Source organism: Gymnodraco acuticeps, unplaced genomic scaffold, assembly GCF_902827175.1.
Source record: "Gymnodraco acuticeps unplaced genomic scaffold, fGymAcu1.1, whole genome shotgun sequence".
Classification (NCBI taxonomy): Eukaryota; Metazoa; Chordata; class Actinopteri; order Perciformes; family Bathydraconidae; genus Gymnodraco; species Gymnodraco acuticeps.
In genome coordinates this window covers 299120-443298 of record NW_022990737.1, presented here as the reverse complement: position 1 = coordinate 443298, position 144179 = coordinate 299120, and the positions used below count along the sequence as shown (strand labels likewise).

At 41.5% G+C, this 144179-nt stretch overlaps 1 protein-coding gene across 4 annotated transcripts; it reads right to left on the bottom strand.

The window, feature by feature from the left end:
• Positions 1–41032: 41032 nt before the first annotated feature.
• On the bottom strand, positions 41033–139328 carry LOC117556539 (protein MTSS 2-like). Of its 4 annotated transcripts, none has more exons than XM_034231883.1 (15): positions 138686–139327; positions 112831–112892; positions 112612–112685; positions 74711–74795; positions 73897–73988; positions 73094–73168; positions 71460–71468; positions 68731–68888; positions 67714–67821; positions 67528–67625; positions 66275–66422; positions 65719–65793; positions 58875–59057; positions 51405–51570; positions 41033–49662 (listed from the first exon to the last, which is right to left on the bottom strand). In XM_034231883.1, the coding sequence occupies exons 1-15, from the start codon at positions 138770–138772 to the stop codon at positions 48803–48805; spliced, it is 2280 nt and encodes a 759-aa protein (XP_034087774.1). In that variant the 5' UTR covers positions 138773–139327; the 3' UTR covers positions 41033–48802. The 4 variants fall into 4 exon arrangements, with proteins under 4 accessions (XP_034087774.1, XP_034087772.1, XP_034087775.1 ...); XM_034231881.1 differs by having other exon boundaries at positions 66275–66560; positions 138686–139326; XM_034231884.1 differs by lacking the exon at positions 71460–71468 and having other exon boundaries at positions 138686–139328.
• Between the last annotated feature and the right edge of the window lie 4851 nt (positions 139329–144179).

Here is a 144179-nt window from a genome sequence, read left to right as displayed (position 1 = left end):
TTGACATGAGAGCAGAGTGAAGAAAATACATGAACCTCACGGGAGTCACTCCTCAGTTTATACCGTGTTTTGTTTCAATTCATGTATCATTTAGTTACAAATATGTGATATATCTGAACAACAAAGCGGTCAAAAATCATTTTATTCATTTTTTGGAAACATTTTCATGATCGCTTTTTTCGTTTTACATTTTCATTTATTGTCATTTCCATTCAATCAGTCATTAAGTGCTATTTAAAATGTGAATTTGCTACATATCTACACAAACAAACAAAGTGTGCAATCCAATGAATGTTAATCTAACTGGGTTTTGATAGATAACATATCTCTTTTTCTTCTCTAAATTATTTTTATTTCTATTGTGCACTCTAATCAATATTAATCAAACTATTGTTCGTTTATATATTTTAAGAATGGCGTTTATCTTTTTTGAGAATTAGTTCTTATTTTATTTTATTTATTTGGGTCTACAACAGATGATACAAATGTTTGTGTCAGTAGGCTACATGTGTAACAGAGGCGGGGGTGTTTGTGAAAATAACGGGAACAGAGCTGCTGTCAGACGATCAGCTGTGCGGCGTCATCACAAGCGGACGTCGCTTCACGTGACGCTCCGGAGGAAAGGACGTCCCATTGCTCTTAAAACTAATTTCCCTGCTTCTCGGGGTTTCCTTGCGTCCCTCCATGCTTCCCTGGTGGGAGGGACTAGACGCAGGGAAACGACGCAAGTGAGGGACGCAAGGAATCCATTTAACCGAAGTGAGAAGGACCCAGAGTTACAGTCTCACAGGAGTTCTCATTCATAACACTCCGTTCGATGTCTCACTATGGGATGCGCCTCATCGCGGAGCAAACAGAAGCATCAATCTCATTACGCCAATCCTGATTGGCTGGTGATCTTGACGTCAACGTCAGGGAATCACCCCCTATAAGTAGCTTGCGCCACGACGCATGCGTCATTCAAACACCTCTTCTCGCTTCAGAGCACATCTCTATAGTAGCCGGACAAGCTTAACGGTCCACAGACTGAACCCAAATATAACCATTTCGGACGACGGGCGCTCGCCGGCTACTCCTTCTGCTTCGCAAGAAGACGGTAATACTAACGCCAGTTAGTATTAAAATCGACCTCGCCGTTTCTTTCCCCGGAAAGTAAGGTAAGGTTTTGATTTTTCTCAAGCTAGCTACGCACCCGTTGCTAGCTAGCTTCCCCTTACTACCGACACCACGGTAGCGAGGACGCTTTTCTTTTTCTCTCTCACGGAGGAGAAAAGGATTAGAAGTATATTGACACACCAGTCAATATTCTTTGAGAACAAAGGACCCACACCGTCCCTTTTTCTCCCGATTAAGGACGGGTTGGTAAAACTTTTTCTCTCAACGACGTACCTGTTACGAGCGGGTCCTCTCCACGCCACGAGGCGAACAAGATGGACGCCTCTCCCCCTCACACCAGAGGAGTCAGGAACTCGGAGGCTCGGTCATGCGGCTGCGGGTTAAAGATAGCAGGCACAGACTCACACCAGGTCTGCTCGTCCTGCCTCGGGCTGGAACACGCCCAGGAGGCTATCGACAACCCCGGCTCGTGCGGGCATTGCGCCTGTTTCACCCGAAAGAGCCTCCACCGACGGCTAGCACACCAAGCTAGCTTGTTGGAACAGGACTCCCTCATGTCCACTGATTCGCCGTTTGGCAATCAAGACACGGGGGCGTCCGCCGCAGAGACTGAGCCCCTCACTGTGTCGGTCTGGGGCTCACTAACAGCGGCAGCTGCGGAACCGGGATCCCACGCCGTGTCAGGCCGGGACCCGGTGGCGGCAAGAGACGCGGGAACGGAGCCCCACCAGGCGGGAGCTCCCGGTGAGACCTCATCATGGTCTCGCCCGCGGAGGATGTCCTGGAATTAGACTACATGGAGGACGAAGAGGACACCTCTGAGTCCCTCCTGTCTGATTCGGATGAGCAAGAAGAAGATATCTTCATGTCATCGGCTCAAACGGCAAAGCCGGGAGCGATTGCTGCTCTCCCGGGCGATAGCACACCAGCTTCGCCCTGTCTGAGCAGGGACCTGCAGGCCGCGTGTCAGCGCGCTGCGTCCAGGCTAGACATCCCGTGGCCCGAAATGGCCAAGGAGACCGCCAGGTCCCGTTACGAGGGGAAACATTCTCCCCAAGCAACGAGGACAAGGAGGCAACTCCTCCCGGTCTTCCCGGAGATGTTGGATGAGGTGTTGGTCTCGTGGAGGGACCGACCCTTTACCAACAAGGCCCCAATCCAGGGTGCCTCCTCCCTAGACTGCGACGGTATGGAGAGGCTCGGCCTGCTCCGCATACCGCCGATGGAACTGCTGGTGGCAGCCCACCTCCTACCGAGGATGGGCCCGTCACCAAGCCGGCTCCGCTCTTGCCTCCATGCAGAGGAGATGCGAGTCGAAAAAGGAGGACGAGGCCCTCCACCTCTGCCTCCCTCGAAGGGCCCAGCCGCTGCGATCGCAGCGGCAGCCCTTCGTCCAAGCTGCCCCGAACCCTGCTCGGTTCAAAATACCGAAAACGCAGAGGTCACAGTCCGCTCCTAGTCCCCAGCCCAGGCAGGGGATGAGGGCGAGCTGGCCTAGAAAATCTCCGGTTCCGGCTGCAGCCCAGGCGCAGCCAACCCAGAATTTCGGCCAGCAGTCGAGGAAGAAGAAGCGAGCGGCGTGACAGCCCCTCCTTCTCCCCTCTGTGACAGAGCTGGAAGTCTACGGTTCCCCAGCTCTAAATGTGTTCCCGCCGCCTCGAGAGATGCCTCAACACCATCCTCAAGTCCGCATAAACACATGTCACACACTTATTGATTTTTTTGTCATAAATCATTTTCCGCTGACGCATCCAGGCTTCGAGCCAAGGGCGCAGCTCGAAAAAATGAAAAGAAAAACAATAAAAACAATAAACAGTCCGTCAACTGTTCCCCTTCTGAGAGCAGCTACGACCTCTCTCAAAGGGCGGACAATTGACGGGTCTGTGAAGGCACCACCGTCACGCGCATGCGCAGTGCCGGCTGGAGCTGTAAAGGCACCACCGTCACGTGCATGCGCAGTGCCGGCTGGGGTCGTGAAGGCACCACCGTCATGCGCATGCGCAGTGCCGGCTGGAGCCGTAAAGGCACCACCGTCACGCGCATGCGCAGTGCCGGCTGGGGTTATGAAGGCACCACCGCCACGCGCATGCGCAGTGCCGGCTGGAGCCGTAAGGGCACCACCGCCACACGCATGCGCTGTGTCGGTGGGGATTGTCGAAATGGGGCACCACAGTGCTCAGACACTGGAGGGCCCCATAACACAACAAATAGAGACTCAGAGGGGAAGAGACGTGACATCTCAGCTGGCTCTAAGGAGCATACAGCGGGAGATGCTCACGACATCTGCTTGGGTTTCTCAAGACAGTTACACGGAGCTACAGACTCCAAGTCACCGTCACCCCCCCTCGCTTCTCGGGCTATCTGTATTCACAAGCCCGGGGAGAGTCAACCCATATTCTGGAGAGAGAGATTCTCTCTCTCCTAGACAGGAGGGTTTTATCTATAATGCCCGCCGAGCAGAGTCAGATTACGCAGACAAATGTCCTCGTAAAGCACCTGCTCAACATGGGTCTCATAATAAAACTAAACCCCGCGCGCCACGGCGTGCGGAGAGTATTGGTTATTATGAAATGCGTAATGGCACTACGCCACTGGCCACACCTGACTTTTTTAGTACGGGGCGCGCCTACGGGTGCTGTCCTTTCACGGAAGGTGGCCACCACGGACGCATGTCTGACAGGCTGATATGGTATTTACGAAGGTCGCCCGGTGAGGGGTCTGGAGCAGAGACCTCCAGCGGGCGCACGTAAATCACCCGGAGCTTTTAGCAGTGTTCCCCACCCTAAAACGCTTTCTGCCTTCTCTCAGAGGACACCATGTCCTCGTGAGGACAGACAACACGACCACAGTATCGTGTATGAACCGCCAAGGGAGGTTGCGTTGTCTCCAGTCACACACACTGGCACACAAACTGATCCCTTGGAGCGGCAGACGTCTCCTCTCTCTGAGAGTGACGCATGCACCAGGAGTGATGTACCTCGGGACAGAACTACTGTCCAGAGGTGCACCACTCTATGCAGACTGGACTCCACATCCAAGGATCGTGAGTCCGCTGTGGGTGCGTTACGGCAGAGCCGCGTTAAATCTGTTCGTATAAAGAGAAAATGCTCAATGACAGCTGTTCTCTTTAATGCACGATTTAAATGCACCGTTAGGCGTGGACGCACTCGTACACGATTGACCTCCGGGTCTTCTGTACGCATTCCCACCCCTGGCTCTGATACCCCCAACTCTGGCCAGAGTGAAGGAGCAACGCCACACACTTATCCTGATGGCTCCGCCCTAGCCCGCAACGTACGGGCTGGCGGAGATATATCAGCTGTTGTGCGGGCAGCCATGGCAGCCCCCTCTACGCAGGGACAGATTGTCTCAGGCGGGGGGGGCGATCCTTCACCCACGCCCAGAGCGCGGGGCACTATGGGCCTGACCCGTGAGTGGTACAATCTGAATACAGTGGGACTCCCTCAGAAGGTGATAAACACTATTCAGAGTGCGAGAGCTTCCTCCACCAGGTCTCTTTATGACTGTAAGTGGAGGGTGTTTGAGGAGTGGTGCCTTCAAGAAGGACACATCTCCTTTCAATGTCCTGTCGGGGTGATTTTATCATTTCTACAGGACTTGATCGATAAACACAGAGCTTTCTCCACGATCAAGGTGTACCTGGCTGCTATTGCTGCATGCCATGTGGGCTTTGAGGGTAAGACGGCTAGCCAACATCCTTTGGTCTGCCGTTTTATGAAGGGAGCTCGCAGGCTCCTCCCTGTCTCCAGGTCACTGGTGCCCTTATGGGACTTGGCAGTGGTTTTAAATGGGCTCAGAATGACCCCATTTGAACCTCTGGAAGGAGCTGACATGAAACATCTGTCACTCAAGACAGTGCTGTTACTGGCCCTGGCATCCGCCAAGCGGGTCAGTGATATTCATGCGCTGTCTGTACATCCTTCATGCACTCAGTTCGCCCCAGGGCAAACGAGAGTGTTGTTGAAGCCCAACCCTGATTACACCAAAGGTGGTTGGTTCGTGTACCCCAATTGACATTGAGGCATTTCCTCCGCCGCTGGTTTCCTCCGGGTAACAGCAGCAGGATCTGTTGTTTCCAGTGCGTGCTTTACGCACATATATGGACAGATCAAAGGAGCTTCGTCTTAATGACCAACTCTTTGTGTCCTGGGCTAACCCTCACAAGGGCAAGCCTGTTACTAAGCAACGGCTCTCCCACTGGATTGTGGAGGCAATTGCTTTGGCCTATACGAGTCAGAGTTTGCAAGCACCTTCGGGTCTGCGGGCTCACTCGACTCGGGGCCTGGCTACATCCTGGGATTTGTTCAAGGGTGTTTCCATCCAAGACATCTGTGCAGCGGCGAGCTGGTCCTCGCCGCTCACTTTTGTCCGCTTTTACAGGCTAGACGTCTACGCTCCAAGCGTGGCCCGAGCAGTGCTGGGCACCTTGTTGAGTCGGGACTCTACCTGTTAAGTTCTGGTTGGTTGGTGATTTTCGAGATAAGCTCGTCTGGCAATACGGGAGCTACAATTTCCCATAGTGAGACATCGAACGGAGTGTTATGAATGAGAACTATAGGTTACTTACGTAACCCCAGTTCTCAGAGTAACATGAAGTGAGATGTCTCACCAGACGGCCCTCCTTGCTATGGTGAAGCGAGAAGAGGTGCTTATTTTGAATGACGCATGCGTCGTGGCGCAAGCTACTTATAGGGGGTGATTCCCTGACGTTGACGTCAAGATCACCAGCCAATCAGGATTGGCGTAATGAGATTGATGCTTCTGTTTGCTCCATGATGAGGCGCATCCCATAGTGAGACATCTCACTTCATGTTACTCTGAGAACTGGGGTTACGTAAGTAACCTATAGATACCGCTGGAAAGCTACTCTTCCAGCGATTCCGCGGATATCTGAATCATGTTTTTACTCCTTATAATCGAAAATATATGATTAATGCAGGTAAACTAAAACTGTCCGTGTTGCTTTGTAGATATTTAAATACATATACTGCTGTTGGAATTTATATATCATTTGGAAGGGGCATATTTTGGGTTAAGTACTGGGAAAGTTTGGTCACACAGACCTGGCAACCCTTTCTCCAGCCCTTAGGGGACTTTCTCGCTCTTTACAATAGGTCGGGTGCTCTGAGCATCCAGTAATGACGCAGATGGGATTATATTGTAGTTACTTGAAAGCCGTGCATGTCTAATGGCCTGGGAGAGAAACAAATGAAAGCTTTACTTTTTATCAATTTTTCTGAGACTTCTTTTTGATCTTCCTGCTGTAATAATTATGTAATACTGGCTTCAGAAATTAATCCTTAATTGTTAATGTTCAACTCATAACATTCATTCAGTCCTATATGTCTAGGTCCAGAATTATGAAGTCAGTGTAGAGTGAAGATACAGAGACCCCATTCACACCTGGTATTACCAGGTAACACATTTCTATGTATCTAATCTGCATAAAATATTTCATATTTAATGAATTGTGAAAATGCACACACATTACATTGCAAGAGCACATCTGAGGTGTGCTGGTTCACACCATATCTTAATCTTACCCATGTAAAAATGCAACATGTATACTGTGAACCCCTAAAGATCAAGGTCACTGGATTTATCAGTCGGAATTTCATGGTTCTTAACATGCAGAAGTATCTTAAACAGAGATTAAAAAAAAGGAAAGTTTTAGCAGACTTACGATTTTGAGAAAAAGGCCTTTAAAGTTTAAATTTGTATCCAAATTAGTAACCCTATCTGTACAAGCTTCAAAAATGTATTCATCGTCTGGATATGGCAATACAAGTTGTAGAGCGGGTCACATTTGGTGCTAAAGAATGTAGATTATATTTGTGTTGATGGAAAATACTGATGTCCCTGGAGAGGTACACCACCTCTCTGGACATGATATGTACCATGTGTTGTTGTGGTCTGTACCTTGTGCCCTACCCACCTAATTTACAGTATTGACAAAGACAAAAATGTTAACAGAGTCAAGATATCGATAATTCTTATTAAGAGTCCCAATTGTTCTTTTTTATGTTTTCCCTTTCCTGTAGTGTGTAATATAGGTTGTTGTGCATGTAAATGGTCTGCAAAAGCTGAAATTCCAATGTTCCCTTCAGAGGGAGTTTCTCTCCCACACACTCCATTGGACTCCTATTTTCTTCTGTAACATTGACATCACTAGCGCTTCTATTGGCTAGCCCTCCAACATATTTTACGATAAGGGCCAGGCCATTTCTGACATATCTCTTTGCGTGAAAAGAGGTGCTGCAGCACAGGCAGTATAAGAAAAAGAAAGTACTCTTTTAACACGTAAGCAAGGCACAACATATAAATATGAACCAGATCTTCAGGTACCACTGTTTACTCCTTCTGTATGAAACACAAGACACCAAGAATTTGCGTATCCACTCCAATAAACTCAGATAAGAGATTCATTTAAATGTTGTTCAAATGCATGAAGCATCAATATGTAAGAGAGAGTTTAGAAAAAAGTTAGCTCTTTGACTGTTAAGTGATTTTCTTTAGAGATTGTAGAGTATTTTATTTTTAATTATGAAACAGATTATTATCTAATCAGTGTTGATGGCTCTCCGCCTCAAACAACGTATATGTTTGGTGTCGTGTGGTTTGCGTAGCAGAATCACAGAGAACTCAGCAGCAGAGAGGGAGGGGTTTTGTTGATATGCTTATGCTGTCGTTCTTTAGCTTGTTGCAAACTGCAGCCACCAACACCAGAACACTTATCGACAGTCACGAGAGAAGAAATAATGATGGAAAGCCAAGATGGAAGAGGAGAGAAATGATTATGTAGGACAGAAAATTGGAAAGCATGAGGAGGGAGAAGGAACAAAAGGGAATGATTTTACGAGGACTGACTAAAACACAATTTGTTTTCAGTAAATAGGAAACTCAATCACATTGTTGGCATAGTTTGATCTGAGGCAAAGCAACTTTATTATTTTTCCATCATTAACCAGGGCCTATGATATTGGATTTCAGAAACCAGTGGCTCTTAACATCTACAATCAAAACATTGATCAGCCATTGGGAACCATGCTCGAACATGGTTAGTATTTTGTACTGATGTATGACCTTTCCTTGCACTCTGTTGAGTTATTGACTGCCTGTCTAAACTTATCAACCAATATTTGTTAATGTAAATAAGTAAAATGAGCAGGGAGCTGCAAACCTAGATTTATAAAAAGTGATTTATAAGTTGGTACCACTGTTCTCAGTTTGACCTCAACCAGACTTATGATGATTGTGTGGAAAATCTGGGGATAGTCCATGGTATCCATTAACCCTCCTGTTGTGTTTGTCCCCCCCCCCTTTGGTGTTCACGGTCAAATTTGACCGGTCCTGTTTTAACTGCTATTACACTGAACAAAAATATAAATGCAACACTTTTGTTTTTGCTCCCATTTTTCATGAGATGAACTCAAAGATCTAAAACATTTTCTATCAGTGACGTGCGGTGAGGTTCATGGCTGGTGAGGCTCTGACTCTTTCAGAATCAGATTTACAAATATTATATTTTGACCTTAATCGAAATATTCGGTTATTTTCAAAAGCTTTTTTAGTCTGATGCTTCGATTCATTTTAAACAGACTGTTCAACAAAAGGATACCCAAAATCTAAATATTGGATTGTTCTTTCTTAGTAAGATCCCATGTTCATTACAATTGTGGTCTTACCTTGACTTGAAGATGAAGTCCATGCTATCCTTCTGGACAACAATCTCCATTACATTTTTGTAAAAGTCCTCCTTATCTTCCTCTAGTTTCAAATGTCTAGCTTGTTGTTTGCGTCTGCGTAGAATAACAGTAGCAACAAGAACCTGTGGGCTCACGTGCGCCCCCTTCAGTGCGGCAGAGGTTATGGCTGCCTCTCCTGGTGCTTTTTTCAGTGCCGTTGTGATGAGACCAGCGAGCCTAAATATCATATACGTGAAATAAGTTATTTAGAGACTATGGATGGCGAGGATAAATGTAATAAAGGGATCTACAAACATTACATTGGTGACATACAGTGAGATGGTGCAGGCATGTGCTTAGGGCCCGCTTTCCAGCCAGTTTCTGTGGGGTGACGCATTCTGAGGTGAGGCAGAGCTCATCTGTGCCTCACCTCCCCACACAGTAACTGGCTTGAGCGCGCTCACAAAATAAGTGCCCGCGCTACATTAGTGCCCGCGCTCCAGCCAGTTACTGTGGGCTTACGTGAGGCAGAGCTCGTCCCTACCTCACTCCTCATCGCTCCCATGTAGTTGTAGCGGAGCTCGGCCAATTTGCTGATTTTGATTATAAAAAGAGATTGGAATCATACAGAAATCACACTTGCAACACAGATCAGTGGAGACATTTTATTATTATTACTATTTAGTTTTTCTTTAGTTGTTTTTCCGTTACATTGGAGTATGACAGGTGAGGCTCTGCCTCCCCTGCCTCCCCTGACTGCACGTCGCTGTTTTCTATATACACAAAATCACGGATGAATCCCGGTTTTCACTGTTCAGGGCAGATGGCAGACAGCGTGTGTGGCGTTGTGTGGGTGAGCGGTTTTCTGATGTCAATGTTGTGAATCGAGTGGCCCATGGTGGTGGTGGGGTTATGGTATGGGCAGGCATATGTTATGGACGACGAACACAGGTGCATTTTATTGATGGCATTGTGAATGCACAGAGATACCGTGACGAGATCCTGAGGCCCATTGTTGTGCCATTCATCCACGACCATCACCTCATGTAGCAGCATGATAATGCACGGCCCCATGTTGCAAGGATCTGTACACAATTCCTGGAGGCTGAAAACATCCCAGTTCTTGCATGGCCAGCATACTCACCGGACATGTCACCCATTGAGCATGTTTGGGATGCTCTGGATCGGCGTATACGACAGCGTGTTCCAGTTCCTGCCAATATCCAGCAACTTGGCACAGCCATTGAAGAGGAGTGGACCAACATTCCACAGGCCACAATCAACAACCTGATCAACTCTATGCGAAGGAGATGTGTTGCACTGCGTGAGGCAAATGGTGGTCACACCAGATACTAACTGTTTTTCGGACCCCCCCAGACCCCCCCAATAAAGCAAAACTGCACGTTTCAGAGTGGCCTTTTATTATGGCCAGCCTAAGGCACACCTGTGCAATAATCATGCTGTCTAATCAGCATCTTGATATGCCACACCTGTGAGGTGGGATGGATTATCTCGGCAAAGGAGAAGTGCTCACTATCACAGATTTTTTCAGATTTATGAACAATATTTGAGATAAATGGTTATTTTGTGTATATAGAAAATGTTTTAGATCTTTGAGTTCATCTCATGAAAAATGGGAGCAAAAACAAAAGTGTTGCATTTATATTTTTGTTCAGTGTACATTAACACAAAAACCATTAATCATCCCCAAATTTCATTTAACACCCTTTCAAACTAAATATTGTATCACACTACTAGTATACATGAACAACTGCAGTAAATATACAAAGAACAGACACTGAACATGTATTGCGTGTACCAGGTGTGATTCACATGGGGGGATGGGCACATACGGGGGAAAACACATCTTGTGTGTGTGTGTGTGTGTGTGTGTGTGTGTGTGTGTGTGTGTGTGTGTGTGTGTGTGTGTGTGTGTGTGTGTGTGTGTGTGTGTGTGTGTGTGTGTGTGTGTGTGTGTGTGTGTGTTTTATCTGATCCGGATGGTTACTAATTCCTTTTCTTTATGAGGTCATTTTTGACCGGGAACACCATGGGTGTTACAAAGTTGATTAAATCATCCAAAATGCAATGAAAGTGGTGATCAGCAATTGTATACTGTATGTTCAAATGTCTACTGTGAAGGATATCATAAAGCCTTAATGCAGTCGAATGTAAAACAACAAAGTTATGATTGATGAAAGTTGTAAATCGGTCAGATTTTACCCGAACACAACAGGAGGGTTAAAGCTCCAGATCAATGTTGGATACTGCAATAACTGCAATTGGCTTTAGCTGTAGCCACCACCCTTCTAGCATGCACAGCTTCATAGAGTGGTGCAGAAATGAGTCCCAAAACCAGGAAAATACCTAGGGTCTTACCAATTATGGTTCCCTCGTCTTGAAGTCAAGGATTTGTGGTTAGAAGTCTGATATAAGGTATGTGGTAAACACAAGCTTATGAAATTTTGCAGCAACAAATACTCCCCCAGAGATCAACTGGTCAAGCTGAGTTAATACCAAATAAAAATACACAGTTTGACACACATAATCACTTATGTGAGACACTAATGTAAAGGGAAATGAACAAGCTTTCCATTGGTATACGGCATCCTATGAACAGGTCACATATAACCGAGATATGATCGACCAAACCAAGTTGGGAAGTTCACAATGCAAGAGCTGTTGGTGTATCTACTCAGTAAAGTGAAACTAAAGTACACAAACATGTGTGACAGAGTGCTGCTGAAGCTGATACCAGTAAAGTCTAATAAGCTAACCCTGAGATGTCCTACCAAGGCCTCCACACATGGGAAGTTTCTCTCAAATATCCAAGTTGTTCAATGGACACTAGACATATGCCGTTATAATTTATTCATGTTTCTTTGTTTCTTGTCATCCTTCATTGTCACTTTTGATAAAAGTACTTTCTTGAATTGTTTTTTGTTTCGTCATTCATTCTGTTGTGGACATGCTGTGAGAGCATACAGCCCATCATTTACTGAAACAGAATTCCCTCCATCAAACTTCTCGTCTTTCTCCCTCCTCTCCTGTCCCCAGTCCTCCTCGAGGCCATTCGGCATTGAGACGAGATAGTTGATGGTTTATATGCTGTGAGTTGAGGTATTCTTTGATTTCTGATTTGGTTTTTTAGGAGCTCAGACAATTTTCAGCGAAGACTGACAGCCATTTGTGGATATGATGAGAGCCACAAAAATGCAGAGCAGACAGACACTTTTCTGTCATCTTCTCAGACACTGAAACTCCAGACATCCTTTTCATCTCCAGCAATCTTGCTTTGTTATTCTCTCCACTGATTCTTCCCTTTCTCTTCCCCCCACGCACTCTCTCTCTTTTCAAAAACATATACATTTAAACATGAGAACTTGTTTAAATGTTTGAGGTCTCACAGTGGGCCACATATCAGTGGGATAATGAAAACATGTCACTCACATTATATATGCTTCCGTTAGGCAATATTATAAGGAATCATTCTGTAAACTTTCATTGTTATGCGGATGATACTCAACTATATTTATCAATCAAGCCTGATGAAATTAATCATCTAAATAAAATTCAAGACTGCCTTAAGGACTTAAAAACGTGGATGACCTTAAACTTTTTGATGTTAAACACGACCAAAACTGAAGTTATTGTACTCGGCCCGAAGAATGTACGAAACAAATTATCTAAAGATATACTAACTATGGATGGCATTAATTTGGCCTCCAGTGAGACTGTAAGGAATCTTGGTGTTATATTTGATCAGGATTTATCCTTTAACGCCCACATAAAATCAATTTCAAGGACCGCCTAGTTCCATCTACGTAACATTGCAAAAATCAGGCATATCTTGCCTCAAAACGATGCAGAGAAACTAGTCCATGTATTTGTTACTTCAAGTCTGGATTATTGTAACTCTTTATTATCAGGGTGTACCAAGAAGTCAGTCAAGTCGCTTCAGCTGATTCAAAATGCTGCAGCTCGTGTACTAACCAGAGTTAGGAAAAGGGACCACATTACTCCTGTTCTGGCTGCCTTACACTGGCTCCCTATAGAACACAGGATAGAATTTAAAATTCTTCTTCTCGCCTACAAAGCCCTTAATGGGCAGGCACCATCTTACCTTAAAGAACTCATTATACCCTACTGTCCTACTAGGGCATTGCGTTCCAAGAATGCACGGTTGTTGGTTGTTCCTAGAGTCTCTCAAAGTACAATGGGAGCCAGAGCCTTTTCTTATCAAGCTCCACATTTGTGGAATCAGCTTCCAGTTTGTGTTCGGGCGGCAGACAGCCTATCCGTTTTTAAGAGTGTGCTTAAGACCTTCCTTTTTGATAAAGCTTATAGTTAGGGCAGATTAGATTCAGCCCCTAGTTTTGCTGATATAGGCTTACTTTGTCGGGGGACATCTTACTTCTTCCTTCTCTCTGTCTATACCTGTGTACTCTCATGTTCCGATTAACCCAGCTTCCCCAAATGTCTTTCTTTTTGGTGTCTATATACGCCGGGATCCGGAGTCATGGATGATCCTGCAGTCCTGTGTCCTCCATCGCGAGCCCTGGATCTTGAGTCGTGGCTGTGGTCCTGGATCATAGGTCCTGGATGGATATCCTCGTGGATTCATCTTACTATTATACACACATGCATTTCCAAACATTTGGACTACCTATGTTGCAAATGTATTATCTTTTCAATTTACACACGGCATCTATTGCACGTCTGTCCGTCCTGGGAGAGGGATCCCTCCTCTGTTGCTCTCCCTGAGGTTTCTCCCATTTTTCCCTTTAAACTGTGGGTTTTCTCCGGAAGTTTTTCCTTGTACGATGTGAGGGTGTAAGGACAGAGGGTGTCGTATTGTCATACTGATATTCTGTACAAACTGTGAAGACCACTGAGACAAATGTAACATTTGTGATATTTGGCTATATAAATAAACATTGATTGATTGATTGATTGACTCTGTAGCATTGTTGCTCTACGATTATAATTGAATCATAACAAAACTATCACTCTGTATGTTCTCTTTCTGTCCTCTGCCTTAGTCCCTTTATCTGCCTGTTATCAACTTGATCCCCATTCTTTATCCACTTCTGAAGTCAAGACTTGTTTTCAATACCCTAAGATAAAGCCTTGTGGTTGTATGCCTCAACCGAGGAAACTTTTTTCGGAGAGCAATTTAATAAAAAGGTATTATGGGTATTTTTTGTGAAATGGACATTATCACTATACAACAATCTATGATACCAGTGAGGAGCATGCTGTCTATACTTTGAATCTATTTTTAACAGAGAAGTAAAGAGGACTGATTATTGGGGGTTTAGGGTTAATGGGGGCGGAGTGTGTGGGAGAGAAACTCTCTTTGGAGGGAACTTTGGGATTTTAGCCTTTGCAGGACATTTACATGCACTCCAACCTATATAACATACTACAGGAAAGGGACAACCGCAAAAAGATTGAAAAGGGCCTCTTTAAGCTTTGACCCACAAACTCCCATCACCTGTTCATGAGTTACTCAGTGATGACTATTGGCCAGAAATGTGATTTTCAAAATAATGGGACTGATAGACAACCCCATAATTATTAAACATATCACCACACTTATCTGGTAGAGTGCATTGGCACTCATTACCACATTGGCCCGGATTGTGAATGCTGTATGTCAACCCCTCTCTTCCCCCAATATATATTATATATTATATTATATATTATATAATATTATAACCTCTATAAATTGACTGTCTTTATGTAACTCTTTTCTTCCACTCTTTAAAACCCCTCAGCACTTTTATATACAAGTCAGCATTCACCCATCCTCACACATACACATGGAGGCAGAGGCCGCCATACAAGGTGCCACCTGATCAGGGAGACTAACATTCATACACATTCAAACACACTATTCGTTATCCGAAGCAATTATTTATCTGGCCCAAGGATGCATCAACATTTTGCCTGCAGGGGCACTAGCCTTCTGATTGGAGAACGACCAACTACTTACTGAGCCACAGCCTCACCGTGTTTTTCTTTAAATAAAAGACGTTCGACCACTGCACTTACCTGAGCAGTTTCATCATAAAAGGTCAAGTGTGATATGCATTACAGTACCGCAAGCTAAAATAACAACGGTTGTATGTTTAATGACGAAGACAGCGAGAAAGACAAATAATGGAACTAAAAAAGAAGCAAGTGAATTACATAGTTTTGAGAGACAGTGCCAAGTGGAATTGGATAATGAGAAACAATCCATAAAAATGTCTTACAGTTTCAAGTAGCCAGTTTCATACCCAGATATATATATATATATCAGATTACAAAATGAATTGGCATTGCAGAAGCATGATATCACAGTCAGATATACAAGATAAAGTATCCCAATGCCAATTACCAAGGGAACCCAACTAGAAACAAGATATAAGCCAAGAACAGATGAAATACCAATAACTGGTGTGTAATGCGTAAAGATAATGAGCTAGTAGGTCATTGAACCATTATCTGCATATCACATGAGCGGCCAGATACGTTTACATGTATGTAATGTAAATTGCCCCATGAGGTGTCAATGATACGGATTTAATGGAAAACAGGGAGACCACAACCCTTTATTTATTACGTTGAACAGAGTAGGTCCATTATCAGGAATTGAGTTTTCACCAAGACTATGGAATAAGACTCTGTTAAGCACTTTGAATCTCTCCAGATAAACTTGATCTCAATACAAGTCTGACTGGATAAGATAAGACTTTGCTATCAGGTTCTATGTATCTCTTCCATCAAATCATCCAACTGTGTAGCGTCTCCATTTCTTGTAAGTCTCTACTATCTGTGATCAAAATCTGTAAAAATGTTGTGTACTGATAAACACACCCTCCCTACATTTAAAAACTAAACTGTGATAGATAAAACTTCTATGTTGTATTTATATTACTGTGATACCCAGCAATTTGTCCCACATTTAAAGAAAGTTATTAAAAGTACAAGTAGGAATTGTTCTTACTTGGGACTTTCCTACAGAATATAGCAAATAAGCCCTTATCCACCTTTACTGTGAATTTCATTTCTGGCATCTAACTTCTGAAGCTTTGATGTAATGATTGAGAAGGATTTTATGCATTCTGAAACCTTGTTTGAGTTAAAAAAATAAAAAACACCTTTCCACTAAGTTACTTGGATCAGGGCGGATTGAGTGCCATTCTTTCAAGAGTTTATGCTGCGTAACGATAACCTGCAGGCTTTGTATTGTTTTGTTTTTCATTTAAACCTTCTTTATAGACATTTCCGTATCATCAAAGATGCATTTGTTTATTATGGTAGAGGCTTTTTTTATCATTAAAGAAACATTCTTTTCGATATGAAGGCCCTCGTGAGATTTGTTTGGCCAAGTAAATATTTCTGTATCAAATCAAATCAAAGTTTATTTATAAAGCACATTTAAAAGCGATTTTTGGTCAGGCCAAAGTGCTGTACATGTAATAAATACTACAATCACATAAAAACACATTACTACAATCACAATAAAAGACAATCAATTACAACAGATATATAAAAAACACAGGGAAAAGTCAGGAGTCGTGCTCCGCTCTGACTAAAATGCCAGGGAGAAGAAGTGTGTTTTAAGAGTAGATTTAAAAACCCCCAGGGTCTGGGCCGACCTCACATGGAGGGGCAGAGTGTTCCAGAGCCTGGGGCCAGCTGCTGCGAAGGCTCGGTGCCCTCTGGTTTTGAGCCTGGTCTTGGGCACTATCAGCTCTATCAACACTGACACAATCTGCACTTTACAACGCTCTGTTTGTACATGTGCCTTGACCTGTTGCTATCTGTCTGCTTTGTGAATATGTATTTTAGTTTTGTTTTTATGTTTTTATATATGCTTTTATCATAATATAAGTATCTCTGTTGAATGTTGTTTTACTGATTGTATTTACCTGTTATTTGAAGTGAATTTTTGTTTTTAGGATGACTTTCAACATATGTCCAGGGACTACAGACGAAAAATAGCCTGTTGGCTAACTCTGGCGCATTTACAGAAATGTCAATCAATATGCACTGTCCCTGTCAAATAAATATATAAATAAATTAAAAAATAAAAATAAGCAGCAGCTGGTCAGCAGACCTTAAAGCTCTGGCTGGGTGTAGCGATGGAGGAGTTCAGCTATATAGGCCGGAGCCAGCCCATTTAGGGCTTTGAAAACAAATAAAAGGATTTAAAAATCAATTCGGAACCGAATTGGAAGCCAGTGTAGTGAGGCCAGAATTGGGGTGATGTGGTCACGCTTTTTGTGGCCAGTGAGTAGACGTGCAGCTGCGTTCTGCACTAGCTACAGGCGTTTAATTGACGCCTGGTCCATACCCACATACAGAGCGTTGCAGTAGTCCAACCTCGAGATAGCAAAGGCGTTAATAACCCTTTCCAGGTCTTTAAAAGATAAAAACGACTTGGTCTTGGCCAATAGTCATATTTAAAAAAAGCAGGTTTTGACTACGCTGCTGACCTGCTTATCAAATGTAAAAGCGCTATTGAAGGTCACTCCAAGGTTCGTGACAGAGGGGAGGATATTATTTTTGAGGCAGATAGATCTGTACATCGTCAGCGTAGCAGTGGAAGGGGATGTTGTGTTTTTTGAGAATTGAACCTAGGGGCAGTATGTACAGTAAAAAGAGGATGGGGCACAGAATCGAGCCTTGGGGAACCCCACAGGTAAGAGGGGCTTTGGCAGAGGAGAAGGCACCTAGCTGCACTGAGAAGCTACGGTCTGTCAGGTAGGACCTGAACCATGCAAGGGCAGAGCCTGTGATGCCAGCAGACTGTTCAAGCCGTGACAACAGGATGCTATGGTCCACAGTGTCGAAGGCAGCTGTCAGGTCTAACAGCACCAGGACAGCTGGTCTACCTGAGTCGGCGGCAAGGAGCAGATCATTAAAAGCTCTTAAAAGGGCTGTTTCAGTACTGTGCATAGGTTTGAAGCCAGACTGAAACTTTTCATGGATGCCATGTATGGTTAAAAAAGACTGCAGCTGGGCCTGGGACTACTCACTCCAGGGCTTTAGATAAAAAAGGTAGCGGTAGAGATGGGCCTAACATTTGTGAGAATGGAAGGGTCGAGATTTTTATTTTTAAGTAGCGGCTTGACCACGGCATGTTTGAAGGCAGCTGGGACACATCCTGAGCTAAGAGAGGTATTTATAAGTAATAAAATACTTGCTCCAACTGATTCGAAATCATCTCTGAGAAGGCGAGAAGGAATGCTGTCTGAGGTGCAGTTTGTCGGCCGCAGGGGCATGAATACATCCGAGAGAGAAGAGAGGGATACAGGCTCAAAGTGGTCAAGGACAGCAGGGCACAGAAAAGGAGCAGAATATGGGGTAGCACTAGTGTGGGCTAGTGCAGATACTTTTTCAATAAGAAATGTAAGAAACTTATCACAGAGAGTAGTCGATGGCACAATTGGAGAAACATCACAGGGATTAATGATCGAGTTGAGGACATTAAAAAGAACCTGAGGTTTATGGCTGTTTTTGGAGATTAACAGAGAAATGTGCTCCGTTTTGGCTGCTTTGACTGCCGTCTGGTAGTCGGAAAGGCAAGCACGAAGGATTTCTAAGGAGACATGGAGTTTATCCTTTTTCCATTTTCTCTCTGCACGCCTGCAAGCGCGTCTGAGAGCACGTCTGAGAGCACGTCTGAGAGCACGTCTGAGAGCACGAGTACAGTCATTGAGCCACGGCTCTGAGAGAACTTTGGTCTAAGCGTAAAAGGAGCAACAGAATCCAGTATTAGGGTACATGTCGAGTCAAACATGGAGATAAGCTCATCAGCACTAAAAACACAGTTCATCTCTAATTTACAGATCGGAGAAGCATTAAAAACATCAGAGAACTGTGAGGCAGTCAAGGGGTTAATTGAAGGCAGACGACGCGCAGGGGCACGTGATTCGACTCCTGTGGAAGGGATCGAAGTTGTAAACGGAACCGGTAAATGGTCTGAGATACCCGTTGCTGCACAGATTTCATCCACAGATACAGACAGTCCAAACGATAATACTAAGTCCAAAGTGTGTCCTTATTCGTGTGTTGGGCCAGCCACGGACTGAACGAGACCAAAATAATCAAGGAGATTTAAAAAGTCCCTAACCAGAGGTTTGGACTCGCATCACACATGGACATTGAAGTCTCCGGAGATCAAAACACGATCATATGATCCCGGACAGAAAGTCAGAAAAGTCATTTATGAAATCCTTATTGCACTTTGGCGGACGATACACGACTGCGCAGAGTATAGGCGAGGCCGGGTTCAGTTCAAAAAGCTGCAACTGAAAGCTAGCATAGCTAGTTACAGGGTGAAGCAATCGGCATTGGAGGCTAGCTCTAAACACTGATGCTATGCCCCCACCATGGCCGGTGGCACGGGGGGAGCTGAAGAATGTACAGTCAGGAGGAAGAAGTTCAGAGAACGGTGTATACTCGCCAGCGTGGACCCAGGTCTCCATCAGAAACATAAAATCCAGTTCACGAGAGGTGAAGAAGTCATTTAGCAGGAACGTTTTGTTTGCTATCGACCTAGCATTTAGCAAAGCCATGCAAAGTTTTCGCTCCGGGCTTGCCGAAGGTGTAGTGTGTCTCAGCTGACGAAGATGTGCGCGTTGAACGCCGCGCGGGCCGGGAGCAGTCAGTCGGGCAGGAGGAGCTGTCAGCGGGCCCAGATGAGGCTGCAGCTCCGGAAAAAAAGGGCGTGTCGGTGGTGATGGGGGCCCTGTGTGACGGGTGAGCCAACATGGTGGCTTCGCTCAGGGCGGCTTTGGTGACATCGAAAGCGGCCTCCCATTCGGCCATCCAGTCTATGGCCTGGCCGGGGGACTTGTCCTTGAGGGCCTCGTACAGCGGGCACATGGTGTGGGCCGCCCGGCGGATGAACCGGTGATAAAACGTCACCATCCCGAAGAACTCTCGGAGCGCCCGAGCTGTAGGCGGTCGTGGAAAGGCGGACACGGCCTCCACCTTCGACGGGAGTGGGGGCGGCTCCATCCTTGCTGATGAGATGCCCGAGGAAATGGATGGAGGACAACCCGAACGGACACTTCGCCGGGTTGAGAATCAGGCCGTGTTGAAAATCAGGCCGTGTTGGTTGAGGGTTGCGAAAAGGACACAGAGATGTGCCTGGTGCTCTTCAGAGGAGGAGCTGGCGACAAGGATGTCGTCTAAATAGACGAAGATGAATGGCATGTCTCTGAGCGCTGAATCCATCAGCCGCTGAAAGGACTGAGCTGCGTTCTTAAGTCCAAACGGCATACGCAGGAACTCAAAAAGCCCGAACGGCCTAATCACCGCAGTTTTGGGGACGTCCGAGGGGTGCACCGGAACCTGGTGGTAGCCCCGCACCAGATCCACCTTGTAGAAGACCAACTTGCCCGCCAGATGTGCAGAGAAGTCCTGGATGTGAGGGACCGGGTAGCGGTCTGGCGTAGTGGCGTCATTAAGGCGGCGGTAGTCACCACATGGTCGCCATCTGAGTCTGCTGTTGACTCGTGCATGAGGAGTCTGCCTGGATCTCTGGATCTGCTACGGTTACGGCTCTGAGTCCGCATGAGTCTGCAGGAAGTTTCACTGATCTGCGTCCACTCCCCTGAGCCAAACGATAACTTCTGGCAGCTATCCTACTACTTGCTAAAGGCTAGGCAGATGGACTGGGGTATGTTGTAATGTGATTTTACATGTTATAAGGAGAATAGCGAGTGACGCAATTTATAGTTTTAATTTGTACGTCACCAGGAGTAGGACTCAAAGGACTCGGGTTAATTGAGAGGGGAGACTCGTCACGACCAGCTCATTACTAGGATCCGGGTTAATGATCCGGATGAATCAGGACTCACCCATCTCTAGTATTAACGCTGTGTTTCACATTAATGGTGAAATGCATTAATCGGAGCTATTATACCAGGCCGGCTACAGCATCTCTGAACCCGCACAGTGCTTTGACAGCACTTTCTGCGGTTTATTCCACTCACGTGCGCTTGCCCACCTGCTGCTTCCTTTACTGGAGTTACAGCGAGGCGGCGAGTGTGGGACAGTGTTCTCTCCTCTGAGGATGAGCAAGAAGCAGCATACGGGCAAGCTGCGACTTCTCCTCATCCACGTGACCGAGGAAATCAATCCAAAGAGCCCTTCCGTAAGACACAGGGGCTCCCAGGAGATCGTCACGTTATTTTTATTTTGGGAAAGTGCCAGCGTGATCCCACTGTGGCCAGGGACATCACACGGCAAGCAGCAGCACCTTCATCCTTTACATGCTCCCCCATGGCAAAATCATTCATCGCCACAACCTTCAATTTCACTGCTACGGCCAGGGGCGGCGCCAGCAACTCCATTGTTTTGTTATGAAAATGTATCTATACATATTTATACACATTCTCGCGAGATCTATCAGGGGTCGTTGTAAGTTAAAGCGCAAACTGTTACTTGGCTAATGTTGTTATAATTCTCAGTATGTGAACACAGATCGAAAATGGAAAGATTTCTCACAAGTCAGCGTAAACGACTGCGATCTCCAACGGAGCCGGACAACCCTGTGTGTGTGTGTTTGCGGTGTGGTGATGAGGTTAAATGCCACAGCATGCCAGTTGAAACAGTGAACGATCGCTAATGTGTACTTGTACGCTTAGGGTGTAATGGTATTATACACAAATATTGTAGGAGCACAGAAACAGTGTTCAAATTCTGCTTTTACAAACTTATTTTGGTTGTGTTTACCTTGCAAAGTAATGTTATAAGTGTCAAAGGAATGTGTTAATTTAAATATTAATGATAATATTGTAGCGTGTCCAAGTTTATAGTTATTTCAGTTATCAGATGTGCACAGTTTAGTACCTTTGTAAAGTTATTTAGGCAATGTTGTTGGTGGGAGTTAGGGAGAGACCGCTGTTGAGAGCTTCATAGTATGTTGAATACTTAAAACGAAAGTTAGTTATAATCAATTATATTCTTGTATAACCCGCAATGAAAATGCTTCATATTTTATGTCATAGCCATAGAATATGTCTGGTCATGTTTTTTGTTTTTTTTACACAAACATGGGAAGGTGTGTCTTATGCCATAGCCAATAGAAGATGTTGGTTGGGAATAGAGGAGGTGTTTTTTTGGGGTTTTGATCCGGTTTTTTGAGCATAAAGAGACTGGTTTTTTGAGAGAGCGCGAGAGAGAGGGGGAAACCCCTGGTACACTCTCTCCCGGTAGGCTCTGGCCCTAAGAGCTGGGTAAATACCTCTCGGTAAGGTTGCCTGGAATGCGTAATTATTACGTACAGGATCTTATAACTAATAATTCTAGTTAGACCTTGCCTGGAATGCGTAATTATTACGTACAGGATCTTATAACTAATAATTCTAGTTAGACCTTGCCTGGAATGCGTAATTATTACGTACAGGATCTTATAACTATGATTCTAGTTAGACCTTGCCTGGAATGCGTAATTATTACGTACAGGATCTTATAACTAATAATTTTAGTTATGGAAAAAGTGTGGAAGCATTCACGTACCCCCTGAAGAAGCTCCTCAGGTTTGCGTGAATTACACAGCAGTTTAGGCCATGTGGGCCTATTTCGGATGAGAAAATATTGTCTCCACAATAAAATCCTCATACCGAAACTGCAATTGCACCTACAACACACATGGTCAACATGTCTTCAATGTGTAGAGGTGGATGGGTTCAAGACAGTTCATCCTGAGCATCTTAAAATAATAGAGGAAGAACCACTAATCATTTTTAGTGCTGACATAGCAGGTCCTTTTCTGACCCGCACTCCCAGTGGGAATAAGTATTTCCTTGTGATCTGTGATAACGGAGGGAGTCATAAACATGTCCATCCTCTGACCAGAGCAACTGGAACACAGTGTCCGCTAAAATGGCGGAACATATAAGTATTTTTTCCTAAAACTGAGAGAATACGAATGGATAATGCCACTCACTTTAAAAATGAGAAAGTTTTGTCACCCTTGCAGGATAAAGGGAATCACACCTATCTGGTCTTTACCATATAAGTATCAGGCATTAGAGCAGCCAAAGAGTGGAGTATAAAAACTGTAAAACAAATTGGGACATTCCAATCAATTTGACAAGGCTGAATATATTCCTATATGTATGGAAAAGCTACCTGGGGCAAAGGTCAGGTTATATCTAACTATCACACCTTTTCCGTTTAAGTTCAGAAATCGTGTATGGGTGACCAGAAAGGGGCAAAGTCCAGAGAAGGGTTAGCTTAAAACTAAATCAGAAGGTTTGGATACAGTGAAGTCAATCTCTGGCAACGTAGTTTCACTCCAGAAGAGAGAAGCTGTTCACCCAAGCCAACTGAGTTTAGAATCCAGATAGGAATATTACTGCGGCCTACCCAATCCACTATTGATGCTATCAGTCTCACATCTGATGACATGTTTTGCACACACACGTGGCAGTTAATGTGCTTTCTTCCACAGGAGAGGATGGTTTTTTGTGGGATCTTCCCGCAATAATTTAGAATTTGTCTTGGTAAATTCTGTACCAAGGGATATTTTATAGAGCAAAAGAGAGAATTTAAATCTGAGTAACAAGCAATAGCTCAAATGCAAAGGATTTAGCAGTAGAACTGTTAGAATCTTTAGTGAATTATGCAAAGAAAGATGGCAAGACGAAACTCTGTCTATTAGCATATGGATCATTAGAGCTTGAATGGAGAATAACTCAGTATCAAAGAGGAAATGGGAAATGACCTTTATATTATTTTTCTCATTGTTTTTTAATGTTACACTATTAGTTTTCTTTTCAGTTATTTGTAATTGTTATATGCCTACACCCTACAAATGTATTCATTTAAATTAGATTTTTTTTTGAGCACATCTTCCTCCCTCTTTTTTGCTGGTTTTCACACAGCATGGAGGTGTAGGGCTGTCAGGTCATTAAACTGATAAGAGTAAATTATGGCCCAGTGCTTTCTGCCGTTAGAGGCCAACTGAGTAAGAGGAGAATCAATCACCTTGCTGTCTATAGAAATTCCAGAGCAATATGGAATACATGACCCCCTTGAGAAAACCCTTGGGGAAGTTTTTAACTGAAACAACTTTTTATGAATCAGAGAAATTATTTAAACTTGATTTTCGCTATATTGTTGAGATTTATACCTCAGCAATCTACCAAGAGGATTTGAACCTGCCTAGCGGGACAACTTTAGTCACAGTGCCTCAAGTGAAGCCAACTCCTGGACCCAGGAAACCTGTGCAGCATGAATCAGCGGCTGAGTCACCTGTACCCCTCCTAGTGGAGGATGATGTTTCTTCCAGCTCTGTGGGACAGGCTGCATCTCTACCCGCTGAGCCACTCAGATCGCAGTGGATTTCCCAAAAGGACGACGACTACCTGATAACTGCATGGTCAGATATCAGACGCCAGGTAGCAGCAGCCCTACCTACTCCTGCCACTGGTCCACTTCACCATCTCCAACCCGGCGACTTCGTGGTGGTCAAGGACTTCCGGAGAAAGAGCTGGAAATCCAACCGTTGGCAAGGTCCCTACCAGGTGCTCCTCGTCACCCAGATAGCGGTCAAGGTCACACAGAGAGCCACGGGGGTCCACGCCAGCCACTGCAAGGTCGTAGTCACAGGCCAGGAGAGACGGTAGAAACAGACGACAACAAGTGACGTGCCAAGTCACCACCAGCACCACACTCACACCACATACACATAATCTCACACTGCACACACAGGATGTCATGAGCGAGTGCCAGCTAAGCTGTTTCATATGCCTCTGGTTTCTCGTTTGTGCTATCATTGTGTGGGGCCTCATTGACCTTGTCACAAAGTCATGAGCGATTATTGACGAGGTCTAAAAAAATCCATAACAACTGTCGACCGAGTTATCTGGCTTTCGTTTGGAGGTGTCATCCAGGGAGGAACCTCAACCCCTACATGGTCAGGGTCAAGGATTTACATCAGATAGCAACATGGATTTAGGAGTCTACACCGGAACAACAGATGGGCCCCGCTCCTGCAAGTGCCAGGCCGAGTGGGAGTGCGCACAAATCTATGATCATCATGACTCTTTTTACTCGGGTGCCTGACCTATGTGATAACGAGAACATTCCAGTGAGGTACTATGTTCATCAAAAGGTCGTCCTGATTACACATACTGAAGAACTTTTCATGATATTGATGCTTGAAGTTTTACGGATGTAATATGTATGTGTTTTTACGATTTTATCTGTTGCTGTTTGATAACTTTGCGTTTTAAAAAGAGGGTGTTGAGATCTCCATATGAAGTGAATACTTAAAACGAAAGTTAATTATAAATCATATATGATCAATCATATTCTTGTATGAACCCATAATGAGAATGCTTCTTGATGGTTTTTGAATATGTATGTACAGTATGCTTACAATTGTAGTTGTTACTGTTTGATAACTTTGCGTTTTAAAAAGAGGGTGTTGAGAGCTTTATAGTATGTTGAATACTTAAAACGAAAGTTAGTTATAATCAAATATAATCAATTATATTCTTGTATAACCCACAATGAAAATGCTTCATATTTTAGGTTTTTCTATATTTACAGCATAAACAAAACACAAGTGGTTTGTTAAGTTGAGTGTAAGACCTATAATGATTTATGACTTACTCTCTGATAAGAGAGTAGGCAGTTTTTTCCCTCTCCTCTGACAGCAGTTCACAGGGAGGGGGGCTCCTGACTTAAGGATAAACACATTGAGGCCTCAAAAAGCAGGTTATGTCATAGCCATAGAATATGTCTGGTCATGTTTTTGGTTTTTTTACACAAACATGGGAAGGTGTGTCTTATGCCATAGCCAATAGAAGATGTTGGTTGGGAATAGAGGAGGTGTTTTTTTGGGGTTTCGATCCGGTTTTTTGAGCATAAAGAGACTGGTTTTTTGAGAGAGCGCAAGAGAGAGGGGGAAACCCCTGGTACACTCTCTCCCGGTAAGCTCTGGCCCTAAGAGCTGGGTAAATAGCTCTCTGTAAGGTTGCCTGGAATGCGTAATTATTACGTACAGGATCTTATAACTAATAATTCTAGTTAGACCTTGCCTGGAATGCGTAATTATTACGTACAGGATCTTATAACTAATAATTCTAGTTAGACCTTGCCTGGAATGCGTAATTATTACGTACAGGATCTTATAACTAATAATTCTAGTTAGACATTGTCTGGAATGCGTAATTATTACGTACAGGATCTTATAACTAATAATTTTAGTTAGACCTTGCCTGGAAGACGTAATTATTACGTACAGGATCTTAGAACTAATAATTTTAGTTAGACCTGCCTGGAAAACATGAAAATGTATCAGGATTTTAGAACTAATTAGAAAACCTACACTATCACGAGGAAATTCCTTTTGAATTTCGTCGAAAGCCTTTAAATGGAAGAAATATGAATTAAGGTTTTAGATAAAAATATAACCCCAGCATGATATGTTTCGTATGATTATAATGTGTTAAAGAGAGAAGGTAAAAACCCTGTATTAGTTTGGACCTATTTTTCTTCAAATAAACTGATCTCACCTTTTGGACTGGGACAACTAAAAGAAAATCTGTGCTCTCCTCTCCTGCTTCAAAGGTAAGATTGCACCTTGCCACACTCACGTTTAGGTAGGACCACACCTCATTCACTGATACAAAAATCCTTAAGGATCCCTTAAACAGATTAAAAAGAGTTGTCTGAATAGAAACAGCAGTTAATTGAACCTGGTTCTTCGGGGAGTTAATAGAGGTGACATCTTGCTGACGTTGGTGGATCTGAGCCAAGCAGTAAACTTACATAGACTCAATAACTTCGGTCAGGTCAATTAGTAGGTCAGAATAATTTACCGGAATAAATTATCAGGACCTCACCGACTCTAAACACCGCCCCTTCCAGGTGTGTGTGTGTGCGTTTCCGGTGTGTGTGTGGAGGGAGTACGAGACGGTAGGAGTTGTGTTCGAGTGTGGGGAAAAGTCATAATGAGTGTTATACTATTGATTGGTTCTGTAAGGCGTGGCTGTGGCCGTCAATACCAGAAAATAAAGAGAACGTTTTCGACATTGAAGGCTCGTGATCTGTGATCTTGAATAGCGGTGAACGCTACAATATGAACAGGCTCGTGCTTGGCCCATTGGTATTGTTTGTTTATTTATTTTGAAAATGAACTAGCAACGCCGTGCTGTCATATAGCAACTGCTAAGCTACTGCAGCAAAAAAATCCTGGCGCCGCCCATAGCTACGGCGTGCTACACCGATGACAGCCAACTTTATATCAACAAAAACCATCACCCCCACAACACACTCCATTCTCACTATCTCTCAGAAATAAAAGCATGGATGCAAACAAACTATCTCCAACTGAACAGTGGCAAATCAGACATCATCATCATCAGCCCCCCATCCCGTATCAAAGACATCCAAGATGTCAACTTCACCTTTGACAGCAACTCTATCCCCCCTCACATCCACAACCTCGGAGACACCTTCGACAGCCAGCTCAAATTCAATCACACACATCAATCACATCAGCAGGACCGCCTTTTTCCACCTGAAAAACGTTGCCCGCCTCTGCCCATCACTCTCCTCCTCTGCTGCTGAAACCCTGATTCATGCATTCATCACTTCACAACTCGACTACTGCAATAGCATCCTCTACGGCAGGGGTTCTCAAAGTTTTGATGAGTGAGGGCCAATTTAGGTACCCAATATTGGATTGAGGGCCGCCCAAGAAAAAACGGAAAACAAAATAATTCCAAAACAAATCCTTTCTTTATTGTACTAACCAATTACCGCAACTCGCGAGATGCCTAGTTGCCATGCAACCAGTAGTCTAGCAAACTTTCCACAAGCTGTCATTCATAATTTAGGAATGACAACCCAGGGGGCTCAGTTTTACCCTTATTAACCCTCTGGAGTCTAAGGGTATTTTCTCGATTTTTAGATGTTATCTTAAATCACCTTTTGAATGTATTTCTTCTAACATGGCACCCCATGTGTTACATATCAAAATGTTCAGGACAATCTCTAGTCTTGCTATATATGCATATTGCTCACCTTAGAGCACTGTTTGATGAGATAAGTAGCTCAAAAGCTTAAAATGTGAAATCTGATTTTTGGAAAATCTTCAAAACTCTTGTGAAAACACAAATTTACTCATGTGATCAAACTGTTTTGGTATTTTAGATTTGGTTACCAAAGTCCTAGGATCACAAAAGCAGTGAAATATTTGAATTACACTGTATATAAATGTGTTATTCATGTCTAAAATGAAAAACATTAAATTCAAATTTTGAGTAAAATAGGTGTTTATCACTCTACTTTCACCACAGCAGGGACTGAGATACATCAGGACTGAATAATGACTTAATATTACATACCAAGGTTCATATGATGTGTACAAATACAAATTGAGCATTCAACCTTTTTTTTTCAACCAACAATTTATTATAAATATGTTTTTTTCAACCAAATATTTATATAAATATAAGAAACTGGAAAATCTCACTATTTACAATATTGAACATCAGAACTTTCAACCAACTATCCATTATAAATGTCAAGACAGTGTCAAGGTCTTTGTCTGTCTTCCAAGACAGTGGGTCTGGCTGCTGTGAAGATGGGGGTGATGGTGCATGGGCTGCTGTGTAGGTGGGGTGTACAAGTGCTATACGAGACCTCCATGAGACCTCCTTGCTGGCTGGGTTGAAGGTGATGGCTGTGGTGGAGCCTTTGTGCTGAGGTGTATCTTGACCTGGTGGCAGCCGCAGATGGAGGTGGAGGCAGCTGTAGTGATGCTGGTCTGCTGGTCCTTGGTGGTGATGGCTCTGGTGAAGGCCCTTGAGCCACAGTAGATCTTGACCTGGGGGCCGGCACAGATGGATGTTGTGGCTGCTGGATAAACGCCGCCTGTGTAGGACAATAATTACAACTAATTTCATTGAAATAAAGTTCAAGTAAAATGTTGCTCAAGCACAAATAACAATGCACACATAAAAATAAAGTTTGGGAGGTTGCAGAAGGAGTCTCTCTCGATCTCTCTCACACACACACACACACACACACACACACACACACACACACACACACACACACACACACACACACACACACACACACAGGTATTTCCAGTTACTTTACATTCAGTATAAAATCACAGAAACACATATACATAGGCTACATCTGATTACAAAGTCTCATCTGTACAGGACGGTAAAATAATAACAGGCACACATATAAATAAATCTATGACAAAGTCTCATCTGTACAGAACAGTATGATAAAATAATCGATGGCAAAAACATGTCACTGTAAATGTCTCCGTTGTGGGACGAATACATTATTAATTTAATCATCTACACATGTAATCTCACTTTTACACACCAAAATAACGTTAACACAGAGTAAACGTTTGCTAATTGAGAGTCTATTTTGTCCAATAAAAAGTTCATGACTATCGATAAAAAATATATATCAATAAACCTATTGTTCATTTTCGCGGTATTTCCCACACATTGCCAGTACACTATTACTGTAATATTTACACTTACCCATGTCCAAATGGATCCTTGTTGTTGTCTTTGTATTCTTCTTCTTCAGAAGAGTCGAAGAATTCAGGTTCTGAGGCTCTATCTTCACTGCTGCTAGCGAAAAAAATCTCTAGCGAAGCCGGCAACTGTAAAGTTTTTTTTAGCCATTTTATCTGTCTCTCTCTCTCCTCAAAGACGTAAACTGATGGGAGACACGTGGTTTATGTTTTGTTTACTTGGTGGGTAGGCCCTTAGTGATTTCTCGATGTCCATTGGTCATTTCAGACCATGATGGCTGCCGGCCGAGATTTCCTTGACGGACACACAAATCCACCAATTCCACACAGTGTAAAGTCAAGCTGCTTTGAGCGGCCATATTGGCTGATGTGCCCTGGTTACAGTCTCACAGGAGATACCGCTGGAAAGCTACTCATTCTAATTCTTACTAGATACAACCATGGAGGATTCAAATAACGCATGCATTTCAGCGTGTCACATTAACTATCGCGGGCCGCCAGAAACATTTCCGAGGGCCGCCATTGGCCCGCGTGCCGCACTTTGAGAACCCCTGCTCTACGGCATACCATCCAACTTCCTCAATAAACTACAAGATATCCAGAACTCTGCTGCCCGCCTCCTCACCCACACCCGCTCCCGAGACCACATCACTCCCGTCCTCCAGAACCTCCACTGGCTCCCCGTTCGTCAAAGAATCGACTTCAAAGTCCTCCTGATTACTCACAAAGCCCTCAACAATCAGGCCCCCCCCTACCTCACAGACCTGCTGCACCACCACACCCCTTCCCGCTGCCTCCGCTCATCAGAAGCCAACCTCCTATCCATCCCCACCCGCATCAAGCACCGAACCTGGGGGGACAGAGCCTTCTCTGTCGCTGCCCCCTCCCTCTGGAACTCACTCCCACAACCCATCAGAGACTGCACTGACCTCACCACCTTCAAAAAACGTACAAAAACTCACCTCTTCAATCTGGCTTTTAATGTGTGATGTTTTATTGCTCATAGTTTCACATTCTACATTTCAACCTAGCCTTGTTTTACATAGAACTAAGATAAGATAAAACTTTATTGTCTCCCTTAGGAGACATTTGTCTTGGGCATCGAGATAATACACATAAAACATTCAGGTCAATCAGTCATAGATACAGAACAGAGATCACATATCACATGGCTAAGAAACAAACAAGAAACATACAGGTTCAGCCCTATTGCACATACATAATCAAATTGCACTTTCCCTATTGCATTCATACATAATCAAATATTGTCGCTCTATACATGTTCTTAGACTTTCCAATATTTTATTTTTCCCTATAAACATACATAACTTTATGTCAGTTTGAGGTACAGCTTTCAGTAAAATGCTTATGCTCAACAGCCAGGAAAAAAGGTGCTGCTTTAAAATTGTAAAATCTTCAGTGTGACGATGTGTGATGTGGAATTGGGCTTTTTTTTGGGCTTCCAATATCTCAGTGCATGAAATTATACACAACAGATGCTACTTTGTTCACCAGAACAAAGAAAGCTGGAAAGGTTCAGAGTATGAAGTAATGACAGTAATCATGTTAAACGATGTCAGCAGGTTTACAGGCTTCACATGGTGTGTGTACATGTTAAAAGCCAGAAACCTCCATAGCATTATCCATGAGTAATTGTCTCCCTTTTTATCCTCATTATCACTGTGTGTTGTGGCAGATAAAGGGGATCTTTTAAACATTCTTTGATCTTCAAAGAGATACAATGGACATCACACACACACCTACTGCACAGCATCTCTTGAAATATGAGGCGTTTATTAAATGTGTACATATTTCACACACTGTGCCCTTATGGGAATTGCTAATTGCAGGATAGAAAGAATAAATAAATAAATAATTAAGATATATTTTAAAGCAGTGGTTCTCAACTGGTCAGGCCTCGGGACCCACTTGTTCCTTTCTCAATAAATCGCGACCCGAAATTTTGAACCACTCAAATCTATTCAACAAAAAATCGTGCTGTAATATATACGCTTTTCAGCATACAATATTAAGTGAAGTACAGGGCATATATCCCTTGTATCCCTTCACAGGACTAAAGTATGCTTTTAAAAAGGTTTAATGAGATGATGGAATCATATAATCATATAAACTACGTATTCTGGAACACTCTGAGAAAAAAATAAATACATGTATTACAACCCGACATATTAATAATATTGTATGCCATTGTTTGTTTTTCACTTTGTTCTGACAGCTGAACTTGCTGCTCCACACAGAGAGAAGAGTTTGTGTGAATTACTTTAAATTGTGGGTAAGGGTAGATAGCTCCCATTGTTCTGTGACCTGTCAGTCATCAAACCGGGGGTCATATTTCATTATGTGTTCATTTTTATCTGAAGTTCTACCCATGGATGTATAAAGAATAGATCTACCGCAAAGTTATTATCCGTGGGGACTTCCGGCAACAATCTTGATTATGATTAGCCAGAAGACTCGAAAAAACATCAAAACCGTTTATGGTCTCCGGTACTTCCAGTCCAACGCCTACTACTGCATGCACAGCGTTAGAAAATCGGGCCTTCAAAATAAAAGTTTGTTTTTTTCAATTTATTTTTTTCTTCACTCACACATCTCAACACATCAACATCAACATCAACATCAACACATCAACTCGGTCGCGACCCACCAGTTGAGAACCACTGTTTTAAAGAATATGTAGCGTATCGTTCTGCCTTAATTTAAAAGTACCAACTGTCACTTACTGAGTGTTTGATGGGAGTTTGCTACAACTATCTGAAGTAGGACTCATATTGCTCAAATTCATTAAACATTATGAAAATACTCAACTGCAGTAAAAGTCCTTTAAACTTAACCTCTGTCAGAGGATATAATAGTATGAGCAACATTTTCTTAACGGAAGAAGTACTCATTGTTGTGTAAAATGTCCAGTGTTTTTCTATAATATGACATTTTTGCATTCATATACTGTACCTGTGTATGCATGTGTACATGTATGCTGCATTTGACTGAAGTTGCATAAAATGGAAAAACTCCATTTACAAGTATCTCATATTAAAGTATACAAGAACATCATATTTGTACCTGAATGCTCATCCAACAGTTTTTTATTTACAGCTGTTGAGTAAATGTATTTAGTTACATTTCACCACTGACTACATACAGGCTTGTGGAGTCACGGATTACATGAAACGAGATTATGTTATCAGGATACAATATTTTTGTTAACTTTATTCCTTTACCGTTGCATAATAAAGTGTGAATCTATACACCTACTGCCTGAGTATACTTTATGGTTTTCACTTTCTTTGGTTAATTTGTTCTCTTTTTTATTCAGTAGGTGAACCTTTACGTTCATAAAATAGTGTGTGTGAACTTAACTGTGTGTATTAAACTAAAACGGAGTATTTTCCGGTTGTCTTACATAATACACTTAAGTTAAACACATCTCAATGATATGTATTTTCTCTTGTATTTATTTCCATTGCATTTGATATGTAGGTAATCCAAAGTAACACAAACTGATCATGTTACAATGTTTTCATAATTTGATTTTCAGATTGGGTTACTGATTACATTTTGTGTACAGGTAACTCGTAATTGAAACGGAATACATTTTTTAAATACCAACCCTGACCATGTGTAGCTCAATGCTCATCCAAAATGTTTTTATATCCATAAGAAGTAACACCACGGCATCTCTGCAGACCAAGGGAACTTACATTGTAAAAGCAACTATAAAAGTATTCCTCAAAAAAAGGGTCAACACCAGTGTTTTAAAATCAGTTACAATAATCCAGACTTGAAGTAACAAATGCATGGACTAGTTTCTCTGCATCGTTTTGAGGCAAGATATGCCTGATTTTTGCAATGTTACGTAGATGGAAGTAGGCGGTCCTTGAAATTGATTTTATGTGGGCGTTAAAGGATAAATCCTGATCAAATATAACACCTAGATTCCTTACAGTCTCACTGGAGGCCAAATTAATGCCATCCATAGTTAGTATATCTTTAGATAATTTGTTTCGTAGATTCTTCGGGCCGAGTACAATAACTTCAGTTTTGGTCGTGTTTAACATCAAAAAGTTTAAGCTCATCCACGTTTTTAAGTCCTTAAGGCAGTCTTGAATTCTATTTAGATGATTAATTTCATCAGGCTTGATTGATAAATATAGTTGAGTATCATCCGCATAACAATGAAAGTTTACAGAATGATTCCTTATAATATTGCCTAACGGAAGCATATATAATGTGAACAAAATAGGTACGAGCACTGAGCCCTGTGGCACTCCATGGCTAACTTTGGTTTGCGTGGAAGATTCATCATTGACACGTACAAACTGAGAGCGTTCAGATAGATAGGACCTAAACCAGCCTAAAGCAGTTCCCTGTATGCCAACTAAGTGCTCTAGTCTTTGCAATAGGATATCATGGTCGATAGTATCAAATGCAGCACTGAGATCGAGCAAAACAAGAATAGAGACACGTCCCTTGTCAGAGGCTATTAGAATGTCATTTGTGACTTTAACCAGACCTGTCTCTGTGCTATGATGTGTTCTAAAGCCAGACTGAAAATCTTCAAATAAATCATTGTTTTTTAAGTAATCACACAACTGTTTTGCGACTGCTTTCTCAAGAATTTTTGAGAGGAACGGAAGATTAGAAATAGGTCTATAATTGGCTAAAACCTCTGGATCGAGGTTGTGCTTTTTAAGAAGCGGTTTTATTACTGCTACTTTGAATGATTGTGGAACATAGCCTGATAATAAAGACATATTCATAATATTTAATAAAGAAGTGCTAATTAATGGAAAACTTCCTTCAACAGCTTAGTTGGAATTGGGTCTAACATACACGTTGATGGTTTAGAAGAGAGAATCATTGAATTTAATTGTTCAAGGTTTATGGCTGAAAAGCATTCTAGTTTACTATCTAGTGTAATATTAGAACTTACGTTTCCGGGAGCTGTTGATAACACTATACTGGTCAAAGGCAAGAGGTCATTAATTTTGTTTCTAAGAGTAACAATTTTATCGTTAAAAAAGCACATAAAATCATTACTACTGAGTGCTATGGGAATAGAAGGCTCAATCGAGCTATGGCTCTCTGTCAGCCTGGCTACAGTGCTGAAAAGAAATCTTGCATTATTCTTATTCTCATCTATTAATGAAGAGTAGTAGGCTGCTCTTGCTTTACGCAGTGCTTTCTTATATTCATTGAGAGTAATATGCCAAATTAAACGAGATTCTTCAAGTTTAGTGGAACGCCATATCCTTTCAAGTTGTCTCGACTTTTGCTTTATTTTGCGGGTTTCGGCATTATGCCATGGAGCTAATCTATGTTGTTTTATTTTCTTCTTTTTCAAAGGAGCAACAGAGTCTAATTTCATTCGCAGCGCATCTGTAGCATTATCAACAACATGATCAATTTGGGGTGGTGTACATTTTGTATAAGTTTCCTCCCTTACATGCAGACATGCTATCGAGTTAAGTATTGGTGGAATCTCTTCCTTAAATTTGGCTATAGCACTAACAGATAGGTTTCTGATGCAGGAGCTTTTAACTAATGCTTTGTAGTCTCGTAACAGTACTTCAAAAGTTACTAAGAAATGGTCGGATAAAGCAGGATTATGCGGTTCGACTAATAGTTGCTCAATTTCAATAACATAAGTCAGAACAAGGTCGAGAGTGTGATTATAGCAGTGGGTTGGTTTATTTACACTCTGACAGAAACCAACAGAATCTAATATAGAGTTAAATGCAACAGTAAGGCTATTTTTATCATCGTCAACATGAATATTAAAGTCACCTACGATAATTACTTTATCTGTTTTAAGTACCAAAGTTGATAAAAGGTCAGAGAATTCTGATAATAATTCTGAATACGGACCTGGTGCACGGTACACTGTAACAAATAAGATTGTTTTCCAGGTCGGAATGCGTAAGACTAAAAACGAGATTTTCAAAGGAGGTATAATTTAATTTTGGTTTAGTATTGATAAGTAGGGGGGTTCAACCAACAAAAGCAAACTGTTTGCCCGTGCAAAAAGTTTAGCACTGACTTTGTATGTAATTGGGCCGTCCCAATTACATACAAAGTCAGTGCTAAGAAAACATTGATGAAAACCACACTGGTCTGCTGGATTCACGAAAATGTCACTCAGCATTTAACTCTCACCATCGATTAGCCCAACTCACATTTGTGCAGGATTTACAATTTTTAAAGACATCTGTGCTTATATGAGTATTGAAAATGTCACCTGGGAAAAAAGGTCTGATATCACAGGTTCTACTGTCCTAACTGGAGGACATTTTTTACACCTTAAGTCACACGTTTCTTCCTTTGCTGTAAACTGAAAAACAAAACAAAACACATACAAAAACGACTCACAGATATCTGTCTATAAGGTCTGGTGATGACATATTTTTGTAATCCGAACCAGGAGTTAGCATCGCAAGGGCTGCCTTTGAAAGAAAGCACTGGGATTTTTCTATTGGATTTCAGAATATTGCAGAAAACAAGATATTTGCCAAAAAACACATTTATGATAAATGCACGTTTTGTTCAGTAAAATAATCTCCACATATTAATTGCACTTTGGGATTTTTGTAAGCGTAAATGCAATATTTAGCAGTAAAAAGCTAACGTCAGGCCATAAACAAACTACATCATGGTCGAATTACTTCACGTCAACAACGCTAAGCTAAAGGCTCTAATGTTGAGTAGTCTCATTTAATCACTTGTTATCAACCACTATTTTTATGATCATGGAATAGAGAGTGGTAAATGCTAACTCAATTCTGGATTTAAGGAGTGATTCACATACCACTCAGACCATTGTAAGAGAACAGTCATCTTAACCAATCATAGAAAAACAACACTAACCAAATAAAACGTGTCAGTTGTTAGTCTTTCCACTGTTCCAGGGATCACCAACTCTGGTTAGAGAGTTTGAAAGAGACACTAAATTAGTTGCAGAAATGAAAATATACATTAATAAGAAAAAAAAATTCTGCGCTCTCCCTTTTGCTCTCTCTTTTCCTCAGGTGTTTTTGATCTGCTCCTGGCTCCGCCTCTGCTCAGGTGTTCCTGATCTCCAAAACCACTCATATAAAAAGAAAAGCTGAAGAAGAAGGCAGTAATGCAAAATTAAGAATGTAAGCTGGCGTTAAAAACAAAAACAAGAAGAAGAAGGAGCTCTCTCAAGTATCTTATTTGTCATTTCCTAGCTCCTCGGTCCTCTGTCTCACCGGAAGTTGTTTTTTGTGCGCCATCTTAAGGAGCGCTCCATGGCGCTTATTTGTGCCGGAGGAGCGAGGATCAAGGAACGATAACTGAGGAACGACCAGCCCATCCTTCGGTGAATTCCTCAGCCACTCGCCCCGCCCCCTTACTGTGTATCGCTTACTGATTGGATGCTGCAGCGCATACCTAATCTGATGCTTCTTAAAATGAGAACACATAACACATGTCCTTGCTTCCTCTCTCTTCTCGTGGTTTCCTTGCATCTTAGTCCCTCCCACCAGGGATGCATTGAGGGATGTGAAATGTGTTATGTGTTCTCATTTTAAGAAGCATCAGATTAGGCATGCGCTGCAGCGTCCAATCAGCAAGTGTGGTGGTGTTTTAATCCTTGTCTTCATGTTAATAGCCACCTCTATCGGGGTTGTGGTTTTTAACGCGCCTCTCTTTGTTTCCAAGCATTTTAAGCGGAGATCGTGGTTGAATTAGATGAGCTTTATTGATTGGTCCAGACGGCATATAAACAGGAGGACACATTTCTTCGCTTCATACTTAATAAAAGTTTCAGACTCCAAAAGAACAAAAAGAACACGGTCAAAAGACTTTTACAATTCCCCGTCTCATCACCCCCAGCTGTGTCCTATCAACCTACCATATATAGGCATATAGCCATGCACGTGATACTGACGCACATATAACAAATAATAAGTGAGCCTTAAATGAATACATTTGAAACCATAATGTGACTCACAAAAATACCCGATAATTTAGAGTTTAATCTAATTTATATTATTACTTTATGTAATAATAATAATAATAATAATAGATTTAATTTGTTAGCGCTTTTACAGGTGCTCAAAGACGCTTTACATATATAGTGAAGATAAAATAAAATAAAATAAAGGAACAACAAATAAATATATAGTTAAAGTTAAAGTCAAATAATACAAAAACAATCACACATTAAAAGCCAGATTGAAGAGGTGAGTTTTTGTACGTTTTTTGAAGGTGGTGAGGTCAGTGCAGTCTCTTATGTACTGCTTTGTCTGTGTGTTGCTTCTTTATAATAAGTGTCCTAGCCTCAGTCTTTTCAGTATGTCACTCAGTGTGCCAAACTAGAACTGCTACTACTGAGACACACAATTTAAACCTTTAATTAGAGCACCAACATGAGAAGGACAGCGAGGCAGAGACACAATCCCACTCTATTCTTGAGAATTTGCACGCACGCACGCACGCACGCACGCACGCACGCACGCACGCACGCACGCACGCACGCACGCACACACGCACGCACGCACGCACGCACACACACACACCACACACATACCATGCATACATCCCTTCAGGGGACATTACATTGACTTACATGCATTTCCTGGAGTCTTATCCTAACCTTAACCATAACCAACACATGCCTGACCCTAACCCTTACCCTTACCCTTACCCTTACCCTAACCCTAATCCTAATCCTAACCAAGTCTTCACCCTAAAATTAATGATTCCCCTTATGGGGACCTCCAAGTTGTCCCCATAAGGGAGGCCAGTCCCCACACGTGACTGTGTAAACAGATGTAGGTCCCCACAAGTATAGTAATGCTAGACCACACACACACACACACAAACAAAGACAGTAGGCTACATCAGGCTTATAGTCTCAAGCTGCTGTGACTTTGAATTAATTAATTGTGGCCCACTTATTTTTAATTAAAGTTTCTTAGTGTGGTTCCGTGCTGGTAACATGGGACAAGGTGTTAAGTAGAAGACGTCTGTCCTCGCTCTGTGGTTTATAAAGACAGGCTGACAAGATGTGGTTCAGTTAACCAATAGATTACTGACATTCAGCAGATGAAGCCTTGCATTGTTAACTGTAGATACATCTCCAGGAGCAGATACAAATAAAGATAATGAAATATCTGATAATGAATCTGAATATCAGAATCAGTTTTTCTGGATTTAGCACTATTTACGGCTTGAAAATAGGAATCCTATTGGCTTTTTAACTCCTCTTTTTTGTATTTTAATGGTCTTTACTTTAAACATGTACTGATCTAATGCTACATCTCACTGTAAGCACATGTATAATGCTTGTCAGACTGTATCCTGACATATCTGCATTGAAACGGCCTATACACAGTAATTAGTGTATCATCACTGCTCCATCTGCCTCAGACTGACCTCCCATGTGCAAGGTAGGAAAGATCTTGAGCACCCCCTACCAGCACAGAACACATCTCATTTCTCTTCACCCTCTCCTCAATTCCACCTTTGTGAGTGCTCTACAACTCTGTCATGGGCAATGACCTGGAAAAAAGGCAAACAAATGGAAGTGGAGACCGCACACTCAGCCTTTACTTACTGAGAGTGTAATGTATAAGGTGTGAGCAGACTGAGATACTTTCTCTTTTCTCCAGACCCTGATGAATCTCCATTTAGTAGGTTCCTTCAAGGGTCTAATTGAAAAGGGTTTTCCAGAATTTTGCGATTATGTAACTTTTGTCCTCTCAGTTTGGCTGCTTATAAGCATATAGTATCATAACTTCAACCTGTTTCTTATTGAAAGCCGACTTAATTCTGATATATTACCACAAGTTTGACTTGTTTGTTGGAATTTATGGTCAACTATAACACATTTTAAAGCTAATATTAGGCACACATTTTGTATGGTTTTACAAAATTGACACAGGATGCTATACATTTGAGTAAAACATCCCTAATTCAAAGTACTGATCATTATTTTTTCTAGCAAAACTGGACGAAACCATACATGTTTTAGTTTTTATCTTCTATCACCCCTTATTCCAATGTCAAATTATTTAGAAACTCTTCAAATTTGACCTGAAGACAACAAAGAGGTCATGTGTCTTTTTTTACACTATTTAAGTTATCAAGAAACAAACTATTGCAATAGTATAGTTGTAGTAAAGCACTTTTATCAGCAGTGCTGCTAACCTTTTCATCCTGTAAACAATTCACAGAATTGAATAATGAATTTAAGTTGTGACCAGTCCAACTAGAGTCATGTTCACTTATTGCATCGTTAGTATTGACTGACCTGGAGATGAATAAAAAACACAAAACAGTTTTAGCTAGTCAGAAAAGCTTTGGAGAGCAGAAATATTTCCCCCCCATCTTCTATCGTGTTCATCATCTTGTGGCCCCTGAGTCCCAGATTTAAGTCTGCTCTGAATTTTTGACTTGCAAACTAAAAGTTAATAAGACAACCAATTGTAGTTGCCATGTTTTAATGTTTTGTTAATTTACCAAAGATGTTGGAATAAAAAATGCCGTATAGAGTCAATGTTCCTCAAAGTTTGTAGGCTACCCTGTGAGCAGCTCACATTTTTTTGTGGGAAATATATATATAAATATATAAAGGACAGTGGTGTGCTATCAACACGTGGAAACAAACTTTTACAGTAAATAATGCTGATTTTCAAATGTTTTGATTCCTTAAGGAATCTACACATTAAAAAAAACAACGTTTGACGTTATGAAATAGAACTAAGAAATCACTACAGTTACAAAACGTTTTTTTTATATATATAAAATGTCCTTTATCAAACACTATACAATGTAAATCAATAAAACAATGTTGATGTAAGTATTAATGTAATGGACAACAGATCTAATTGTGCAGACAGGTGTGATCTTCTGTCACGATCTGTCAGTGATTCCTGTTTTATTGTGAAATGTGGTCACCCCCTGTGTTTTACTGTCCTCTCCAGGTGTGTGTTGTCCTTGTGATTAGCTCTGCATGTATTTAAGTTCTGGTTTTCAGTCACCGTTTGTCAGATCCTTGTTTGTCGAACAATGGAGCCTTCTGTTCCGCTTGTATGCCTTGCTCTGTTCAGTTTTGCCGGATTAGGCCCATCTGGTATTAACGGTATTCTCTTCAAGTGATTTTGTTTCCTGCTCCTGGGTCCACCCTGCTCTACGTGACCGCTCCAGTGCTCACAGTTGTGTATATTTCATTCTAAAAATGTTAGAATTGCCTCAACTGGTGTCTGTTCCCTTGAAGATCAAGATATCATCCATTAAATGTATTCTTGCTCAATCAGTTAGTAATTACATAAAGCCATGTATGCCTTTTGTAAATACAGATTATTCAGATCAATTACTGGGAGTTATGTTGAGCCCTATCTTCATTTAGCTTTATATTAAGAACACTGTGTAAACAAGCTTTTCATATCAATAATATCTAGTCTAAGTTAATATTGTTGCTTATGAAAATACAGCTTCCTGGTTTATGTGCTCACATTTTGTCATAAAGAGTCTTTATTGTGAAAGAATCAGGCTGTTATAATGACTTTGGTACATTAATTACAGTTAGCTAACCCCTAGTTTTCTTAAGAAGACCCATCATTCATTTAAAAATCTTGACTTTTGTTTCATTCTTGATTAAAAAGAATCGCTTCACACAGCAATGCACAGTTTAAGTACAACTTTTATTAATACTGGAATCATCACAGTGCGTTTTGTTACATTAGCAGTGACTAAAGTTAACAAAAAAAGGTCAATTTTACAGTGGAAGACAGAAAAAGAAAACCTTATCATCAGCGACAGAGGCGAAACGACCTTGGAAATCAATTCACAATAAATTAAAGAAGAAGAGGGGACAGAAAGAAGAGAGAAAGACAAAGACCACGGTGCCTGCAGGTCTACGAGGGGGGGTGAAGAGAGGAGCAAAAGATTGGTTTGTACAGAAACATAAAGCAGATGTTGACTGGGCCAAATTGGTATCCTTGGAACAAAATAGCCTCATAGAAAGTGATATCAATGTCTTAATGGTGAGTTGTGGAGAGATTTCATTTGGAGGCTATAGAGGAAGAAGGGACAGAGAGAGAGAGAGCAAGCGAGAGACACTACTGAGAACTGACAGAGACATTCAGTTCAGTCACTGTGGCACCGGGGGCCACTGTGGCCCCTCTGTTCTGCATGGCTATATGACAGGAAGTTACAACGTGTTTCATCATGATCCCTCAGAAGACCATAATGGAGCTTCCAAGAATCTACCTTAGTCACGTTTGCTTCAGACAACTGTGTGTGTGCTTGTTGGTGTGTGTGTGTGTGTGTTGGGTTTCTTCAGTTATAGACAGCAAAGACGATTGGCAGATTGTGCGTGGGAGGTGGGAGGGAACAGTAGGGGTCTTAACCAAGTGTCCTAGTGCAACACACATTCATGCACACTCACATACATATTCAGTATAACCTGGGCAGATGGCTTTGGGAGCGTGTTGTAATGCAGCATTTGAGCCTAAGGACCTTTTAAATACCCCATATGTTGGTACCTTCTAAAGACTTTTAAATGTCTTTGGTAAGGTATAATTTAAATTAAGACTGATATTAGTATTTAAATACCTACTTAGAGTAAGAACATTTTATATATTTTGTCTTTTGCCTAACCCTAACCCTAGCTCAGTTCCATACACTAGGGATTTGCCTATGTGCAATACTTCTCATTATAAATGCAGCTCAATCTGTGCTTTTAATGGTCACCACAAGGTCATTCTTATTATTATTGTATATGTATGTATAAATGTAAATGTATGTAGGAATAACTTGCATAATGATTTCCAGGACAATCATTGATCAAGTAAGGGGTGGGAATTAATAAGCATTTGCTTCCTCCTACTCCCTTTCAGACACATATGATTTATTATTATTATTAATATGAAGACTTTTTTTTGTTGAATATACAAATATTACCATGAATGTGGATAAATACTGTATTATAACAATACGGTATTCTGTTTTTCACATTTGTTATTTTTTAATCTGTTCGAAATAAAGACTGAAAGAAAGAGAAAGAATTAGCCATAAGGAGCCTTAAAATATGTTTTTTTGTTTTTAAGAATGTTTGACAGACAGTATGTTTCCTGTGTTTTCTTGAAGGAAATCAAAGTTGCATTTCACACCGCAAAATAAGTCTGTTCTCAGCTAAATGTCCACATAGATTTGCATGTGCTGCAAGCAAATGTCCACAATGGAAATCTGCCAATTTCCTAGTAAGTAACCAGGGTAACTAAATTGTGGATGGACAACAAGTTGAAAAACCAATGCTTTTTAAAAACCCTCTTATTTTTTAACATTTACTTTGAGTGATTTGGTGATGTTTGGTTTTGAATTAAGACTTTAGAATCCTCCCTTTCATGTGCTACTGTTCCGTGACATTTTAACATTATGCTGTAATTGTCACTTGTGTCCATTTTGGCAGTTTTTCAAAAAGCAAAGTTGCCTTTTGATTTTCAGCCCTATTTAACACAAATACTGATATACTTGTGCTGCAAACACCATAAGATTTATTTTGGCGATGTGGGTAAACATTCCTACTGCATGTTATTATACTGCTCCCCCTTGCGTCTTGTAGGTTTTAGAGACAGAAGCTCACCAAGAAACCATCAAAGTAATATAAGCTAACTGTGATATGGTCCTTAAAAGGCTAAATTAATTAAAATGTAATCTAGTGCTATGATTGAGTGTCAGCTGAGTTCCTTGAAGCTAGTCCTGTACAGCGGGGTAGTTTACCCTAGCTAATGCTTCTGGCTCTTAACACAACACACGCAGAAACCACCAGTTAGCCACCTACATCCACATTTGAACTGTAGCACACATACTTACCAACCTACAAACACACAGACATGGAGAAAGAGGAAGGACCAGAGTGAATGGGATATAACAGAGAGAGAAACTGAGCCCATGTTGGCTGTGGTGTGAGTAAAGACTTCATCAGAATGATGTTTCATTAGCTTTGATGGGCTGCGAGGGACAAAGAGTACAGCCGCTGGGACTCAACAAATGTCGTTTTCTAACCTATCAGTCAGACGGCGTCCCTGGGATTACTGTGCCAGTGGATGGAGGTAAGACAAGAGGAAGATAAGAGAGAGGAAAAGAGAAAGAGGGATACATGGGTGGGAAAACGGTCTCCGTACATAACGTGAGTGTTCAAACTAATTTGATAGTAATTAGTAGATTCTGTACACCGCCAGGCTTTCAGACAATGGTGCTGCTGAGTTTTTAACGCTACTGTGTTCCTACAATGGCAATATACTAATCATGAAGAGTAATAAACACCAAAAATGACAACTTGTATACAAATTACAAACCATGTTTTAACTTGAGTTCTTAAAGAAAACTTCTCACATGTCACCATGTAAAAGGAAAATCAAAAAACGAATTTAAGTAAATGGGGGCAGCTTTTAACAAAAGCAAAAATATATCACTATAAAAACTCTTGCAGTATTATCCAAGCCTTTTAGTTTAAGAACGTAAAGGCAGGCATTTTTCTCAAAACTCAATAGTAGCATTGGGTGATTCATTGATATACAAATTGTCATTTTGTTTTAGAAGTATTCCTTTGGAGTAACTGGTTTTCAACTGGGTATTTTTTGGCACTTGGCCAAAAAATGAGTTGAATATAAAAAATATTTTCGTGTGGATTTAACAAACAAAACATAGCATGTTAATTAGTTCACTTTAGATCCTGGTTGATGTATTATTATTAATCATTGGGCTAGCCAGGCTAACTGTGCTTACTTATTGATCGTAGGCTAAGCTAACCATGCCGTTGTAGGTAGCTCAAACTATTCCTTTATCAGTTTGACAGTTGTAGTCGTAGGTACTTGCATAATAACTCAACAGCACTACAGTCTGTACAGAAACACAGTATTTTCTGAAGTCATTTTATTCAAGTGTGCACATGGCATGTAACTATCATGTTTCATGTGTGTACTTATCTAGATGTTGTCAAGATAAGAACTTACAATGCTGCAATATCACTGAATGTCGAGATGGGATATTTTCAACTGATTTAAAAATTATGAAATGTAAATAAATGTATTTTTACAGTGCTAGTTCCTTTTGAACATGATGTATAGCAGTTAGGCCTGTGTAACTTGTGTATACACAGGCCTAGTTTGTGTATATCCTATGATGTGTTTGTTCGTGTTGTACGAACGCATGCCTGCACGCATGTACATCTGCCGATATGTTTTTATGTATGTCTGTTTCATTGTAGCCAGTAGACCTATTTCTACACACAAACACATAATCGTAAAAATGGGCATAATGATATATGTGTAGCAGAGTATTAGTTTCAGCTTGATCAGACAGTTAGTTCAGTACACAGTTAATTCAGCATGTTAAAAAAAGACATTATTGTTTTAGTTTAGATAACTTTTTGTGCTGTTAATTTGGCATTTTAAAGGAAAATAGCAGTGTTGTACACTCATCTCACACTCATCAAAGGCCAGTGTGTTCAATATGATCTGACTTTTTCTCATCCGACTTAATGTGAAATCCTGCTCTTATCCTGAGTTGTAATCCATCATTTGGAATTAAGCAGCATGTCTGGTTTGCAGGGAATTATAAACGCTTTAATGAAGCAATAACTAATATAGATAACTGGCAGTGAATTCAATGTGCACTAGAATTAATAAACATACAGCACATACGCATTCAGACTCTTAGAATTGGCTCTAACAGTGTCCTTGGAAATATAATGAAGGGTAACTCTATATCATCCCATTCAGAGATGGCAATGTGATATAGCTTTAAGATGGTGAACCAAAACAAAACGGAGCTATTTTCCTTTAACATACCCACACTTGAATGTACGCACATGCACACTACCTCTGTATTGCTTTCCTACTGTTTAAACTTCATTCAGTTGTACAAGAACAAAGTCATGACATTGCAATCGTTCAAGCAAGTCAAACACAAACAGTTAAATGTCCCCCCTACACATTGCAGTACATTCAGCATCCATACCTATATTCATGTACACTTTGACTTCCATTGGTGGTCTTACAGATGAACAATTCTCTTTTTCTTGAGGAAGGTCCTCTCCCCTTCTACCCTCTCACCCAGCTGATACAACACACAGCATCCACATGTGACAACACACACACACATTGTGTTTACAAATTTCACTCACTCTTTAAATTGAATCATCATTATATTATTTTTAAGGGCCACAACTATATTTAAAACAGTACAGAAATAAGTTTAAAATAGGGCATTTACTGTAAGAGTGCTGATCCCTTCTGTTAGAAGAGCGTACAGATGTAAAGAGTTCGACCAAACAAGGACACACTCACACTCGGCCCACCCATCCTACATCCACATATGACACAGCTTAATAGTTTGTGTTACATGTGGAGGGATTTCTTATTCTTTTACATAAAATAAAATTAAGATAAAATATTCAAACAATACTGCGGAATGAAAAAATAATAATACTGAAACTGAAAATTCAATGTACATTTGTGTTTAAAAACCATTAATGCCAAATATGCGCGCCTGATTCTCCTTTACAAGTACAACACATTGTATGAACAGGCAGTGAAATGCTCATTGCTCTCGTCCTCTCTCCGCCAGTTTTTAAAGTCTAATTTAACACTCCTGCTTATTTGTCAGCAGAGAGCGTATCAAACAGGCTTCACCTTTTTCTTCACCACATTGTCCATAAATAATCCTTTCATGCAGTCGTGTCCTGAGCTGAACTGGGTTATTAGCACTAAGCTAAGCTAAACTGGGATTGAAACACTTGTGCTGTGTCTCAATTTGTGGTCTTCCATATTTTGAACGTATGGCAGAAGTGCACTATGAATGCCTGGTTGTTGTACTTATAACAGTCAGAAAGTGACGTGTGGAACACTGGATAATTCTTACCCTCAATAATAGAATAGAATTGGAGGGATAAAACCCTCTTGGTCACACACGCAGAGCACACACAGTGAAATGTGTTCTCTGCATTTAACCCATCCAAGTACCAGGAGTCTGGTAGCTATTTTGGCTATCTAGTCAAAGGGCAGTTACCACCAGATTTGCCAATATGGTGGCTAGATATATTTCCTGTTGCAATATACGATTAAAATAAAAATAAATAAAAAGGGATGTTCAAATGTGAGTCAATTTAGGTTACTTCAGCACAACAGCTGTTAGCTTTGAAGCAACACTGTTGAAATTCAAGCACTACACAATTACATGGCACTAATGGAAGTATCAAAATTGAGACACAGGTTCAGTTAAAGGACATGATTAGTGGAACTGTATGTACTGTTTGTGACTGAAAACATGCTAATCTAAATGTTAACGTTTAGCTTAGCATTACATACACAAACAGTGTTGGGCAAGTTTTATTTTTGTTCAACTACACATTACCACCGATCATCAAAAGCACTGAGTTTTAAATTCTGTTTACCTAAAGATAAATCCTATCTTCAACTAAAGGCCTGGCCAAAGCCAGAGCTGCTAGCTTTCAGCTAACCACTGCCCAACACTGTGCAACTAACTGTGCGTGCTCTCCCTCAAAGTCATTTTTTGTCTCCTATGGTAGCATTATTGCAAATATAATAACGATATATTACCTTTGTTGTATGGTGTCCTTATAAATAAAACTTGAGGAGCCAATCTTGGGCAAAAGGCTGCTGCTCAGCTTTTTCATAATGCAAAGATATACAGTATTTACAGGTAAGAATACATTTGCGGATAAGCCAATGTACTGATATCTATTTGCACATGAACTTGAGTGAATGCTATTTTGTAATTGACCTTACTTTGGACATGAGAAATTAGAAATGTCCATAATCAATGTTATGGGCTGACTGTTTTTGTCATTCGGGTCGAGTGACCTTCTAAAGCCTATATCCCAAAGTACTCTCAACTATCTGTGCTGTGTATATTTTGCAATATATGTTGAGTGCAACCACTTAATTCACCATCCACAGAAGCACAATGGCTTGTAGAACCCTGAAGAGCTCTGACGTTCAATCAACATTTTAGATAAATATTTGTGCCCAACTTTCTCATCCCTGCCCTTCTTCCACCAATTACTTCAATTCCACCGGTCTTTATCACTTCCTCTTTGTCCCTCCCTGTCTTCTATAACACATTAAATAATATCCCTCCCTATTATTGGCAACCATCTCTTTCACTTTCTCTCTCCCTTGCATAAGGTATGACTACAGCAACATCTAGCAGCTATTGTACATACTCTCAAAGTGCTTTACAGTTTGAGCGTTTTTCAACATTTTTGAAATCCATTTCCTCCACCAGAAAGAAAAAGCGACAGAGAGAGAGACACACCAAAGTGGTGAGGCATGAATTCACAGTCAACATGTAATTTAGCATTCCTGATGATTGCCTGAATGTGATAAAGGAGAACCCACAGTCCTCCATTTATCCTCTTCTTAGAAACAAGAAAATAAAACACATTTATTGCTCCATTTCTGATTTAACATTTTCTCTCTGGTTCTAGAAAATATATATGAATATCTATACGCCTGGATTACTTCTCGTACAGTAGTAACAAGGTAAATGACATCACGATATAAACAAGAAAATACAGATACAACACACAGGAGAAAAGCCCTGCCCTCATTGGGTAACCAGCTGTCCTGCAGCAGAGCTCTACCCACCCCCCTCGCGCACACACAAACAATCAATCACGTGCACACACACTCGCCTTTGCCCACATGCATACACATGAATGCACCACACACACAAGAGAGGGGAAGGGGGAACTAGCACGGTTCAATGCCAACAGTATTTTTTAAACACTCTTTTACATTAGGATGAACCAGAGGGGACCTCTGGCCTGTTAGCTCCCCGTGCTAATACCAAAGCTAAAGTTCAGTGGGCTCATAAGTACAGTATGTCGCTGCTGAGATAGCCTGGGTTCTAATCCAGCTGGTCACATGGCACTCTCACCCCCCACAGGGACCTCCATCAGTCATTAGTCTTTCATCTAGGAGTAGACAGTCGGGTTAGTTGGAGAAGAGGATGGGGAAAGGTGTAATTGACAAACAGAACCCAGTCTTTCTCTCTTTCTTTGCCCTTTTTTCACGTATCTGTTTTTCGTCCCTGGGTGAAGGTGTAAAGAAGACAAACATGCGTCCGACATACACTAGTTATAGTGGCCTGCTAGGAGCCTGTCAATATTCATTATTTCACTTTTATTTGTCACCATGAGTTAACATCATTAATGTTATTATTATTATCATTATATTATATATCATTTACTCTAATGGTGTCATTAAACTTTTTTTGTGTATGTTTTTATTCATCATCTGTTATATTATAGCTTTCCCTACATAGTTAAGTGTTTGTGTATGTACTAGGCTGTTGGGTTGCACCACACCAACACCTGACTCCCTATTGGCTGACAAGTATCATCTTATTCCTGCTTCTCCTCGAATCACAAGATACGTGGTGCTGAGCGGTCATTGGATACGGTCTTGCGGAGACGGACCCCTCTCCTGATGGTGGTCAACATGTCGCCGGACCCTTCTGCCATCTCTATCTCATTATCGGTGGGGCCAGTTGGCTGCAGGGCCGGGTCATCAGGGAGGGCGGGGAAAGGAAACTGCCCTTCTCCAAGGGCGTGTGCACTGGCAACTAACTCGCCGATCTTTTCCACTAGGCTGTGCCGATTGGCCGCGATCATCTGATCCTCCTCTAACCCGGCCCCTGAGCCTGTTCCCATGGCAAGGCCTCCATGCTGCTGGCTGTAGATCTCTAATGCCGCCCCTGATCCCCAGGCGGTATTAGGCAGGCTGAGGCGCTTCGGTGATGCCTTCACATAATCAAGCGCTCCCTGTGCATCCTCAACTCCAGTAAAGAAGACACACTCTTCACTACCCACACGTACAGGCACCCCACCTGAGTGGGCTCCACCTGCGTACCCACCACTTGCCCCAGGTGAATGTGAGTCTCCTGGAACAGTAGGTGTCTTGACAGGCACAATGGGTGGTCGGATTGGAATAGGCCCCGCGCTGGACAGTGTACGCCTCACGCCCGGTTTCGTAGACGGGGTTCGGCGGATGGTGGCAGTGCCTGGAGTACCTGAACCACCTCCCCCGGATATAAGATGACCCCCAGGACCTAGAACCCCACTGGGTAGTCCGGCTGTGCTCGCTGGTCTCTTGGTCTGGATCATGCGCCGGTAGTTCTGAGCGATGTTAGTGTGGCGAGGAATTGTGGAGGACTTGTCAAACTCTGTCTGGCCATCTGCACCTTCAGCATCACCATTCACTGAGTAGCAGTCATAATCAGAACCTAATGTGGGGGGGTAAGGGAGAAGGGAGACAAGTGATTGAAGATCACAAAGTGATTGAGGATCACAAAGAAAAGACAAGAAAGACAATTTATTGTGGTTACATTATTGGATAAGCACAGAAATTATTATTAAAGCAACATTATAATGGTATGCTATTTTGATAAAAGATGCCTGAAACTGACAGCCAGTCTTGAAATGCACAAATATTTAATAATATTCAATTTAGTCCTGACATAAATTGTCATCTCCCAGCTACTGTCAAGGAAAGAACTGTCATACTGTGCCAGCTGCTTGAATAATTAAATGGATGATTCACTCTGTTTGATTTTGGTAGCTAAAGACGGTAGCAGTGACCCAGCGGGCTTATGCCTACACTAACGGTAACGTGAACCAAGACATTTAAGATAGACCTAGTAAATTAAAGTTAAAAACTGTATCCTGCTGATTTTTATGCAGCACAAAATATGTTGGCAACAATTTCCATAAAGAGGTTGGGAACATGATGCCTCAACAAATGATTTCCTCTACATTGATTTAACACTAGAAGCATTTAACACCGGATGGATATGCTAGCAATGCAATTGCCATGTTTCTGCAAGGAATGCGAGAAGTTCTCATGACCCTTGTGAAATGTGTTTACCAACCTATTATACGTGATCTGAGAAGGCAGTTTTGTAAATCACAGAGCATGGCTAGCAAAATAATCTGATATTGGATTGATGAACTCTAGGAAGGTTGGGCCATGACTTGAGACTTTAGCAAAACATATTGCTGTTTGAAAGAAATTGGTAATGCCCTCTTTCACAGGTAAGAGCAAACATGGACAGGAATCTGAGGAGCGGGTTCCATGTAACAGACCAATTGCAGGTGCAAGAATGAATCTAGTGGTTTGATTTCCTTGCATTTCTGAGAAAGCTGGTCAGTGAGTGTGGGCTGGGATGGCGCAGGACATTTTATGTTTAAAATCAAATAAGAATAAATGACCACATTAGGACTTGCAAAGAGCCAAGGTTCTTGGACACAACTGTGCAATTGAAAGTAGTATTCAGTCCCTCTTGGTGGCAATATCTAACTTCTTTCTTTTACCATAAAAAAGGGTATGTGTACTCACTAAGAAATTGTTGCTACATGTACTTGAACCTTTTTTGCAGCTAGATGTTAGTGATTTCCCTACAATTGTACCATGAATAGGATGCACTTTGCCAATCCTAGTTGTGCTGCTTTTCCTTCACCAACTTCAAAATATGCCTGGTAGAATATCTTTCATAACTCAAAGCTGTCAAAGTTGCTGTACTTATGAGAGTAAAGCATGGTAGCACTTTCCTAAAAGTGTAATCTCGTGGACAAAAAGAGGTTTTGAAAGACCGACAGATGACGTGGTTTGTTTTCACAGCCGACAGTTCATGTTGTATAGTTGTTCTGTATTGTGCTGATTGAACTGACCACTGCATTATGTAATTTGCAGGTTGGTGTATTGTTCTTTTTTGTGAATAAAGTTATATTTCATCAGGCTCCGACTGCCTCCAGCTATTTATCCTGAACCTGTTAAGAGGTTTTGGTTCTGATTTTTCCATTTTTTTCTAACACATTTTGAGACATCCATACTGTGTATCCATCTCCAATTGTTGGCCATTTGCACTACGACTCGGCTTTTACAGCAATAGTTGCAGGCAATATCAGGATCAATCATGGGTAAACTTGCACTGTCAGGCAAAAGGTGTATACTAGATTAGAGTTTCACCTTGGGAGGGGATTGTGTCCTCAGAGCAGGATGGGGTTGTAGTCTCTGTGCTGTAGCCACTGGAGTACTGCAGAGAGTCCCTGTTGCTCTTTTGCTGCTCCATACTCAGTCCTCTGGTCAGAACCATGGCCAGGTCACTGGCTGCTGGAGAAACCTCATCTCCATGCTGAGGACAGAAAGAGGAAACATTAGAATGGTGTTTAAACACAAACTTTGTCCCGATCACATGTCAGATAAGCAAGTCAGTTTGGCTTAAGCCAGTGGTCACCAACCAGTCGATCGCAATCTGCTTGGATTGCGATCGACCGGCAATTAATGTGATATAGTTCACAGTTCCAGATAATACTCAAACACAAAAAATAAAATGACAAATGTAATTCATGTCGGCAAAACCTCTTCTAATGCTTAGTTATACCTTTTTCCCAAACCTACATTTATAATGAAATTGAAAGTTTGAACAAATGTTGGCATATTGTTAAAACTTCAATATGTTTTGTATTTAAGACAATAATATATTTAGTCATCCTCATTAATTGATGAAGTTTAGTATAACGCTTGTCAGCTAGACTAGAGGTAACAAACATTATGTCCCCAAATTATATAACGGAAAAACTACTCTCCCGACTTTGGTGAAAGTTGAAAAACAGTATAATTCCCTAAAACAACTGTATCTCTCTACTAAATCACACAAATGTATTCAATGTGATCCTCTTTTATTCACTCCCATCCATCCAACATCCCCTACAGCTCTTTGAAACGGAAGCCCAATGTGCTCTGATTGGTTAGCTGGCCGGCTCTGTTGTGATTGTTCAACCGCTTAGGAATGTGTAGGAAATGTTCCGACTCTTAGCATTATCAAAGCAATGATATTGCAATGTAAATTATAATCTCCCCCTAAAAAAGACCCATTATTTATAGTGAAAACCACCCTTGAATGATGGAATAGTAGCCCAAAACCTTTAGGGATCCAAACCACAATATATCATAAGTACCCTGTGTCAAGATTGATGCTAATTTAGTGAAACTTGAATTTCTTTAGAAAAGGCAGGACTCACCTTTGGGTACATTTGGTTATCATCAGCGCCATTTATTTCATTGAAATATCACTATAGGTATTCATTCCATCCAATTACAACTGTATTTTGACCTTTTTGGAAAGTTCAGCCTGACCTCTATGCCCTTTTTGGCCACATGCGTAATGCTGCGCAGGCTGCCAGTCAGACCTATGCATTACACATTACATTGCATTTAGCAGGCACTTTTATCCAAAGTGACTTAAAATAAGTGCATTCGACCAACAAGATACAAACTTGAAGAAAACAGAATCATATAAGTACATCAGGTTTCATAGAGCTAAAACATTTCAAGTGCTACTCAACTGGCTTTAGATAAGCCAGTCCTTTATTAGTATATAAGTGCTTTGTTAGCAATTCTTTGTTAGTAATTCTATCGCTCGAAGTGGAGTCGAAAGAGATGAGTTTTCAGTCTGCGCCGGAAGGTGTGTAAGCTATCTGCTGTCCTGATTTCAATGGGGAGCTCATTCCACCATTTTGGAGCCAGGATAGCAAACCGACGTGTTTTTGCTGATGGGAACTTGGGTCCCCCTCGCAGCGATGGTGCAGCGAGCCGTTTGGCTGATGCAGAGCGGAGTGCACGTGCTGGGGTGTACGGTTTAACCATGTCCTGGATTTAGGAAGGGCCAGATCCATTCGCAGCATGGTACGCAAGTACCATAGTCTTGAAGTGGATTCTAGCAGATACTGGAAGCCAGTGAAGGGAGCGGAGGAGCGGAGTGGTGTGGGAACATTTAGGAAGGTTGAAGACCAGACGAGCCGCTGCATTCTGGATGAGCTGCAGAGGTCGGATGGCACATGCAGGTAGACCAGCCAGGAGGGAGTTGCAGTAGTCTAGGCGTGAGACACATACGATAAGATAAGATGAACCTTTATTAATCCCAGAGGGAAAATTCAGTTGTACAAAGCAGCAACAGGGTAAGCGTGAAAAAAACAGTACAGCAAAGATTCACACAGATCAATAAAATCTAAAATAAATAATAAATCAAATCAAATCAAGGAAAAAATAATAATAATAAAATACTATGAAAATAGGAGATGAATAAAAATAAGAGTAAAATAACTGTCAGCATATATACATATTTGGTCATCATCTAAGTTATAAAGTGCGGAATAAATTAAAGTGACAAGTGAAAAGTTAACATGGGTTGTGGAAACAGTGTATATTTATGTCCAGTGATTTCATTGTATTTCTTTTTCATATTCAACCCCTTATTGTGCAGCCTGATGGCTACAGGCACAAAGGTCTGTCCGAGGCGCTTGGTGCGTTGTTGTGGAGGGATGAGTCTGTGGCTGAATGTGCTCCTCATCTTCACTAGCTCTGCGTGGAGTGGGTGGGAGGGGTTCTCTAGGATGCTGTTGAGCTTCCGCCTCCCCTCTGCCACCTCCTCCAGATTGTCCAGTTGTACTCCCACTACAGAGCTAGCCTTCCTCACGAGCTTGTTCAGCCTGCCAGTGTCCCTAGTGTTTGTGTTTCCACCCCAGCACACCACGGCAAAGAAGAGCACACTGGCCACCACAGACTGGTAGAACATCTTCAGCAGCCTCGTGCACACGTTGAATGACCTGAGCCTCCTCAGGAAGAACAGCTTACTCTGTCCCTTCCTGAAGAGAGCATCAGTGTTGTCTGACCAGTCCAGTTTATTGTTTAATTGCACTCCCAGGAACTTGTAGCTGTTCACCACCTCCATATCCTCCCCCCTGATGGTGATGGGGGTCAGAGGCGTCTTGCTGCTCCGCCTGAAGTCCACCACCAGCTCCTTAGTCTTGCTGATGTTGAGCTGGAGGTGATTATTGTCACACCAGCCTACGAAGTTCTTAACCAGGGCCCTGTACTCCTCCTCATCGTCATCTGTGATGCAGCTGAAAATAGAGGAGTCGTCAGAGAACTTCTGTAGGTGGCATGAGCCGGAGTTGAAGCGGAAGTCAGAGGTGTAGAGAGTGAACAGGAAAGGTGACAGCACAGTTCCTTGGGGGGCTCCGGTGTTGCTCAGCAGCACATCAGACACGCTGCCCTGCAGTCTGACATACTGAGGTCTGCTGGTGAGGTAGTCTGTGATCCAGGCCACTATGCTGTGATCCACCTGCATCACTGACAGCTTCTCAGCTAGCAGGTGTGGCTGGATCGTGTTGAAGGCGCTGGAGAAGTCGAAGAACAGAATTCTCAGTGAGCATGTACGGCTTCTCCAGCTGTGCATTGCATTACGTATGGCCGTATCTCTGGAACCCATTGGTCAAATTGGGTGATTGACACCTCTTTGTAACCATTAGAGCCAATAGAATCGAGGGGCGGTTCATAAATCCATGTAAAAATTACCATTGGTCAGTTAGAATGATGCACACACATGCCCTAAAGTTGACGCTCCGGACTGCTAACCATGCTAAGCCGTTTTTTGCCATAAATGTAATGATGGATTATCACTAGGGCTGTCAGTCGATTAAAATATTTAATCGCGATTAATCGCAAATTAATCGCACATTTTTGATCTGTTTTAAATGTACCTTAGAGGAATATTTTTCAAGTTTATAATACTCTTATCAACATATAAGTGGACAAATATGCTTTATGCTAATGTTTATTATCATTTGAACAATGACAAATATTCTCATGAATATTAAACACAACAACTTCTGAACATTACAAATATTTGCCTCAATTCAACCTGGAACCTAATACAATAAAAATGGTGTGTGTGTGTGTGTGTGTGTGTGTGTGTGTGTGTGTGTGTGTGTGTGTGTGTGTGTGTGTGTGTGTGTGTGTGTGTGTGTGTGTGTGTGTGTGTGTGTGTGTGTGTGTGTGTGTGTGTGTGTGTGTGTGTGTGTGTGTGATGGATCGTTGGAGCTATGTGCAATTCAAGGCATATGCTCGAACGGGAGCTGCCTGGACGCTGCAATCAATTTGCACTATCCGTGCTGAGTGTGCTGACTTTTCGTACAATGTCCCACTGTCTGGCTGCCTGCATAAAGTCAAGTGCTCGGCACAGTTGTGGCGAAATGTCGCTCCTCTGTTTTCATTTAAGCAGCTCCTTATATCCGTTAGCGCAGCTAGCTAGCACCAGATGCTAACAACAACAATGCACGTAAGGTCTCTCTCTCGCTCGCTCGAGCCACAAATACACACACCCTCCCGGTCCTCCCAATAGCCAGTCGGTGCCTGCCGGTGAGCGTGGAAGTGTGGTCTGCCACAAGCGGGCGGCTGGAGCGGGGCTGTCAGCATCAGCTTGTAGATGGTATTTTAAACCCGATGTGCTCTGAAACTATGGGCCGGCCGAGGAAAAAAAATACACAAGCGTTAATCGCGTTAAAATAATTAGTGGCGTTAATTTGTTTTTGCGTTAACGCGTTATTAACGCGTTAACTTGACAGCCCTAATCATCAGTAATCATTTCAAAGTGACACAGAGACATTGGATTAACCTTCAACAGTGTTTTTATGCCCTTGAACACAACTTTTGATCACAAAACAGTAAAGGTAAGGCAAGGCAAGGCAAGTTTATTTATATAGCACCTTTCAACACAAGGCAATTCAAAGTGCTTTACAAACATGAAAGAAATTAAGAGCATTACGAAACATATTATAAAATGATATCTAGAAACACTCATTTAAAAGCAATGATATAAAATGACATTTAAAACCACTCTTTTAAAAAGCAAAGATAATAAAAATAACAGTTTAAGATATGAATATATCAATTAAAAGCAGCGGAAAAGTCTTCAGCCCGGATTTAAAAGTAGTAAGAGTTTAATCCTAGATATGTTCTTTAGGTGATAGTAGGCTGATTTAGTAACAGTTTTAATGTGACTGTTGAAACTCAGGTCAGAGTCCATGACTACACCTAGATTTCTGGCTTTATCTGTTGTTTTGAACATTGCACACTGAAGCTCAGCGCTAACTTTTATACGTTCTGCCTTGGCTCCAAAAAACATTACCTCAGTTTTATCTTTGTTTAATTGGAGAAAGTTCTGACACATCCAGTCATTGATTTGTTCAATGCACTTACTCAGTGTTTGAATTGGAGCATAGTCTCCTGGTGAAATTGTTACGTACATTTGTGTGTCATCCGCATAGCTATGGTAACTTATTTTGTAGTTTTTCATTATCTGAGCCAGTGGTAGCATGTAGATGTTAAAGAGAAGAGGCCCCAAGATGGAGCCTTGAGGAACCCCACATGTCATATTTGTCAACTCAGATTTGTATTTACCTATAGAAACAACGTTTCTTCTGTCATTTAAGTAGGATTCAAACCAATTTAGAACTGTTGCCGAAAGTCCCACCCAGTTTTCCAGTCGGTCTAGTAATATGTTGTGGTCAACAGTGTCAAACGCAGCACTGAGATCTAATAATACTAACACTGAAGTTCTGCCACTGTCTGTGTTTAAGTGGATGTCATTGAATACCTTTACAAGAGCAGTCTCAGTGCTGTGGTTTGGTCGAAAGCCTGACTGGAAAACATCGAAACAGTTATTTAAATGCAAGAAATTACTCAACTGTTGAAAAACTACTTTTTCAATGATTTTACCTAGAAATGGGAGGTTTGATATTGGCCTGTAATTGTTAATTACTGAAGCATCTAGATTATTCTTTTTTAAGAGCGGTTTAATGACTGCCGTTTTTTGGGGCCTGTGGAAAAACACCTGAGTGAAGAGACTTGTTTACTATATGAAGTAGATCTGAGGCCATGCAAGGCAAAACATCTTTGAAAAATCCTGTTGGAATAATATCAAGGCAGCAGGAGGAGGATTTCAGAAGTTGAATAATGTCCTCTAGGTTTTTATCATTAATCTGATGGAATTGTGTCATGATGTCTGAATTGATTTTAAATGGACACAGAGACAAAACATTTGCTATACCTGATGCAGAGGCACTGACTGCTTGTCTAATTTTCTGAATTTTGTCAGTGAAAAAGGAGGCAAATTCATTGCACGCCCTGGTGGATAGAAATTCAGAGGCTACTGACACTGGGGGGTTTGTTAGTCTGTCAACGGTAGCAAACAAGGCACGTGTGTTGTTTTTGTTTTTGGCAATGATGTCAGAGAAGAAAGAGTGTCATGCAATTTTAAATTCCAAATGATACATTTATAGATTTCAAAATTAACCTGGAGATTTGTTTTTCGCCACCTGCGTTCAGCTTTTCGACACTCTTTTTTCAGTTTTCACAGTCATAGCCTTTCTCCATGGAGATATTTTATTGCCAGTCACTTCCTTTATCTTAGTTGGAGCAATGGCATCTATGACATTTTTTATTTTTGAATTAAAATGATGGATCAATTTATTTGTGAAGTTACCTAAAGTGAAAGAGGAGACAGCGTCTGGCAGACAATGTCACTTGCACACTTTTGGCTGTCTGTGGAGACCGAGTTCCCCCACCTCGCCAAAAAGGCTGTAAAAGTGCTCATTCCCTTCACCTCTGCCTACCTGTGTGAGTGCGGGTTTTCCGCATTGTCTTTGATCAAAAGCAAGTACCGGTCAAGCAGGGGCGGATCTACCGGGGTTGCATGGGGTGGAAACTGCCACCCTAAAAATAGCCTTGCCACCCCAGTTGGCAGCTTTGTTTTGAAATAAAAGTGGTGGCTCATCGGACATTTATGAGAGAAAATCCCTAATGTCCGAGTGCAAGTGAATGCAGCACAAGACGCAAGCCTTGTAACCCCTCCCCCGGCGCAATCGAGGAAATGTGATTGGCGGCGATTTTATTTGAACGGGACGGCGCATTCAGACCCAAGTAGACGGAAGGAATGAGGTATTTGCGGTCTACAATGACAGAGAAGAGACTGTCAAGTTTGGCTGTACTCAGCATTGAATCAAAAAGCACTAAAGCTTTAGATCTTAATCAGTTTGTGAGGCGTTTTGCTGAACAAGATGGTAATCGCTGCATTCAGCTGTTATAGGCATGCCAACTTGATGCTCTGCTCACGGATGACTCGATGAGCATAAACAACTGTTAAGATGATGACCTTATGTGTGTAAATATATTTTTTTCTTTGTGGGGGTCTGCCCCCAAAAAACAGTTTTAAGTCCTGAGAAAGTCAAATAAGACCATGTGTAAAACTTCACTGCCCAGCCAAAAAAAGTAACCACTTTGATTTAACTAGGCCAGTAGGTAAGGGCATTCCACTGGATAATAATACCCCTGCATAACAACAACGACAATAATAATAATAATAATAATAATAATAATAGCAATAATAATTGGGAGTTTCTTCCTGTTAAGTGGGTATGCATCAATAATAGGTCGTTAAATGTTAAGAAGCCCTGAGACGCTGTTTCTTGCAAGATGTTGCGTCTACCGGGGGCCAACAGGTCTTGGCTTTGCTACACTATACTCTTGACAATATTGCATATAAATATAGTGTATGAATACATTTAATACACTTATATCCTTGCTTTTCTGCGTTACCTTGGCAGCCATGCTGGCCGGTGTCATCCTGTGTCTCTGCGCGTCCTCGGGCTGTGTAGGTGTGGCGTATCCCTGGGAGACCGGCGACATCTCGTTCTCCCTCAGTCTATCAAGTGGTTCCTTTCTTCTCTGAACTACCGCTGCCGCCCCTGCATGCTCGTACTGACCTGCTTTGGACCAATCCTGAAGAGGTGAGTCAAATTAAGAAACAGGAAGTAGCAGGTAGGGTTAGCACGAGAGACTTGTCCACTATCCAGCAGTTTGAAGCCCTTCATCTGAGTGCAGAGAGAGGGGGCCTTTACGGGTGGATTGTGTGGGAGTACTTGGAAGAGTGTGTGTGCGTGGGTGCATGTGGGCTGGGGGCTTTTTGAGTATTTCCGTGTTTTTATCTTGATGAGTTGGAATGGCCAGCTTTCAACACCCTGTTTAGTTTTGGAAAATCTCCAGACCCCAGATTGCAAAACCATTGACAGGGGAGGCCAAAAAAAAAGTACACACAATAAGTTGGGATGAACACAGGAAGCAAAGCAATGTGGTTACGAATGAGTTAAAAAGGTAATGAAAGTGAAAATAAAAGGCATTAACTGAAACGTATGAAACAGAAACAGAAAAAATAGAGCAACTGAAAAAATGGAAGCGAATGGAGAACAAACCTTCCACATCGGAACCTTTGATGTGGGAGAGGAGGAGCTGGATCCGGGGGGGCAGTTATAGGGTGGGGACGAGGCAGGAAGAATGACAGAGAGTGGCCTGGGGGAGCCAGAGTGAGAGAGAGCAGGGCGGAAGGTAGCGAAGGACGTGCCAAACTGCGGGATGAGAGACATAGTCACATCATCAGAGAGAAACAGAGACAGAGTTGGCCAGCTGTGGTGGACGATCGCTGAGCCAATCACAGGAGAATAAAAGCATCATACACTCATCTACTCTACAGTAGCCTCACACACCAAGTAAGAAACATCAGATCAGGGACGCCTCTATCTTTTTTTCAACCCAGTTTAGATTCGACCAAGCCCACTTCCGACTTAGCTCTTTCTCATGTTTAGTTTATAGTCCATGTGTAGAATTAGGTTTTTAAGTTTAGTCATGTGTCATTGTTCAATATTTAAATTAGATTCACTTATGTCTAGTCTTGTTTTTCTCTGTGTCATTGCGCTTCCTGTTTTATTTTGTACTTACCTTTCCTTCTCGTTTTTTGACTTTCTGCCATTGTGTGATTTCCCACCATTGAGATTGTCAACCCCACACATGATTGTTGCCACCTGAGTCCCATTACCTTTTGTATATAAAGTCCTCGTCTCCCTTTGTCCTGTGCCAGTTTTTCTTCTTTCAATGTGTAGTCAAGAGAGCCAGCGTTTGAAGCCAAGAACCTTTGTTGTTATTTCACATAGTCAAGTTTATTTAGTCCTATGTTTTGGCAGTTTGCTTTTGCTACGTTTTGCCTCTAAAATAGTTGTTTTTTGTTGTACTACACTTTAGATTTGTTCCCTTTGTCTTGAATCATGCATTTGAGTATTTGTGTCACATTCCTAACATGTCCCTATCTGAACAACTTATATCACTTTGACCCCAGATTGGGAAAAATGCAACTGGCATTGCAGTCACTCCAAGCGCAAGCCATGCTGCAAAACGCTTACAAATATGCTGTTTGAAGTAACTGTAGCTGCCAAATTCATATTTTGGTGGATGGAAACGTAAATGGTGACGCTGCTTCCATGTTTTTGCCATACAGAAGTGGCCGTGTTCAAATATAAACTGGGTTGGAAATCAAGACGCAGTTATTATATTTAGAATAGAAAATACAATTAGTGTCAAAAGTGCGTCAAAACGACTAGAGAAAGTGATTTCTAAAAAGCCTACATTTTCGCATCTACTGTATACATTTGTTAGAATGACAATGGGATGTGTTAGAGTGAACAGAAGTGTATTTGATTGTTTTTGCAACATCTGCAAGGTGGTTGTGCAAGGTTACCAGTGTATGTGGTGAGTGCAATCAATCTAGATTCTAGACAATGCATGTCACTCAAATTGGAGATGTATCACACACTGACTGCCATCAGATGGTAGTAAAAGGTGTTAATCAACTGAAAGGGAACACAGACATATATGCAGGCTGTTGTTGATGCAGATGCTGCTTAAAATCCGACATGAAAATGTACTTTGCCTCGCGAGCATCATTAGAATTGTATTTATGTTGCGAACAGATGTGCATGCTGGTCAAATAATGTATAATGAAAGGGACAAGCTCTCAAGCATAAATAAAATAAATCTGTTATATTCAAGATGTTTATGTGGGTGTGATTGCACTAACTAAAGTGGTGAATACAAGACAAAATACAATCCATGCATACTTTGCTGTTGATCTGAACCAAATCAGTTAGCAAGGGATAATGCTAGATGCTGCAAATCATTAACCAGAATTGTAGTAAAGTCATGAAGGTGTCCATTAACCAGAAATAAGTTGGCATTTTACCACTTCCAATTCCCTTGTCTTGAATCTACGGTTGCTAACAAGCAGCTGAATGAGACTATTAAATATCATCACGCCGACATCAGCCACCATTAGCTGCCATTAGCCGCCATTAGCTTAGCATTGTTTATGGTCTAACGTTAGCTTTTTACTTCTAGCGAATGAATTTCCGCTTCAAAAATAATAAAAGTTGTGTTTTTATGTGGAGATTGTCCTGCTGAACAAAACTTCTTGGTCGAACAAATGTTTGTTTGTCACTGATCACATATTCTGCCATTTTGTCTGGGACTTTTTTTGGAATGCTAACTTCTTGCTGCATCACTGCATCTCTACTGCCAACCCAGTCTCACGGCATTTCGTGTTCACCAACACGATTTTTAATCTATTGATTCGTGTTCACCAACACGATTTGCCCCTTTTTTTCGTGTTGCACAGCACGATTTTAAAAGCAATGTATTTCTACTGCCTGCAGCACGTATTTTTCTCCGGTCGGGTCGAGGAAGACCGGAAACTGTGTGGTTCATAAAAACATGTTCTTACTCAATATCAAGCCACAGTTATTGCTTTTATTTGAAATCGTATAATTTCGGACTTTTGTTGGCGTCTGTGAGAAAAATAAATGGGGCTCAGAGCCTCAGGATACGGAAATCTGTATTTTTAAATATTTGTTTCCTTCTAATTCGATATTCTTTTCAAAATAACACACTGTTATTTACTCACCAATAACACACAATTATCCTTGCTTTTATTTATTGGTTTAATTCCATAATCTCGGGCTTTTTTGGCGTCCGTCAGGAACTGAATTTCAAAATAAAAATAACCGGAAACAGACGTAGGCCTATAAGGGACATTTCGAGCATCATTGCGATTGTCAACATTTCTGAGTTTAGGATGGCCGAAGACACTACACTACCCATAATCCCCAGCTATCGTTTAGGACTACAGTCCCCGCAAGGTTACGCAGAGCGTCAAACAGCTGTGTGAAATGGAACGAAACCACGCCAGACTATCCAAAACTGGAATCGAACGCCCCCCCCAGAACTACACATGCTGGCTATTGTGTTTCGCAAAATGTTCTATGGGACGTCTCTACTGAACGTTTTCGTTTTTACCACAATTAGAAGTTGCCAGTATTAAACACATTGGTGTTATCAAATGTAAAACATATAATTAATAAATGGGTGAAAATCGCTTGTGTCCATAATGCGCAGCATTAATACCCACATGACAGCTCATTGTTACTTTGTAATTCTACTACAATTCAGAGGTTAACCTGGTATTTTTACTCCACTGCATTTATTTGAGTTACTTTGCAGATTCTGATTAATGATGTGAAATATAAACAACCCTTAAATCAGACTTTAGTTACACCTGAGTAAAATTCAGGTGAGGTGATTTTCAAGTGCCAACAATCAGGAGAGATATTTGATAGTTGGTGCTTGAGAAGACTAAACATGTATCTGCAATTGACATGAATGGAAACGAGTAATAAAGTATATTCATTACTCGTTATTCTCTACTAATAGTTCATTAAAGACTATTAAAGGCTATTTTGCACATCCCTTTCAAGATTTTCAAAGGTTTATTGACATATCATATACACAATGAATGAAACACTTGGGTCACAGGTTCCTCAACAGTGCATTACAAGACATCTATCAATGTGTGTGTACCTCCACCATTAAACTGTCATATTCTGCAAATTTCTTATTCTATCTACATACATAAGAGTATAATTCATATGTATAATATCAGTTAAAATAAGTGCTTCAACATAGTTAACATTGCAGGAAAGCAATATATTAGACGTTAAGTACTTTGTCAGGCTTAATATTTATCTGTAGATAGATACCCCCAAAGTTTTTTTCTTATTTAAAAGAAGACCTTAATCTGTTATTTAATGTTTAAATAAAGGTTAATTCGTTTTTCTGTTTTGCACCTCCTCCTATTAATATCTTTGTACATTCTGCACTAAACTGTTTTATTGTAGAGATCACTTATAGTATCTTCTTGATTTTTTATATTCTATATTTATACTTTCCCCCTATGAAAGTATGTACTCTTAATATTTTTTTAATCAAATAAAACACAATAATTCAATAACGTGCTTTAACCACTAGGCGGTGCACACAAGGTACACACAGCCATAATAACTTTGTATTATTAGTGTAGGACACTTTTGTTTTCGTACAACATCTGAAGATGTGTAGTTTTATGCATGCTTTCACATAATTTTACAGCATATTGCTATACTATTTCAGACTCAGTATTTACATTCTTACATTCAAAGAAAATCAGTAATATCTTTAAAAACTACAGTCCTTTTATATCAGCTGTGCACCGTTATGGTGTAAATATAACCTATCTGTGAATTAGATCAAATGTAAAAGTCAGCCGAATTAGTGTTGATACTGCAAGGAGACGCATTGTGTGAAGATAAATTGAAGATGTTGTTTAATTGTAGAATATATTTATGATCCACGTCAAGTATTCAGTTTCGGCGGCATTTTCTCAGTTTTTCCAAAGGTTTTCTCATCAGGGCTCTATATAAATAAAGAACTACGGCAGATCTGTAATATACAATGCAGCCGAACCGTGTATTACAATGCCGTTATGTGATGACTTTCAAAGAGAAAAGCAAGAGCGCTCGGAATTAAGTATTATTTTATTCTTTTAAAATGTTTTCCGGATTTCATATCATATAAACACCAAATCCCAGCATGCATTGCGGCTAAAACATCCAATAAGCGAGCTTAAAACCATAGCTGAGGATCTTGGGTAATCGCTCGAAATGCCTACGTCTGTTTCCGGTTATTTTTATTTTGAAATTCAGTTCCTGACGGACGCCAAAAAAGCCCGAGATTATGGAATTAAACCAATAAATAAAAGCAAGGATAATTGTGTGTTATTGGTGAGTAAATAACAGTGTGTTATTTTGAAAAGAATAACAAATTAGAAGGAAAAAAAGATTTAAAAAATACAGATTTCAGTATCCTGAGGCTCTGAGCCCCATTTATTTTCCTCACAGACGGCAACAAAAGTCCGAAATTATACGATTTCAAATAAAAGCAATAATTGTGGCTTGATATTGAGTAAGAACATGTTTTTATGAACCAAACAGCTTCCGGTCTTCCTCGACCCGACCGGAGAAAAAGACGTGCTGCAGGCAGTAGAAATACATTGCTTTTAAAATCGTGCTGTGCAACACGAAAAAAAGGGGCAAATCGTGTTGGTGAACACGAATCAATAGATTAAAAATCGTGTTGGTGAACACGAAATGCCGTGAGACTGGGTTGCTACTGCACTAAATCAGCCAGTAACATAATAATACATTTTATTTTGAGGCGCCTATCAAAGCACACAAGGACACCTTATAATTCATAAAATATCCTTGAAAGGAAACATCTTCTTCCAATGCAGCAAGCCAGCAACATATGTGCTAATAGTAATCATTTGTGCTTAGGAAGATATGAAAATATATTCCTAAAAAAATCCAGTTCAACCTAATTTCTGCAAGAAAGCCTTTATTCAACAAAAACCTCACATGTGAGATTGAATTTTACTCGTCCTCTCGTAGGTATATGGTGTTTGATTCAGTGTTGTTTGATATTGTACCACCAAAATGCCTTCTCTGCTGGAGAGTCCATTTAGCCACTGCAGGTTTGCCTGATCATCCAGATGTCAAAGTCTCCCACTGTTTTAAAAAATCCATTAAACTCTTAAATAAAACTCCCGCTACCGTGGTGAATGCAACTCATAATTTCAAACAGCATGTGTTGTATAATTCTGTTCTGAAATGGCTTTATGCCACCACCACAATTATCAGTTGTTAACGGTCCTATTATACTAGATTTTTTTATTTTGTTTTTATGTTCATCACTGCCACCGTAAAAAAAAGTTGTTGAAGAAAGTTACAACTTCAAGCTGTTAGACTTATGATACCACTAAGAGACATATTTGCAAACTTTTTTGCTGAACAGATGGCAGTGTCCTCTGACATGCATCCATCACAGCTTTGACACGCTGTGGATGGAGGGTGTAACAGATTAAATAGTCTAATCACAACTAATTCATCTAACTGTGATGCCAAAAAATGTAGGAATAAAACCGTGTATTGGAGGCAGTTCACAGATAGATGAACACACCAATAACTCTTTTAATGTTCAAACAATGTAATTAAACATAAGGGGTAAAATAATTTAAGGGATGTTTTAGTTTTTGTTATGAAAAACACAAATGTAAAGCTCTGATTACAAGGATACATTGATGACAAAATTACCGGTTTTATTCTATTTCTGCCATACTTAAATCACTTTCATTTGGATTGAGTGTTACGCTGATGACTGCCTATTATACAGTTTGAATGGGAGTACTCACAGTGGTGGGGGAGCTGCATTCACTGACTGATTGGCACGTTTCTGAGGCCTCTGACGATGCTGAGCTGGACGACTTCTACAGCAAAACAACAAAAAAGCAGAAAACATATTAATGATTTGCCAAGACTCAATGAGTCAGTGTGAGCATTGCATCTGTGAAACCTGAATATATATGTTTTTCCCAAATGCCAGTTAGGTGAGATAATTCTGCTAGATTTCCAAAATAAGACCATTATAGAAAGTTAAAACCTGATGTTTTATGCTATTCCAATTCATGACTGAACCCCAACATTTTAAGAGGAACTCCCCCAGTAGGGAACTTTGGGATTTTAGCCTTAGCAGACCATTTACATGCACAACAACCTATACAGTATAACACACTACAGGGAAGGGAAAACCCCAAAAAGCAAAACAGAGCCTCTTTAATCATTTGTTTCTAATGTCTGCAACCTGATACCCTGCTTTGTCTTTGTATGATTGTGTGGAAGTATATTGAACACAAGGCATTTTAAGATAGCACACGTTTTGGAGTATATTATGTGTGTATTTTGGCTTACCTGGCTAGTGATGTCCGAGGGCATGGGTGAGGGGGGCTTGGAGTAGATGTTTGCATCCTGGGACACGAATCCCGAGTCGTGGGAGGAGACGCTGCTGAGGCGGTGTGCTGCTATGCCCCCCGGTGGTGGGGGTTGATGCGGCAGGTTGCTGCGGTAGCGATAGGAGGAGGAGGAGGAGGATGAGGTGGGTGAGTGGGGCTGGGAGCCTCCACCGCCTCCACCAAAACCACCACCACCGCCTCCCCCTGATGAACGGGAGGCACTACTGTGGGCGCTGTTGACGCTGCTGCAGTGGGAGTTGGGAGGGTAAGGTGCAGAGGAGGGTGGATTGAGGGAAGGGTGAGGAGTGTGAGGGGAGGATGTGAGGAAGGTGATGGGTGCCATTGTGCAGTAAGGACAGTATTTAGTGGAGAGCATGATTAAAGTGATGGTTTAGGAAGGGTTTGGTTATTGGGAAAGATGATAAATTGGTGATAGGAGGATTTTGTGGAGGTGGTTGATAGGTGAAGTTGAGGAGTAGTCGTTGATTTAGAATGTTAGCGATGAGATGGCAAATTCAAGTCAGTCAAAAGCAGAGACCCCAGAAAAGAAAGGAAACCAGGGATCCAAGAGAAAGAGGGCAGATCACACGAGTGCGCACAGACAAATGACACAAATAGAAAAAAGGGAGACAAGTACAGTCAGAAAGTGATGGTTATAGTGAGGGAAAAGGGGGGAGAGAAAGGGCGAGAGGGGTGGGAGAGAGAGTGTGTAAGCTCATGAGGATCCAGGGAAAACACACACACACTAAACACTGCAGGCAAAAGGCTGTGAACTTGCATGCTTCTGAGCTTTGCCTGCGACTACATGCATAAACTGACAGAGAGACGTATACAGTGATGTTTTTCAGACAAAGAACTACAGAAACACATTGCTTAGTTTACAGTATTCTTCTTGTATTATTTATTTTGAATTGTGAATTTGCACACATTTTAACCCCTATGAAAAGCAGATATGCGCGTATGCTGATGATCTCTGCTATTTGTGGCAAATTCAATATCATTTGTCCACTTTTTAGAAGATTGTTTCTGTGTCTGAAGGTGGTTTGTGGTTTATGTAGAATTCCATTAAGAGTGATGATAACTGGACACACAGTAATGATGTACTGACACATAAACAATAGCACAGTAAAACACAAACAGGGAGGCTCCTCTTTCTTTACAAAAAAGTATTGTCGAGCAACCATAATATGTTGGTAGTGTTTGTGTGAGTACCTGCACATGCTGCTCTTGCGGGAGCAGGAGCTGCTGGGGGATGAGGGGGGGGTCTGATAGGACCAGCTGTAATCCGACCCCTTAAGGTCCTTTATCACCTGTGAGAGAGAGAGAGGTTGTAATCTCATTAGTTTCTTTCCTTTCAGCACGCACGTGTGTTTGTTTGTGTGTCTGTGTGTGTGGTACCTGTTCACTAGCTGGCGGCAGTTTGTGAGGATCAGTTGTCAGCACAGTGAGGTCATCAATGATGGCCTGGAGGTGTGTGATCTCTCCCAGCATGGCAATCTCTCCATTCTATAAAACATGATTGAAACATGCACTGCGCTTGTAAAGTAAAAACACACTCATGAGTTCAAGGAAGAATACAAAGGAGAATTCAAAAGGAATTCGGTAGAAACCACAGTGCAACTTTGATGCATCATCATTTCATTGACTGTGATGTTTTTGGCCACAATCCTTGTGAAAAGTGTGGAAATGTGTAACTGTCACATCCACTGTTACCATGGGAGACTAACACACACCTGTGTGAGATAAATTGCAGTATGTTGCCTCCCAGTGGAATATGAGTGAAGTGTAACTTTTAGTAGCCTAATTCTGGATCACACAAGCCTCATTTACTTTGAGCAAGGCACTCAACCCCAATCTCTCTCTGCTGCTCAGCAACTATTAAGGTCCTTACACACCGAGACGATTTTCGGCGTCGATAGATGTCTGGCCGTCGATGAGCGTCCGGTCGCCCTACTCAGATTGGTGTGTACTGCACCGTCATGTATTTTCGGCTGTGCCGACACCTTCCGCCGATTCGACATGTTGAATCGCTAGGCTGTCGGCCAAAGAAATCACTCTGATTGGCTGTTCAGGTTAGCGAATCAGTGCATGAGAAGCGAAACGGAAGTGAGGGACCCAAACAAACTATTAAGAAGGCAAATCTGAGATTTCATTTACCTCCAGCTCTCGACTCAGGTTCGGGAAAGCCCCATGAAAATGGAACGCACACGCTATTTGTTGTTTGTTTATATCACGCATTGCTACTCACGCATGCGCAGTTCGTACGTGCAACTTGGCCGTCGGCTGAAGTCTTTGCGGTGTGTTCCAGTGCGAAACATGGCAAGGCGCAGGAGACGTGAGACGTTCCGTCGGGACGTGTTCTTTGGTGTCAGTTTGGTGTGTAAGGAGCTTTAGACTATACCCCCCCCCACTCACCACAACAGGCTGCAGGAAGCCGATGAATGTGCAGAAGCGCCCCCTCTCCTCCACCAGGGCGCGGCGCACTGCCTGTTTCTCCATCTCCTCCATCAGCAGACACATGTCAGTCACATCCTGCATGGCACTGTCCAGCTGGGGCTGCAGGTCCACTCGCCCTGCAGGGGGGGAAACACATATGATATAGAAGAGCTTGAAACCAGCAGCTCAGTGGGAAGATGAGGGTAGACGACGGGAGAAGAGAGGTTTTCAGATGTGGGTGATGTGGTAGGAAAGAAGATGACGTTGCAAACAATACAAGTGGAAGGTGTGTGTAGGAAATGTCACCATAGCATACCGAACACAGGGAAACAAGGTAAGCAGCAACATCTTGTTTGATATTGTAATCCAATGCTTATAAAAGTTACATGGAATCCATACCGCTGTCTATCAGCTTTGTTTTGGTTTCCACCAACTGCTAAATAACACATGTAGCTGGCCGCTAACTTTGTGGGTCCCCTGTTTGGTGCTGGCATAATAACATATGGTGGGTTATGAGAGCCCTTTCACTTCAATAATTAGAGCTTTGGATAACCTTGGTAAAACATGATTTATAGGCCTACAAGTCTACAACGGCCTGTGTTTTTTGTTGTAACTAAGACTAGAGTCTAAATGTATCCATAACACGCTATGTGCACACATAATGTGCGAGAGTGTGCACATCTCCCGTAATAACAACACAGAGCCAAAACACATACTATGTGTTTCTTCCTAAAAATGTCACTTGCTGTGATTGCACAGAAATGCATCGATGACAGAAAAGGACACATAAGTGGATAAGTATGGTGTAAAACATCTCAATCCTACCTACTGTTAACACAAACTAGTGCAATCCATTGAAAGTCAGCCATGAAATATATATTTGTAGTGTCACAACATGCAGTGAAAGAGAGGACAAGAGACGAGTGGCAGCATGAGAGCAAAATGAAAGCCTGCGGTGTGACTACAAAGATAATAGCAGAAGTCATGCAGAAGTCAGAGAAGAAGATTGCATAACTCAAACAACTGTAGAAGCTGAACTCTGTCTGTCACCAGAATAAAAAAAACCCTTTCAAACTCATGTGTTGCAACTAGTTTGCTAAAAAAGACATGGTAGCTGCTTTCACATATGTTTTCAAGAAGATAACATTTAACTTTTAATTTGAATGTGCATTACATGGAGCTCAGGGGCCATAAAGAGTGCTTTGTTGTTATAATATTCCTTATTTGTGTATTGTTCTACTCATAGGCTACGGTAACTGCACAATGGAATGCACTTACCAAACATGGGTTGGTCTGCAAATCCCTGTCTGTAGTCATTAAATCATAGCTGTGTGCTCCGTAGCTGTCCACAGTTTCGCAGCATACTTTATGTCCTTTCAGATATTTCTGCCGTACTCATGCAATTTATACTTCTGAAAAATATCTAACTGATCCGGCCTGAAAGGATATATTCATGATCAGTTGTTTCAGGCTGTTAACATATGGTGGTTCTCTAAAAGGTAATGCATTTCATGAAATGATTGGTCTGCTGCAATAATACCTTTGTATCCTCATCACAGAATAATGATGGACTTCTTTATGTCCCAAAATGCCCATAGAGAAAAAAGTGCATTTGTGTATTCTGAGTATAGAATGTGTTGCAGGAAGATATTATTTCATTGATCTTGCTATGTGTTACATCCAAAATACAAAACATTGTAAAAGGCTGATTTATTTTAGTCAATGTTTTTTTTAATTCAACTTGTAACAAAACTGCTTCTTTAACATATGCGTGATAATTGGTTCCTTTTCATTTCTGTTTCCCTTTCTGTGCATTTGTTTCTGTAACGTTGTGTTCTTTTCATTTGTGCTGCTGCACGTCTCAGCCAGGTGTCCCTTGATTTCTTTCTTATAACCTTGATGAAACATTCCTGGTTTAATGAAGGTTAAATCATAAAGGAATTAAAATAAAGACCCAACTTTGAAGAGAAACATATTGGTGAAAGTGAATGTGTTTCAGGAGTTTTAATTAAATTAACCAGGTTGTTTTATGGGTTCCTTTTAATCAAGTTTAATTTTCGCAACCCTTTTCTTCAACTTGTAAATACATGGAGGTGGACATCTGTTTCAAAGTTATCATAACAAATAAGACACATAGAAAGAAAATAAGCACCTTAGTAATATGAGTAAAGAGTAATATGTTGCAGGGTTGGATGGGAGAGCGGGTTTGGATTGGTCTTGTTTCCGGATTTTGAGGCCGAGTGATAAAATAAAGATTCAAGGCTTTTGTTATTTTGGTTTATATTTAAATGTGTCCAATTTTTATTGTATTTTATTTTGTTACGTATTCTTCTTTCAGTGTCTTTGTATGCACCACATATACCAAAGCAAATTCCTCATATGTGTAAACCTACTTGGTAATAAAACTGATTCTGTGTTATTAAATCATGCTTATTCATGTAACCATAGACTCATTTATGTTGACTCAGTTAATCCAGCACTGGTCCATTGCTCTCTTTGTCACCTGAAGTCAACTTCTATGGCTTTTCCATGTTGTAAACAATTCCCTAATATACAAAGAACCTTTTTGATTACCCCTTGTATCTCTAAAGTAGTGATAACCACAAACTGTTACACGACACACATGCTTGTAAGGTAATCTGCAGGAACAGTCTGAATGTGGGTTAAACAGGAGATGATGCAGCAGATCTGTAGCGAGCGATACTTACCCTGGATCTCTATTACAGGGGGACAAACACCACAGGGAGGGAGAGACAGCAAGACGGTAGCAGTGGGGGCGGGAGGCAAAAAGGAAGCAAAATAAGGAAAGAGAAAGAGGGGGGAGAGAGAGCAGACAGAGCAGAACTCATTGTTAGGGTTAGTATAAAAGGAAGCCATCACAAGACAGCCACAGAGCCACAGGTTAGAGCAAAATAACACAACCCAAAACATCCAGAAATAATACATGAACCAAGCATCAGCAAACATACAGACATAACTGAGCTATTATCCTGTCAGTTTCAGCAAATGTTGCATTTAAGGTTTCTATTTCTGTCATGTATGTGTTACTTTCGCCTTTAATTAAAGGTGGGGTAGGTAAGTTTGAGAAACCGGCTCGAGATACACTTGTTGTTATATTCCATGGAATGCTCTTAACATCCTGATAGCAATGAATATCTTAAGTGCTTTGACAAAAAATCCATACAAAAATTCGTCTGTGGAAGCCGTGGCGCTGTAAAAAGCACGACCAATCATCTGAGCCGGCCCGGCTAAAGTAACTGGATGGCCTACCTGCCTGTCAGCCTTCCATCTGTGCACACACTTATCTCGTGCCCTCATTGGTCATGTGCGCGTTCGTGTGTGTTGGAGGAGGGTCTCTGTAAGGAAGTGGCAGATTTTTTCCGGCTATTTTCAAATTCTAGCGCACTCCAGCTGGTTTCTCCAAAATTACCTACCCCACCTTTAATTAATAAAAAATATAGAAAATAATATAGAAATACATTATTATTACTACTACTAATAATAATAATAATAATAATAATAATACTAATAATAATTCCACCAAGATACATATGTATCACATTTCAATCATTACATTTAAAAAGTCCTAGAGATGAACCGAAAGACTAATGTATTAAACAGAAAGACATTATGAAATGTACATTACAGACATAATGCATTTGTGTATTGATCTGCCTGGCAACTAAATGAAAGCTGGTCCATGCAAACACACTTATCATTGGTTGTTTCATCATTAAGTGAAATGTTTCAGGACAAATAAGAGAATAACTACAATACCACTGATCACCACTAGATGTCAATGTAAACCTACAGCTTTTGTTATGTGCTGCAGAAAGGCTACGGTTCTTGACCTCGGTGAATGACTCATTCTCTGTGTGTGTACTGTGTGTGTGTGTGTGTGTGTGTGTGTGTGTGTGTGTGTGTGTGTGTGTGTGTGTGTGTGTGTGTGTGTGTGTGTGTGTGTGTGTGTGTGTGTGTGTGTGTGTGTGTGTGTGTGTGTGTGTGTGTTGGCACTGAATGCAACTTTGTCTGTTTTTATGTTAATGTATCATGCATCCATATCAGATACAAACCATAAATCATCATTTTGGATTTTTGGCCAAGGGAAAATTGTTGTTGGTGTGGATTTACCATTCATTAGCAACAGTGACACCATCAAAGAGATAACAGGTGTATAAATGAACTCAGTGTCTACAAACAAAGTATAGGAGCAACACATAAACACCATTGACAGAAGATAATTGATGTGGTCTTTGTAAGCTTGCAATAAAACAGATTGAGCTCTACAATGTGACTTCCTGTTGAATGTGAGAGGAGCCGGAGCTCTCCTGCTGACCGTTACCTTTACGGGCCTTCTTCTGCAGCTTCATGGTGTCAGATGACTTCTTCTTGATCTCGTGGCGTGATCTCTTGTACTCTGGAGACGGGACGAACAGAGATGCTTTAGTAGCAGGAATGTAAAGCCCTCTGTGTGAACTCATATTATCTTGCTTACAGAAGCCAAGAGCTAACTGATAAAGACTTTGCATTGGTTAGAGCAAAACATACTGATCCTTAGAGATTACAGTCAAATCATAGCCTTGGACTTTGTAAAACTTGAATGGACCAAACGATTAAACATTATAATAAACAACCTTGGCTAATAATGCTCAAAACCAGGTATTTATTTATCAGTTATTTAGGATTTTTTCTTTTACAACAAAGGTATTAGTAAAGTGCGACTTAACCCTAACCCTTCCACTCCATGTGACTTTAGAGTTTTGACCAAGACTCATGTATCTTGACCAGGACTCTTGTAAAATACATGTTTAATCTTAATGAGACTCTTAGTTGAATAAAGTGATTGTTCTGGATAATTGATGAATAAGGAATCTACTGTCTGAATACAGTATACTTCACTTCCAACCAACCTTCAAACATTTCAACTAGAAGGGCAATCTCTGCTCTTGAATCAGGTTATAAGTATTTTTGTATTTCTGCTGATAAACGGTCAAATAACCCTAACCCTAAAAATACTAGTACGCCACAGAGCAGCACCTTACAAGACATTACACACTTTTATACAATAAAGCAACTTCAGTTGGGTGGATGCTATTTGTGCAATGATGTCATGAATTAGCATCATAACCTGTGAGCAGTGTGTACCTTTGGCGTGATCTTTATCCAGCTGGGTGGCTGTCTTCTTCCAATCCTCAATCTTATCCTGGAGAGGATTGATCAGACTCTCCATCAAAGCACTGTGAAAGACATTGAAGAGATTGAGAGACAGTTCAAACACAACATTAATAACTGCTGCTTTGTTTCAATCAAAACAGTCCAAGGACAAGTACTTGTATTGGGTGGTGTCTTGACAAGAGTCTGACTTCAGTTATACTTTCTATGTGGTGAGTTACGAAAGTTTGCTATGGTCTGCATCACGTATATCTCAATGCTATATGCTTTACTATCAACTAGTATAAGGACAAGCTTTGGTGTAAACAGTAGCAACATCGTATTCTGACGACCAAGCACCAAGTTTCTGGAATGAGATCCATACACATATTTCTGTCAACGTGCAAAATGTACACAATGGTGGCACATTAGTGCATTGGAAAATAGAGACCCCAGTCATTACCATGGTTATAGATCAACATCGTCATTATCATCAGCATCAATATAATAGTTTGTGCTGTGGAAAAGTCATAACAGAGGATGGAGAATGGAGGAAGAATCAAATGATGGTTTGTAATTAGTACAGACAGAGCAATGATCCTAATGGAAGTCATACATCTGACAAAGAACCTCCCCAAGCTTTGGCCCAATCATAACACAACAATAAAAGGTCAGCATTAGATGAGTTATCTTAGACTTCTGAAAAACCTTGATGGACTACAGTGTAAGGTCTTCAAAGAAAGGAAAGGAAGCAAAGTTAGGAGGTAAACAAGGAGATAAAAAGTGAGAAGGAAAGTATGTATCTTACTTGGTGAACTGGCGAAGTTTGGCCTCAATGCTGCGATGCCTCATGCACATCCTGGTTAGAGCTGAACCAATGTCTCTGGTCGCCCCTAGAAACACAAAAAAGCCATGTTCATATGATGATGCACATACACACAAAAGACGCTACCTACGAGTTTCATTGCACATTTACAACCTAATTTTGTTCCACAGAAAAAACACAAAGCCACATTCAATATTTACATTGCAGCTATTTGTGTGCTTTGTAAAGTAAATGCTGGTGAAAAACAATGTATTCTTCAAACAGATGAGCACCTTTTACATTCAGCCAGTATTTACACTAGACCCTGATCTGCTTCGTAGATACTACACACACTGCCTGCCTCATCCAAATAAAGTGGTGTCTCGTGAGTGTGTTTGTGCGAGAGCCCAAGCGCCCAGGGACCCAGATGTGTGAGCAGCTAACCTGCAACTGTAAACACAAGTCTATTTTAAGAGGGAGCAGGTCCGTGTGGAAAAAGATGACCCTGAAGTTTAAGTCAGTTTAAATGATGGCAGAGACTGTTAACTTCCAAACAAGGTGCTCCAAACTGACACTGCTGCTGTGCAGGTGGAGAACCCACAAGAGAAATGGGATGAGAGCTTCACTCTGATGATGTGCACATAAAGGCTTTCCACCAGAGGTAAGGCTTATACAGTATATCATCACTGCTGAAATGTACACACTGGAACATTCAGATTAAACAGCAGCCAAATGGGATTTCCTCGAGAGACACTGTTTATCAGGAGAGCTTAGACAGGCTTACATATTCCAATGCAGGGATTGCAGAGTGAAGAAAGTTGTTATTCCAAAATGTTATGCACCAGATTAGTATTTTCTTCCAAAACTGAAAAGAAATATGTGTTTGAAAAAAAGGAGTTGATCCATTCAACAAATCCCGTATAAATATAACAGCTACAGCACTCATAGTGACCACAACAAATGAAACTGTCAACGTTCTTTATATACTCTTACAGAATAAATGAGAAGAACTGTGTGACATCATCAGACCAAATACTGTGGATTATGTCCAAGTACTTCCTAAATATGAACATAAGTTCTTAGCTATAGCCAAATTTGTATTTACTACAAAATATGACATGGCTTGGTTGAATACTCAATGCTGATTGGTCAATAGAGTCCACTTCAATGATCAAGACGTTTAGAATGACAGTTAAAATGCTGTCATTCTAAACGACCTGAAAATGGATATCTTTTGCCTGATCTCTTACAGTAGATTTTGAAAAATAAATACTGATCATTCATATGAAATGTTATTTCCCTACAAGTCAGTGCATACCCATACACTGACAAATGTAAAACCACACACACACACACACACACACACACACACACACACACACACACACACACACACACACACACACACACACACACACACACACACACACACACACACACACACACACTCTCTGTGTGTTGTTCACATCCACAGAGAAGTGCTCCATTCATAATTAACAAATTCCTCCCTCACACCTCCTGTTCTACCCGGCAACCATTCATTAAAGCAGAGCCACCCTCCCCCAAACACACACACACACACACACACACACACACACACACACACACACACACACACACACACACACACACACACACACTTTTATGCCGTGCATGCCGATCAGTTGCAGTATTGTGTACTGTGTGTTGACGGTGGAATCTAATCCTAAATCAATAAGCACATTTTGAAGTTGATGTAGAGAAAGAATGAAGCAACGTAATACAGCTGATAAGAACATTGTGTGATATTTTGTATCCTAGGAAAAGGAACATTAAATGAATTAAATGAGAGGAAGAGATGACAACATGAAGACGAGAGGGGTCGCCTCACACATTTTAATGAGCTCACTGCTGGCGAGAGGAACATGGGACTGCAGTTACAGCCAAGTGTGTGTGTGTGATGTGCGTCTGTGTGTGTTTGATCTTGTCGTTTATGATGGTTCTCTTCCTGTTTGTCTGTTATTACCATGCCTCTCAGACTCCACGGGAGATCAACAGCTTAGATGAGGGGCGGCACAGAACACACGCTCCTCACATCTGGAATACAGCTACTGTGCTTGTTTTATGTGTGTACGTCAGTGTTCATTTGCATCAAATTGATTGCAACGCAAAAGGACAGGAACATCCCCCAAAAAGGAAAAGTAGAACAGAGTGAGCACCGGATAGGAGACTACCACAGAGCTGAGAGGCTTGTGAAATTCCTCTGTGCTTTAACACTATTTACTGTGTTATTATCACATAAAAAAGGGTTGTATTCAAAAGTGTGTGCAGTTTATTGTACTCTCGAAGAAAAAAAAACTGCCCATTTATAAATTGTTACAGCACTTAACATCAAGAATAATAGGCAACAGTTGTGAAACTTTGTTATATTCAAAGCTCTGTTTTGATTCATTTTTGTAGAAATCGTTGATCTACTTTCAGCTGATAGGATTTAAAAGTAACGACTTATTCTCATTTAACAGGGGAGAATCTGGAGAATTATTGCATTGTTCTTGCACACCGGGAGGCGTGTGGTGCAGTGGGTTGAGCGTTGGTGTTGGGACCAGGGGGTCACAGGTTCAAACCCCACTGCAGTCAGCATGTCGCTGTGTCCCTGGGCGAGACTCTTCACCCCAAATTGCTCCTGTATCCACAGTATTGAGTATGTAAGTCGCTTTGGATAAAAGCGTCTAACAAGTAACATGTAATGTTCCTGCAACTTCTATCGTTTTATCATGACTCTCATCTGTGTAGTTTCCAGAGGCAGAAGGCAAGTGTTTTCAGGCTTTAAACCGTCGTTGTACTCCAAACAGACAGACACAGTTGTACATTTGTTTCCAGCAGGAGATTGATGTGAATATCAGTTCACAGTTACTTTATACAGTGTACAAGTATTCTGAGCTCAACCCCCATACACCATTTCTGTCTGTCTCTCTGACCACCCTTTAAAGAGAAGGAGGGATTCTCTCTTTCCTGCTGTTGATGTGCTTCCTGTCTGCAGAGCTCCCAGTGTTTATGTATGTGTTTGTAAGAGGGACCCACCCGATCTGAACAATACACTAGTGCTGTAGTTTCACAGATGTAGTATAAGGTATAATGTTGTATCGCATATACATGGTACTCATCCATTGCAAAACATCAATTGTACTAACAAGTAAGCTACTTTTGTCATATAAGTAAGTTTAGCGTTGACTCTGTTCAACCAAGTGGTGTGCTATTTAGAATATCAATAGAGAAAGGGAAATGTTGCATTCTGGGGCGGCGCTGCCATCTTTGAAGAAAAGCGTCCATAGCAACGGCAGGATCCACACATATCTATCAGCTCTCACCAGTCATATGTGAACTGTTTGACATCGGAAATAAATAAAGTATGTAACAAATAAATATCCTTGTCGACATGAGCATAACATGGGTAATTGTTCATGAAATTCTTGTTCAAAGAATCGTAACTTTTCTGCGCCTCTCTGTTATATGGAGTTGGTGCCTATACACCTGTCAGCAATTGAAAAATGGTACATCTTTGAAGCTCATGTCTAAATTGCTGAAGAGTGGGTATTAAGGGCCTTTGAATCTATTGCTCAATGACAACAAAACAAATATCTGGACAAAGGTAGCACAAGAATGCTAACAAAGCAATGGCTTATTATGCATAATTAATTGACTTGTGTATTTATATACTACCTTATTCCATGTTTGAATTGTCATTCCTTTATTAATGGTCTGTTTAACTGTACAGTAGTTCAGCGATTCATTTTGACATTAAGCAGTCATAAAATGGCTGCCACCCAACGCATGCAGCGTCTCTTGCTAATGTTGGCTACCTGGTCATTTGGTAAACTTTCCATGCTGGAAACGAATGAAACGTAAACCCATGGTCCTTTATGTACCAATGCAACAGTGCCTAATGACCTTGTTTGAAAGTTTAAATTAAAATGGTTACTGCTACTTCTTCTGCCGCAATTGTTAGTCAACGAGTCATCAAAGATGGCCGACTTGCTGTTTGTGACGTCACATTTCCATTTTGTATAATACTGGTGCAGATAAGGAAGCAGGCTACCTGTAATAATCAATCAATCAATGTTTATTTATATAGCCCAATATCACAAATGTTACATTTGTCTCAGTGGACAAATTGTGTAATAACACACATGATGTTTATAAAATGACTGGATTGAATGTTGTGGAAGTCTGCCCAGAGAATGGCAAAGTCATAATTCTCCCACGTCACCTAGCAACCATCTTCAGTGACAGGTTTGTAACGGTTTCCATGACAGCGCACATCTTGGCCTGTTGCTAAGGAGGGAATCCAAATGTTTGTTGCTAATGTCAAATTGTCTGCAGCTACGGAAATGAATGTCTGAACTTCACTCTAAGAGAGAGAATGAAGTACTCAAACACACACACACACACACACACACACACACACACACACACACACACACACACACACACACACACACACACACACACACACACACATCATTTTGATTATGAATTCATTCATACTAATCATGTATAAGTGCAATGTTATATTATAGTTCATATAGGGCATTCAGCTGTTGATCAAAACATAGAATATAGAAATGCAAGAAAATGTCTAACAGCTGTTCTTTAAATCTCAACAATTATAAGACATTTTAGAATGTCACATTCACAATAATCATCTAAAACCATTTCCCTTCAGCACAGGTGCAGGGCTGCCCAGGGACCACCATATTCCAGAGTGATTTCAAATACCCTCTAATTGAAAATTGCAAACACATATACTGCATATGCTTTGGTATACTGTTGCTTTCCCAGGGAATCTCAATGAGCCTCTTTCAAACAGTCTGCTCTCTAATGATAACATGCTCCCTCTCTCTCTTTGCCTGGGGCATCTGTGGCCTTCCCACCAGTGCATCTCCATGGCAACTATTATCTATGATCTTGCAGAGGGATTCGTCAGCTTCTCTATCCTCATTGGCTGTGAAATGCAAGCAAACTTGCAACTACAAAAGTGAACTGCAGTGATGACCACACTCCCAAATATATACAGCATGGGCATGCATGCTTATGTGTGAGTGTGGTTATGAGTTTAGTCTTCATTCACATGTTTGGAGAAAAGATCAAAAGTTTTATTTAGGTTAGATATTCTGAGACTATTTACGATTAGATGGACCTTTCAGATTATTAAATGACCAGATTTTTCACATAAAAAAAAATACATTTCCCTAATTGTTTTTTGTTTTTAATCGCTAGTTTTAAGTGGGACCCGATGAACAAAAGTGTCTTCCAATTTCCTTTTTTTTGTGATTTTCTACCTATTTAGGGTTAAAAAACATCTTGCAATTTAGACTTTTTTTATTTTATTTTAAAATGTTACAGTATGTCCACTGTAGAGGACGTCGGGACCATATTAGTTTGAAAAGACAGCCAAAATGAACAGATAGACTACAGTATGTAACGTATTATAGTTATAGAGTGATATTAATACAATAATACATTTCTATGTAATGTCTTGTCTTTTATCTGGACCCTGAGTCTGTAATAAAGTTTTCATTCATTCACCTTTATTTAAAACATGAATAAGTAATTGATCTGAACATTGCTGTTTATTTGGTCATTAAAAAACTAGTTTTTTGGTGAATCTTTCCAGATCTTCAAAGACTTTGTAGTCAATGTACTGGAAAAGTACCTCATTGGACTCCAGTCAGCACGGGCTGTAGGGTCATCTGGACTAGTTTTATGGATGTGATCTCCATTTGACCATGCTCATAGAAACTAAGCTTGCATTCCTGAGGCAACTCTCATTTTTCATGGCTCCACTTAAAATAAAAATAACAATAAGACATCTCTCTGTCTGTATCTGTGCACTCATGGAGCCTCCTGCATCTTTCCCCCCCCTTCTTCTTGACCCTCTTCTATCCCAGGTGTGAAATCCTCATCTCTCTCATCATCGGAGAGCTCAACATCTGTATCTCCCTGAACTTTCTGGTACAGAAAATGTCTGCTTCAGTTCCGTCTCCTGCAACAATATTGAGTCATAAAGTCCATGAAGATGGTCCTGACGTCCACTAGAATGGACATTTATAAAAGGGCTGTTATTTGAAAACTTGAATTATTTAATTGCTTTCAGAACAAATTATATAGTTCCTCACATGTTAATAAACAAGAACATATATGATTTCCATGGTACAAATATAATAATTCTATAAAGTTTTGTTTTTGGTATGCCAGCCATTTTGGATGAAAAGAAAGAGGAACTTCCCAGCATGCAATTGTAACCAATGACATATCACTGGAAAGCCCCGGATGTCCTCTGTACAGCACATCAGGGATTGATGGAGTAGCTCAAAAGAGTCAAAGGAGATGCATGTTAACAAAATGTCCACCACAGTGGACATTTTCAATGGGCTGGGTCCCGGGAGGATATGTTGAGATGTTTGTTTCGTAAATTACATTTAGTGTGATTCACTGTGTGTTTTCAGTTCATGAATGTTAATTGTAAACATGTAGTCCCCTTACAGGGTCTTGTTTAGTGTTCTGGGATAATTAGCTCTACCTCATTTGAAAAAACCCATGATGGCCAAAGACCAAAAACTCAAGGCTATAGTCCACAAACCAATGGGTGATGTCAGTGTGAGTACGTCCACTCCTTATACAGTTTATAATTAACATCAATCATCCAATAAAAAGTTGTCGCAGTGTCGTACGATATTACAGAACCAGACTACAAACCTCAGAATTGCTCATATACACAACTTTGATTGCTTCAAACCATAAACATTAGACACATTGTAACCATGACAATCACATCTGTTTTCTGGGATGTGGGAGCAATTCTGTTGAAGGGAATGCTAACATGCCTCTCAGGCGTGATCCAAGTGTGAAGAAGGCCAATGACTGCAAAGACATAGCGAAAGCTTTGAAGCAACCTTTCATCATATAAGAAAACAAGTCAGTTAGTTGAAATGAAGGATGAATCTATATAATTAAATCATACCAGAGAGACATTTTATGTTTCCTGGGAGGCTCGAATCATTACTAATGAAAAAAGGGGCTCAGTCAATATGCACCTGGCTTAGGGATCAAAATACAGCCAGTTTAGGTGTGGGACATTGATGAATTGCGGATCCAAATATTGTGGAAATACACAAAATATGCTTCACTTTTAAAGAGGGTAATTCTTCAAATGTTCAGGTACATATTTGTATTTAGTGTCTCTTGTGACATGTCTCCTTGCTTTAATGTTCAAAAAGCTCTTTCTTGTTCTCATACTGCCTGTGCTGCAGCACCTCTTTTCACCCTCTGTCTGAAACCAGAGTCCAGTCTGCTCTGATTGGTTAGCTGGCCGGATCTGTTGTGATTGGTCAACCTCTTAGAGATGTCCCGCCTCTTAGCCTATCACCTACAATGTGTTGGAGTGCTAGTCAATAGAAGCGTGAGTGTGACATAGTGATGTCACTATGTTATGCAAGTAAAAAGGAGTCTAATTGATTAATACATCTAAATTAAACGTCTTTGTAGCACACATGTTATTTCTATATCACCACCATTTGAGGCGGCAGTGGCTCAGTCTGTTGGGACTTGGTCTTGGAACCGAAGAGTCGCTGGTTCAAGTCCCGATCTGACCACAAAACATAATATGGAGTGAGCTGGTAGCTGGAGTTCACCTCCAAAGCCACTGCCGAGGTGCCCTTGAGAAAGGCACATAACCTCAAAACTGCTCCCTTGGCGCCGGGTACCTGGCAGCCTCTCTGCTCTGCCACCTCTCCTACATGCATGTGGTTGTGTGTGTGCATGTAGATCCTTTGTGTTTCTGCGTATATCCTCCCCTATGTGTGGAAACACAACAGAGTGGGGAAAGGCATTTCCCTGTAAGGGATGAATAAAGTATATCTTCTTCTTCTTCTTCATCCAAGGAGTTTTTCATTCCAATATCTTAATGATTGAATATTTCTTAGATATCTCATGTAACACAACGTGCTAAAAGTGCAGGAAATACTTCACTGGCTCTCATTGACCAATAACACGACCATCGAAGACGGATAACAAGGAATCAAAGGAGAAAGACAGTATGAGAAAAGATACCAAATAAGATATAAGGAAGAAGAGGAAAATGGAGTCTTGGATGACGGTGCTTTTGTGTCTCTTGTGGCATAACAAGGATTGGGGATTAATGCTTAAGCAGGTGAGGTTGCTGTTGCCAAGGTTACAGACGTCTGCAGGAAAACGCCCCTCTGTTCCCCTGACACCAGCATCTCGGAGGTGACACAGCAACAATAAGAAGACGGCAGAGTTAGAGACAAAAGATAGACGCACAGGGCGAGACAAAGGAGGAGGAGACGAGGAGACAGATTAAAGAGAGGATGACAGGAAGATGCAGCAGAGAGACTGCAGCGGTAGATAAAGCAGAATAATTCATGAGGCCTAGATTCTCCTCTCACTTTGATACCGAGTCAGGGATCGTGCCTTCCCAGACAACGAAGCAGACCGTCACCAAAACAAGCCACCAGTCTCTGATACAACGGCATCTACACACACTGAAGTGTGTTCCAGGGTGAATGGTGTGCAGCCAACCTCAAACACCGCATGCTGGAGGAATGTATTACAGCATGAAACATTATACTTAAAGAACAAGCTGCAAGAGGCCGTGGTTTGGAAGGATTTTGATTAAGAAGAAGGCTCATAAGTTTATCATCGATAATGGAAATGAACAGACTCAAATATTATTATGAGTGAAGATATTTGGTAATGACGTGATTAAAAGAAGGTACTATAGCAGCTAGAACATCTTATAATGTCCAGTATACAGGGAATCTGAACCCTGTTGCAATGTATCACAGATCCCAAGGATAAAGCTGTTGACTTGTGTGTTGTTACAGCCTGTACATCAATTTTAAATGAGCTGACGGTGAGTGTGTTTACCTGTCTGCCTTCTGCTTAGATCAGAGGCAAGGGGAGGAAAGGTTTCTCCATAAGTAAAGACCTCAGTGTTTCCCATACATTGATTTATTTGTGGCGGGCCACCACAATTAAATATCGTCCGCCACAAATGGATCTGATAAAAAAAAAATATATTTTTTTTATTTTGGTGGTCTAATGGATAGTGAGGTGGGCTGTTGATCGGAAGGTTGCGAGTTCAAATCCCGCCTGGAACACCACTACTAGTGTGCCCTTGAGTAAGGCACTTAGCCCTCAGTTACTCCAGGGAGAATGTCCCTGTAACTGGTCATTGTAAGTCGCTCTGGAATAAGGCGTCTGCTAAATGCCTGAATTGTAAATGTTATTGTTGGGAGAATAAACCCCACAGATCCTCAACTCCGGAGTGTCTCACTCATTAACAACGCAACACAGAGCAACAAGAACGTTGTCTACAGTAGCCATGAACTCGCATGTATTTTCTTATTTGAGGGGGGGTGGATGAGTGGGCCACCCGAATAGGTTAAGCGGCCTTTGGCTTTTCTTGCCGGGGGTCAGTGCGGTGCCCCCACAAATAGAATCAAATTCTGTGGGAAACACTGCACCTTGTGCTCAAACGAATGTAAAAGATGAATGTGAGGTGTTCTCCCTGCTGAGCGCTATCTGCAACTAGAACAAGGGAACCGATCTTGATAACAGGATTAATAAATGGTCAAACAATGTCTGAGTAACACTATCAGAATTATAACCACTTTCCTCGACTACATCATCCTTCATTACCAAATGGTTTGCCTTCATTAGGATAATGTCTGTGTCTCTGGTTGTGTAGCATTATTACTTGTATATTCACTGCTACCTGATAAATGGACTATCTTCTCTTTGAAATAGTTGTTTTCCCATTTGTATGAAAAAAGACATTTATCCTGGTTATAACGTAACTGTAAATAGTTTTGTCCAAACTCTAACCGAAAACCAGCTTAAATATTGCAAGCTAAAAGAGGACAGGAACAAGAGTGAGCCTGTAGGGAAATATGCAGAATGAAAGTTTTGAATTACATAAATAACTGTGAATAAAAAGAAAACAATGCAGTATGAAAGTAACTAAGAACGAAAGTAACGCAGCTTAAACGTTTGAGTAAAATTAAATCAGAGGTTTTCTTCAAGCCTAGGCAAATATGCCTATATACAGAAACACATACTATACATCAGTTTAAACTGTTTCCTACTGCAATATTTTCCAATTTTCTTTATGTAATATTCAATTTGTAACTGTTCTACTGGTCAAGATCTGTCAGTGTTTCCTGTTTTGTTTTGAAAAGTGCTCAAGCCCTGTGTTACGTCTGTTTTCCCTCCTGTTTGATTACATGATTCTGTTCACCTGGTGCACTTGTGTTTTTCCTGCCCAGCTGTGTGTTGTCCTTGTGATTAGTCCTGCATCTATTTCAATTCTGCTTTTCTGTTGGTCTTTGTCAGATCCTTGTTTTTTGTTAATCAGAGCGTTCTGTTCCATGTTGCTCTCCTTGCCCTGCTCTGTTTTACCTACAAATAGTGTTTTTTGGTTTTTTAAATGATCGTGTCCTGCACTCGGGTTCACGCTGCTCTGCTCTCCTGTGTGACACTAAGTCATACTGTTTTTGTAGAACATTTTATAAAATGTAAATGTGAATTTAATATTATATTAACATACTGTGTTTGCCATCAACATTGGACATTTTCAGATTCCTTTTTTTAACATACCATGTGCATCATCGATTCAAAGCCAGATGAAACCAGAGGCGTTCAACAATTGTACAACATACTTATTGGTATTGATAGAACACACATGTGAGATGTTGATTAAGTTGATTTTAGCTTATCCTTGTTAAATTATCTTTTTAAATTACATGTATCTAAAAGGAGTTACATGTGTACCGGTGTTCCCCTACTCCTACTGCCTTTCAATAGACAGTAGAAATCGACATTCACACACACACACACACACGCACACGCACACGCACACGCACACACACACACAACATTCCAACTTTGACCTTCGAGGTCAAGGCTGGGTCACTTCCTGTCAGAACACATCTCTCCAACGCAACTGCTATTGCCATGGTGACAGGAGGATACATTTGCCAATGTAACTGACATACGCTCTCAAGGCTAAGATTGATAACCCATAGTAGCATGTAGAAAATCTGAGACAAAAGTAGCATTTACTGGTCATATTTTTGCATTTAAATGTTTTGCCCTTAAGCCAGGATGTTTAATGTTTAACATAAACTGCAACCCATCATCCTGGAGATTGTGACCTAGAAGAGCGTCCGCTGTGATGAAGCTGTACAGCCACAGCCAGTCAGTTTCCACCCGTGTCGCCTCAAACAGTGCACAACAAGTGGTGCAGCCATGAAACATAATCTCTACCTTTTTCCTATCTATTTTTATTCAAATATTAAGTACACTCTTGGTTCAATGTAACTTATGAAGAAGAAAAGACTATGTGAGTTGGACATACACATTTCTCTCTTGGTAATGTCATCTGATGTCTGGACTGAGAGTGAACACAAAACCACAACTAGAAATCCATGTGTTCTACTTTACAGATAATCCACTTCTTTTTTGTGGAGAAATCCAATCAATTGCTTGCTGTCTCTTTGATTACAAATAATTATCGAATAGCAAAAGAACCTGCCAAGGTTTCTAAATACTTTCTGGCCTTATAAGAGCTGAGCCTAATTGCCTGCAGTCTATATTATTATTATTCATCCCTGATTCTCTGCTATTAATGTCTCAGAGATCTATTAGCCTTAACAGGAACTAGCACATCATGAGTTTAGGTTCTTCTTACGTTGTACTTTCATTCATTTTGTTTTTGAGATGAAAGTTAAAAATGTATTTTCTATGTATGTTTGATGTTTGCTTACTATTTTAAACATGTCTATTAAATGTATGTCATCCTGGTAGCTGAAGCTAAATATCTGTTATGTTAAAAAAAAAATCCCACGACAGTAGGTGCTCTTATTTGGCCCTAATTAGTTTCTTGATTAATTAAACAGGAAACGTACTATATCAACATATTGATTATGCAATAGGGTAGAATAGAACATATACACATACTGTCTGAGAATAGGATCTACATCACAACTCCTATTGGAAGAAGAAAATAGAGAAGTAAGGTGAGCAACAGTGTTAAGATAAAAGAAACCTTGACCGATAGTTTTCCATCTTTGTGCTTCTCTTTACTTTCTTCCCTGTATCTTTGTAATGCTCACAGACTGCTGTTGCAGGAGAGAAGTGTGCTTCCTGTCAGAAGGGAATAACCCAACCATTTCACAGTTCAAAGCACTGACTTGAAAGTGAACAGAAGGCATCAAACAGCAGGGGGTGTTTTAGGGGGGGTTCAGGAGTTCTCAATCTGCACAGTAATTCTCTTCTTGCTTATACAGAGCTCAACTTATTTCCTCTTCCTGTGTGATGCTCTCAACTTTCTGTTTCAACATCACACATATCACTGGTCACCAACTAATTAAAGACATCTGCAGTATGTTGTTCTCTTACCTGTCATTAAATCTAACAAGATGGTGGATGCAATATACAGTATATTGTTCTTTCTGTTTACCTTAGGCCTGGCCCTTTTCAAATTCCAGTTTAAAGCTTATTTATCTATCTATCCATATATCTATCTGTAAATCAAGCTGGCTAACATTAGCTATCTAGTAACCTAGCTTAGCTTAGCTACCCATCTAACAGCAGGGTTGCCAACTTTGGGTACCTGGCTGGAGTGAGATTTTGATATCATGGGTTTAATTACACATATGCGCACTACATGACTGCTATCGTGTCAGCAGCGAGACCTTAGCATATATATAGGATATATATACAATATATACAAATACACAATATTGGACACAGACTATAAAGGACACACAGTTTCATTCACTAATGAAAGTCAAACACATGTTTGTTTCCACTGTTTTATTGTGTGCCTGTCGCGATAAGCAATTCATTGACTTATCGTACGATAAATAAAATGAACTCGATAAATTGCCATTTACATGAGGATGTGACTAGCAGTTTGAAAGGATGTACTTGAATTATTATTATTATATATTATCATTATGTCAGTGGTCTAAATGGTCATACAACGGTGCCGACAATATTATCGTTTATCGCAATAATTTCCGGGAAAATGTATCCAACAAAATTAATTATCGTGAGAGGCCTATACATGGAACACAAACTAATCTATAGACTTACTCCAAACTGCCAAATATATTAATTAACGCACTCTCACTCTCATATAGTCTTTGACTCTATTTTGGCCTAGTAGAGCAATAAGCAGCAGACTCTTACTTTTTTATCATTTCAACTGGATCTTAGATCATCTGCGCATGCGCAATACGGGTCGGGATTGACCAACCGGCTCCCACTGCTCTGCTGTCTGTTAACGTTGTTAAGAGTGGTGGGGGCGGGGAGGGAGCGGATCCACAGCTTGAGCAGCTGTCAACTCAACATTGGAAATAACCAACCAAAAACGATCACCGGTTCATCTTGTTTTTGGCGTGAGAATAGTTTGGGCAGCGTGAGAGCGTGAGATTGAGAGTGAAAGCGTGTGTCACATGCCAGATGCGTGAGAGTTGGCAACCCTGATCTAATAAGCTAGCTATTGAATGTTTGCTATCCAGCTAGCCATCGCCAAATGGGCGGGTCTTAGATTGTAATTATTATTTAACAGTCTATGGTTAGACTTGCAGTCAGGGGCGGCGGGTACTGTAGGCTAGGGAAGGCTAAGCCTTCCCAAATATTTTTGTCGCATCCTGGTAAAATAAAAATATAATGTTTGTGTCTTTGACATTAGCGCTGCTATGCAGCCACCTGTGCCCTGTACCACGAAGCCAGTTCAACAGACCCTGGATATGTTTGAGTTATCTTAACTACCCCAAACAAACGAGATCTCGCTAAGCGGTCCTACGGCGCTGGTTATCAACTCGCTAAATCAAGCCAGGGTTTCTCTCTCCAGCTGAGAGCGCGTTCACGTGAAAGGGGCGGGGTTAGCTACATTTGACCAATCACAAACAGGGACAAGTGTACTGACCATGGATGTATGTACTGACAGCGCAGCGTCATACTTCATTAATGAAAAACTAATATTAGACAAATATGAACTTTAAACATCCATGACTTATACATATAATCCAGGATACAAGCCACATAGTTGCACCTGCAAGGTGAATACAGAACAACTGGTTAAAAAATAAATAAACTACCAAGTGTTTGAAAGCGTCACTGTCACTTATATCACTGCCCCGTCTTAAGACACGAGTGGATCTGACTTTAATTACATCTGAGTTGAGTGTTTAGTCAGCCTAATGTGTTGCTTAAAATAATACTTCTGCATACAGTATGTGACACTGTAAGTGTTGCACGGCCAGATACGGCTCGAGAAGCTACGGAGCCCCCTAGGGGACATGGAGAAGAAAAAAAAAATGTTTTGCGAGATATCGCAATACTTTTCATTTAGCTCAATGTACTTCCTGGTCTGTTCGGCTGCTACGGCAACACAGAATCCACAACAATGGAGCGGTTCATCGATTTTACTTTGAGCTTGGCCTTAAATATAAAGATATAACATCAGTGCTTGGCAATAGGCACGGGTTTTACATAAGTGAAAGACACCTCCAGAGAACACTCAGAGCGAGGGGACATGCACGTCCCTCTGAGCTGAGTTATTGACAGATTCGAATTTCGCAGATCAATAACTCATGAACATAACGTTGTTAAAATACAAACATGACTTTACAATCATAGCAAGGAAGACAACGAGCTACAGAGTCGTTTTTATCAGAACAGTTCGATACGCGCCGTCATCCGAGCTAAACATCAAGAATTGGTCACAATCTGCAGCTGGAGGAGGGAGAGGAGTGCTTAGGGACCGTCTACAAACTGCAACGGGGTTTTGCGAGATCTCGCAAAACTTTTTTATTAATTTTTTGTTAAAATAATTTTTTTTTTCTTCTCCATGTCCCCTAGGGGACTCCGTAAGAAGCTGACTCAGATAAGGAAATATATGATATTATATGATCGATGATGTGATTGATGATGTGATATGAATGATAAGTGCGACACGTCGGCGTCTTCTCTGCATACGGCAGTTTAAACTATTTCCTTTATCCTGTAATATGACTTGATAGATTTAAACTCTGCATACTGAGCTCTGATTGGTCAGCAGGCGGAGCTTTCACTGAGTTGATCTCTTTTCTATAGACGCCGGAGGCGGGCAAACAAAGTAGGCTTGTTTGAGACGCGTTGCGGCTCGCCTCGAAAGTAGACGAGAGTAGCCGATCGCAGCCGGGGGAGGTCTCAAAAAGCTCGCCTGAAGTCGGACAGCTCGGAGTCGGCTTCGTCTTCTTCTTCTTCTTCTCTCGGTTTTTTGGCGGATTGCAAACAACTAGAAGGTGCATACCGCCACCTCCGGAGTCGGCTTGACTCGGTTTGCATTTATAAAGAATGCACACGTGTTTAATCGTTAATGTCAGATATGTACTAAGTAAATACATTTGTTCCTGCTCAAGATTAGATTCAACTTTATTGTTATTGCACATATTACAGGTACTGAGACAACAAAATGCAGTTTAGCTTCTAACCAGGTGCAACAAGCAGTAAAGTGAAAAGTAATGTACACAATCTACAGAATAACATATAGAATGAATTGAATGATGAATAAACAGTGAGGGGTATGAATACACTAGATATCAGCCTGTGAGCAGTATGAACAGTGTGTATGAATATGCTAAGATATATAAAGTATGAAAACGGTAAGCAGTGCAAGTATAGTATAAAATATATGGATATTAATTTCATGATGATAAATATTGTGGAAAAATGATGAAAAATGGGAATGGATGTGGCGACGTAAAACTGACACAAAACAACAACAAACTTTTGCCGAGCCAATTGGAGAGTTTCATCAGCAGCACGTGGTAAAAACCACCAATGAGCGCTCAGCTCGAGATACCAGCGAGTCGTTTCCCATCAAGCATTTCGCTTCCGCAGCCTGTGGAGAGGAACTGCGCCGCCGCGCCTCGCTCTCAAGTCTGCGGGCGTCTTTGTCCCGCGAGATTTCAACGTCTCATGTAGGCGAGCCTCCAGAGCAAGTCGGACAAAATGACTAACCATCATGCAACGCACGAGCAAGACGTTGATCGAAATTGCGCAGGTCTGCGCAGGTCTCGCTTGTCTCAAACAAGCCTAGTGATTTAGCCTTCCCAAACCTGAGCCTCACGCGCCGCCTATGCTTGCAGTGCAGACCTGTGTCTTCCGTTATGGCAGTGAGAGTGAGTCATACAGCCAGCAGCTCCTCACAGCTACAAACATTGCTGTACATTCTCAAATATACGTTTTTTGGATAATGTAATCACATATTGGTAATCAAAATACTTACTTTCTTGCCTGCAAAACTGTTTATTTGGCAAGTAAAGGTTGATAAAACTGGCAATGACATGCAAAAATAATGCTTTAACGGGAAGTTCTTACACACAATAAGGCAATTTGGAAGTGCCCTATTGAAGGCAAAGTATAAGGTGAATACCCTTCGTAATTTTTCATCACTTTTTAAAATAAAGGTCCAACATCAAACCCAAAGATAATGAAAGTGTGACGTAACCAGCAATAGCTGCAAGAAAAAATAAATATTACAGAGAACCATTAGCATCAAACCACCATAGACTAAGCCGACTGCCTGTAACTTCCTTACTCGCACACATGAACACACAAGTAGCCAGCACATTGGACGCATTAAGACGCAGGATACTGAACAGTGAGTGTGCTGGTGTAATGGTTTAGAGTGGAGTCAGCTGGGCCTGGGAAAGCATGCACATTCTCTGGCTTTGATTATAGAGGCTTTAAATCTCTCTTACACACTAACACACACGAATATACAAACTGGAATTCAGATACACACTCTATCCCCAGAGACCGAGGCAAACTGAACTGTAGGCCTCAAGACAGCTAGGACATAATTTTACTCAAAACTTGGGGGGTTGTTGGCAAGGGACAGTTTCTGCTGCTAAAAATAGCTACTCAGAAAGTGAAACCAGAAAGGCCGGATCGCCCTGACATTACACTGAAATTGTGGGAAAAAATACAAAGCAAGGAAGCAAGTAGAGTTCAGAGGGACTTAAAAGGATTTGTTCTGGATCTGTCTCCCTGTCTCTGTTTGCCATCAACAATGTGTAAGCGAAAGGCAAGTTGATGGAAAAAAAGAGTGCTATATAAACAATTCTGGCCTGATCTTAGCTAGCTGAGAGGTTTCACAATTGTGTCTCTCAGAATGATATCCAGCCTGTCTTCAATGGAGGTGCTATGCAGCCAGAACGGTTTCTCACAAATTCAGCGGAATGGAGGGCTTTACGAAAGATATTGTGACGTGACAAAACACAAAACATTTTCACCAGATGATGACCTTTCAGTGCCATCTTTTCCGTCGCTAAAATGTGTCTATACAGCTGACGTGTTCCTTTTGCAACCAACTCTTACTTTTCTGTTATTTTTTCAGAGCCTTGTTAATTTCCGGCAGGCTTTGGTTCTATTATTAATTGATCAAGAAGGATCCTGAGTACTAGTTTGCTGTTTTTGTGCAGAGCCTCAATGTTACTCATTAGCAACACATTCTTAGTATCCAACAACCCTTAAATATGAGCTAGTGGGGTTCTAGAAATACTTTTTTTGTAGACTAGTCATGGAAAGTTAGAGCTAAGCAAGTTTACCCTTTGTATCAAGCAGCAAAAAGTTATAGCATGACATGTTTGAGTTCATTACATGTCGTGCTATGTGACTGCACACATTGCAATGTCGATGGAACCTTTTTAAGCCATATCATAACATTATCATACAGTACATTATCATCTCAGATACATTTTACCCTGATTCAGCCTTTTAACCAGGGCAACTTCTCTAAAAAATACATCCAGACCTGAACAATTCATCTGTTGATCATAATTTGCAACCCAGTCTCACGGCATTTCGTGTAATAGTCACGAAATACATTTAATCTATTGATTCGTGTTCACCAACACGATTTCCCCATTTTTTTCGTGTCACACAACGATTTTAAAAGCAATGTATTTCTATTGGTAGTGTGTTTCGTGCCTGCAACACATATTTTTGTCCGGTCGGGTCTTAATGTATAACTGTAAAGTGAAATCTAGTAAGGCTTGTTTATTCTGCCCTAAAATTACAAAAATGTTTTGCCAGTAGATAAATGCGATAAATAATTACACAATCAAAGTCTCCCAAAATGGTTTTGGAACAGGATATATTACTGTATTTGCATTGTGATGTACTTCCAATATGCAGCACACATCTGAACAAGTGGCAACCTCCAGGTCTGAAAAGTTCAGCCAATCCAAAATTGCCTAAAACTTGCAGTCAGATTCTATAGAAATCTATGAAAGAATACCCTACATCTGACTTGGTTTGTTATCTCAGTTAACATGTTCCTAATGAGTTTATGGTCTCAATTACTAGCTTTGAAGTCTTCTATAATGAAGCATGATTATTATTAGTTAATAATGGTTTTATTTACAGGAAAATAGAAGATAAGGCAGGGTTTGCATTAAGGCACAAGTAACTTGTTATTCATAAAGTATGTCCATTTTTATCTTATAGAGCTTTGAACCTTTCAGTGTGTTTTCAGTTCATGAAAGTTAAGGCTTGAGTGCTAAAATGATCTTGTTCAGTGTTGTGTCTAGCTTCACCCCTCTCTTCCAAAATTGAAGCTTCAAAACCACAGTCTGATAACCAATTGGTCCTCATTTTATGTCTATTATCTTCAGGAAAAAACATTGTAGGAATACTTCAACATTTTTAGAAATACAGGCTAGAGAGTTATAAGACAAGACTGATACCAATGTCAAGGTGTATCCATATGGACCTAGATCCAGCAGCATGTCTCTACCAAGAATGATGAAATAAGCTGATATGTCTGTTTCTGGTGCTGCAGACGTGACCTTTTAAATGTAAGATTTTGACCTGCAATCATATGTTCTTGTCAGACATTGTATTGAACAAAACAAGAAATACAATGCTTGGTCAGGGGTCAGGAAATCCTCCCTGGAGGTGTTGAGAGGAATCAGTGTTTTGCTCAAGGACACCAGCAAGGTTGATATATTCACCAATATGAGGGCTTTGATCAGACTGTTCTGACATTTTTTAGTTTACAGGATTGTTTAGACAGCGATGAAGCTTCAGTCAAGTCAGCTGGTATTTCTTAACACGCATTCTAGGACAAAAGCAATTAAGAAAGAAAGTCTCCCACACACACGTTGCACGAAACCCTGAGGGTGACTACGCGTCATGGCTTCCTTACACATTGCTTTGCATGTAGAGCACATACAGAGTCTTGGAAACATGACTTACATACACAAGCATGCAATGCGTGAAAAGGTGTTTGGAATTCACACTCCATGTCACTCATTACACACCGAGAGCACACATGATACTGAAACACGGCTCCACATATGCCGATGTGCATGTGCATTACGGACAAACATTCTCACAGGGACCTAATAGCACTCGCACGTTAACACTAGAACCGCCAGGGGTCGCTGTATACCTAAAACCGCCAACGGGTAAAATATACCTGCTATTAGAATGCATTGATTTTCATGGTACAATGTTATTTTATTTATCATACTAGAACACAGGGTTAACAGTGAGTTTTGATCGCAGTGATGAAACGTATACCAATAGAATATGTGGACTCTCAGCTTTCATATGATATCTAGTGTGCAGATAGCATGAAGTATAAAATATCGTTAAAAGTGTCTCTCTATCTCTCTCTATCTATCTGTCTATAACTATCTATAAGGAACCACAGTTAACAACAGATGTTGCTATAGCAACACGTCATGTTTATGTCTATGCGCAAGATCAATAGCGCAAGAATCACTGCATTTTCTATAGGGTAAATATTACCCGCTGGCGCTGATGGCTATAAATGGTAATTTTTGGGGCAATTTTTTCAATCTGACTTCCTATTGACCATTTTTAACAACAGAGGGTGCTACATAACACACTTTCAGGAAAGTCACAGACTGGGAGACTTGAATATTTTATTGAAAAAAAGTGACATACAATCAAGAAACAGCTGCAGGTAAAACGTACCCGTTGGCGGTTCTAGTGTTAATATGCACAATGCATTCCACAGATGGCATTGACTGTAACATGCAGCGCGCCATCTGCATGGACGCGTCATATGAGCTGCTTAGGGGCAAGAGAGGGTGCGTCAGGATAGTAGAAGATTATACACACATACCGTTTATAAATGGATATTAACCCCTGTTGTAATTATAATGCCTGTTTAACCTCAGACTTATACATCCCTGAGTGTCTGACAAACCAATACACATATGATTTGAATTATAGGAACCTTTAATACCAGAGCAACCATTATACATTGAAATATTTTCTGCATGCTAGTTTTTCTAATCTTGGCAGTGTATTTGTTGTGGCTTCTAGCAATTATGGTTGTAATAAAGCCTAGTCCCTCTGGAAATAAATCAGAATTGAATATGCATATGGTGTAGCGGCATAACCAGTAAGAGCTGTTTTGTCCGACCAGAATTAGACATGGCTGTGCTGAGTCACACACTGCAGTGGACTAAATATAGCATTGTGGGAAATGTAGTTTGGGCTGAATGCATGTTCCTCCTCCTCTGATAAAACAACAGAGAGGATGGGATTAGAGGAAAATTAGCAGAATGATGGGTCACAACTCCGGCACTAAAACAGTCAGGGAAACATTGAATACATTACATGTTAGACGCTTTTATCCAAAGCGACTTACATACTCAATACATGCTGACTGCAGTGGGATTTGAACCTGTGCTCCCCTGATCCAAACACCTACGCACTATCCACTGCGCCATACACCTCCACTGAATACTCTTTTTTTATGTGTGTATGCCTCTCACATGGTCAGAAGGTGACAGTGTGTCCCTGAGAACACTTTAGTTTTGAGCAGACTGGCTGGCAGAAGGTCAAGTAACTGTGGGAAACACTCTGCACTGTCTCTGTCTAACAGCTCTTCCATGCAGCTTCCAGCAACTTTCAAGAGAACTGTTAACACAAAAGCACAAAACTAAATAAAGTATTCCCACCACCAGTGAATAAACTGGCCTTTTGTGCATGATGTTGACTGAATAGAAATACACTCCACTGTGATTTTTCTATCCTAGCATTCAACTGAATCACACAAGATGACCTTGAGTTGAGATTTTTTTTCTGTCACATAATTAAAAATATAGACTTTGTGTGAAATATATTATATTGGTAATTGCTCCTATTTGACAAAAAGTGTGTGAGGAGGAATGTCGTACCCCCTTGTCCAAGATGCCCGAAAACATTACATACTGACATCTGTGTGTGCTACTGTTGCCATAGCAATGCACCCAGTGGCAGAACTGCAGCAGATAGACAGAGATGAGGCATAGAGGACAAAAGGAAAGAATAAAAAGAATGCGCACGCCTACCTGTAGACACGTGCGCGACATGAAGAACAAATAGAAGCACATTTCGTAAAACAAACATTATGTATGATGAATGTGTAATATTGCCAACATGCCAGAATATGATTCTTCTCTGTAGCTTCAGGGCATTGAAGAGGAACACAGCCGCAGTGTAGCGTTATCAGGACAACTAGATGTATGAGGAAACTAATTCATAACGCATAAACCATTGTTCCTGCTTGTCAAATGTGAGAATTTGATGCTTTTTTTGATAATATCTTTTTCAATCATTTAGAAAAACATCCGCACCCCAGAATGTGTGAAAGGTGCGAAGGCAGAAAGTAAAACATTTATTAACACGTTGTTGTCTTTCCAACCTTTATCAGGTATCAAGTATACACCTGATGTAGGTCTGTCAGACGGACACATTGTGAAAATAAATATATATATATATACTGTATATATATATATATATATATATATTATATATATATAATGATTAGGGCCGTGATAACTTTCCAGAGCAAAGGATGGAGAGTCGTTTTAGATAAAATAATGTCATATATGGATGGTCCTCAGAAGTATAGCAGTACAAAGCTGAGTGTGTGTGTACAGCTGAGCCAGCAGCAGCCACACAAGTTAGCACGCCTGGCTGATGGCTGTTAATGCTGCAGATTAACACCTCACACTCCCTAACTCTAAGCACACACACACACACACACACACACACACACACACACACACACACACACACACACACACACACACACACACACACACACACACACACACACACACACACACACACACACACACACACACACACACACACACACACACACACACCACACACACACACACACACACACACACACACACACACACACACACACACACACACACACACACACACACACACACACACACACACACACACACACACACACACACACACACACACCAATGCAGTGATGACATCTTTTGGAAGGCCGACCCAGAAGTTAGCATAGAAAGGGCTCCCTCACAAAAGCTATGGCACTTGCCCATTGGACTTTGGAATATTGCAGAAAACATTAGGCCATATATTTCATCACGGTCACATGACTTCACGTCAGCACAGCTAAGCTAAAGGCCGCTAATGTTCGGTGTGAGGACATTTAGTAGTCTCATTTAGACACTTGTTAGGACTTATTCTTGCAATACTCTATTAACAATATATGTTACCATTGGCCCTTGTTGACCTTAGCTCAGGTCAAAAGGAAAGTATGCAACAACATTTGTATTCTGAGTTGTTTTCACCACTTTATTTTATGCAGCCATTCTCGCACATTCAGGACAAGGGAACCGGAAGTGGTAAAATGCTGACTAATTTCTGGGTTTAAGGACTCATTCTGGACCACTCTGCAAGCACTTGCTTTAATACTTTAATACTACTCAGTAAGAGTTAAAACATATTTGATGATAAAACCTAAGATTTTTCTTTTTTTATAGGACCAGCGCTACAGTATTAAGAAAGGGCATCACTGGCTATCCAACAAACACACACTCTTTTACACGCACCCTACTCCTCGCTCCAGCCTCTTGTCTCATTAAACAGGACATGGCCTTGGAACACCAAGACTCACTGAGCTCAGCTTCCCATGCTTACTGAGTGAGTGCACTGCATATGTGTGCGTGTGCGTGTGCGTGCATGTGTGTGTGTGTGTGTGTGTGTGTGTCTGTGTGTAACAGAGCGTGTCCTGTGTTGTTGACCTCTGGGACAATACTGCACTGTGACATCAGGAAATGTCCTTAGAGAGCTGCCAGAGACAGAGAGAGGCATGAAGGGAAGGAGGCGAGCAGAGAGGAGGAGTAGGAACGATGGGAGGAAGGATTTGATGGGAGAAACGTGTTGGGAAGTACGATGGAGCAGAGGGGAACAAAGGAGGAGGGAAGAGAGGACTAGAGTTTGGAGTGAGCGCTGAGGGAAGAGGAAGCATCGAAGAGATGGATGAGTGAGAGAAAAACATGGAGGTGGGAGAGAAAGAGTGAGAGAGAGGGATGAGGGAGCTGTAGGGAGGGAAATAAATGCGACGTGAGGTTAATTAATGAAAATAATGTTGTTATTTTGTAGCCCTTCACAACACCAGGCCTCTCAGACATGGCCTACTTGCAGATGGAAAAGAGAGGCTGGGAAAAAAAGGAAGAAATCACAAAAATATTTGCAGACTACTTTGATTGTCAACTAATCTTTTTTTAAAGCAAAAATGCTTCTCATATTTGTGGATTCATTTGTTGGTGTATATGGTGGTAAACTGAATATCACTGGTTTTGGACTGTTGGTCAAATGACCAACAATGGGAACATTTAATGGCATTTTCTATTATTTTTTTGTATAGCTCACTTGGTAGAGCTGGCGGCTCATTCCGGGTTCAAATCCGGGCTTGGACCATTTGCCACGTCACATCTCCTCTGTCTCCCCGTTTCAACTCTGTCTCTTCAATAAAGGCACTGGTTGCCCATAAAACATATCAAAAAAACAACTGATGAATGGATTCACAAAGCCCCAGGATATGCACATGTTTTTTAGACAATCAATCGCTGTTGGCTGACTCTATAACTGCCTTAATGGACATCTAAAATAGAGATACTTGGAGACAACCAGACAATGAAATTACAGAGTTGAATGATATAGGTCATAATGTATTCAGTGGGGTTAAACTAAGGTCGTTAGCTGACCAAAGTGGGCTAACCCAGTGATGTATAATACCAAACCTCAGTGCATTCATTTGGGTTGCATTAGATCAGATGCACGTCCAGTTGACCGTGAATGGCATGCTATCTGTGAAATGCAATTAAGCCATCTTGCTCAGATTTCTCCTCTCCACTTGGCAACAACACGGCTATTTTTTTTCCGCCACCACTTACCCTCTCTTTCTCACACACTCAGGCCCAATTTCAAACCACGCCCTACACCTCCGTGACGGAGTGACACTCGCAGCTCAACGAGGCTCCCTCCTGTCAGATGGAGGGAGTAAATACAGCAGCAAGCTTTGGGACGGCCTCTCCTCTCTCCGGCAGAAACAGGAAATGCCGTAACTGTATGTAACAACGGTTTCAAATCAGCATCTGTTTGACAACATTTTTTAATTAATAACTCAAATAAAACTCCTAACATCTTTAATTGTGTTACCTTTTTGTAAAGCTCTTTTAGTTTAAACCTGATTTTGATAAGCTTCTTAGTTTTTGCAACAGCCTGTAAATATACACAACTTTATAATAAAATGCACACATTTACCTTTTCATTTACTAAACACAGGTACGATCCTAAGTTAAAACATATGAGGTTATTTTGAGGTTCTTAACATCGCAATTTATCAGTGGATGTTTGCTGGAACTACTTGTAAACAGCTTGTTTCATGACGGACACACCCAGCATTGAGTCCGGTCAGGTAGGGCAGCAGGTGAAGTCAGGACCGATGCAGACTGGCTGTTTGAGGGCTTGATAGCCCACTCCCCCTCCACACTTGTTGGTTTGGAACAGCACTTAATGTGGTGGACCCTCTGCGCGAACGGAGGGTGTAGGGTGTAGGGGTGGTTGGTGGGGGTGGTTTGGAATTGGGCCACACACTCTAGCTCTCTTTCTCCCTGTTGCCTGGCAACCACACTCGTAAATGTGATCCCACGTGTCTGTGATTGGCTGAGGGGACGGCGGATCCATGTCAGAGCCAGAAAAGGGGGAGACACGCATGCATCACACGCAGGAAATCTTAACTAACGAATATCACACAACTGAAATAAGTATGCATGCTCTTCTGAGGCAATAACCACTTCCCATTGCATGTTGTCTCTACATGATGAACCATGCATGTTTGTATATGCCTGTGGTCAGAATTGCTTGAGCAGTGCATACATGTTTACACACATGCCAGTGAGCCAATATGTATGCATGTCAGAATTGCATGTGTGGGGGTGAGTGGGAGTGTCCCTGTGTGTGAGAAGTGGTATTAACTAGCAGGGGGTCCTTGGAGAGGGGTGCCATGCTGCGAGCTGAATAGGGGTAACCCAGTTGCATGTGTGCGTGTGTTTGTCTCCACTTTGTGTGTGTCTACACTTTGTGTAGCGGGGGAGTGCATCTGACGAAGAGATAGGTTGTTGTGCTCCCTATCTCTGTTTCTTATCCTATATCTAATAGAACTGCTCGGGTCTTAATAGATTGAGTGGGGAAGTTCATGAGATCTTTCTAGAGGGTTATCAAGAATAACTTTTATCCAATGACCTTTTCCCTCTCTGTCTGTGTCTGTGTATTCTCTTGTTCCGATTAACCCAGCCAAATCTTTTTTCTTGTTTTGTATCTATATCTACGCCGGGATCCGGAGTCGAGGCTGATCCTCTTGCTGTAGTCCTGTGTCTTGGATCCTCTATCCTGAGTTCTGGATTAAGTCGTGGACTTCGGGTCGTGGCTGAACCTGTCTCTGCGGTCCTGCCTTGGGTCTCGTCATGCTGCTTCCCTGATGGCTTCCACAGGATTGTAGCTGACATCCTCGTGGATTCATCTTCTTATTACAGACACATGCATTTCCTAACATTCGGTCTATATGCTGTAAAATGTATTATCTCTTCGATTTACACACGGCATCTATTGCACGTCTGTCCGTCCTGGGAGAGGGATCCCTCCTCTGTTGCTCTCCCTGAGGTTTCTCCCATTTTTTCCCCTTAAACTGTGGGTTTTTCTCTGGAAGTTTTTCCTTGTAAGATGTGAGGGTCTAAGGATAGAGGGTGTCGTTTTTCTCATACTGATATTCTGAACAATCTGTGCTGTTGTATTTGCTGTAAAGTGTCTCTACTGTAGGCTATTTTTATTATATGTACAGCACTTTGGCTCGACCAAAAATCGTTTATAAATGTGCTATATAAATAAAACTTGATTTGATTTGTGTGTGTATCTTTTTTAACTTAAGTGGCCTCACATCTAAGGCACATGGAGACGATATCAGTTGAATCCGCTAACGTTCTCTATCATATAGACGGTTCGTCCACACAAGGCCGAAACGGAAACGCGGATTCGGAGCCCGAATCCGATACACTTTGATAACGGCTCCCAAAGTGGGTAGGTCTGAGGACGAAACGCTTGCGGCTCCGTGTGTACGCCCTATATGATCATTTCCTGAAAATGATGACGCCATAGCCCCACCTCTCCTGCTCACCCCCGCGTCATTGCTGATGCTTTTCGCCAACAACAACAACAATGGTGGATCACAGGGTTGCGTTCGTGCTCCAGACGCTATTGACCATGATACAGATTTTAGTGCAAAATCTACAGCTCCTCTACCACAACCATCAGCAACAATAATAATATGATATAATAATAATAATAGTCATCGGTCTTATTTGCTGATTTTGGTGTATTTTGTGGCGGAAGTACAGCGCCACTTACAGGCCTGGCATATGTACTACGGCGTCTCCAGCGTTTGAGCGTTTTCGTGTGGACGGAAGACTTTTTTGAAAACGACTAAGGTTCGTTTTTGTTTTCGTGTGGACGGGGCCTAAGTATTGCCTCTCTTCCTCCCACCGAAGGAGTCATCAGTGTAGTCAGCATGGAAGGTCCTGCCAGGTTGCCAGCTAGTTAATGAGGGAGTGTTGAATACTTGTTTATTGTACTGAATGAACACACACACACATGGACACAATCCGCAGATTAACTTAAAAGTAAGGACAATCTAAAAGCCTTTTTTTTTTAAATATTGTATTAAGTTATTATTCTTTTTTTTATTACCCCCTCTACAACAATATGTCCTCTTCTTTGTCTCTTAAATACCAAATAGATTAACAATTATATGTCCACATACTGAATCTGCAGTAACACCTGCACACCATGTACGAGTGAGTTACGAGTGAGTGGATGAACTAGCTAAAAGTAATAGCTACACCGTTGAAATAGATAGCTAAACGTAATGGATAGGGTTAAAATTGTCAGCTAAAAGTAATGGATACATGTTTGAAATAGTTAGCTCAGAGTAATTTATACATGATTGAAATAGTTAGCTAAAAATAATGAATACATGGTTGACAGAGTTATCTTAAAGTTATTTATATGTTAAAATAGTCAGCTAAAAGTAATGGATACATGTTTAACATAGCAAAAGTAAATAGTAGGTTATGGTTGAAATAGATATGAACATAATCAATATGGTAGAAATAGTTAGCTAAAAGTGATGGACACATGGTTGAAATAGTTAGCTAACAGCAGTGTATGGGTAAAATAGTAAGCTAAAAGTAATGTAGTGTGCTACGGGGCGGGGCGTCAGGCAGGTACCAAATAAAAATAAAATTAAAAAAATAAAATTATTTGTGAACCTCTGAACGAGCGAGACAGAGAGAGCGCGAGAGAGCACACCTTTATCTATTTAATATAGTTGTAAAAAATAAAGTAAGAAATCATTCCAATTTGTACTATACAGTAGGACATAGGGGTGTAACGGTATCCGTATTCGTCCCGTACCGTCACGGTTCGGACGTCACGGTTCGGCACACACAGTCACACGACGAATACGCATTTTTTTTTACGAGTGGGAAAAAAGCGTCATTCAGGGCAGTATCCACTACACTATTTATAGTCCAGGGGGCGGTATTGCGCCTAAAAGCTGTTTGCCAGCCGCCCTTAAACAACAAATGAAGAACAAGAAGAAACACAACAACAAAACGAACAAAATACAAGAAGAAGAAAAGTTAGTATGGCGATTTCAGATAACACACAGGAGCTAGAACCCACCTGCTTCTTTTAAATCAGCTGTGTGGGAACATTTCGGGTTCCCTGTGGACTACAATAACGATGAAGTGTGCGAGTGGTGGATCGGACGAGGACGGTGTGTCGCCGTTGTTCTACAGTGACAGCAGCAGTTCAACAGCTGATCCCCGCCGTGAGACCAAAATAAATAACGGAAGCTTTTGGCATATGTTTTTCAACGACTTTGCACTCTTGAAACACTTTCTTATTATTTATGATGTCATATTTTCAAGACATTATTTTTAGCTTTACAGCTTGATGAAACCTTTTTGTTTGACATCAGCCATTATAGATAATATGGCCATCTGAGTGTACTGTGTAAGGTTTGTTTTTAACTGTTTAATACAGTTAATTATTCAAAAAAGAGTTATTTTTAAAAAAAAACTGAAACTTGCACTACTGTTCAAACATAAATAACAACAAACCTGGAATTATGCATTTGGGACTTTTTTTTTGCTTTTTCTTGTTGTACCGAACCGTACCGAACCGTGACCCCCAAACCGAGGTACGAACCGAACCGTGACTTCTGTGAACCGTTACACCCCTAGTAGGACAGTAAAAAAGTTTAAAAGGGGAGTGATTAGTAAAATATGCATAAATCAAAAGAAAGAATGCTAACTAGGTAACATAAGATAAGAATAAAGAGGTTTAAATGATTTGTTGTTGGTTGTGATCATATTCTAAAGATGTTTGGATTATTGAAAATTCTATAACACATAGGTGTGAGCAAGCTCTCTGATTGGTCAATAGGCGTGTTTGATTCCACGATCAAAGAACGGTCAAATAGAACGTGCCTTTTCACAACAAGTCAGTATCCCTCCGCGTCTGAGAAAAACGGTATACCCTTGGCCTGAAAAGCAAACTGCTTGCAGGCGTACGGACCTCGGCGCAAGCGCCTCGGTCCTGCCGCAGTACTGTCGTACCAATAATGACGTTAAAGAACGGCCTCTCGTGTATGATTGCTTAAGTATACAGCTCCCTTTCATCTGAGTGTTGAGAGCTGTATCCATAAATTCAGTTTGTGCTCAAAGTGCACCAGATTGATGCATTTAACTTCAACATTTAAAAACAAATCTTCCCGGGGGTGCATGCCCCCGGACCCCCCTAGGAGGTGAGGTCCACCCCCAAATAAAGCAGGTTAAAATAATTAAAATGCATACATTTTATTTTGATCGTTTGTTATGTGGATGTGTAGTATTTGTGTTACTGTACAGTATGTTCAATAAAGGTGATTTAGCAAAATACACCTGTAGAGCCTCAAGAGCCTTTCTTGTGCTGGCAGACACATACTGTAGAAACATATTTGCGGGGCGCACTTCACACTAAAAAATTCCACACGCTCCGCGCTCACATTTGGCTTGGCCTGCGTGCCTTAGCACCGCTGCTATGACTCCATCCTAGGGGAAACATGGATACATGTTAAGAAGAGTTAACAAAAGTAGGCCTAATTTGTAAATGATATTGTTGAAATAGATAGCTACACATAATGGATATAATATAAATAGTTAGCTGAAATGCATTGTTGACATAGTTGCCTAACACTAATTGATACATGGTTGAAATAGTAAACCAAAGTAATTGGTAGCTTATAAGATTGAAATCGATACCTAGACATAATGGATGTGGGTGAAAGTTAGCTAAAAGTTAGCTAAAGGTAATGGATACATGGTTGAAGTAGCTAGCACACAGACATTTGTAGGTGATGGTTTTAATAGATAGCTAGAGATAATGGATATAGCTCAAATGAATAGATACATGTTTAAAATATTTGATGCTACATGTATTAATGCAAACTTGAACCAAAACCACCTAAACATTGAAAGTCAAACTGTACAAAAAAATGTATTCACTATCTCCAAATGTAGTATAGTGTATAGTGAAGTGATGGCAAAAGCCTGCTGTTGAAGACTTCCTCTCTATCCCCACAACACTCCTCTGTCCGCTTTCTGTCGTCGCTACACAGTGCCCTCTCAAGCATGGACCCCTCTGTCTTTTCATACAGCCATCACTCCATTCCTCGGAGGTCTGGAACAATCCTCAACTGTTGCTCGCATCATTTCAATACCATTTAAACACATTAACTCCCATTCCTCACACAGTGCCACTGTGCCTAAAATCTGAGGTTCTTTATTTACAAGAAATCAATGTGCTCTTCTTCTTTTTGTCAGGTTTGAAATGTGCTTTGTGTAGCAGTTTGCCAATAAACTATCTCAATTTAAAATTCCTAGCTTGGTAAAATGACTCTAAACGCATTACACTGAGGTCAGCATCAGTGGCAGCCTCTATGTCACAACAGTAGTAATATTGTTGGTGGTTACGTTTCAAAAAATCAAAACCACATTTCCAATAAACTTCATTGCTTCCTGCCCCGCAGAACCTTTCATTTCACTTTACAGAAGAAAATAAACATGTTGGAAATTAGTTTAAGACATTGTTCTCTCCTTTTCACCATCTGTAGTTTAGGTAAGCCTTAGCCCTGGTTCTCACTACTGCTTGTTTAATAGAAAAACAATCAAGCTTGGTCCTGTACAGTTCAAGATCATTTATCCTCATCGAGTTCATAAGGTTTAATAGAAAAAGTATTATGGCAGAGTCTCTGTTTGACATCAGAAGGCAGATAACTATAAAGTTGTGTAATACTGTTGCATGTAATCCTTGAAATAGTATTACTTTACATTTAGCTGATGCTTTAATCCAAAGCATGGTACAAAACACCTCCACAACAGGAGCAAATTGGGGTCTTAACCAAGAGGCGCTTTCACACCGCAATACTTTTCCCACAAAGGTTCATCAGAACTTAGTTCATGAGAACTCTTTAATTCTCATGAACTAAGTACAGATCGCGTTCACACCGGAATAAGTCCCTGGGGGAGGATTAGGCAAATGAAGCCGCTGACGTCACTTCTTCTTCTTCTGCTTTGGACTTACTGGCAGGCCGCAAACCACTTCACGGTGTATACTGCCACCGGAAGTCCCCGGAGTTGGGGACTGGCTTCAGTAGAAGCTGCTGGGACTCCCAGCAGCTTCTACTGAAGCCTTCCGAGTAAATCGCCAGAACGCCGACACCTCCTCATCTCCACCGCTCCCATGTTTTCTTTTGTGTTGCCATAAGTTAGTCTCTCTGCGTTTCTGCGCTGGGCTAATGCTAATGCTAATAATGCTAATGCAAGGATAATAAAATGGCGGCTTCACAAAACTTTTTTGGAGTTTTACGGGGCGTGGTTTGCAATCCGCCCAGCCAATCAGAAATAGGAACCTTTTTCTCCCACGAAAAGGGGGTGAAAAGGTTCTCATGAATTAAATTGAGTTCTGGCTCTTTTTGGTGTGAATGCGATATTTCGGAACTAAAGTGTGAAATGTACTGCGGTGTGAACGAGCCTAAGGACACTTTGACATATTGACTGCAGGGGCTAGGTGTCCAACCACTAATCCTTTGATTGATCATTTTACCCCTGGGACATAGCACCTTTTTTTTAAAAAGGTGATGTTTTTCATGGATGAGACCTAACCGCTCCGGACAGGCCCTGACTATACACTTGTTCCAGTACCTTTACCACTACCAAAGTCTCCATAGTGGCATAGGTGGTACTGTAGAGAAATAAATACCATCACTCTTCTAGGCTATTCACATGGTGGATTTGGTAGGTTAGCTGTCTGATAATTCCATCAAGCTGTAATGAATGGAGTCGAAAACAGTCACTCATCCAGCGAAATTATGAATTCTACTTCACTCTGGCTCTCTGCTTAGTAACCCTAACCCTAACCCAACCCTAACCCCAAAACCTCAGTGAGTTGTCTATGTGGCTATGCCGCTCTGACCATTCTGCTGCTTTGATTTGAATGGGAATGTCCTTTGTACTCCTTTTCTATTTGTATGCCTCTATGTCAAAGATGCACGGGTGCTGTCACTGAAAGTACATGATGACGTTGCCAAAAATTCAATGGCTTACACATCATTAAATTGTCATGTGGTCCACGCCGTGAAAGATATGCTGGACATCATTGCAATGTGCATCTTTACATAACTAGAGAGACACAGGGTGGGGACAGACTGGGGCAGATATGATCAGCAAAAGAATGCACAACATTAGTGGTTGGTGTGGCACAAATGAACAATTTTATAAATATTTGACCAATTAGTGGTTTCCTTCCTCCGTATCTTTGCAAGGAAAAATCTTTAAGGGGAATATCTTAGGGCATTTTTAAACACAGTATGCAGTATTCTGTGGTTTCTGTTGCATTGAACTCATCACATTTACCTATTGAACAAAGCTCGAGTTGGTTGGTAAACTGAGAACAGCCACACAATAAAGATGTTTGACTGCTGTCTTCTAAAATGGTTAAAAAAAATACATAAACCAAAGCAGCAATTTCTGAATTTCCAATATGAAAAGGACTTGTTTGGATTCATATTAAACAAGACTATCTAAACAGAGAGAAAAGACAAGCAGAATCTGTGCACAAACTCAATCAAAAAGGCCAGTTATGCCAATAAATCATGTCTGCTAAGAACTACTGATGTATACTGTATATCTTTAACATAACATTTCTCAAATGGTTTCAAGCATATACAAAAGTGATTGTGTTTTAAATGGCCAAAATGAATCGTAGGATGTTAAAATTAACAAATGATGTCTGTGCGTGAGTGTGTGGATAGTGGATCATGCTTTGTGTGGGAAACATGGGAAGCTTAACACACACACATTTATCAACCCATGTCAGGGGAGCAGTTGTGATGTGTATTTGTTTATATGCTTCCAGTTTACTGTGTTATGCTTTCAAACACACTCACACAAACACACACACACAAACACACTGTGTTGGCCCTGGGGAAGGTGAATATTTGGGCTATAAGAGTAAAGAAGAGAACACTTCTGAAAGTGCACTCAAATTCACCAGGGAATTCAGCAACACTTGCACATTATATCCTACTGGATTTCACTACACCTCTCTCTCACACACACACACACTAAAACACATTTTCTCTCACCCTTCATGTTGTCTTTTTAAAACTTTATCAGCTCGAGAGGACGACTGAATAAATTCAGCTGGCGCTTTTATCCCAAGAAGCTTACAATAACTGCAATAGACCATGAAGATACAAACTCGAAAATGTGCAACATTTGCTTCAAATGAGCCAAACCATTGTAAGCGCTGGTGCATATTCCCATTGGCCATCTTATACAGTGTGTGATGCAGTATACAGCTTTGTTCCATGTATATGCTACCACTTAAACACAAACAATTAACATTAACACGTTCAAAAGTTGTTGATTAGTTTACTTCAAATCTAAAATGCAACTCCATGACGGTGTCACAGTATGGTGGGGGATCACCGAAAGGAGTATAATCGTACTCTGGGACCATCTTTGTTTGTAGAAAATGTCATGGCAATATATCCAATATTTCAGCCTGGATCAAAGTGGAGGACCAACCAACATTTTTCTCTCCCAAAGACTACTGAACAGTTGACTTATTTATTCTAAAACAATCCAAAATATGGCATGTACCACTTCTCAAATACATATTATCCCCATATACTTTATGTGATTCATATCAATGCTAAAGGGGCCCTATTATGCTCTTTGGGGTTTTCCATTTCCTGTGTGTTATATAGGTATGTGTGCATGTAAAGGGTCTGTAAAGGCTTACATCTCTGTGTTCCTCCAGAGATGGCTGAAACACCTTCAGTGGACTCCTTTTTTTTACTTATGTAACTCAATGACATCACTATGTAACACTCCTGCTTCTATTGGCTAGCTCTTCAATACATAGTGACACGTGATAGGCTAAGGGATCTCTAAGCGGTTGGCTAATCCCAACAGAGCCGGCCAGCTAACCAATCAGATCAGACTGGGCTCTGGTTTCAGACAGAGGGTGAAAAGAGGTGCTGCAGCACAGGCAGTATGAGAAAAATAAAGAGCTTTTTGAACATTAAAGCAAGGAGACATGTCCCAGTGGAGACACTAATTACAAATATGAACATGAAAATGAGCAAAACTGTCGTCTTTAATATTATAATGCAGTTCCTTTATTCTATAAAATTCAAGATACAATTATTGACAGAAAATATTCCTTATATATAATCAAGTACCATTTTTGATCAAGGCAGCTGATATAAACAACTCACATAAAACTCACGCTGAAAGGAAACACAGCCGACAGACTCATTAATAGTCGGTACAAGAGCAGAGCACAGGATCATCAGTACCATTTTGGGCACATTGAACACACACACACACACACACACACACACACACACACACACACACACACACACACACACACACACACACACACACACACACACACACACACACACACACACACACACACACACACACACACACACACACACACACACACACACACACACACACACACACACACACACACACACACACACACACACACACCACACACACACACACACACACACACAACACAGTATAGTGGAACATTGATGCAACGAATGTCAGGAAGACAGACAGCATCATTATTGTTTCCGTCTTCTGCCTCCATCCAACAAATCTATTAGAGAACATCCCACACTGAGAAAGAGCAGTGTTTGTAAGGCAATCTGACAAATGGACTCCAGCAGGAATGACTCATCAGTACAGAAAGTACAAAGAGCCTCTGATGCACAGACGGCATCTTTGTGCCAACTTCACTTATGTTATATTTTTGCCTCTCTGTGTGCGTGTGGCATGTGTAATGAGCTGATGGAGCTTGGTGATTTCCTGTCTGGCCTGTAAAAGCAGCATGAGCCTCTTCCTGTATCCTCTCTGTAGAATCCCACCTGGGGCTGCACACACACACACACACACACACACACACACACACACACACACACACACACACACACACACACACACACACACACACACACACACACACACACACACACACACACACACACACACACACACACACACACACACACACACACACACACACACACACACACACACACACACACACACACACACACACACCAGCATCACACACACTGTCTGGTAAGTGCATCTAATAAGTCACAACAGGAGGAGGAATCCCCTGTGTTACAGTTGTCTTCCTGGTTCCCCTCTCTTCCTCTGTGGTACTATAGTATTCAGTTGTCCTTCAGTGGGCGGCATTTGTTTTTCTGACCCGCTTAGCTCTCAGCCCACACTCTGATAAAACTAGCGTCCAGCTTTTAGCCTACGCAGGGAATCTCAAGAGTGTCAAGCCAAAAACCTAATATACAATCCATTGACCGCAGTTCTATAAAGTTCATTGAGTGTTTGGAGTGTAGCACAGGGGAGAAACAGTGTTGAGCTTTCTATTGAATATAACACACTGTCATGGTAGCTTTATTTTGTTTATTCAGAAATGGAGAAACTTGCTTAAAAACCCAACATATTCTCCCTGATACAGAATACAGACGATTAGTCATAAACCATACACTTCTAAATATGATGATCTAGGAGTATGGAACATGTCACAGAAATATGTTTTTGCTTGTACGATGCAAAGTGTCATTCCAAATATGTGCTCAAAGGAAACTTTATTTTAAAATTGATTTTCAATGTAGGTTCGTTTTTGGATGAATTTAAACGACAAAATGACTTGGTTAAGTTCTTAGGCTAAGAAAACGTTTTTGGTTTGGGTTAAAAGAGGTGTTTTGTTACGTGAAATAAGTGCGCTTGCTACGTAGCCGGTGTTAGTTGGGTACGGGAGTTATGTAACAAAGATAAAGTAAGTCAGCGTTGAGTTTTGGCTTCACAAAAGGTTCTAACAGGATGTTCCTTTGTGCTTGTTTGACCCTAAACTATGTTTCTCACTCTACCGTCAGTTGCTCTGACCGTTCTTATAATGAGTTTGATCATTGTAATCAGTAGAAAGTCTGATGTATCTCATACACATGCTAATGGTCAAGCTGGGAGTAAGAACTGATTACAAAAAAAAGTTGAACAATTGTATGCTGCATTTGTGTAATTTAAAATCTCTTTTATCACGCACGAGGCCCGACTGGCTATAGCTATACCTAGACATGACTGATGAAATTACAGTGAGAACAAGAAGCTAGGAACAATTATAACGCTAACCGAGACTGAAGAAATGTTAGCATTTAGCAACGGTACAGTGTAATAACGCTGTTGTTGACTTTCAGCACTTAATTAGGAGCATAAAACATTGTTTTTTGAGGCATTCCCTTTGAATACACTAACACACCCTGATTTGTTTGCTGCACACATAGTAACATTTAGATATATGACAGCAAGGCATAAACTGTCAACAAACAGAAGATTTTACCCAAAAATATCCTATGCCATGTATAACACACTGCAATAGAACACTGGTTGTTCCATTGCCATGGGAAGACTTAAAAAAAGTCCGCTACACAAATAGCTATTATTGACCTCTCCGAGATACTCTCACCATTTATCATCACAGTAAACAATGCAGTGCAATGCTTTGAGGTTTGGTACAAAGTGTACCTTGAGGCTCTTGGAAACACTTTCATCAGTTACTGGTTGATAATATCTCAACAACATAATGATATTCCTAATAGTGCTGCCATGTGGAGGGCGCTTCAGAAGAGCAAAACACAACACAGTATTGGTAAAGGCACATACTGATGAACACAAATCCTAGTTTTTTGGGCTCACACACAAACACACACACACACACACACACACACAAGCACGCACACAGAAAGTTCATCTCAATGTCCCTCCTCGACTCCTCTCTTCCCCTCCTCCGGGACTTGACCCGGAAATCGATCAAGACACGCCATGTTGAAGGACGTCCCAATCTCTTAAATGCACACAGAGGAGTCGAGGAGGGGTGAGGGAGGAGGCTTCCAGAGGAGATGAGAGCGAGGATACGTGGAAGTGTTTTCACTACTCGCAAAGCCCCGCCCCCACCTTCACAGCCTCTGCTCACTGCAGCTGATCGTACCGTTAAAGGAGGATCAGAGTCATTCAATGTTTAAAGTGCTTCTTTAAGAGTAAAATATATTAAATCTCTTAAACGAATGAGGAGATCATACTCTATAAAAACATTAAAGTGTGTGAAATATACTTACAAATTCAATAATAATGTTTTGATTATAAAATAATAACTTACAGTTCTGACTTGTGGTTTGTGATGCATGTGTGGTAGACCCACAGAACGTCAGACATTTAGGATATATACAAATACGGGTAGAATAACTAATACATATGTTAGTGATTTGTGTCTCTTCTGTAGGACAAACTAAATAACAACATCCAATACAAAAGTTGATCTGAAACAAGCTCAAATACCATAAGGAAATGAATCCATCAATTATGATTATTGTTGTGATTATAATTATAACTTAAATGAAATGTTATAGCTGGAAAAACAAATACAGGACCGAAACTAATACATAGAAAACTATAATAAAAGAGATGAATGGAAGAGATGGACGAAATCATTTCAATGAGAAACTAAATCCCAGGTTTGAAGGGATTGATGTGGAGAGTCCAGTGACAGGTGATACACTGCGCGCACCAGAAGTAAAGGGCGTTGTTATGGGGACGCTGGAGTGAACGAGGACATCCCAATTAATACCTGAGGACTCCTCTGTCCTCGCGTCTCTTCCTCGTGTCTCTCGCTCGCGTCTTACGGAGGCGGAGCTAAGACGCAAGGAAGGGACGCGCGTGAGGGAAAGGAGGAGGTGAAATATGCAATTGAGATGAGCCTACACACTGCTGGTGTCCTACCTCTGGTGTTGGTAGCCATGTCTGCCACCTTCTGAAAGGCATCCAGGAAGGCTACAGCAGCCAGAACCGTGGTTCTATAGTAACAGAAGACACTGATTACTTTAGATAAATGTAAAGGAAACTTGGAATCAGTACAGAACACAATACATACTCCATGTACGATGACAGTGTTGCATATCAAAACAAAGATGTATTTGTTATGTTTTCAAATAAACCTACCGGAGCTGGGAATGCAGCTTGGTGGCCTTGGCGCTGAAGTCCTCCCACACAGGATAGGAGCACTGCAACACACAGACAATAATACACATTACAATCCACAGATATAACATATTGATACAAAAACATACCATACTACTCAGTAGGTGAAAGGAAGGAGAGATATTAAGAAATGCCAATAAATGGGGAGAACATTTTAGGAAAGAACCAAGATGACACTGATTTGGAATTCATTAAGACATTTACTAACAAAGTAGACTGACTAACTCAAGAACTGTACCAAGGGACAATTGATGTACTTTATTATTAATTCTTATTATATATTTCCACTTTCACTGTGAAGGGGGAAATATTCTCCATGCTTACATAAATGACCACAATTTGGGGCCAGTCATACCTCAAAATGTTTACATTTTAAAATCTTCGGTAAAAGCTTAGAAACCTATCGAAGCGTCAGCTGCAGATACAAACTGAGGATGGACTTGAAGGGGCAGACCCCCATGAAGGAGAAGTCAATGTCAGGCAGTGGAACATTTTTGTAGAAAAAACATACCAGACAAACAATGCTATACATCTCTAAGGGATGTTGAATTAAAAGTGTCCCTTTTAAATATTCTCTGATTACACTCTCTTAAATGTGAGGATTTGGTGGTGTTGGGTTTCATTGTTGTGGGTAGTAAGAATGAACAGGCATTTCATATTGTCACCCTGGGCTCTAGAAAATGTGATCGTCATTGTTTCTCTGACATAATATGTAAAGCCCAATTAATTAATTTGAGAAAAAAATCTAAATAAATGTTATTATTCATCAGGAAAAGTACAAAGGAATCGGAATCCCCTACATTTGCTGGATCCTTTCCCCCAACCCTAATATTAAACTATTGTATATATAGTATATATATAGAGGAAAAACAATCCCCAAAAAAAACAAAGTCAGACATTTCTCCAGGTCTCACTCTTTGTTCCCCTCCTCTCCTGTACCTCTGTAGGTTAATAACACACCTCTTTACCCTTGTCAGCTTCTGTCATCAATTGAATTCCCCATTATCTTTCCACAAAGCACACACCCCAAACACGCTCTCTGCTCCTTACCCTGCATCTCCCCCATATGTCACACGCTCTCAACCTCTTTCTTCATACCCAAAAACTGCTTCCACCCCTCTTCTCCTTATGCAGCAGTCTAATCCATCACACACACACACACACACACACACACACACACACACACACACACACACACACACACACACACACACACACACACACACACACACACACACACACACACACACACACACACACACACACACACACACACACACACACACACACACACACACACACACACACACACACACACACACACACACACACACACACACACACACACACACACACACACACACACACACACACACACACACACCACACACACACACACACACACACACAGATCAGTTGGTGCCACTGGCATGAGGCAGCATCAAAGGCTCTGAGTAGGATTGCTAACACAATTCAAAGCTAATGGTTGCTGCCCCCACCCTCCCCCTTTAGACTGCATGCCTGCATCTATCAAACACACCCGGCCTCAGCATATATTACATTACACTTGATCAGGTTACCTATAACCCTGTTAAATAGCTGCAAATGTTGTGCATGGGGGTGGGCAGTTGAATTTATAGCAGGATGAAGTGTGCTTACAGGAACAGTAAGATACGGGAACATCTGTCCATATGAAAAAAGGAAACTTAAGGAAGTGCAGGGAATAGTGACAAATGAAAGCGAAGGAAGACAGTGATGGGGGGGTGGGGCATGTCAGACTGCCACAGACAGTAAAGTCTGTACACGCTTTGATCTGCCCTGTTTGATGTGGCTTAATTTAGTCTGAAATCAGTCCTATTTCCCCCTGGTACGGAAATCTACCCTGTCCACACACACACACACCAACACACAGCCACCAACACACACCACACCACAACACACACACACACACACACACACACACACACACACACACACACACACACACACACACACACACACACACACACACACACACACACACACACACACACACACACACACACACACACACCACACACACACACACACACACACACACACACACACACACACACACACACACACACACACACACACACACGCACACACAGGAGCAGCCTTTCATCTCATTAGTGTACCAGCCATTACATTGAGTTTTTGTGTGCATGTGTGTGTGTGTGTGTGAGTGTGTGTGTGTGTGAGTGTGTGTGTGAGAGAGAGATTGATTCCCCTTCCTTTACACGCAGGTCTTCCCCCACACACCTTGTGTTAGTATGCAGCAGTGAGGTGCCGTCACCTAGTTAACCTCGTCAGTTGGTAAACTCACTCATGTTACATCTATACTAGAGCAGCACAACCAATCAAAATTCAATCAAAATCACAATATGGGCTAGTGCAACATTTTCCCAGTAAGCGCAATATGTGTGAAAATATCTGATTATCTGCAGAGAAATCCCAGCATACAAACAGTATTCTAAAGACTTAAAGGTGGGGTAGGTAATTTTGGAGAAACCAGCTCGAGTGAGCTAGAATTTGAAAATACACAACCGGAAAAAATCTTCCACTTCCTCACAGAGTCCCTCCTCCAACACACACGAACGCGCACATGACCAATGAGGGCACGAGATAAGATTGTGCCCAGATGGAAGGCTGACAGGCAGGTAGGCCATCCAGTTACTTTAGCCGGGCCGGCTCATATGATTGGTCGTGCTTTTTACAGCACTACGGCTTCCACAGATGACATTTTTTTATGGATTTTTTGTCAAAGCACTTCAGATATTCATTGCTATCGGGATGTTAAGAGCATTCCATGGAATATAACAAAAAGTGTATCTCGAGCCGGTTTCTCAAACTTACCTACCCCACCTTTAATGAATGAATGAATAATGTTATATAATAATATCGTGAATCAATTGCAATATCAGTCAAAGAATAATTGCAATAAACTTTGCAATCTTTCACCAAAGCGCTTGTGACGTCACTGCAGAAACGTTCAGATATAAATGATCATAACAAAGATTTAAGAGCTCAATTATTTTCTTTTTTTATGATATGTATTTGGCCAGAGTGCCTTTATTGATAGAAGCAGAGTTGAAGGGGGGGGGGGGGGAGACATTGTCTAGTCGACATTGCTCCCGTGAGCCAGTTTCTTTCGTACAGGGATCAGCCCGCTTGTTCTACGGCTGTCAGACTGAGCAGTGCAGCTCATTCAACAAAGTGTGAGTTATGGTGACAGAACAATGCACCAAATTCCCCAACCCCCTGCAAGACACTATGCTGCGTGGACACAGGGCCTAAGTCTTGCAGTATTAAAGCAACCACAACACTAATATTGTACATTTGAGACTTCTATTTTCCTTTGATGACAGGTTAAAGGCCTATTTGGTGACATTGGGTAATACTATTACAAAGACAGGGCCTGTCCGTCCAAGGTGAAATATCTACTTTCTGAATCCTTCTGAAATCAGTGTGCCTTTAAGGTTATACAAGGTCCTCAGCCTCCTTGCTTTAAACTCCATAAATGTGTCTATGGCTGTGTTTGTCTCGACCAGAGAGCTGAACGACGGCCACCATAACCACTGCGCTCGCACGATTGTAGAACTGGGAATACACGGTGGCTGGGGGGCAAACACAGCAGTGTGGGAGAGACACAGTACGGGAGACAGAGAGTGTGAGAAAAAGCTTTGGGATTGTGCACTATTACATCACCACTTCCTGTGTCAAGAAAAAAGGTCAGCAGGCCATGCATGATTACCTCTCACGCACACAGACGCATACTGTATACACACAAAACCAGATTCCTCTCTGCGAGGGCGTTACTAATAAAAACCTTTTTAGCCTCCCTTGTTTTCATGCATATCAGAATCTGAGCACTGTGGACGATTAAAAAAAGGATTGTCCAGATTTTGCCGCAGCTAAACCGGCACATAAAAGACTAATAACACAAAAGGTGAAATGCACCTTTACCTGTGCTGCTGCTGTACTGTAAGCATGTGCATTATTGCACTGTGTGGCTTTAAGCAAGGCACTTGACCCCCAGGACCCTATATAGTAGCTGCCAACGGCTCCTTGTACAAATATAATGAATTGCAATGTGCTTTGTACTTGTGTGGTGATAACAAAAGTCCTGAACACCAACATAGTTGGAGCAGATACCTGAAAAACAAAGCGTCATGCAGATTTATTGTAAAGCCAACAGGAAGTCGGACATTTTAATTTAGTGTGCAATTTTGGGACAATTTATTTGCATTGACAGGTACTTGAACTGACTCCTCCTTCAAATATAATCTGATCAAATTCATGTTTGAATGTTTATTTAAATGGGAGTAGGCAAACTATGATTTCCCCTCCACTTGATCCCAGTCTTAAATCCCACAGTGTACAGGGACCCTTCCGTCTTTCCAATAATAATCCCTTATCCCCAAACCTGAGCCATATATTGACAACTTTTTCCCCTTTTCTTCCAGTAATCCTCCGTTTCATCTGGTCCTGACTCTGGACTCTGGGGTGCTGTCAACAGTCCTCTGGCCTAGTTCTCAGAGCACCACCAGTCCACCCAGTCTGCCCAGCACTCCATTGAGAGTTCCCACTCCAGCACTCACTACAGTGGATGAGAAGCTTACTGTCTCCTCTCGCTCTTTTGTTCCCTTTGTTTCCCCCACAGCAAGACAGAAAAACAGAGGAAATCCAGCGAGAGCGAGGACGGGTGGAGGCAGGCAGAGAGGGATGTAAGGATTAGCCCGATTTTTCTTTTTGTATAATGGAGCCAATTCACACGTTTAAAGAGAAATGCAAGAACCAAACAAAAGGGGCTAATTTCACAGTTCTTCATATGCATAATCGACCAACTGGGAGTTTTTCAAAAAGAGGATCACACTCATATTTATCGAGGTTGGGATGGATGTATGAGCCACAAAGAAATAAGCAGTGGCCTAAGATATTCTAAAAAATTATATTTGAAAACATAAAAAATATATATATTAAAAAAAAAAAAATGTGTTACATTTTTCATTAGTTTTACCAAAATAACTTGATTTAATTGTATTTAAAATAACATTTCCAAAGACATAAATCCTTCGAATCTGCCTGTTCAGTTTCTGTTGGAATGTGAAGGGTTAAATGAAAGAAGCTCCGTGAAGATAGGAGCTGATAGGTGGTCCAGCTATAAATCCACAGAGGGCCAGCTAGGGTAACTCAATGAGAGAGTAATGTCAACTGACAGTACAATTGACCAATCATACCTTCCCTCTAAATGGGTGGGCTTTATTTTCGCGGACTTTATGACAAGTTCCGCCCGCTGTGAAGTTTATGCATGTGTGTTATAACAACGGGTCAAGCTAGGCGGACGTACCTAATTAGCATAAGTTCATACATGATGGCTCATGTCAGTGATAGTGATGATATGGTTGCGAAATTATTAACCGAGTCATTTTCAAGATTGAGGGGGTCAGAGGGCCTAGGTATGAAAGTCACGGCTCGCCACTGGAAATAAGCTTCATATGATCTATCTCCACGTCCCCAGAGAGAGGGTTTCTGTCTTTGTCTGCACCATTACAGTGAATCAGATTCACTTACATGCAGAGCCAGTAGGCGAGGGGGGGTGCCATCCCTCTTGTTAGCATATGACCAAAATGCATGGCCCTTGTTAACCTTCCATCCCCCCTCTCAATGCTCTAGCAAAGAGAGTGCAGGTAGAGGGTGTTTAGTTGAATATGTTAGTCTTTGCCTGACTTATTGATCCTTTATCTGTATTTTCTCTATAGTCATTGCCACCACGTTACTGCCTGGCAAAATGATGGCCCCGCTCCCTTTCCGGTAAATAATCAGCCCCAAGCAGACAACATAGTTTTATCATAAAGACTGCATTGCTCCTTGTTTTTGGATTCAGGCATGCATGTTTGTTTTATGCTTGTATAAAATAAATGGGGGGAGAAACGACTATATGAGTTAAATAGAATTTGAATCTATGGCCCTGACAAAATGACAAACCTGTCGATCCTGGGTACATCTTTAAGATTTGAACTCAAGTTGCTATGTTACCTTTATAGTTGTGTTACCTATTATCATGTTGAGTATTGGTAAACTGATAACCTGGCTTTGTGTGTTTCCCGCCTCTGTGATTGTCGACCACGCCCTGATAGTCTTTACCTGTGCCCCCTTAGCTTGTGGGCATATAGTCTGCGTCTCTGTGCCAGTTTGTTTGTCATATCAAACCAGCCATCTCCCCAGACCTAAGTATCCATTGATTGAGTTTTTGAGTGTTTTTGTGTCCCCCAAGTGAGCATTTACTTTGAATATTTTATTAATCTCTTGACTAAAAGCCGTACATTGTTACCTTGTCCCTGCTGTTGTGCGTTCTTGGTCCTGAGCCTTGTGTGATTCGCAACACTGGACACTCAGGGTTAACTGACGGTGTACAGAACATCTGACACTGCAGATGGAAGGCTGAGGGTCTTTTCTCCCCTATTTCCCTAACTGTAACAATGCCTTAACCATAGAGGTGGTCAATTTAGGAACTATCAGGGGGCAACTTGTAACTCATTTAATATCATCTGAAAAATCTTAATTTATATACCTACAAATGTGATTAGATTTGTATCTCACAAAAGAACTGTGATGCATTATGCAATATAATAGGAGTCATGATGTCCTCTACCATGCTGAGTAAAAAGCCTCTCCAACCACATGGCTGGTTTCAAAGGGAGAGGATCAGCATTCAGATGAGGAGACAGAGGCTGCCTCGCTGCATAATTGATGAAGTGCGGCAGCTAATTCCAATCTAAACATAGTGATGAGGGGAAAGGGAAACCATCTGTGTGTTGTTGTGTCTCTGAGCAGCGATCTGCCCAATGGGATGGCTGCATAATGTGTTGGGCAAAAGTGTTCTCATGAATATCATGTGATATGGCAGACAGAGGTGGCCATGGATGTAGATGCTTGATCAGTGGCTGCATGTCATGCTGCTGTATCTTAGCAGGAGTGAACTATGAGATATGAGGAAGAAAAGATAGTGGCATTTGCTCCAGACGCAGATACTGGGGAATAGAAAAGGGTGAAACGTAGACGCCGAGGTATCTTCACTTTGTCACAAGTATGTGTCAAGCTCCACAAAGACCGTTAACTACACTTCCCATAATGCTGCCTGCCTGGTAAATTGATGATAGGAGTACTACGTCACTGCGTGAACAAATTAAGGCCAGCCTTGTTTCTGGTGAAAACAAAGAAGAACGATTTTGTTATCCTGCCTAAAAGCTGCTGTGTCATGTTTGAAAGTCAAACAACAAAACAAGATCAACTTTTACAATTTTCTTTACTTCACATATAAAAAATCTGCAGGCCGTCCACAGAGAGATTGAAAGCGTAAATGATGGGACCCGGGGCCTATACTACGAAGCTGGTTCAACCTAACCTGGATATGTTTGAGTTAGCCGGTTGGCCTAATCCAAAACATACGCGCTGTCGCTAAACTGTACTACGACATTGGTTATCAAGTGGATCGCTCAAGCCAGCCGTTTCCTATCTAGTTAGGTGTGCGTTCACATGAAAGGGGTGGTATCTGGAGCATTCGACCAATCACAAACATGGAGAAGCGTACTGACAGCGCAGCGTCATACTTCCTGAATGAAAAGTGAACTTTAATATTAGTCAAAAAGGAAGAAGTTAAACTTTAAACATCCATGACTTTATCCAGGATAAAAGCCACAGAGCTGCACCTGCAAGGTGAATACAGCTGGCAAAAGAAAAAGTGTTTGAATGCGTACATTAACAGGTTTATGATATCACTGCCCCGTCTAAAACACGATTTGACTTTAATTACATTTGTCTCGAGTGTTTCGTCAACTTAATGTGTTGCTTAAAATAATACTTCTGCATGCAGTATGTGACACTGTGAGTGTTGCACGGCCAGATACGGCTCAGCTGACTCAGATAAGGAAATATATGATACATTATGAAGTGATATGCCGCGGACTGTACTGTTACTTTGCTCCGGTTACTTATGTTGTGGCAGATATTTAATTAAGCTTTCTTAACGCTAATGTTATAATAGTCAGATTGCTCTGAAGATGGAGGTGATATTCTATTAATGTTCACGTTCACACAGTCGGTGATTTTTGCCGGCCGTCTTCCCTGCGACGGCAGCTTTTCTGCATTTCCTTTCTCCTGTAATATGACTTGATCGCTTTAAACTCCGCACACTGAGCTCTGATTGGTCAGCAGGCAGTGCTTTCACTGAGTTGAGCTCTTAGCCTGCAACCTAACCTGGTCCCGACCAGCTTAGCCGCTAAGCATAAGTTACCATGGAGATCTAGCCTGCTAAAAAGAGAACCAGCTTCGTAGGACCGGAAAGCCGGAGTTTTCCCTGAATTTAGCCGGCTAAGCGAAAATCCTGCTTCGTAGTATACCCCCCCGGTCAGTAGATACATATCGGCAGTGGTAAACACTCCATCACAGCTAAATCATGATACTATTCAGGTTAACTCCAATCGTAACACTGGTAATGTTAAAAGTCAAAGTAGTTTATATAGATGCTGCATTGAAATATAAAACACTGACAAGCCAAGGAAATCCCTGTTTAAGTGTCAGCCACTCATCCACTATTGGACTGAATGGCCATTGCTCCCCTATTGCTATCAATTTCATCACATCAATGCCAATATTCAATCTCAAATGACATTGTGTTAATTGTTTTCCTAACGGACCATCGCATTAGGGATCGTTGTAGATACAAATATGAACAGTGTTCTTTATTTGTTATGATCCGACTTGTGAAATCCTCAGAATCTGTATTCACCACCAGTCAAATGATGTTGCTCTCATGCATTCTTTATGCCCAAAGTTTTATAACAAAGACCTGCTGTTAAAATGTGAAGCTGGTCCAATGACATCATCAGTTATTTTCTCAGACTTTTGAAAGCTACTCCAGAGCCACACCATTTAACAAGTAAACTGATTTTGATGTGGAATTCCCCTCTCAGCTCTACATATTGTACCTTTAGGCCAAAGATACATACATATTCTGGCATGAATCATGTCACGCAGAGAGAGATTTACACACAGGACAGACAGCACACTGATAAAAGACAAGACGGAAGCAGAGCCATCTGCGTTATCTGTCATGGGACGGTATGTTGACAAGCAGCCATCCATCAGCCAGGCTCGTATAGGTATAAAGATGTCACTTACAGTAGGTGTCTTTCTCCTCTCTTTGTTGGGATCAATGTCATTATTATCTGCACTGCTCCAATCCTGTGAAAGGGCTTTTGAAGCTGCTAAGGGAGGGTCCGTCAGATCACTTACTGTAAGTGACTGTACCTGCTGCTGTGATCCCCAGCACTCAGAGAGGTACGTCTGCGTTGGAGAGGAACTTGACTTTGATGGCTAAGTGTGAGACGGTGTCCTAAAATCTCTTTAAGTAGGTATGTTGAAGATATTTGAGAAAGTACATCATTATCCAATCCTAATTTAATATAGTTTGTAGCAATTTGCTTCAGAAGGGTTAGTGTTGACCTCCAGAATGAGTCTTTGCTGTTGAATGGAATGCTGCAGATCCATACCCAAAAAATATTAGATTAAAAGAAAAGCGATATCACAGGTGCACTTGTGACTATTTGTATTTGACCAATAAATCAAATAACTTTGAACAATGTGTTGTAAGGGTTGCTCGTAGTAGGGCTGTGCGATTATGGCAAAAATCATAATCACGATTATTTGGGTCAATAATTGATATCACGATTATTTTGACGATTATTCATTGACCATTTATTGAACTTTAAAACAAATAATATTTTACCAATAAACAAGATCAACAAATATGTTGGAGCGCACTTCCAAAACCATACTAAACATATATTAATATGATAAATAAAAATAAATTAGACCAAAATAAATTAAATCAAATATGTTGCAGTGCACTGTCACAACCTACTGAAAACTCCTTAACATATAGCCAACATTTTGGTAAAACATATTCAACATATTCCACTCAGTTAAACGTTGAAGGCTGGCCAACCGTCATGGTCCAGAAGTAACAGGAAATAAATGTTGAACTACAATTTAAGACCAAATAAAAATGTTTTGGCCACCATGGCAAATGCTGGTAGGGCTGCTCATGTCATCTCTTAAAGATATTTTGCAAGAAACACCAGCCTGTTTACATGGTCTGGTTTCAGAGATGAACGCAGGCAGGTGACAATATTGTACTGCCACCTGTACTGAAGACCCTCTCTGAAGAGGAACTTGTGGCAGTGCTGCCACATATGACACAGGACAAAAATAAAAGACTCTGAACCCTTTATTTGCCATTATATACAGATAGTGTTGCTACAAAAGTATAAATGAGGCTTACTAATAAGACAACTCAGATCTGAAGCTACACAGGAATCTGCTGCCAAAGTGCAATAAAAAAGACAACATTAATAGAATCAAACCCTTTTTTTGTTGCATTTTATTAGAGTATAAAAAGAAATGCCTTTAAAATAGGATGCAAGCTAAACTAGTTTCTTAACCTGAATTGATAATAGACTATAATCAATTTAAACAGAACAGATCTTAATGTTTGCATTCTTATACCATTTTGTGCAATAATTATAATGAATAAGTTCAAACAAACTAAAACTTACAGGTGATTAATAACGGTATAACTTGAGTATTTATTATATCAAAAACCTGTTGAAATGCTCCTGTTATTTTTACTGTCCCCCAAAAGCGCGTCGCAGCCTCCAGGAAAGCTTCTTTCACAACTTCGCCGTCTTCGAAAGACTTCATGTGTTTCGCAAGAACGTGACTGACACGATAAGATGCTCTGGTAGCAGCCTTGCTCTTGTTGTTGGGCCTGGTGAAAATGGACTGCTGTGCATTTAGCTGTGCTCTCAGGCCCCTCCCCTTTTGGAGCGTAGGGCAGAATTAGGAGGGAATTCCGTCTCGTAGCGTTTGTGCACTGTTTTGAAATGCCGCTCCTAAATTACCCTTCTTCGATAAAGCCACGCTCGCATTGCAGATGAGACAGATGGACTTTGAATTGGAATAGATACAAAAATAATCATCATCCCACTCGGAGTGAAAATGATATATTTTGGGCTTTTTTGCTTCTGCCATAATTGCGGTCTTGTGAGTGTGCGGACTGTCACTCCTGTTGACACGGACAACGTCAGCTAACTAGTGCCCACTGCCCACCAGCCACGCCCCGAGACATGGGGTCACTCCGGCCAATCACAAAGCTTTGATGCGTTCAAGTGCATTATTCTGGCACAGGAAGATTATGTTACAGGACATTAACGATAAAACAGAATATTGTTGTTCTATTTTTAGACACATCTCGCGATCGACTGGGAATCTCCCCGCGATCGCGATCGACTGGTTGGGCACCCCTGGGCTAGACCATAGGTCCGTTGTGGTGGCAAAGTAGTAAGCGGAAGCCACATCTCTCTCAACTTCCCCACGGCATTTGTCATATAGTGCAGGCAGCGCAGACCTGCTAAAATAATACCGAGACGGCATCGCGTAACGCTTGTCCAAGTTGCTTAAAGCCCTGGTTGCTAACAGTGCTAACTGGGCACATATCTTTAGCGATGTGAAATGTAATGGCACCTGTAATATCTCTGTGTCTCTGCGTAGGCCGTTGCTTTGTACAATGCGTCCTGAATCGATGAATGTGATGATGTGGTGGATGAAGTCGAGCGGGCATCTGCTTTTTGGTCTGCTTTTTGTTGTATTATTGCCCAGTCGTATTGCACTTTGTGGTTGTATTTCAGATGATTAAAGAGATTGGTAGTGTTAGCGTGTGGTGCCAACATAACCTGGTAACAAATCCTGCACTGTACTTTGTTTTGCTCCACGTCGGACTCCTGAAAGCCAAAGTACTTCCAAATAGTGGAAATAGTTTTACCCTTCTTTTTAACGAGTTGCTGCTCTTGTTCTGACATATTTGCTTGCGCTGAACAACACTCACAACACATGTCATTCCCACATGGCCGAGTGGGCTTTTAGGGAGGGGCGAAAGCGCACCCAGCAAAAGTATTTTGTCAATTAGCCTATGCTGTTTTCATAATATTCGCAAACCAAAATCGTAATCGCGATTAAAATACGATTAATTGCACAGCTATAGCTCGTAGTGACAATAACTGTCAACTCTGCGGTTACCCTCAGCCTTATGCAGCATTTTAGCACATTTTCTTTTGGTTTGCCACCTAAAACGTATCTGCTTTGGTTCTGTTTCTGCATTAATGAAACTACAGCAAACGCCTTTTTGACGGAAATACTGTATGTTCTGACTACATACCAAGCACTAAACGGCAAACAGAATAAGCAGGCAAGGCTAGCCGGTAAGCATGGCTAGCAGGTAAACATTTGATAACATATTTGTGTATATTATACTTTACCACCTCAAATGTGATACTAAACTAGCTGAGCCAATACTGAAAGGTGACGTTAAGACACTGCAGACAACTGATATGTCAGAGAATCAAAACTGGTGTGTGACGGTCCGGACAACCTGCACAAACCTGGCATTTGGAAGCCGTCAAAACTACGCCTTACACTCCTTAACAATTGAGCAGATCCAGACTGACTTCGTTTAAGTTGCCAATGAAAGAATTCAGCAAGCCTCCTGCTGACACAACATGTTGAAGCCATGTAACTGAATGGTAAGAAATGATGTAAGTGGAGTAGAGCTGGAAACGCAGCTTCAGAGGCCAACATTCATGCCACTACCTTAATATCAGCAATATGCTAATTGGCCAATACATCTGCAGGCTTGTCAGTGAGGATATTGGATACTGTAAATGTACTGTTACAGAATGTCCAAATGTAACATATATTTTGACACATGAGAGGAAGTGAGGCAGACTGCACAGCACAGTGTGTTGTGGGATGAAGAGGCTGTCGGTGCAGATAGAGATGAAGGGCGGACTTTCTGCAGTTACCTTTTTCTTCTCTAACTGTGTTTTCGGCAATGCAGCTTCTGGCTACAGAGTTAAATTAAGAATATCTCCAAAAAATAAGATGTGATATAGAGCATGAGGACATCTCTCTGTTTATTCTGTAGTTTCTGTTTGACAAGAGAATATTGATTTGCCACATTCATTGTTATTCTCTATCTGTGGCCTGTTCATAATGATCAGTGTGTTTTACAGTGAACAGCTAAGTGTGATGAGAAGGCTTTGACAGCGCTGACAAAGGGTTCAGTGAGAGAGGCTGTCTTGGCTGTCTCCCAGCACCCTCACGCCTCCCACCCTCAGCCCTCCTCATTCATCTGCAGCGGCCCTAACGAGCCCCGGGGCCCTAACAACCTAAGAAATGTTAACGAGTTCTAACGAGGGAGATGCTGCTTTAGGCGTCCTGAGATTCTGCTGGCACCTTTTCTTATGAAACTGAAGCCAATGATGGTGGTTTTTGCAAAGAAAAAGAATCAAGGTCATCTGAATTATTCAAAAACAAAAGCATGCATATCCAGTTTTTCCCACAGATTTGAAATATACTTTGTCTCATGATACCCAATGTGTATGTCTACCACACAGCATAAGAGATAGCAGATACACAACCTCACATGTGCATGTTGGTTAGAGTCCCTCCAGTCTTGGAGCAGAGCTTTCATGTATGTGTTTGCCCTTTGGCATTACTTATGCTAAATGTTGACTAACAATTAGCGCCATTGAAAGATTGGTGCTGCTTTTTAAAACTTGTAGACTCTCCACTGCATGGTTTTCTGTCTTAACTTAGGCACAATATCAGGGGGGGTGGGGCTGCTAGTGTGGTGGCTGGTGACTGTGCGGACAAGAGCAGCAGATTGAGGCTGTGTCATATAATATGTGTATGAGTTAATAAATGCCCACACCGGGTTGTATTTTTGGATGTTCTGCCTCTGCCTCCTTGCTTGGTCGGGACGCTCAATTGTCAGCTTCACAGTGTGGGAAACCCTGTTATCAATGAGGCAATGCACGGCATGTCAAACCTGTCCTCAACTAGCTTTTTATTTTCTTTACAAATCAGCTTCTTTTTTTTACCTTGTCTTGCACCTTTTTAATCTACACCAGTATGTAAAAGGGATATCCAAGTCAGCATGCATAGAATAAATGACTGCCCGAAATCAATTCATTACAGTTTCTGTGATAAGCATAATTGCTCAGGGGGATGAAGCAAATCTGAGCAGGTTTTGCATAAATGTAGTTTTGGTTAAATCTGACTGTCAAATTTGCGCAGTTGACTTTACAGAACTGTCTCGAAGATTATCTTTGAGAGTGGAAATAGAATACATTTATCATATAAGCAGTGACACACACCAAGGTTTATAAAACCATGTGTTTGGCATACTGTATGTCTGTTACAAATAGCTCTACCAAAGAGGCCCGGTTTGCAGTCTATCCAATTTCAGTTTTAGGCCAGCTGGTTTGTCAAGCAATTGTACCAAAAAAGTTCTAGAATGTTATCAGACAGCTAGTAAGATACTGATTTGTTAGCTGGCCACAATACATTGCAAATGTGCAATGCAAGAAGTCACTACATCATCCAACATCCACCCCAAGACATTACTAGTGTTAACACATTCCGGTTTGACTAAATCCTCGTCAGTCGGACCATTGCTGCTATTACTTTTAAAAGAAAAAAAGCTCTTCCGAATCCATTCATTACAGAAATGATATCAATACGGGTCCCCTACTCAAGAACAAGACTCTGAGAATCTTGAACTCCTTTACTTGGGGAAAGGACTCATTCCCTACAAAGCTCTCAATCTACCGGTCAACCGTTGTTTCTACTCTCCTATGGTCATCAAGTGGAGTCATGACCAAAAGAATAAGATCACGGATACAAGTGGCCAAAATGGATTTTCTCCGGAGGGTGGCTGGCTTGTCCCTTAGGCATAAGGTGAAAAGTTCAATCATCCGGGAGGGACACAGAGCAGAGTCTTGTCAACCTGGGAGGAGACCAAAGTGCTGACCTAGGACCAGGTGGAGGGATTAGACATCAACGCTGGCCTGGGAGCACCTTGGAATCCCCCAGTCAGAGCTGTTTGATGTGGCCAGGGAAAGGGAAGTTCGGGGCTCTCTGCTTGAACTGCTTCCTATAGTGACGCGACTCAGGATTGAGTTCATCTAGAGGTAATTTGCAGACTTTTTTTTACCCCATTAACCGATCAATTATTGGATTTATAGGTAGAAGATCAGTCCAAGATGATCTGTGGTTGATTAAGCCCCCAAGATATTTGCAATGTATACAATGACTTTTACAACTTCCTGGTTTGACTGGGCACAACATTTGGCATAGAAACATTGTACATAAGGATGTTATAATCAGCAGATATCATGGTTGTCGTAATAGTGTTAATAAATAAGATTTTAGCATTAAAGTATTGAAAAAATAAAAGCAATCCACAAACAGCATCTTCACTGCATGACACAGATAGATACATGTAGATCTTCAGGAGTTATTTAAGCTAGCATTAATTTATAAAATACGTACTGATCAAAGATGTTTTAGTAGTTTTCTTGAATCAACTGTTTTAGTTCTGCAAACTAAAAGAGGTATCCGTCTGACTGAGTGCAAAATACCATCAGAAGGAACATGACTTTTTCGTGAAAAACACGACATGTCAAAATAAAAATGAATGATGGCAGAATTCTATTAAAATGCTTTGGTTACTGGTTTTGTTGCATGTTGGCTCACTGTCCAACTGTTGTGGCTTACTGGGGCTCTTATAGAACTGAGTCATGGTTTTAGTTATTAGTAACATATGTGCTTTTGACAAGTGAACATGTCTGATGTCTTATGAAGCTAATGCTGCATGGATATACTATACATGCAGTGAGAAAGGACCCTCTCTTTTCTTTTTCATCATCCTCTGTTTAACGACAGTTCTGTGGTGGGAAGTCCCCCGGACCACACAGACACAGAGCGGACTAATGATACGCTCCCACAGATCATCTTCAGTTCTGCAGCATGGCCCACAGTCATAGGACATAATTGTCACAGGTTTTTAAAGGACTGAAAAACAATGGGCGGTCTATGTGAGCAGTTTACTTCCAGTTCTCCTGGTTTGTTGATGTTGTTGTTCTTTAATGAGGACACTGAACTCTATCAGTTTTCTAATCCAGATCTGAAAGGATTTTGTTTCTGATTTGTGGAAAAAACATTCTTAATATGGACTGCTAGATAAAAGCTTTCTATGCAATATACAGTGTTTAGCAAGCCTTACTTTCTACTTGTTGTTTGATAGTAATGTGACACCCAGGGAAACCAGAAAGTTGTTAAAAACATAATTTTCCCCTGGTATAAATAAAGCAATCTGATTATGATTCAATAAATGAATGAAATGCATTAGTTAAAGCCAGACTAGCCAATGACACTGCCAACATGCCTGGAATTGAGAAGATCTGCAAGGAATATGTGCCCACACAAAGGTGTGCTAAACGGCTAAAGCAAAATATATTTTGAGCGTGACATAAATATCATCATCTGCCCATGTTAGCGGGGGTCCACACTGAATGCACTGATCGTATTGCTGTCTGCAGAGTTGTAAACACATCGGCCTATCCAGAAACCTGAAGCACTCAAATTAGAACCTCATGGACATCCACTGTTCACATCTAATAGAATATATCCAGCCCTAAACAAAGCTCAGTGCATATAGGGTTTATGATCTGAATATATACATTCAGGGTTTTTTTGGATACATAAAAAGAGAACTAACTTTTAAGACATGTCCAAAGCATTTGGAAAATGCATTTGGTATTGTGCCTAAGTTAAGACAGAAAACCATGCAGTGGAGAGTCTACAAGTTTTAAAAAGCAGCACCAATCTTTCAATGGCGCTAATTGTTAGTCAACATTTAGCATAAGTAATGCCAAAGGGCGAACACATACATGAAAGCTCTGCTACAAGACTGGAGGGACTCTAACCAACATGCACATGTGAGGTTGTGTATCCGCTATCTCTTATGCTGTGTGGTAGACTACACATTGGGCATCATGAGGCATGGCCATGGCCAGACAAATAGAAGCAGAGCAGATGCGGCCTGCCAACACAACCACAGGCTCTTCCTGGTTCTCACCATAACTGAGCAGAGGACTTAACCTCGAGGAGCCATCTTTGCACGACGAAGAACAAAGTCTTCTTCAAAGCAAGACCTTTATAGGTCTTCATAGAATTTTGGAAACCCTTATATTTTATAGTTTTAGAATGAACATTAATAACTAAAATAATACTGGATTCAAGTAGAGTTGCAAAAGTCATAAACTTAGCTTGGATCTTTTTGGTTTCTGCTGACTCTTTGATGCTTCCAGTTTTAATGATGTTACTGCTCACTTGATACTCATCATCACACATTCATGGCAAACCAAAGAGCTTTGTAATAGACTAGCAGAAACCTTGACAGAGTAACGTTACGCCAGAAAGACACACAGCTGAAAGCCCGTAGCTAAACTAATGATGCGGTAGAGACTTACTGGGAAAGTGGCTGCATGTGACCAGGACCCTGCATGCAACATCGTGGCTGCTGACTCCCCAGGAGGAGAACAGGGACTCGGTTTCCTGTTTTGCACGTAAACTGCAGCTGGCGATGAATGTGTTTAACCTGTTTGTGCATCGAGTTGTTCGGGACTTCAACCACAGCAACATTGCATGCAAAAGTTCAGACAAATACTGTCTTTACAGATGCAAGTGAATGCACGCTTACTTTACTGTAGTAGAGGCACTGTGCGCAAGCATTTTGTATAACAGTTTCCTAAAATTGCCAGCTGTTTTTAACTCTATGTATTCAGTATAACTTAAAGGGGACCTATCATGCAAAATGCACTTTGTGATGTCTTTTATACATAAATATGTGTCCCCGGTGTGTCGGGGAACTCACACAGCGTCAGAAAATAAAGCCCTTCTCTTTTCCTCCGTACCCAAATCTTTTAAAAACGGGTGTACAACGAGCGGATACAGATTTGCTGCTGATATGATGTCAAATCGGTGGCGGACCCACAGAAAGTTGCTATCAGAAACAATGCCTGACGTGTTTTGGACGTAATCTCGTCTTTGTTTACATTAGCAAGCCTCACTAACACTCAGAGCTAACCTGTACTGAAGAGCACATGTGTTTAAAAAGCAGGAAATAAAAAAAGGAACTCACCTTGTGATAAACCCGCAAGAGAAAAAGCATTTGAGCAGAATTTAACTTTATCTCCGGTAGAATTCTGATCAGGCATTAGCTCCGCCTCCTCTTTTTTTCAAGCTAAGGACCCAAAATCCGTGTTTCTCTAACAGGGCTGCAAAAGAGGGGTTTGAGCAGTATGAGGCATGGCTGCAATGGGTGATCTGTTTGGTATTTTAAGCAAAGAACTTCACAGACATGTTTTGTATAGGTATGGCCCTACAATATATGTTTCCAATATAGCATAATAGGTCAACTTTAAAGGGGCCCTATAATCAGGGGTGCACATAACTGGTACGCAGGTAGGCATGCGCGGCAAAAATCTGAATTGCGTAACGTCACTTGTGTCACTACGCGCCTTTGCGTAAGGTCACTTGTGTCACTAAGCGCCTTTGCGTAAGGTCACTTGTGTCACTAAGCGCCTTTTACCTCAAAACATCAAAACAAAACACATTTTTCGTCTACACGTGTTTCTTGTCAACACTCAATTGAGTAAACTACTAGACATGTACAAAAAAAAACATCAGACATTAAGCAGCTACGTTGCCGTTTCGCTCCCTGTAAAAAATCTTCGGACTTTCTTGGACTGATTGTACTGTAACTGGGTGCTGGCCGAGCCGCGCAGGCCATAACCGACGGACCTTTGAAGCTTTTACAGGAGGCGGAGGCTCACTGGACGACAGAGTTGGTCGCCGTGTGCACAGACAGGGTTAACGTCGGTATGAACAACAGAATTGTACCAAAACTACGCCAACTGGCTGCGGAGGGAGACTCCCCTGTGCACATTCTGTGCACGCGCACACACTGGAGAACTGCGCAAAATCAGCTGATCACAACGTTCACGTTCTGTGGTCAAGCTGCTGCAGTTTTATTTACAACCAAGTGGAGTAAAACCTACAGCTGCAAACTTACTCAGGGTGTTAATGGAAGAGTTTGGAATCAGACAGAGGTGAAAGAAGTACTCAGATCTTGTACTTGAGTAAAAGTAGAAGTACCAGAGTGTTACTCTGTTACAGTAAAAGTCCTGCATTCAAAATGTTACTCAAGTAAAATCTGAAAAGTATTATCAAAATATAGTTAAAGTTCTAAAAGTAAAAGTATTCATTGTGCAGATTGATCCATTTCAGAATAATATATATGATATGTTTTATAATGATTGATAAAGTGTTCTCAAAGCTGGTAAAGGTGCAGCTAGTTTGAATGAATTTGTATACTGCAGGGTAACTTGTGGATTTACTCCAGGTGGAACTAAAGTCTGATTATATTTCACATCATTCATCCAGATCTGTAAAGTTACTAAAGGTATTAAATACATGTAGGGGAGTAAAAGTACACCATTTACCTCTGAACTGTAGTGGAGTAGAAGTACACAGTAGCATCAAAGTCAAGTAAAGTACAAATATCTCAAAATTGTACTTAAGTACAGTACTTGAATAAGTGTACTTAGTAACTTCCCACATCTGAAATCAGATATGACTTCAAGTCATGTGATAATTTCTTAGTATTTGATCCTTCAACTTGGCCTCAGGAAATACAAGGACTTCACAGTTTTGGCAACAAGAAAGCAAATCGGAGGCTTAAAAAGAGACAGGGAGGTGCATCTTCATCATCTAGCATGCAAGAAGTGTAAATAGAGGACAGTGAAGGAGACACTGAGGAGGACCATGCTTCGTGTGGGGTGAGTACCAAACGCTGTCTCCTGGTACTCATCTGAGTAACTCACTAAAAAAGTGATGTGCACCCCTGCCTATAAATAATGCAAATTTCCAGGTTCATATTTGTGTTTTGTGCCACTGTGACATGTCTCCATGCTTTAATGTTCAAAAAGCTCTTTATTCGTCTCATACGGCCTGTGCTGCAGCACCTCTTTTCACCCTCCGTCTGAAACCAGAGCCAAGTCTGCTCTGATTGGTTAGCTGGCCTGCTCTGTTGTGATTGGTCAACCATTTAGAGATGTCCCGCTCCTTAGGCTATCACTTACAATAATGTTGGTACTAATCCTGCAACAAGAGTTTCTGACCTGATAAAGTATATTTTATGTGTATCTATGAACCACACAATACACTTACAAATAAGCTCAAATCATATGCTAATGATAATGGAGCAGGACCATCAAGGTGAAGACAGACTAATAATCCTTTAAAAACCTTTATTAATAGCTGGCTTTTTTCCATCCTGTTGCAATTGTTCACTTAATATTACATTTCCTCAGTAACCTCTGGTCCATTTAGCCAGCTGACCGTGAACATGACCTCTGTGTCTCATCATATTACCCCTTGGTGACCTGTGTGTGTGTGGGTGTGTGTAATTCACTTGAAAGTTGCGAGACATAGCCTCCAGGGACACACATTGGTAGACAGCAACATAATGCCCGCACACACACACACACACACACACACACACACACACACACACACACACACACACACACACACACACACACACACACACACACACACACACACACACACACACACACACACACACACACACACACACACACACACACACACACACACACACACACACACACACACACACACACACACACACACACACACACACACACACACACACACACACACACACACACACACACACACACACACACACACACACGAGACTAATGGGAAGTTTTCATACTGTATTCTATACACAACCTCAACGACTATCACTTTATAAATTATATTTTCACCATTATTTATTTACGATTACGAGGTCTTTGCAACACAAAGGAAACCAAGGGCAATTTGCATACATCACACAACCACAATTCACACACATAAAGAGTAGTGACTGGTCAATTTGGGTGGAGGATTTGCTGAGGTAAGAAAGAGGAAGGGAGGACCCCGGGTGGACAGGAGGAGGAAGAGGAAGACGATGGGGAAAGAGGAAGAAAAAGTGCTTTGTAAACAGCAAGAGTTAAATCTGCTGACACTGGCAGACGGCAGCATTTAGCTCGGCTCTTGTTGTTAACATGAGTGTGAAATGATACAACCAAGAATTAGGTCCGCTAGTACAGGTGAAACCATTTGATAAACTTGGGGTCACAGGATGTATTCCTTTTCAGTTACATAAACAAATATGGAACCAGATTGCTTTTACATTTATACAAATTGGGGATTACTAGCAGGATTTCAATGTTACTTAAAAACTAAAAAGAGTATAGTGTTTGTTGTGAAATATCAGATCTGTAAGCTGTACTGTCCTGTAGGCTAATACTTTAAGTGTGAATCTATACGCCTGCATCTGCTTTATGATTTTCACTTTCTTTGGTTCATTAGTTCTGTTTTTAATTCAGTAGGTGAACCTATATGTTCATAAAATAGTGTGTGTGAGCTTAAACTAAAACGGAGCATTTTCTGTCAGCTCAGATTTTATTTCTGCTTTTTTAAACTGTAGTATGTGCTCATGTGTTTCATTGTTGGTGTTTGGGCTGCTGCCTGAATATGCTTCATGAAAGGCAGGTTTTCATATCAATCAAATAATTTCTGATCCTAAATATCTTGGTGTCTTCCTTTCAAAAGGTCACATTGTTCTGTTGTCCTACACAATACACATATGTTTAAAACACCGTAGTGATATTTCCTTTTTCTTGTATTTTTTGCATTGCTTTGATATGAAGGCAATTCCAAAGTAATGGAGGGTAATCCAGTTACATTACTTTTATATTTTGATACTCAGATTAGGTTAAAGATTACATGTTGTTATGGTTAACTAGTAATTGTAACAGAATACATTCTTAATGTAACCTTCCTAACCCTGGTTTTTGTGTAATCGCCAAGTAATCCACTTAATATCCAAAGACCTCAAAACCAGCCTTATCCCAAGAACAAATCAACGAAAACTATTAATCAATTTCTTCCTTCTGACCGATGGCTTCTTCTTTGCCAAGCGATACATATAGATTAAAGCCACATAGCTTCCTGTTGAGTCAAAGTGAATTTGAGGGCTGATGACTCAGTTATCCTCAATCGCTCGCTGAGGTTCATTCAGTGGCTCCTTGGGGGATTCAGGGATTCAGACAGGGCAGTAGTGTTTTTTGGCGCAGGTTGTAGTGACCCACATATATCAGAGTGAGCTGGATAGCATAAATAAGAGGGCCATTAGGAGCCACATGAATAATAGATGAAAACATGGAAAGTGAAGTCTTTAAAGTGGGATTCCTTGAACATTGTTTACCCAAGTTAATTCTGTATTGTGTGTTTGAGTAGTGACTGAGAGAACAAACGAGAACAAGATAGAGAATAAAGATTTTTAAACGAGGTCTGTCATCAGTCTTGGTCTTTGGTGATATTGTTGTTGAAGTGTTGAAAGATATAGCAGATTTATTTTTAGAAGAGCTGGCCATGACGATGCTAATTCTGGGAAACTCAGCTAAAACAGCACCTTTTTTCAGTTCTCCCTTTCCTGTATGTTATTTAGGTTTGTGTGCATACGGTCTACAAAGTTCCCTCCCACTCACCCCTCCTACATGAAACTCCTCCATTGGACTCCTTTGTTTACTTTCGTAACATAGTGACATCACTATGTTACACTCACTGCAACACATTGTACGTGATAGGCTAAGAGGCGGGACATCTTGATCAATAACAGAGCCGGCCAGCTAACCAATCAGAGCAGACTGGGCTCTGGTTTCAGACAGAGGGTGAAAAGAGGTGCTGCAGCACAGGTAGTATGAGAAGAATAAAGAGCTTTTTGAACATCAAAGCATGGAGACATGTCCCAGTAGAGACACAAATTATAAATATGAACCCTAAAATGAGCTTAACATATCCTCTTAAAGTATCTGTCAAGGCTACTTTAACATTTAGACTGTACCGTTGGTCTGAACTGCTTATTGAGGTTGTAAATCAAGTGGGCTAAGTAGGGTCCTTTTCTCATAGACTTCTATACAATCTAACTCCATGCTGGCAGTTTGAATGAATGCAGGTTTACTTCACTTTCAAACCCTGAACCTCAATGCAAAGTCGTCCACCCTAAAACACTACTACTGCTAATTATAGACCATTACTGCAGGACATACTTACTTAACAAGAATCAATTGAAATGTGACATTTTACCAATACAAATGTGCAGGAACAACTCTCACTATGCACCTACATCCTGAACTCTGTTAAAGAACACTACAGATGCTGTGTCATGGCTGCTGATGTTGCCATGCAACCAACCCACCCACATCGTTTTCAGAGAGATGGACATCATTACAAGTTTATTATCATCACAAAATGGTTGTTTTTGGCAGAAAAACTGTTTCCTATAAGCACAAACTCTTGATGTATGACCATAAGCAGGAACTCTTGATTTATGATCTGCATGGCTCCCATTACACAGCTCCCAGAAGAATCTCCTCCAAAATACAGATGAATTGCCTGCGTAAAAGGAGCTGCTATGTGCTATCACAGAACAATAAATACAAAATATTTTCATCTTCAGTCCAGATACTGTAGAGAAAAGTGTGACACCCATGCTATACTCAGGGCAGGCTGACATTTTCCAGACTTATTTGAAATATTTGAATGGGTTGTCACCCGAGGACATCATTCCTATCGCACAAGTTCAATATTTTTCTTGTAATGTCGGAAAATACTGAACAATTCTCTTCATTGTTTCCCAAGGTGATGTCATAAAGCTGCTTTTAAACCTAAACATATCCAGTTTACTATTACATACACCTTACTTAAGATAACAGTGAACATATAATCCCCTAGTTTATTTGTTTATGTAAATATGTGTATGCTGCATTGTCGGAGGAGCCTAAGTGATAGTGATCGCCAACAACTATTCTTTAGCGTTTCATATTGTTTCATAAATAGGTCAAGGGCATTTATTTTAATACAAAAAATAGGGATAATAAAAAAAGTATTCATCCGTCATTCCGATTATCCATTAAAACCCTCAAAATTATTTTATATCATTGATCAAAAGACACATGTGGTGGAGGGTATGAGTACATGCAGTTCACAACTATACAATAAGTTGAATTGATGTTATTGGTTAAGTTCATGTTCTTATATTGTGATAATACAGATTCATTTTTGAATGTTGAGAGTTGTTCACACCGCCCCTTCCCTTAACAAGATCACAAGGTTTTTCAATAATCAAGCCTCTTAATTTTGCTCTCAAACTTATTGATGCATTTAACGTTGAATATTTCAAACAAATCTTCCTGGGAACCCCCAATTCCTGCGCCTGGCCACCAATATTCCTGGATCCTAACAAAACTCCTCTCTGGAACTACGATGGTTGGGCATTCTAGCTTGAAAATAAAATGGATGAATTGACTATCTAAGTAGTTACTGGTCAAGTGTTAATTTATCAATGAATCCATGCATTATTTCAGCCCTGATGTATTGACTTCACAACTAGTGACAGCCTAAACAACTAAAAAAGAAAACCCACAATATCCTTCGTTTTGTAGTGAAATCCTTCTTACCCAAAACAAGTAAATTCACTCAAATGTAATTGAATCCATATAATACTGTTCAGATTTACTATTGGAAATATTTCATCTATGTCTGCTGGATTGGTATTGACTCCAGGATCATTCTCATGTATCACTTTCTCCTGCTCCCACATGCTTCACAGAAAGCCAATAATCTCTCCTTATGGAACAATAAGAGCGGAGCACATGACCTCCATTTGGGGTCATCGGCTAGTGAGGTAATAAAATGTGCAGTGTGGAAGAGAGCCGCATTATCTTTCATATTCAGGTTGGAACAGACAAAGGGAGAGGAATGACAGGCAGATATGACAGGCAGATATGACAGACCCTGAATCAGAACATGTTGGATGGACGAGTGATCCGTGCGTTTAGCATGCTGGAGACATCAAGCAGCAGAACCACAGACAGACAGACAGACAGACAGACAGACAGACAGACAGACAGACAGACAGACAGACAGACAGACAGACAGACAGACAGACAGACAGACAGACAGACAGACAGACAGACAGACAGACAGACAGAGAGACAGACAGAGAGACAGTCTGACGGCTGCTCGGCTTCTCACGCCTTCATGTTTTCCTGCCAGATCAGCCTGACAGAAAATCAATGACGCTGCACTCTCACGGAGACGCACAGTAACCAGTGAAAGGAGCGAGGAGGAGAGGCGGAATGTGTAATAATCATGTCTGCACCTTCCCTCATACACAACAAGGTGATTGTAATATATGCATCTGATGTACGTAACGGAATGTGTGAAAAACATCTACCCTAAAGTATACAGGCCTCTGTAGCCTAATATGCCAATTTGCTCCACAAAGATAGGTTCCTGATTAAGACACGTTAATAGGATCCTGCAGGCTTATTAACACACACCCCGAAATGATGAGCAACATTAATAGCCAGACACATTGAGAACCCCTTTGTGAGCTGGTTGTGCACGAACTGGGAAATGGGGGTGCGCATCACGTCAAATATGTCCGATAATGGGTGCATACGGGTTTACATGCGCAGCCAATATTAGGGAGGCGGGTTTCGCACCAACAACCGCCGCATTTCTCCATCTTAATATTAAATGAAAGGGAAATTAGTAGTCTAGATGTGTGTGTCAGGATACACTTGGAATAGAGACAGCTATTGGTTATGATTATAATGTTTTATTATGATTCTCAGGGACGCACGTGTGATTCGCCACCATCCCAGTGAAATAAGCTTTTATTTACCTTCATGTCGTTGACAATCGCCTGGAATAAACCCCCGAGGGCCCCGCATTCCTTCTCCACGGTCTCCATGTTTGCCAAATCCACCATTCAACGGAATTTGCAAAGCGCGCACCGACAGCGCGCTACCAACACTAGGCAGGAAAAAAGAAAATGCACAAAAAAAGAAAATGTATTTCCACAAGCTGGCTCTCCAATTTCTCCTGCAAACCGACAATAACGGAGGGGATGCAGCAAATGGAGGAGGAGGAGGAAGAAGAGGAGGGGTGAGAAAAAAGGAAAAGATGCCGAAAGATATGCGGTGCTTCCAAGCAAACGGAAGATGGATTGTGAGAGAGGAAAGACGGTCTCTTTCTCTGTCTGTCTGTCTGTCTGTCTGTCTGTCTGGATGTCTCTCTCCGCGGCTCCGGGTCAGGCAGGCGGTGTTCAGATGGTACCGGGAAGACCGCTCATCTTGGCGCAGCCAGCGCTACGCGGAGTCGGTGGGGACGCATGTGCAGGCAGCGGAGAACCGGGAGCGGTGGATCGCCGTGTGTGTCACTCAGTACTCAGGGTCTGAGCCCGTGCGTGTGTGCATGTGCGCGTAGGTGAAGGCAGGCTGTGATTGGCGCAGAGGTGGTGGGCTCAGCGGTGCGGAGAGCAGCCAGTAACACGATCTAGGCAACTGCAAGGGAGTCACACAAAAAAAAGGAGGCTGGACAACTCTGGACCCCCTGTCACATGGCACCACGCACGCTCAGACACACGCACATACACACTGTAGACCACCAGAAAAAAAATGTCAGCAGGGGGGAAATGTCACATAGCTTTAGCTGCCACAAGAGTGTGTGCATGTGTGTGGGAATGTGTCCCCATATTATGGAAGCCTGTTTGCGCCACAGGAAAACAAATACAGTCAATATATTGACTAAGCTATCTCAATGTATTGACTTAGCTATCTCATTATATTGAGTTATATATTTTTTTTATTGAAACAATTATGTCAAATACAGAATAAGGCATAGACATCAATGATATTCATCATAATTATAAGGGGTACTGTCACGATTCTCATGTTATGTCACGTTTGTAGTTTTGTATGTTTGGGTTTATTTTGCTGTTCGGTTCTCCCTGTCATGTTTTCTTCCTGGGTTATTGTCTGGTCCTTCTTCCTGTGTTTTTCCTCCCGTCGTTAGTTTCCCTGGTGTGTCTAGTTGTCTGATTGTGTTCACCTGTGGCCCTTGTGTTTCTCCTCCCCTGCCCGGCTGTTTCTCGTCTTGTGATTACCCCTCCCTGTATTTAGTCTTGTCTCTTCCTGTGTTCAGTGTTGGTGAGTTATTTTTTCATTATCCTTGAAATAAAGGTTAATCTGAGTTATCTGCATTTGGGTCCTGCTTCCTTCACTCAACCGTAACAGTACGAACCAACCACATATGGACCCAGCAGATGATCCATTTGAAGTGGAGTTATATTCATTTACCTATACTTGCTGGCTTGCAGCTATGGTGAATGGAGAGGAGCAACCAGTGCGGAGCAAAAGAGGGCTGCCCTGGCAGAGGCGTACCAGAGGGCAACAGAGAAACCAGGGTTAGTGAAGTTCTTACCTGGCTGGATTATGGACTTCCTCCAGACATGCGTTTCCCGGCCTACTAGCCCCAGGCATGCTAACCCCCTGCCTGCCACAGTTCCCAACATAGCTTCTTTCGAGAACGCTTTTGATGGGTCTCGTCTGGCTTTTGGAGGTCCACGGAGCCTCCAAAAGGCTCCCAAGAGAAGGAGACCCAGGTCCAGGCTACCAGCCGAGCCCCTGCAGCCATGTTTCTGGCACCGGCCCCGGCAGCCATGTTTCTGGCTCCAGCACCAGCCCCAGCAACCATGGTTCCGGCCCCGGTTCTGGCCCCAGCGGCCATGGTTTCAGCTCCAGTACTGGCTCTCCGGCCGACGCCAGCTCCCCGTGTCCTGTCGGCGTACCGGCCGACTCCAGCTCCTCGTCTCCTGTTGGCTCTCCGGCCGACGCCAGCTCCCTGTGTCATGTCTGTGGTTCGGCCCACTCCAGTCCCTCGTGTCCTGTCGGTGTTCCGGCCGACCGCCAGCTCCCCGTGTCCTGTCGGCGTACCGACCGACAAAAGTCCTCTCTCAAGTTTCCTCTCGAGTCCCCTCTCAGGTCCCCTCTCGAGTCTCCTCTCGGGTCCCCTCTCGAGTCTCTTCTCGAGTCCCCTCTCGGGTCCCCTCTCGAGTTCCCTCTCAAATCTCCTCTCAAGTTCCTTCTTGAGTTCAGCCGAAAGCTCTTCTGCCGAGGGTCCTGCCAACCCTGTGTCCTGTGCCGTTGGAGGTCCCGCCGACTGCTCTCCTACCGGGGGTCCTGCCAACTCCATGTCCTGTCCCGTTGGGGGCCCCGCCGACAACTCTTCTGCCGGGGGTCCTGTCAACCCCTTGTCCTGTTCCGTCGGAGGCCCCGCCCATCACCTGTCTCGCCGGGGTCCTGCCAGCTCCTTGTCCTCTTCCGTGGGGGATCTTGCCGACACCTGTCCCACCGGCTCCGGTTCCTGTCCGGCCGACACCGGGTCCTGCCCGGCCTCCGGAGCTGTCCGGTCTTCGCCCTCGAGCCCGGCCCCCTGAGAGCTGTGGTCTTCGCCCTCGAGCCCGGCCCCTTGAGTGCCGCGGTCTTCGCCCTCGAGTCCGGCTCCCTGACTTTCCCGGCCGCGGTTCTCGCCCTCGGGCCCGGCCCCCTGACTCTTCCTGCTGCGGTCTTCGCCCTCGAGCCCGGCCCCATGACTCTTCCTGCCGTTGCCTTCGCCCTCATGCTCGGCCTCCTGAGTTTTCCCGCTGTGGCCCTTGCCCCTCCTCGAACTCTGCCTTGCCCCCGGGCCGTCCGCCTGAGATTCCCACAGTGAACTCTGCCTTGCCCCCGGGCCATCCGCCCGAGACCCCTTCCTGGTCCTCTGCTGTGACCCTGGGTTATCAGCTCAATCCCGTCCTCCTGACCCCCTCCACCCACCCTGGTGGCCCTAGTGATCCCTAAAAACATACTATGACGGTTTTGAAGCTTATGTAACTCCGAAAGCAAATCCCATATTTGCGTGCTATACATTTCATGAAAATATCCAAGGAGACCGTGAGAGTTTTGACCAGTTTGTAACGGAGCTAAAATTGCTAAGTAAAGACTGCAACTACCCAAACAGTGAGGAAATGATTAGAGACAGGATTGTCTTTGCTACAAACTCACAAAGAGTGCGCGAAAAACTGCTATGTCACGGTCCAGACTTGACGCTAGAGAAAGCCATTGACATTGCACGTTCACATGAGCTATCACAGCAGCAGCTAAAGACAATGCTAACCCCTGCTGCTAGCCACGACAGTCGCTCTGCTCACGCGGTTAGCAGAAAACCTTTTAGAGCAGACCAAGCATCCCGTGGGCACAAGACGACATGGAATGATCGTAACAGCGCCGTGAGGAGCAAGGAATGTGGAGCATGCGGGAGGGAGCACAGTCGCACTGAGGAATGTCCAGCAAAGGGTCGCCAATGCAGCAAATGCAAGAAGCCCAACCACTTTGCTAAAATGTGTAGGTCACAAACACAGCAGCCACAGACGAGATATAATCCCAGAAAATTGCATACCATCTCAAACAGTGCAGAACAGTCACTAGAATAACTCTATATTGATGCTATCATAAAAGAGCATGAAAACACAGATAGAGAACAGGCATATGCAGAAATAGGAAAAGCGAGGAACAAACTGAAGTTTAAAATGGACACTGGTGCTCAGACTAGTATTATACCAGCAGACACATTCCGCAAGATGTATGGAAGTGTAATACTAGGCCCCCCATCAAGCAAACTCTCAGATTATGGTGGGCACAGGATAAAAGCAGAAGGAACATGTCGACTGACATGTAAACACGGTGAGAAAACAGCCAAGGTAGGTTTTGACATAGTCCATACAAATCTCCACCTCTGTTAGGCTTAAGGGCATGTCTAGATTTAAACCTAGTCAAAATGATACATGTAGTTGATGCAAAGCCGATAACACACACAACCATGATGGAAGAGTTTGCTCATGTGTTTAAAGGCATCGGACTGTTTCCTGCAGAATGCAGTTTCCAACTCAAACCCTCTGTACCACCAGTGGCATGTCCACCTCGACGCATCCCATATTCTCTGCATGACCGGCTCAAGGATGAGTTGGACGACATGGAAAAACTGGACGTTATCCAAAAGATCACAGAGCCAACTGAATGGGTTAATGCACTAGTAGTGTTGGAAAAGCCGAAAACAAATAGGCTGAGAATATGCCTAGACCCCCGCACCCTGAACAAAGCTATCCAAAGACCCCACTATCCACTCCCTACTCTAGATGACGTCACACCAAAACTGGCTGGAGCACAGTATTTCAGTGTACTAGACGCCAGATCTGGATACTGGAATATAAAGCTCACACACGACTCATCTATGCTAACCACGTTCAACACAATCTACGGCAGGTACCGTTTCAAGAGACTGCCTTTTGGAATCATATCTGCACAGGATGAGTTCCAGAGGAGAGTGGATGAGGCCTATGAGGGGCTTCCAGGCGTTGCCGCCATCGTAGATGACATCATAGTCTACGGCCGCACCAAAGAGGAGCACGACGCCAGCCTGCATGCCATGCTAGAGAGAACCAGAGAAAAAGGCATAAAGCTGAATAAGGACAAGTGCAAAATCTGTGTGCCTGAGGTAAGCTATTTTGGGCACAAGCTGACAAGAGAAGGCATCCGCCCTGACCCGAACAAGATTAAGGCCATCAAAGAAATGCCTAACCCACAAAGCAAGGCAGAGTTGGAGACCATACTGGGCATGGTCACTTACCTTTCCAGGTTCGCCCCGAGAATGTCAGAGGCAACAGCTCCACTCCGGCAACTGTTAAAGGAAAACAGTGAGTTTGTGTGGGACTCAAATCATGATGCAGCCTTTCAACGAGTAAAAGACATCCTAAGACAGGAGCCTGGCCCAGTACCCACCTACTTCGATCACACAAAGGATGTGAAGTTACAAGTCGATGCTTCCAAACACGGCTTTGGAGCTGTCCTGCTCCAGGAAGAGAAACCAGTCGCATACGCATCAAAGACACTGACTGAAACTGAAGAGAACTATGCTCAGATCGAAAAGGAGCTATATGCAGTGCTCTTTGGATGTAGGCGGTTTCACCAATACCTGTACGGACGACAGGTGATCGTCAGATCATAAGCCACTTGAGTCAATCAGCAGCTGCACCACCACGTCTGCAACGCATGATACTACAGCTACAGAGATATGACATCACTATCGAGCACAAACCAGGAAAACAAATCCCTGTCGCAGACACTCTATCCAGAAAGCCACTTGAGTGTTACGACCGCTCCATCAGTGAGGGCATGGACTACCAAATACACACTGTGATCAGCAACGCTCCGGTAAGCGACCGCAAAATGGCAGAGATCAGAGCCACTACAGCCAAAGATGAGCAGCTCTCAGTGCTGAGACAGGTGATCCAAGCAGGG

Coding starts and splice junctions, on each gene's coding strand:
- LOC117556539 (XM_034231881.1), bottom strand. CDS start 138,772: ATGGTGGATTTGGCAAACATGGAGACCGTGGAGAAGGAATGCGGGGCC. Junction 112,893..138,685: donor CGATTGTCAACGACATGAAG/GTAAATAAAAGC, acceptor TGTGTGTTGCAG/TGCTCCTATCCTGTGTGGGA. Junction 73,989..74,710: donor AAACTTCGCCAGTTCACCAA/GTAAGATACATA, acceptor TGTCTTTCACAG/TGCTTTGATGGAGAGTCTGA.